Below are 144,179 nucleotides of genomic sequence, written 5' to 3' on the forward strand. Positions count from 1 at the left end.
ACCACCCTACCCATGCCCTCCGTTCTGCTGATGACCTAAGGTTAGCATCTTCAATAATCAAAACCTTCCACTCCCGTCTCCAAGACTATACATGTGCTGCGCCAATTCTTTGGAATGCACTTCCCAGGTCAATACAATTAGTCCCCAATCCCTACAATTTTAATCGTGCCCTGAAAATGCATTTATTCAGACTGGCCTATCGCCTCAACACATTAACCTAACACATTAACCTAGCTAACTTACTTCACATCTCTCATATCCACCCTGTCTCACAACCCTAAACAGCTCTTCAACACTTTCAATTCTCTACTCCGTCCCACAGCACCTCCTCCCCCTCCTCTCATTTCTGCTGAAGACTTTGCCTCCATCTTTAACCCCTTCCTGACATCCGACATACTATCCCGTCCATGGTACCCGGGCCCGTATGATCACCACGTGGGCGCCGCTGATCGCGGTAGACGTACTATCCCGTCCACGGTCATACGGGCCCGGGTACCATGGACGGGATAGTACGTCGGATGTCAGGAAGGGGTTAAAGATGGAGGCAAAGTCTTCAGCAGAAATGAGAGGAGGGGGAGGAGGTGCTGTGGGACGGAGTAGAGAATTGAAAGTGTTGAAGAGCTGTTTAGGGTTGTGAGACAGGGTGGATATGAGAGATGTGAAGTAAGTTAGCTAGGTTAATGTGTTAGGTTAATGTGTTGAGGCGATAGGCCTGTCTGAATAAATGCATTTTCAGGGCACGATTAAAATTGTAGGGATTGGGGACTAATTGTATTGACCTGGGAAGTGCATTCCAAAGAATTGGCGCAGCACATGTATAGTCTTGGAGACGGGAGTGGGAGGTTTTGATTATTGAAGATGCTAACCTTAGGTCATCAGCAGAACGGAGGGCATGGGTAGGGTGGTAGTCCGAAACGAGGGAGGAGATGTAGGTGGTGCTGAGCCATGGAGTGCTTTGTGGGTGAGGGTAATAAGTTTCTGTGAAGCACTGGGGGGGTCAAAGTGCTCACCACACATCTAGATAAGTTCCTTGGGGGGTCTAGTTTACAAAATGGTGTCATTTGTGGGGGGTTTCCACTGTTTAGGTACATTAGGGGCTCTCCAAAGGCAACATGACACCCGCAGACCATTCCATCAAAGTCTGCATTCCAAAACGTCACTACTTCCCTTCCGAGCCCCGATGTGTGCCCATACAGTAGTTTTCTCCCACATATGGGGTATCAGCATACTTAGGACAAATTGGACAACAACTTTTGGGGTCCAATTTCTCCTGGTAACCTTGGGAAAATAAAAAAATGGTGACTAAAAGATCATGTTTGTGGAAAAAATACGAATTTTTTATTTTCACGCCCGGGCGTTGTAAACTTCTGTGAAGCACTGGGGGGGTCAAAGTGCTCACCACACATCTAGATAAGTTCCTTGGGGGGTCTAGTTTACAAAATGGTGTCATTTGTGGGGGGTTTCCACTGTTTAGGTACATTAGGGGCTCTCCAAAGGCAACATGACACCCGCAGACCATTCCATCAAAGTCTGCATTCCAAAACGTCACTACTTCCCTTCCGAGCCCCGACGTGTGCCCATACAGTAGTTTTCTCCCACGTATGGGGTATCAGCATACTCAGGACAAATTGGACAACAACTTTTGGGGTCCAATTTCTCCTGGTACCCTTGGGAAAATAAAAAAATGGTGACTAAAAGATCATGTTTGTGGAAAAAATACGAATTTTTTATTTTCACGCCCGGGTGTTGTAAACTTCTGTGAAGCACTGGGGGGGTCAAAGTGCTCACCACAATCTAGATAAGTTCCTTAGGGGGTCTAGTTTCCAAAATGTTGTCATTTGTGGGGGGTTCCACTGTTTTGGTACATCAGGAGTTTTCCAAACGCGACATGGTGTCCGATCTCAATTCCAGCCAAAAACGTCAAATGGCGCTGCTTCCCTTCCGAGCTCTGCCATGCGCCCAAATAGTGGTTTACCCCCACATGTCGGGTATCAGCGTACTCAGGACAAATTGCACAATAACTTTTAGGGTCCTGTTACCCTTGGAAAAATAAGAATTGAGGGTGAAAAGATCATTTTTGTGGAAAAAATATGATTTTTTAATTGTATGGCTTTATGTTATAAACTTCTTTGAAGCCCATGGGGGTTCAAAGTTCTCACCACACATCTAGATAAGTTCCTTAGGGGGTCTAGTTTCCAAAATGGTGTCATTTGTGGGGGGTTTCCACTGTTTTGGTACATCAGGAGTTTTCCAAACGCGACATGGTGTCCGATCTCAATTCCAGCCAAAAACGTCAAATGGCACTGCTTCCCTTCCGAGCTCTGCCATGCGCCCAAATAGTGGTTTACACCCACATGTGGGGTATCAGCGTACTCAGGACAAATTGCACAATAACTTTTAGGGTCCTGTTACCCTTGGGAAAATAAAAATTGGGGTGAAAAGATCATTTTTGTGGAAAAAATATGATTTTTTAATTGTACCGCTGTACGTTATAAACTTCTGTAAAGCCCTTGTGGGTTCAAAGTTCTCACCACATATCTAGATAAGTTCCTTGGGGGGTCTAGTTTCCAAAATGGGGTCACTTGTAGGGGGTTTCCACTGTTTAGGTACATCAGGGACTCTCCAAACGTGACATGGCGTCCAATCTGAATTCCAGCCAATTTTGCATTGAAAAAGTCAAACGGCGCTCCTTCCATTCTGAGCTCTGCCATGCGCCGAAACAGTCGTTCCCCCCCACATATCAGGTATCTGCGTACTCAGGACAAATTGCACAATAACTTTTGCAGTTCAATTTCTCCTATTACCCTTGGTAAAATAAAAAAAATTGAACCTGAAGTATTTTTTTTATGAAAAAAAGTTAGATGTTCATTTTTTTTTAAATATTCAAAAAAATTCCTGTGATGCACCTAAAGGGTTAATAAACTTCTTGAATGTGGTTTTGAGCACCTTAAGGGGTGCAGTTTTTAGAATGGTGTCACTTTTGGGTATTTTCTATCATATAGACCCCTCAAAGTGGCTTCAAATGTGATGTGGTCCTAAAAATAAAATGGTGTTGTAAAAATGAGAAATCGCTGGTCAACTTTTAACCCTTATAACTTCCTAATAAAAAAAAATTTTGGTTCCAAAATTGTGCTGATGTAAAGTAAACATGTGGGAAATGTTAGTTATCAAGTTTTTTGTGTGCCGTATCTCTATGATTTAAGGGCAAAAAAATTCAAAGTTGGAAAATTGCGAAATTTTCAAAATTTTCGCCAAATTTCCATTTTTCTCACAAATAAACGAAAGTTATTTGAATGAAATTTTACCACTAACATGAAGTACAATATGTCATGAGAATACAATGTCAGAATCACCGGAATCCATGGAAGCGTTCCAGAGTTATGACCTCATAAAGGTACAGTGGTCAGAATTGTAAAAATTGGCCCGGTCATGAATGTGCAAACCACCCTTGGGGGTGAAGGGGTTAAGCAGAGGATCGACAAGATCAGACAAAACTTTGGCCTGCAGCCCCCAATGCCCCTCTTAGCTGCTCAGCCCTGTTCTGCAAAAGCCAGCTTCTCCACCATGACAGATCAGCTCTCCACCCTTCTGTCAAGATCACACCTCACCACTTGTGCCCTTGACCCACTCCTGTCTCAGCTCATCCCTAACTTGGCCACCTTTCACTTACAAATGGTGTCTTTCCCTCATCCTTCAAACATGCCTAAATCACACCCATCCTCAAAAAGCCTCATTCTCTGACTCTCATAGGTTATCATGTTGCAGAGCAAAACAAAAATAGAAGCTGGAATGGAGGTCTATCCTCTTTAACAAGTTCTGCTTTCGTTTAGGATGCATTGATACCTGGAAATTGGTCTGTAGACCACATGTGCAATGCCATTAATTGGCTTTCATGAAGAAATGTCAGATCGGTCTTACTGCTGGGATTAGGGAGTAGAGTAGGTAGCCATACCCCTTAAGTCTCTATTGCAGTTACAATAGCAGCTCAGAGTTACATTGAGTTGATCGTGGAATCTGTGGTATAGCCACTTCTCAAAAGAGTCACAGGAGCCATTTGTCAACATGGAATTGTCAAACCGCATGTTGCTTGTGCCTCTGTGAGCAGCTAGTCTGGCTTTAATATGCAGCCATAGCCTTACTTGTCTCCCATTGAGCACATCTGTGACATCATTGGTCAGCATTTGCAGAGGGCAAAGAGAACTGCTAGTGTAATGCTGCTGCAGTACAGTACAGCGCAACCACCACCAGGAGGTGCTGGTGAGGGAAGAGAGGTTGAACACAGTGTAGCACCACTGAGCAGCAGCACAGGCACCACCTGGTAGCAAAAGAGGGGTCAGACATGCCGAGCCAGAAACAGAGAGGGAGCGAAGTACCAGAGGTCACAGCAATATACATGGTCAGAAAAAAGCCAGAGGTCAGAGCCAAACGGGAGCAGAGATAACAGAAACGAGAGAAAGTCAAACATTTCAGAAGACAAGCCGGTTCACATACCAAGAGGTCCAAGTACAGGGAGCGAACACTAAGTCAAGCGGGGTGGCAGGAATGGGAAGTCACGGGATCAGAGTAAATGGGCAGAGGACAAAATATGGTATCAAGAGGTCAGCTGCTCTAGCCTGGGAGCATGAACTCTCACTGACATTGGTCTGCAGGCCACAGCAGACTGAAATAGCCACACAGAACCCAAAACAAAGCAGAGACGGATAACCCCTGCATGACCAGACCGGGGAGAGATTATCAAGAAACAAACCTCGGCCTGGATCATGACAGCTAGCAGCAGATTTTGATTATATGCATTCCTGTCATGAGGGTGTCATGTACCTCTTCTTATATAAACTGGTCAGACCTTTCTGTCCCTGCTGGTGAAAGATTTGTCTTCCTGTGCTGTGTGCTAAAGCTGGAGTGGTTGGAGTAAGGTTATTGTAAAAGTGTTCTGTGGTTTGTTGTAGTTTGCGTGTGTTTATCTCCTGGTACCTGTTCCCAGCTGGCAAGGGAATTTTGCTCACAGTTCTGTAGATGGACCACTGACACTCAGTGGAACAATCCTGCTCTTAGGAGTTAGTTTTGTCAGGGCCTATCTGAAAGATTAAATATCACACTAGCACTTTACAAAACTACTGATTCATTGGAGGATGCCATGGCTCTGGCTATATGCATAGATATATGCTTCATTGACTGACCTGCTATGAATCCCCATGGTACTCCATAAAACCGAGATTCTCCCTGCGTATTCAGAAGAAATGATGCAGTTATGGTCTGAGTATGAGACTCCTGTGATTCCCCGTAAAATAGGGTTGTGTTTTTCGTGTGGTCAAAAGGGGTATTTAATTGGGGTCTATTCTTCTTCACCAAAGCACAAAAAAGCTGCCAGAAAACTTCTAACCCCAGGTTGTGTGGAGGATAACAACTTGGGTGTTTATATCTCCTCCACATGTGTATCTCAGATTTTCTTACCCACCAGAAGTGGATATTGGTGTGAAAACTGACAAGATACCTACTCTTGGATAGTCAGGCGGGAGCCCATATGGTAGATGATCAGTTTGTACTGGACCTTGGTTTTCCCTGCAATACCCTAGTGAAACCCATTTCCATATTTGCAATTAACTCTGCACCTCTGAGCCAGGAAAATTTTATGCAAGTAGTGCATAATGTCAACTTGCGCATTTAGGCTCTTCACAGGGAGCTCCTTTCTTGTTATATCTTGGAAAGTCTCCCTATTCCTATTATGTTAGGACTTCCTAGACTAACTATGCATAATCTCGTTAATGACTGACAGACCAGAAAATAGTCAAATTGAGCGATTTCTTCAAGAATAATTGCCTAGATACCCTCATTTTTCCATAATTTGATACCCTCTTTTCTGTCTGATTTTATGGATGTTCTCTTAGAGAAGGGTTGCCAGTAACTGAAAACTCACTGTGTGTATGATTGCCCCATATACTTGCTCCCTGGAGCAAAATTCCCCAAAACTAGATTATGCAATCTGTCTGGCTCTGAAAGGCAGGCCATGAAGGTCCCTGGTCCCATTTAGTTTATTTCTCCCTGTCTCTATCCTCTTCCCTATTTTTGGTTGTGCTTTTGTAAGATAGAGGTTTTCTGTTATTCCTGTTTTGTCTTTGTGTCTTGTTTTCATTACATTTCTGTTCCATACCTCATGTGATGGGGGAGGGGACAGATCAGGGTTAGACAGGAGCATAGCAAGGTCGGAGACTCGGGCCTCTCTCTTTTTAAGAGTACTCCAGGGACAGGGACAGTTAGGTTCCCAGTTCCAGGGACAGTTTGAGGACCCCCTTCCTTACTGAAGACCGCCACAGCTGGACAATTCACTAGTGGCATTCAACATGGTAGAACATTCCTCAGACAACTATTAACCTCATTGATAGGATGCTGAGGTGTGTAAGTGCATGTATTTTTGCATGAGGTGCTCATACTAGATGCTGAAATGTTTTTCAAACTTTTTGGTTTCCATTTTCTAATAATTTGCATATCATCAACATATCTGTCTGTGATTTCTAGCATTTGATGACTTTTCCTTAAGAATGCTGCAATTATATTGTTGAGGAGCATATCTTATGTGCATACAGCATTCTTTGGTGGTGGATGGAGAATTTAAAATTTTTACATATGATGGTAGGAAAAAACAAGAATTCCAATTAGTGATACATTTACTATGCATTGCATCTTGTCTTTTCTTGTCAGTTTTCCCTTGCTGTCACTAGCAGATCACATTACAGTTTAGAGTAGTTGCTAATGACAAATGTGCCCAGAAGATTGGATAGGAAACGTGGAGAAGTAAGGTGATTGAGGTAAATGTAGTTTAGAGTGGTCATATAGGCAGTAAGGATCAATCTAAGCATAGAGACAGTTCCCTGAAGGCTTTACTGGGTTAATTTATAGAGGCCATTAGGCTACTGTTAAGGCCCCGTCACACACAGCGATTGCTGTGTGTGATGGGGATCAGCGACCAGCCCCCCTGCCAGGTATCGCTGTGTGTGGCAACGAGAGACCAGAGATCAGCGACGCTGGACGCTGGTTTCTAATGTAAACATCGGGTATCCATGAGCCGCGGCTCCTGGATACCCGCTGTTTACCTTGGAAACCGGCGTGCACGCTGGTTTCCAAGGTAAACCGCAGGTATCCAGGAGTCGCACGGCTCTTAGACACCCAATGCTTACCTTGGAAACTAGCAAGAACACCAGTTTCCAAGGTAAACAGCGGGTATCCAGGAGCCGCGGCTCCTGGATACCCGATGTTTACATTCGAAACCAGCGTCCAGTGTCACTGGTCCTGATCACCGGAGGGACTGTCTTGTGACAGCACACCAGCGATCAGCCTAACGATGTCCCAGCGATCCCATCATGTCGGATCGTTGGTGGGATCGCTGGGACATCATTATGTGTAACGGGGCCTTTAGTTTTAAAAAATAATGTATTTTGAAATATACTTTAGCCAGGAGTGCCAGAGCCTTCCATCGCTTTCCACATAGCTGCAGTAACATTTTTTTCACAACTTTCTTGTCTACGCATTCTGACTAGGACAGTATAGGGAATGTGACAGTGTGAGACCATCTCTTTCACTATGCTGGTACCTAATCACTGGCACATATTGTCAAAAGGGATCCAGTTTTTTCTGCCTTCAGCTTCATAATAGAGGTCTTATCTATGATAATCCTGTTTGTAATGATAATAAGATGACTGCTGAAGAGAGATATCTATTATCTACATCATAATGACAATTTAGTGGCATGGAAAGTTAATAATATATGCAGAAAAAAGACGAAGTAAAGGCCCTGTCACACATAGCGATGCACCAGCGATCCCGACAACAATATTACTTTGTCAGGATCGCTGGTGTGTCGCTACATGATCGCTGGTGAGCTGCAAAACAGGCAGCTTCACCAGCGATCAGCACCAGTGACACATGGGTAACAAGCGACACATGTAGCTTAGTTACCCACTGTGTACCTTAGTTACCAGCGCGTTGGTGCAGGGAGCTGGTAACCAAGGTACACATCGGGTTTCTAAGCGGCATGCGGCACTTAGAAACCCGATGTGTACCTTGGTTACCAGCTCCCTGCACCAGCGCACTGGTAACTAAGGTACACATTGGGTTTCTAAGTGCTGCGCGCCACTTAGAAACCCGATGTTTACCTTAATTACCAGTGGCAGCTCGCTGATCGCTGGTCTCCCGCCTGTCACACGCAATGCGTGCTGGCCAGCGGGAGACCAGCGATCAAAAAAATGTCCTGGTCATTCCAGCATGATCAGCGATACCCGGCAGGGGGGCCGGTCGCTGAGAAGTGTCACACACAGCGATCTCGCTGGTGACATCGCTGTTGCGTCACGAAACTTGTGACTCAGCAGCGATCTCACTAGCAAGATGTGTGACGGGGGATTTAGAGTGCCACAAAAGAAAAAGAAAATCCTAGTGCAAAGCCCCCCAGGCAAATAACAAACCTCAACTGTAGAATTCCAAAAATCAGAGGCAGTTCACCATTCCTAGTGAATAAAGAGCTAGCATATTTTTTGGACTATACAGTAATACGCACCGGACCATAAAACGCACCCCAAATTTTCAGAAGGAAAATGGGGGAAAGAAATTAATGCATGAAATGGGGATCCGTGTTACAGTCCTGAATTCATCTTACCCGGGGGGGGGATCGGCAGCGCTGGTGGCAGCAGGAGTTGGGTGATTCTTCCGGTGGTCCGACGCTGAAGGGCAATGATCTCACTCCCATCCCAAGCTGGTGCTGCTGGTGCAGCAGGTTCAGCAGTGCTCAGTCATGCGAGGGGCTCTGGCAACATTTTTTGAAAGCCCAGAGCCCCTGCACTTCTATTGCTTTGATGTTGAGGCATCAGGGAAAACAGCTGCTGGAAGAGGCACATGCGCAGATTGAGATCTCGGCAATTAGATCTCATCCCGAGATCTGGCAAGAAAATATCTTGGAGCCGAGACCTCACTCTGCGCATGCGCCACCTGCGGTAGCCATTTTCCTGGAGGAAAAATTGATTTGCCAGGCACAGATTGAGATCTTGGCAATGAGATCTCGTCTTGAGATCTTGGGAGACGAGATCTCAGGAGACGTGATCTCGGAGCCGAAATCTCAATCTGCACATGCGCCGCTTCCGGTGGCTATTTTTCCTGGGGCCACAGCATCGAGACAATAGAACTGCGGGGGCTCCGGGCTTTTACATAATGTCACTGAAGCCCCCCGCAGCACCAAGTGAGTGAGATCATTGCATTGTGGCATCGGACCACCGGAAGAACTGCCCGACTCCTGCTGCCACCATGTTAAATGTAAGTGCATTCCGACTATAAGACACACACCTGTTTTCCATCCAAATTTTTTGGGAAAAAGTGCATTTTATAGTCCGAAAAACATGGTGTTTTATTTAGCCCATTGTGGCGGCATTTCAGTCCAAGAAGATGTGAACCTTTTTCACATCTTTTTGGACCGAAATGTCACCACAATGGTCTAAATAAAATAGCTTCTTTCACCAGGAATGGTGTGCTGCCTCTGCTTTTTGAATTTCTATAGTTAAATATGTAGTTATATATACAGTGAAGGAAATAAGTATTTGATCCCTTGCTCATTTTGTAAGTTTACCCACTGACAAAAACATGAACAGCCTATAATTTTATGGGTAGGTTAATTTTAACATTGAGAGATAGAATATCAAAAATAAAATCCAGAAAGTCACATCGCATAAATTATGTGAATTTATTTGCATTTTGCAGCGAGAAATAAGTATTTGATCCCCTACCAACCATTAAGATTTCTGGCTCCTACAGCCCAGTTTGATGCTCCTAATCAACTCGATACCTGCATTCAATACAGCTGTCTTACATAGTCACCTTTATGAAAGACACCTGTCTACAGACTCAATTAATCAGTCAGACTCTAACCTCTACAACATGGGCAAGACCAAAGAGCTTTCAAAGGCTGTCAGGGACAAGACCATAGACCTGTACAAAGCTGGAATGGGCTACAAAATCATAAGTATGATGCTGGGTTAGAAGGAGACAACTGTTGGTGCAATAGTAAGAAAATGGAAGAAATACAAAATGCCTGTCAATCGACATCGATCTGGGGCACCATGCAAAATCTCACCTCATGGGGCATCTTTGATCATGAGGAAAGTGTGAGATCAACCTAAAGCTACACAGAGGGGAAATTGTTAATGAGCTCAAGGCAACTAGGACCACAGTCACCAAGAAAACCATTGGTAACACAATACACCTTAAAGGTTTAAAATCCTGCAGTGCCCACAAGGGCCCGCTGCTCAAGAAGGCACATGTGCAGGCCCTTCTGAAGTTTGCCAATGAACACCTGAATGATTGCGTGAGTGATTGTGAGAAGGTGCTGTGCTCAGATGAGACAAAAATTGAGCTCCTTGGTGTTAGGCTGGCAGAATGCACCAAATAATAAAATGATAATGAGGTGCATTCGCAGCCTGGGGTCCACCGTGCAGAGATGGTATACTGCTGCTAAGTAATGGCAGAGTTCTACCTGAACACCGGCGGGTAACTACTGACCCGGTGCTTATAGGAGCGAACTCTGTTACTTCAGAGTTGCTGGAAGTAAAGCCAGAGCCTGTTAACTTCACAGAACTCGGCTGGGAAAGCACTGCTATATGGTCACAAGACCCTGCCCCAGAGAAAAGGGAAATGGTCCCTCCAGACCAGCAGCGTTTGGCACTGCAATTGCGGTTAGAAAGCAACGCGCAAGTGTGCATGGCGCCTCTCTGGCATGCACCACTAATCTCCCAGGCTTGGACTAAACAGTGCACAACTTGCGCCTGGCGCTGCACTGGCGGTTGTTGACTTAGTGTGGAACGGTAGTGCTCTATACAGGATGACACCACCGTACGCTAGTGTGATAGTGCTAGGAGCACTGTGGCAGAAGCATAGCCACCTGTTGGCGCTGACTCAAATACCCTAACTCATGCATATGAAAGGAGGGGGTAATTTAATGGCCAAGTGGCCATGCAACTCTTTAATAGCGGCGTCCTTCCGGGATCTTCCCAGCGGACCAAGGGACCAATCAGAGCAGCAATGGGACCTGCGCATGTGACTTCTGACCTCCAATGAGAGGTCGTCCCACGGGCATGCTCAGTAGGCAAAATACAGGGCTTAGTCCCTGGAGCGTCTGCTTGCTGCTGACTCAAGCATGGTGTTACAGCAAAGCCTGAAGAAGCAACCAGATGCCTAGGAATTAGCGTGGGCAAGACGCCTGGACCGATGTCTCTGCTGAGGAATGGGAGACCGCAGAGGACATGGCTTGAGATTCCCCCTTTGCAGTGGGGGAAACTCAACGCCTAACACTTGGCATTAACTGAACTCGCCGTGTTTGGAGGAAGAGAAATACTGCCTATAACCCAAAAGAACACCATCCCCACTGTCAAGCATGGTGGTGGAAACTTTATGTTTTGGGGGTGTTTCTTCTAAGGGCACAGGACTACACTGCATCAATGGGAGAATGGATTAAATCATGTAACGTAAAATCTTGAGTGACAACCTCCTTCCCTCCACCAGGACATTAAAAATGCATCATGGCAGGGTCTTCCAGCAAGACAATCACCCAAAACATACAGCCAAGGCAATAAAGGAGTGGCTTGAAAAAGGCACATTAAGGTCATGGAGTGGCCTAGCCAGTCTCCAGACCTTAATCTCATAGAAAACTTATGGAGGGAGTTCAAGCTGTGAGTTGCCAAGGGAGAGTCTCAAAATCTTAATGATTTAGAGATCATCTGCAAAGAGGAGTTGTCCAAAATTTCTCCTGACATGTGCTCAAACCTCATCATCAACTACAAAAAAGACTGACTGTTGTGCTTGCCAAGAAGGTTTTTGCCACCAAGTATTAAGTCTCGTTTGCCAGATGGATCACATACTTATTTCTATTCCCTTTTAAAGTACTAGAAGCCCTTATAACTTTGTGGAGTTATCCAGCCTGTGATCTTAATTTCTTATACTTAATAGCAAGCGACATTTGCCATGAAAGAAGCAAAGTGGTGGTAAGAGCAGAACAATTTCCCTGCAAGCAAATGTGGATTGGAAAATGACTTAAATGGATTATTTCACCACTGTAATCATGGTAAAATAGGAAGTAAATTAACAGCATAAACATTTTAATAGTGCCCTCACAGAGACTGAGTTTTTCTACTTGAATAAATGAGTTAAAGAGGGTCGGGGAGTTTTTATTTCAGGACTTTGTGTGTTTATTTCAATTAAAATACTTTACACTGTCTGTGTCTTTATTAAATTTGACTACAGGTAAAGTAATGGGGGTGTCTTATAGAAGACTCTCCATTTCTAACCTCTGGACTTGATGTCAGCGGCCATAAAACAGCTGACATCAACTCCACAACTATTACCCCACTTGTTACTGCACCAGGGCAAGTGGGAAGAGCAGAGGCTAAGCTCCAGAATTGGCACATCTAATTGATGCGCCATTTCTGGGTCGGCTGAATGTTGATGTTTTTAGTCTAGGAGGGGGCCAATATCCATGGCCCCTTCCTAGGCTATTAATAGTAGCCCCTAGCTGTTTGTTTAGCATTTTCTAGTTAGTAAATCTTGGGGGACCCCATATCATTTTTTTGGGGGGTCTCTCCTATAATAACCAGTAAAGGCTAAGCAAACAGCTGTGAGTTGATATTAATAGCCTAGGAACCTTTATGGCTATTAGCCCCTTCCCAGAATATTAACATCATCCTCTAGCTGTCGGCATTTCCCTCATCTGGTTATGAAAATTAAGGAGGACCCAAACACCATTTTCTTCATTGATTTATTTAAGAAATAAATACAAGTACAGAAAAATAAGCACACAAAGCACTGATTAGAAATCACACTGACATATTTCTTACTGTGTATCTATCTATAAAGAAATATAACAAAATACCTGACCAGCACCTCTTAAGTGTGAACAGATGCAAGGTGCGATGACTGCATTATATAGAAAAAAACAAAAAGAGGCAGAGATGCTTACCTTATAGACAGGCCTCAATACAAATGCACTATCAGGGTGCAGCGGACCCAAGTAAAATGGCAACTGCACAGGTGCAATAATACCTAATGAAACAGCCAGCCTACAATCAGGGATTGGCCGTGTGGCACACCAGTGCAAAAAAAATAATCCGTATGTGGCAATGTTCACACAGGGAATGCAGAGCATATGGTTCACAGCCTCTTAGTAACACCATATAGGGGGGCTGCCCAGTGCTAACTATAATGCATCCCGTGTGAACAGAGGCCACAGTTTACAGAACCATTTGGGCCCAACTGCACCCTGAAAGGATAAAAAGTGCACAAAAACATATCAATATATGTAAGGTATTGGTTAATATTATGGCCATAATATTATAGTTCTCCAATCTCCAATTCAGCACAAACATTGCACATTGGGATTCGTGTTAAGATTCCCAAGCATTTTTCCTCAAAATCAGCAACATTCAGCCAAAGATCAGTAAATGGCTGAGTTTACATTAATGCTTTTGTTAAGACTTTGCATAGAATAGTGATGCTGCATGATGAGCAGGTGGACACAGAAGTCTTGCCTGTTAGAAGTATGGCACGCATGGCTGACTTTATGTTGCGCTGCCTTTCCCGTCACCCTCCTAATCTCAAAATTTTTGGTGACAGTTATTACTGGCTGGTGACACTTCTAGACCCATGCAACAAGGAGAACTTTCAATTTCTTCTTCCAGAGGCATACAGGTGTACTAAAATGGTGCAGTACCAGAAGACCCTTGTTGCGGAATTATTAAAAAAATCCCATCTGAAAACGCTGGTGGCAGAGGTCACAGTTCATTGGACAGCCAAGTAGTACAGGCAAGAGAGACACAACTCCAATCCATCAGAGTCAGGGAACATTTGCAAAGTGCTGAGAGAGTTTTCTCAGATCCTCCCATCACAGTGGCCCTGAGGCGCAGGGTACTGTCACAAGGAATTAAAAGTTTTGGAAGATGCTGAGGGAGTACCTTGCTGACCGTACCAACGTCCTTCATGATTCTTCTGTGCCTTATAATTATAAGGTATCAAAGCTGGACACATGGCTTGAACTGTCTCTCTACACCTTGGAGGTCCTGGCCTGCCCTGCTGCTAGCGTTTTGTCAGAGCGGGAATTTAGTGCCACTGGTGGAATTATAACTGATAAGCGCATCCACCTGTAAACTGAAAATGCTGACTCTTATAAAAATGAAAAGGGGCTGGTTTGGGCCAGACTTCTCTACACCACCTAATGATAACAGCAAAACATAACCTCAAATCCAGCATCTTTTTTGGGAGGTACTGTATATTTCCATGTACCTCTTCACAGCCACACATGGGTTTACACTTCCTGATTTTGGCTATTTGCTGTTATTCTCCTCCTTCTCCTCATCCTCATCATAAACCACCACTAGATCACCATGGTGACCATGGTCCATGATGCAACAGCCACGTTAATGTGTTAAATGGTGTTTTTGATGCCCTTAAAAAAATTGTTTACACATTATGTTGATGTGTACCCCCCAGGGGGAAACGTTTGTCAGCCCATACACTTAGTGTATGGGCATTACAACTATAGGAGACCCACTCCTTTAAATTGGATAAAGATTTTTAGGAGGCCATACTCCACGTCTCTTCCGACACCACCACTAGATCACCAGGGTGAATGTGTTCCGTGATGCAACAGCCACGGTATTGTGTTAAAGATTGTTTTGGATGCCTTTAAAAAAATGTTTACACATGATGCTGATGTGTACCCCCCAGGGGACAATGCTTGTCAACCCATACACCTAGTGTATGGGAATTACAAGTATAGGAGACCCACTCCTTTAATTTGGGTAAAGACTAGTAATGAGCAAGTGTACTCGTTGCTCGGGTTTCCCGAGCATGCTCAGGTGATCTCCGAGTATTTTGTCATGCTCGGAGATTTAGTGTTTGTCGACGCACCTGCATGATTTACAGCTGCTAGCCAGCCTGAATACATGTGGGAATTTCTTAACAAACAGGCAAACCTAACATGTATTCAGGCTGGTTAGCAGCCTTAAATCATGCAGCTGCATACACAAATACTAAATCTTCGAGCACCCAAAATACTCGGAGATCACCTGAGCATGCTCAGGAAAACCCGAGCAATGAGTATACTCGCTCATCACTAGTAAAGATTTTTAGGAGGCCATCCTCCATGTCTCTCTCGATACCATCACTAGATCACCAGGGTGAACGTGTTCCATAATGCAACAGCAACATTATTGTTTTCAAAGGGGTGTTTTTCGTGTCAGCAGAGTTCACCAATCTTTTCTTGTGGCCCCCCTCCCAATGAGGAGCCCAAATAAATATAAATTTAAAAAAATTATAGGGTTGTACAGGAAGAGCAAATAGATAGTTGTGATATGGCACTGCGCCCTGCCTACACTCAAGATTTTTTTTTATTACCAGCATTAGATACAAATTTGTAGATGCAGATGAAGTTGATATAAAACCACAATCTGTGTCCTCCCAGCATTCCTCTGTAAAAATCTCAGTATTTAAATACATCCAAATAAAAAGGCCTACTAATAATGGCACTTCAAACTCAAATACATCAGACCAGACAAAGAAGTTCAGCCATAAAATTACAATTTTATTAAACCATTGTGTACAACCGATAAAAAGCATATAAAAGGAGATGCAAATCCATACACCAAACAAGGAAGTATGCAAATATTAATCCTATTATGGATTATCCTATCCTATTTCACATAGTAGTAGGCAGTAATGGGTCTCAGTCTAACTAGTGTGAGCAATGGTTGTCCTTGGGATAACGCTATACAAGGTTGTATGTTTCCTCTAATGCATCATGCTCTTTCATGTACCTGCTTATCAGTGTGGGGTTAACATGGTGATTGTTCTTACAACACACCCAAACTTCAGTGAGAACAACAATTGCTCACACTAGTTAGACTGAGACCCATTACTGCCTACAACTATGTGAAATACGTTTTTTTATCTTTGGAAATGCCTGTGTCTACATAATATGTATTTTGCCAATTTTGTGGCCTAACTGCTTTTGATTAGCACATGGTAGATGGCGTGTCAGCCACAATGGTTTGGGTAAAATGTTAAGTTAGGACAGTCACACACTAAGTATTACATACAGTGCATGTATATTACTATTACTTTCATCCTGATTTTTGCATATTGAGGACTTAACATGTACTCTGCAGGATATGCTGTATGGGTGGTCACCAATTAGGCATTTATGATTTTGATCTCCCTGCTGTGTACATTTTTCCATAATAGGATTAATATTTGCATACTTCCTTGTTTGGTGTATGGATTGGCATCTCCTTTTATATGCTTTTTATCGGTTGTACACAATTGTTTAATAAAATTGTAATTTTATGGCTGAACTTCTTTGTCTGGTCTGATGTATATCTCAATATTTAGATCACTATTAGCATGATCTATTTTCCTTCAGCATTTCTCTGTATTCCGATCACAGATAGTAGAACATGTTTCAGCCGCAGAGCAATAAGTATTGCCTACGATTGCAAAGTTCTGAATGACATTTTCACGGTGTGAAACATTAATTTGGCATAAAAATTTTATTTGCCTAGAACACAGTCGGTGGACACTTAATTATTCCCCTCATAATTTACTGAAATATGCAGGTCTTCATATCCATGTGCAGAAATCCAGATATTAAAACTACAAAACAACAAAGATTAACTTTTAAGTAGAAACAGATTATTGAAGAAATTTAAATAAGTTACTCAACATTTAGCCTCCCTTGACATAACAGTCGAACTATAATCGTGCTGTATCAGAGTACTAGAGCAAGGCGAAAACGGAAATTCTTGATGCAATAACGCAACTGCCCCACAACAAATGTGAACTTTAATACAATGCTAGGAACAGGATTGATTGTCCAGTGTCTGATGCCAGCCTCCTTCAAACATCAACCACCTGATGGTGATCAGCGCTAAACAAAACCCAAGTAGCAAAATTAAGGGTTTTTTTAAGGCGTCTCTGGCCCATATGTGAATTGGGAATCACTCTTATTACAATCTCCAATTTGTGGTGGTCTCCTCAGAACTTAAACTTTAATGCAGTTGGTTGGATGAATGCTGATGACCCTGAGGATTTAAAGAGCACTTTAAGATAGTATCAGAATCAATTTCAGAGGATGGATTTGAAACAACACTGGAGGAGGTTGTGTTTATTGTAAATTCACCTTCCTTCTTTGATTGAATGTCACTTAATCTAAGAAGGATGGGCTGGTCGGATGTTATCAAATTTTGCTGTCTTTTAGGAAAAATGCTCGGGAAACTGAACATGAATATGAATGTGCTGCATTTGTGCCGAATTTGAGATTGGCAAATGTTTTCTGAACAAGTTGGCTCATCTCTAATTATGGCATCATCAGTGCTGGCCATGTTGGTAGAATATTCAAAGCAGCGCAACATGGCACACACATCCTGCAAGAAGGCCCACTCATACATGGTGAAGGGATGTTTCGCTGAGCAACTCGTGCGTGCTGCAGCTGAAACTCCACTATTAGATGTTGCTACTTGCGCAGTCTCTTCAGGCTGATTTGTCACAGAGAACCACACAGACAGTGCATGAGGAATAGAATTGTGGAGTAACCCATGACTCGGCGTTTATACAGGCAGAGTCACATGGTGCACCAGCCAAACACATCCATTACCTGGCTGCGGAAGTGCCCACAGCCTAAAATCTTGTTGATTGCCTGCACAGCAGAGTTTCAACAAGCTTGCGAATCCAAACTTTATAAGAAAAAGTCTGTGCTTGTGTACAGATGTGTCCAGTGCGAACCCCAAACTTTAAAGTTCAGGTTCGCTCATCCCTAAGGGCGGTTTCAAACTTCATGATATTTCCAGTAGTGGAAAAACTGGTACCGGAGATATCAGTGTCCGTGTGTGTAGTATGTGTGACACATATGTGGCATCCGTGTGCCGCACCAGGACCACACAGACGGCCGCTAGAGCACTACTATAAGTGCTGTCCCCCGGCGACTGGTGCTGAAGCCGGCTTTCATTCATTCTAACCTGCTCTGCCGTGATCAGCATGAGCAGAGGACAATGATTAAATGAGAAACTGACCTGCTGTGACCTCTGGACCATGGGAGAATGCAAGAGATGAGGTCATTGGAGCAGAGCTTGAACTGCCTTGACCTCATCACTTTTTTTCCCATGGTTCTGAGGTCACAAAAGTTCAGGCCGGCAGCGAGCACAGACTTAGTGACGTCACTGCTAGTTATTGAGCCTGTGCCCACTGCTTCTCATTCATTCCCCAGTAGTTTACAGCTGGAGCGCTCGAATTAGCACGGCTCCGGCTGTAAACTTATTATCCCTCAGATATGGATTACGGCGAGAGACTGAACGCTGAACAGGGTAAAAAAGAAAATTTTTTCAGCTCACCCCAAAGAAGACAGCTATAAGTTCGATCGGTGCACGGAATGTGGAAACAGGATCCCTCTGCAGCAAAGCGTAATATGAAGAAAAAATTCCAGCATCCAAATCAGTAATTAGATTAAAAAAAATTTTTTATTCCTTTATTCCAAAATTTAAAAAAATCATAAGATTCTCCATCATGATAAGAGACGCATCAGGACGTGTAGTTGGACGCGTTTCGGACAAAAAACCAGTCCTTATTCTAAGACAACACATAATACATCTGAACACATGCTTTTAAAGGGAAACAAAGGAAGTCAAGGAACAATCATGACTAAACATAGCCAGCTGATTAATAGGAGGTAGTAAGTCACAATCACACTTACAAAACACTCAAAATCTCACTCCTAATATTCATACCCGTTGGAACTCTGCTTTGTAACAATAACATCCATTTTGCCTCTCGGCGTAGTAATAAATCATTTAAATTTCCACCTACCCTTTTTGTCTGCACCTTCTCTATGGCATTAACCCTAAAGTTGCTGAGATCTCCTTTATGTACATGCAAAAAATGTCGAGACGCAGCAGACAAACTGCGTGTGGTAGTGTGACCTACGTCATAAACGTGCTCGGAAATACGACGTCTCAAGGTGCGTGAAGTATTTCCCACATACTGAATATTACAATCCACGCATGTTATGACATAGATCACACCAGTAGAACCACAGTTCAAAAAAGATTTTATTTTAAATTCCTTTCCATTAACAGAAGATACTATTTTTTCTGTGTTCCACATAAACCTACATAGCCCACAGTTTTTCTGAGCACACTTAAAAGATCCACAAGTGGGTAACCAATTAGTTATACTTGCTGAACTGTCTGAAAAATATTTATTAGCATGTCTATTGACACTAGTATGATCACTTGGAGATACCTTATTAGCAATAGTTTTATTCCTCCTTGAAACAAATCTAATCCCATCCTTCAGTATATTCTTTAATGTATCATCAACATACAAAATAGGGAGGGATTTTTTAATAATATGAACAATCCTGTAGTAGTCAGTACTAAAATTAGTTGAAAAAACAATAGGTGACCGACCCTCTACAGAATTTGATGTTTTTCTGCTTTCCTTCTGCAAATAATCCTCTCTACTTTTTTCATCCGTTCTATGCTTAGCTTTCTGAATGTCTACCTTAGTATAACCCCTCTTTATAAAACGTTTACCAATGATCTCACATTGTTTATCGTATAAATTAGGCGTGGTACATGTTCTTTTTGCTCTTACAAACTCCCCTGTAGGTATATTAGCTATAACATGAAGTGGATGGCAGCTAGATGCGTGTAACAATGAATTGCCTGCCGTAGGTTTTCTAAAAATATCACAATCAATCTTTCTTTCTTCCAAATTTGCCGACAAAAGAATATCCAAAAACGAAATTGTCTTTGCATCAAATTGATATGTGAAACGTATATTGCATGGATTATTATTAATATAGAACATGAAATTCTCAATATTAAATATCATCGTATTTCCGAGCACGTTTATGACGTAGGTCACACTACCACACGCAGTTTGTCTGCTGCTTCTCGACATTTTTTGCATGTACATAAAGGAGATCTCAGCAACTTTAGGGTTAATGCCATAGAGAAGGTGCAGACAAAAAGGGTAGGTGGAAATTTAAATGATTTATTATTACGCCGAGAGGCAAAATGGATGTTATTGTTACAAAGCAGAGTTCCAACGGGTATGAATATTAGGAGTGAGATTTTGAGTGTTTTGTAAGTGTGATTTTGACTTACTACCTCCCATTAATCAACTGGCTATGTTTAGTCATGATTGTTCCTTGACTTCCTGTGTTTCCCTTTAAAAGCATGTGTTCAGATGTATTATGTGTTGTCTTAGAATAAGGACTGGTTTTTTGTCCGAAACACGTCCAACTACACGTCCTGATGCGTCTCTTATCATGATGGAGAATCTTATGATTTTTTTAAATTTTGGAATAAAGGAATAAAAAAAATTTTTTAATCTAATTACTGATTTGGATGCTGGAATTTTTTCTTCATATGAACGCTGAACAGGTATGGTGTATTGATGCTTTATTATTTTTCATTTTATTACAGGAGATATAGGGTGACGCTTGGATTAGGAGAAAAATAAATATGGGAAACTGTGTTATTTGTTTTATTTCATTAAAACACTTTATTCTTGCTGTGTGTCTTTATTTAACCCTTTCACTACTATAGGATTAGTAATGGATAGGTGTCTTATTACAATAGGAAGGTGGCATTAACCCCCCATTACCCCAATTGCCACCGCTACAGGGCAAGGGGGAAGAATCGGGCAAAGCTCCAGAATTGGCACATCTAATAGATGCACCTTTTGTGGGCAACTGGGGGCTGCTGTTTTTAGGCTGGAGGGGCCAATATCCATGACCTCTTACCAGCCTGAGAATAGCAGACCGCACCTGTGAGTTTTGTCGGGTTGGTTACAAAAAAGGGGACCCCACTTCGGGTTTTTCATTCATTCATTCTCTCCTGCTCGCTGGCAGAGCAGGGTAGAATAATGACAGGCACATTCAACACCAGCCACCAGGAAACAGAGGCTTACAGTAGTTTTACTTCCCCAACGGCAGTCCGTGCACATGGAGGACAGTGTGCAGTGCTCTCTGTGTGCACGTGTGCGGCACATTTTGCGACCCGTGTGTCCGTGAGAAAACGAACATGTCTGCGTGTCTTGCACACAGACACACGGTCCATGAAAACACACACACATGTACATAGACCCATTCATTTGAATGGGTCTACATGTGTCAGTGTCTCCGATACGTGAGAAAACTGTGGCCACACGTACCGGAGACATTGACGTGTGAAAGGGGCCTAATTGTGAGAAATGAAAGTTATTTGTTTTATTTGAACAAGCTCTGTGTGATTCCAAAAAAGAGAATTCTATTCTCACTTTATATGTGTTACCCAAGTTAATGATTTACATCAACTGTATCATTTTCTTAAATTGTCGGGGAAAATTAAACTTTAAATCTGAATGATTGTTGGGCAATACTATAATTGTATACATTTTTACAAGACCTAATTTCTGTTTTATCAAAGCCAGCAATGGAAGTTTCAGTTCTAGAAATTAAATTTTTTTTTCTGTAATATGTTTTAATGTAATGTTGGTTCATTCAAATTCTTCAATTATACACTTTTTATGATACCTTTTTTATGTTTATTTTTGTATTTCTTATTGTAAATTTCTTCTTTTTTCCAGGACACTTTGCAGTGTCAGTGCATTTGTTTTTTCAACTTATGCTCTTGCTTTTTATAGTAAACATAGGTTATGGTGAAATGGAACTTTCAAATGTGTTTGAGGCTTTTTAAGGAGATTTTAAAGATTTTGTTCTAAGACACTTTCTTTTCAAGCTAATTTGTAGCTCAAAGATCCTCTTCCTGTATTTCTAAAGGTCTTTCTTTTTATTAAGAAAAAAAACTATTCAAGTGGCAGTTTAATTTCTTTTATGTTAATGTTGAAAATGTCACAATTGATGGGCTTGGTAGAAAGTGAAATTCAGAATATGCAAATTAAGTAAAATGAGTTTCATTGCTTGGTGGAAAATTGATTTGAAACAACTCCAACTCACATCAAAATGTCCACCATAAAATTGATTCTTTCTGCTTTTGAAACGCAAAGGATATTTTTACATTGAATGTTTTTAATGGCTGTTAATGGTCATCAAATTTGATGCCCAGAAAACACTGTGGGAATTGAAATCCGTGAAATCTCATTGTAATAGACTTTATTATTGCGGTTGAAGCTGCACCTTATTCGCTAAAGAATGAGCCTTTCAAATGGCATTAACTAATTTGCAAAGTCTCCTCTCTTGAAGCAAAGAGTTAAAAAAAATTGTATCTATGATTACTCATGCAAGCGATAGCTATTGTTATGAAAGTAAATATTAAAAAAAAATCTGGCAATGATTTATTTTTTGCATTTAAAAAAATAACCATTCTTTTTCATAGACTGTTATTGCAGGGGTAAAATATAACAATAATAAAATTAAACTCAACAATCTATACAATAGTAAAGGTAAAATACTAATACAAAATATTAATAATGAAAACATAACCCTAAACCTACAACCTACCACTACTACTACTTCTACTATTTGTACAAATAATAATAATAATAAGTATTATTAAAACTGTAATGTTTTAGAAAAATATTTGCATGCAACATCTATACCATTTTAATTAAAGTTTTTTTAATATTTGAAACAAAAATAGTAGAGCTTTTGAATATTTGAAAAAAAATGTAAAAGAGACTTGGAAGGATTAATCTGTTCACATGCAGTTTCTTTAAAAGAAACAGCTGTCTTAGTGGGTGGTCATGTGCTTTGCAAGTAGAGACACTGGATCCTTTGCAACTAGATCTTTTAAAATAAAAATAGCAGAACATTTTTTATTGACCACAATCTTTAACTTGGTGAAAATCTACGTACAAAGGACTTCTATTAATGAGTTATCACAATTTTGGTGCACTGAAACGTGAAAGATATCCCAAGTGAAAAGTCCTTTTATTTCTTTTGTTTATTGATTGATTAACCCCTTAGCGACAGAGCCAGTTTGCAGCTTAATGACCAGGCCAATTTTTACAATTCTGACCACTGTCCCTTTATGAGGTTATAACTCTGGAACGCTTTAATGGATCCCGCTGATTCTGAGATAGTTTTTTCATGACATATTGTACTTCATGTTAGTGGTAAAATTTCTTCGATAAGTCTTGTGTTTATTTATGAAAAAAACGGAAATGTGGCGAAAATTTTGAAACTTTTGCAAATTTAAAACTTTAAATTTTTATGCCCTTAAATCAGAGAGATGTGTCACACAAATTTCTTAATAAATAACATTTCCCACGTGTTTACTTTACATCACCACAATTTTGGAAGCCAAATTTTTTTTTGTTAGGAAGTTATAAGGGTTAAAAGTTGACCAGTGATTTCTCATTTTTACAGCAAAATTTACAAAACCATTTTTTTTAGGGACCACATCATATTTAAAGTCATTTTGAGGGGTGTAAATGACAGAAAATACCCAAAAGTGGCACCATTCTAAAAACTAGACCCCTCAAGGTGCTCAAAACCCCTTTCAAGAAGTGTATTAACCCTTTAAGTGCTTCACAGGAACTAAAGCAATGTGGAAGGAAAAAATTAACATTTAACTTTTTTTTGCAAAAATTTAATTTACTTCAGAACCAATTTTTTTTATTTTCACAAGTGTTAAAAGAGAAAATCAACCACAAAATGTGTTGTACAATTTCTCCTGAATACGCCGATACCCCATATGTGGGGGTAAACCACTTTTTCAGCACACGGCAGAGCTCGCAAGGGATGGAGCGCCGTTTGACTTTTTCAACGCAGAATTGGCTGGAATTGAGATCGGATGCCATGTTGCGTTCGGAGAGCCCTTAATGTGACTAAACAGTGGAAACCTCCAACAAGTGACCCCATTTTGGAAACTAGACCCATTAAGGAGCTTATCTAGATGTGTGGTGAGCACTTTGAACCTTCAAGTGCTTCACAGAAGTTTATAACGTAGAGCCGTGAAAATAAGAAATCCATTTTTTTTCCATAAAAATGATATTTTCGCCCCCAAATTTTTATTTTTACAAGGGTAACAGGAGAAATCATACCCCCACAGTTATTGTGCGACTTGTCCTGAGTACGCTGATACCCCTTATGTGGGGGGAACCACTGTTTGGGCGAGCTTGGAAGGGAAGGAGTGCCATTTTGGAATGCAGACTTTGATGGAATGGTCTGTGGGCATCATGTTGCGTTTGCAGAGCCCCTAATGGGCCTAAACAGTGGAAACCTCCAACATGGGACCCCATTTTGGAAACTAGACCCATTAAGGAACTTATGTATATGTGTGGTGAGCACTTTCAACCTTCAAATGCTTCACAGAAGTTTATAAACGCAGAGCCGTGAAAATAAAAAGTCTTTTTATTTCCACAAAAGTGATTTTTTAGACCCAATTTTTAGACCCCCAAAGTTGGTAAATAGTGGAAACCCCTCAATTCTTGCTCCAACCCTAACCCCAACACACCCCTAACCCTAATCCCAACCCTAACCCTAATCCCAACCTTAATCCCTAATCCTAATTCTAACTTCAATCCTAGTTCGCCCTAACCCTAATTTTAACCCTAGCCCTAACCCGAGCCCTAACCCTAGCCCTAACCCTAAACCTTGCCCTAGTCCAACCCTAACTCTAGCCCTAGCCCTAACCCTAGCCCAACCCTAACCCTAGCCCTAGCCCTAACCCAACCCTAATGGAAAACTGAAAAAAAAAATATTTTCTTTATTTCGTTATGTTGGCCTAACTAAGGGGGTGATAAACGGGGGGATTATGTACTATTTTGTTTATTTTGATCACGATGATAAGTTTATCATCGTGATCAAAATGAATGAATGGAATCTGCCAGCCGCACTGCGCATGCGCCTGCCATTTTCTCCATATCCAAGAAGGCGGCACCCAACGGAGGATGCCGGCGGGACGCAGGACCACCGGGAGGGGACCCTGGACAACGCAGAGGTACCGGGGGGATCGGGGACCCTAGTTCTCTCTCCTCTGATGTGTGATCACATCAGAAGAAAGAGAAATTTTATGCACAATCGTGGCTTTTTTTTTCGGTCACCGTTATAGGGTTAATAACGGCGATTAGAGTTGAGCGACTTTTGGTTTTTTAGGGTCGCGTTTCGTTTCGTGAAACCCGACTTTTCCAAAAGTCGGGTCGAGCAAGATCGTCCGATTATAGGGAGAAGTCGGGTTCGTCCCGAAACACGAAACCCAATGTAAGTCAATGGGGAATAAAAGTCGGCAGTGAGAGGAGGACAGGAAACACACCTACAGTGCCCATTTGAATGCCAAAAGCATCAATTCTTCTTACTTAAGCTTGTCAACCTTAATTAACTTCATAATACAAGTTACGCACTGAAAAATGGCGGTTATTTGGCTAAAGTTGTGGGGGGGAGGGCTGGCTGCAGGTTTTCATGTGCCCTGGGCGAAAGAGCGCCCCTTTAACACATACCACAACTCATCATGCTCCGATACGGCAGAGAAATAGCGGTATAGTACAATGAAAAATACCTCACTTTTTACATCTCATGACGAGGCCCATCTATTTCTCCATACAGAATCATTGGTCCCATATAATGTTTGAAACAGTATATGATGAGCTCCATATAATGCTACAGTATATGTTGGTCCCCATGGATGAAGCTCCACTGTCTTATGGGCCCAAATAATGCTCCAAACATAATGGGCCCCATTTCTAATGCTCTAGTGTATAATGGGCCCTGTAAATGCTGCTCCAGTGTCTGATGTCCACCTTTGGAATGTTCCAGTGTATGGTGGGCCCCATCTATCATTCTCCAGAGTATAGTGCTCCCCAAAAATTGCTGTCCCAACATAGAAAACAATCAAATAAGTCTCCTCGCCAGCCGTTCTCACGCCCAGTATGGATTGCACGTGATTGCACAAAGGTTAGAAAGGGTACCGTATCCCTGGATAACATGTATGGATAGCGTACACATTCAAAATATATGCTCCCCAAAAATTGCTGTCCCAACATTGAAAACAATCAAATAAGTCTCCTCGCTAGGGAATCCCTGTACTTGTCTGGATTCCTCGTCGTCCCCATCTTCCATCTCACTGCACAGTATTTCAACTTTGCAAGTGCTGTGATCCTGGGCAAGCAGGGGGGGCCCACTCGTTGGCGACGGCACTGGCACAGGGCCCCTGATAGTACGGTGGTGTGTCTGATGGCGTGTGGGCCGAACCTGCACTTTCATCTGCAGCTTCCTCTTTGTCACCGTGTAAGATGGAACTGTATATGGGAAGGGTAACCTGAGTTTCATCAGGGTCAGATTCAGGTCGTGTAGCGTGCGAGGGGAATGTAGTGGTCTGGGTCAATGTACCAGCAGATTCATCGAGCAGTGGCTGGGCATCAGTGCACTTGTGTCGCCCCCAGGAGTACGGTCGCCACAGTGGCATTACCTTCTTCGTAGGGAGTGTGATGTCATGCTTGGGAGCAACGAAGGATCTCTCTAGCAGGTTAACTGATTGGGCGGCGTTATTCCCACGAGTCATGACCCTCCAAACAGCGTTCATGAAGGCAAAGTGTTTGTTTTACGTGGGCAGTATGGTTGCAAAGCTGAACCTTAAAGGAATGTCCAGAAGGGCACCACCAGGAGTGGAGCCTATGGTTAAATTCGACTCCACCTGGGAAACCTCAACCATGCCAGCTACAGAACAGATGCACACATTGCAAGCTTAATTCCGTTAACGAACGAGACTCCGTCATGCCCCGCGGTCCGAGTCCGGCTTACTAGAGGGACACGTGAGGCTCTGGCACATGAGATTGGCCAATAACTGGTGTGTCATGCCCTTACATGTCCGTGGCTGCATGTGCGCTACACTGAAAAGGCCAGCGTTTGTCGCTTACAGGTGCAGATAACCCGCTGAACAACGTTAGTGATGGGGATCACTGATTACAATTATTACCTGCGAACAATGATTTCCCAGTAAGTGCAGGTCAACCGCAGTTCCGGAATTAGGCCTAACCGTCATTCCTGAAAAAATGAAAAACTTACGTGTGCAAACCACAGGTGCTGTAGCTTGCTTAACAGCTCGCCAGCCGTTCTCACGCCCAGTATGGATTACACGTGATTGCACAAAGGTGAGAAAGGGTACCGTATCCCCAGATAACATGTATGGATAGCGTACACATTCAAAATATATGTCTATACATCAGGAGGCAGGCTCAGATGGTGTTAGGCCCAGTGTGGATTGCACGTGATTGCACAAAGGTTAGAAAGGGTACCGTTTCCCCGGATAACATGTATGGATAGCGTACACATTCAAAATATATGTCTCAGGAGGCAAGCTCAGACGGTGTTAGGCCCAGTATGGATTGCACGTGATTGCACAAAGGTTAGAAAGGGTACCGTATCCCCGGATAACATGTATGGATAGCGTACACATTCAAAATATATGTCTATACATCAGGAGGCAGGCTCAGACGGTGTTAGGCCCAGTATGGATTGCACGTGATTGCACAAAGGTTAGAAAGGGTACCGTATCCCCGGATAACATGTATGGATAGCGTACACATTCAAAATATATGTCTATACATCAGGAGGCAGGCTCAGACGGTGTTAGGCCCCGTATGGATTGCACGTGATTGCACAAAGGTTAGAAAGGGTACTGTATCCCCAGATAACATGTATGGATAGCGTACACATTCAAAATATATGTCTATACATCAGGAGGCAGGCTCAGACGGTGTTAGGCCCAGTATGGATTGCACGTGATTGCACAAAGGTTAGAAAGGGTACCGTATCCCCAGATAACATGTATGGATAGCGTACACATTCAAAATATATGTCTATACATCAGGAGGCAGGCTCAGACGGTGTTAGGCCCAGTATGGATTGCACGTGATTGCACAAAGGTTAGAAAGGGTACCGTATCCCCAGATAACATGTACGGATAGCGTACACATTCAAAATATATGTCTCAGGAGGCAGGCTCAGACGGTGTTAGGCCCAGTATGGATTGCACGTGATTGCACAAAGGTTAGAAAGGGTACCGTATCCCCAGATAACATGTATGGATAGCGTACACATTCAAAATATATGTCTATACATCAGGAGGCAGGCTCAGACGGTGTTAGGCCCAGTATGGATTGCACGTGATTGCACAAAGGTTAGAAAAGGTACCGTATCCCCAGATAACATGTATGGATAGCGTACACATTCAAAATATATGTCTCAGGAGGCAGGCTCAGACGGTGTCAGGCCCAGTATGGATTGCACGTGATTGCACAAAGGTTAGAAAGGGTACCGTATCCCCAGATAACATGTATGGATAGCGTACACATTCAAAATATATGTCTATACATCAGGAGGCAGGCTCAGACGGTGTTAGGCCCAGTATGGATAGCACGTGATTGCACAAAGGTTAGAAAGGGTACCGTATCCCCAGATAACATGTATGGATAGCGTACACATTCAAAATATATGTCTCAGGAGGCAGGCTCAGACGGTGTTAGGCCCAGTATGGATTGCACGTGATTGCACAAAGGTTAGAAAGGGTACCGTATCCCCGGATAACATGTATGGATAGCGTACACATTCAAAATATATGTCTCAGGAGGCAGGCTCAGACGGTGTTAGGCCCAGTATGGATTGCACGTGATTGCACAAAGGTTAGAAAGGGTACCGTATCCCCGGATAACATGTATGGATAGCGTACACATTCAAAATATATGTCTATACATCAGGAGGCAGGCTCAGACGGTGTCAGGCACAGTATGGATTTGACGGCCCAGATTACACAGCGGAGGAGCAGGGAGAGGTAAAGATTGCAAATGCTGGGGCCCTGCCCAAGCAAGGGGGGCCCACTCGTGGGCGTCGGTACTGGCACTGGGCCCCTCATAGTACAGCGGTGTGTCTGGCGGCGGATGTGCACCACCACCGTCAGAGACACTTGATTGCACTATGAGGGACCCTGTGCCAGTGCCCGCACTCAAGAGTCGGCCTACCCACCTGTCCAGGGCAACGGCACTCGCACGGTGTCGTGCGCTAGGTGGTGACCCCGGCCATGGGGGGGGGAGGCAGCACAGTTAGGGAGTTTTAGAAAGTGGCATATGTTGATGTTGGACATTCAGCTGATGCAAAAGGCGAAATAGGTTAAGTCCCAGGAAGAGGTGGACCAAAGCAAGCCATTTTTCTGTCACCCTATGTGTCAACAGGGGAAGGTGGGACAAAATCCTTGGAAACCCATGCATGGTTCATTTTAATGAAGGTTAGATCATCCACATTTTGGGTTGACAGACGGGTCCTTTTTTTCTGTCAGGATTGATCCAGCTGCACTGAAGACTCTTTCCGATAGCACACTTGCAGCTGGGCAAGCGAGCTCCTGTAAGGCATATTGGGCCAATTCAGGCCAGGTGTCCAGTTTAGCGGCCCAATAGTCAAAGGGGAATGACCTGTGTGGGAGAACATCGATATGGGAGGAAAAGTAGTTTGTAACCATAGTTGACAACTGCTGTCTCCTGTCACTTTCCATCGATGCAGTATTACCAGTTGTGTGAGCGGTATTTGAAAAATCAGTCCACAACATTGTCATAAAACCCCTGTCTCCAACGCCACTTCTGCTGTGTGCACCACGAACACCTCTGCCAAGCTGCCCCCGGCCCGTACGGTTTGTGTGAGAACCATCACCGCTGCTGTGTGCTGGGAATGCCTCAAGCAACCGATTTACCAGAGTTGCTTGTTTATTAGCCAATATTAGGTCAAGGTTCTCCTGTGGCATGATGTTTTGTAATTTGCCTTTATAGCGTGGATCCAGGATGCTGGCCAACCAGTAGTCGTCATCGTTCATCATTTTGGCAATGCGGGGGTCCCTTTTTAGGATCTGCAAGGCATAATCTGACATGTGGGCCAATGTTCCCGGTGTCAATGATGCACTGCGAGTGCTGGGTGGAGGAGCACTTTCTGGCAAATCCACATCCCTCCAGTCACGCACAAACCCTGTACCAGACCTTGCCACGCCAACATTTTCACTTGCCCCACGAGATGCATCCTCCTCCCCTAAGTAATCATCCCCATCATCATCCTCCTCCTCCTCTTCTTCCTCCACCTCGTCCAGGAGAGGTCCCTGAGCAGACAATGGCTGAATGTCATCAAGGATTCCCTCCTCCTCTTCCTCCTCATCAACATTGGCTGCAGACGCCTGCTCCTTAAGGTGCGTCAAAGTTTGCATGAGCAGACGCATAAGTGGGATGCTCATGCTTAGGATGGCGTCGTCTGCGCTTACCAGCCGTGTGCATTCCTCAAAACACTGAAGGACTTTACAGAGGTCTTTCAGCTTCGACCACTGCACACCTGTCAACTCCATGTCTGCTCTCAAAGTGCCTGGCCGTGTATCCTCCCACAAATGCATTATGGCCTGCCTCTGCTCGCACAGCCGCTCCACCATGTGCAGGGTGGAGTTCCACCTTGTTGCAATGTCGATAATGAGGCGGTGGTTGGGAAGGTGGAGCAATCGCTGCAGCTTCTGCATACGAACGGAGTGTACAGGCGACCGGCGGATGTGCGCACACAGTCTTCGCACCTTCTGGAGCAGGGCTGTTAACTCCGGATAATTTTTGAGGAAGCACTGCACCACCAGGTTCAAGGTGTGAGCCAAGCAAGGTATGTGGCTGAGTTTTGAAAGGGCTATGGCTGCCACAAAATTACGGCCGTTATCACTAACTACCTTGCCTGCCTCAAGATGTACACTGCCCAGCCATGACTCAGTTTGTCGCTTCAAGTACTCGGCCAGCACCTCGGCGGTGTGTCTGTTGCCCAAACACATCATCTGCAACACAGCCTGCTGACGCTTTCCACTAGCTGCTCGATAGGGGGACACATCGTGTGCAACAGTGGCAGCTGCAGATGGAGTGCTCGTACGACTGCGCTCTGTGGACGAGCTTTCGCTTCTGGAGGAGGAGGAGGAGGAGGGTCGAACGCCTACAGCCAACTGTTTCCTATACCGTGGGCTAGGCAGCACTGTCCCACCACCGCTGTCCCCTGTGGACCCTGCATCCACCACATTAACCCAGTGCGCAGTGATGGACACGTAACGGCCCTGGCCATGCCGACTGGACCATGCATCAGTTGTGAGGTGCACCTTTCCGCTCACTGACTGCTTGAGTGCATGGACAATGCGGTCTTTCACATGATGGAGGAGGGCTGGGATGGCTTTGCGAGAGAAGAAGTGGCGACTGGGTAGGTCATAGCGTGGTACTGCATAGGCCATGAGTTCGCGGAAAGCTGTGCTTTCCACCAACCGAAAGGGCATCATCTCAAACGAGATTATTTTGGCAATGTGGGCGTTCAAACCCAGTGTACGCGGATGAGAGACTGAGTACTTTCTTGACCTACTCATAGTGTCTGGGAGGGTGAGCTGGACTTGAGAGCTGCATATGGTGGAAGTAGCGGTGGACAGGGCGGACTGAGAGAGGGTTGATGATGGTGATGGAGGTGGTGTTCTTTCTGATGGCCTAGAATCAGTCTTTCATTGAAATAACAGTGGGATTCCCTGACTGCTGTGGCCTTGCAACGACACCTCAACATTTGCTGCTGTGCTAACCGGTGGGCTTACAGTGGGGGAAACAATGTAGCGTTGCTGACTACCTTCGTTGTGATCAGTTGCACATGTGGCACTTGAGGTTTGGTGTTGTGTCCACGCTTGCAAGTGCATGCTGGTTAAATGTCTAAGCATGCAACTGGTATTCAAATTTTTCAGATTTTTCCCTCGGCTAAAGGTCTTTGCGCACTTCTTACAGATAACCTTGGCCTGATCATGAGGATTTTGTTTAAAAAAGTGCCACACTGCACTCTTCCTACTTTGGCAGACATTTTGCGGCCTAGCACGCTGTGATCTTTTGACCCTCTGGACAAGCTGTCCAGCAACTCTTTTGATGTTTGGAACCTGTCTTTGGAGTGCTACGGGCCTGCAAGATAACAGCTGTTGCGATGTCGATGTCTGCTGTGGATGCTCCTCATCTGAGCTATTGGAAGCAGCACCCTCTTCCCCCAATGGATGCCAATCTGGGTCAACAACTGGGTCATCCATCACCTCCTCTTCTATGTCATGTGCACCTTCCTCTGTGTCACCGTGTATGGTGGTATAGTGTGCGGGAAGGGGCACCTGAGTCTCATCAGGGTCAGAATCTGGCTCTGTACACTGCGAGGACAATGTAGTGATCTGAGTGAATGTACCAGCAGAATCATTCATCAGCGGCTGTGCATCAGTGCACTCCATGTCAGATTCATCTTGGCCTGGGTAATTCACCATTTCACTTGATAATCCAGGCATGGTATGTGAAAACAGCTCCATGGAGTAATCAGTAGTATGGCCTGCGTCATCCTTCAATCTTGGTTGGGGTGAAGGACACAAGGAAAGGTGTGGTTCATGAACATGAGCCTCCAATGACGACTCAGTGCTTTTACTTTTTACAACTGAAGAAGAGGAGGCGATAGAGCTGGAGGCTGAGTCAGCAATGTAAGACAAAACTTTTTCCTGATGCTCTGGCTTTAAAAGCGGTTTGCCAACTCCTAGAAAACTAAGTGTTCGAGGCCTTATGTAGCCAGACGATGACGCAGGCTCAACACCTCGTGCATTCGGTCCTATTTTGCTCTTGCCACTACCTTCAGATCCACCACCAACACCATCATTACCAGCTGCCAACCCCCGCCCAATTCCACGGCCTCTTCCACCAGCCTTCCTCATTTTTGGTAGAAATGTAGACAAAATCCAACAAACTATATAGTAATGTAAAACAAGGTACAAGGTGTCTATAGGACAGGGGAGATTTTGAATTTCTGCAGACACTTGTGGACACTGGACACTTTTGGATTGTGTGAGGCCCACTGATATCTGAGCGCTATGTGACAGGCTCGATGGCACAGCTGTGACCAAAGTGACTAGAGGATAAGGGAGATTTTGAATCTCTGCACACACTTTTGGACACTGGACACTTTTGGATTGTGTGAGGCCCACTGATATCTGAGCGCTATGTGACAGGCTCGATGGCACAGCTGTGACCAAAGTGACTAGAGCATAAGGGAGATTTTGAATCTCTGCACACACTTTTGGACACTGGACACTTTTGGATTGTGTGAGGCCCACTGATATCTGAGCGCTATGGGACAGGCTCGATGGCACAGCTGTGACCAAAGTGACTAGAGGATAAGGGAGATTTTGAATCTCTGCACACACTTTTGGACACTGGACACTTTTGGATTGTGTGAGGCCCAATGAATATCTGAGCGCTATGTGACAGGCTCGATGGCACAGCTGTGACCAAAGTGACTAGAGGATAAGGGAGATTTTGAATCTCTGCACACACTTTTGGACACTGGACACTTTTGGATTGTGTGAGGCCCAATGAATATCTGAGCACTATGTGACAGGCTCGATGGCACAGCTGTGACCAAAGTGACTAGAGGATAAGGGAGATTTTGAATCTCTGCACACACTTTTGGACACTGGACACTTTTGGATTGTGTGAGGCCCAATGAATATCTGAGCGCTATGTAACAGGCTCGATGGCACAGCTGTGACCGAAGTGACTAGAGGATAAGGGAGATTTTGAATCTCTGCACACACTTTTGGACACTGGACACTTTTGGATTGTGTGAGGCCCACTGATATGTGAGCGCTATGTCACAGGCTCGATGGCACAGCTGTGACAAAAGTGACTAGAGGATAAGGGAGATTTTGAATCTCTGCACACACTTTTGGACACTGGACACTTTTGGATTGTGTGAGGCCCAATGAATATCTGAGCACTAAGTGACAGGCTCGATGGCACAGCTGTGACCAAAGTGACTAGAGGATAAGGGAGATTTTGAATCTCTGCACACACTTTTGGACACTGGACACTTTTGGATTGTGTGAGGCCCACTGATATCTGAGCGCTATGTCACAGGCTCGATGGCACAGCTGTGACCAAAGTGACTAGAGGATAAGGGAGATTTTGAATCTCTGCACACACTTTTGGACACTGGACACTTTTGGATTGTGTGAGGCCCAATGAATATCTGAGCGCTATGTGACAGGCTCGATGGCACAGCTGTGACCAAAGTGACTAGAGGATAAGGGAGATTTTGAATCTCTGCACACACTTTTGGACACTGGACACTTTTGGATTGTGTGAGGCCCACTGATATCTGAGCGCTATGTGACAGGCTCGATGGCACAGCTGTGACCAAAGTGACTAGAGGATAAGGGAGATTTTGAATCTCTGCACACACTTTTGGACACTGGACACCTTTGGATTGTGTGAGGCCCAATGAATATCTGAGCGCTATGTGACAGGCTCGATGGCACAGCTGTGACCAAAGTGACTAGAGGATAAGGGAGATTTTGAATCTCTGCACACACTTTTGGACACTGGACACTTTTGGATTGTGTGAGGCCCACTGATATGTGAGCGCTATGTCACAGGCTCGATGGCACAGCTGTGACCAAAGTGACTAGAGGATAAGGGAGATTTTGAATCTCTGCACACACTTTTGGACACTGGACACTTTTGGATTGTGTGAGGCCCAATGAATATCTGAGCGCTATGTGACAGGCTCGATGGCACAGCTGTGACCAAAGTGACTAGAGGATAAGGGAGATTTTGAATCTCTGCACACACTTTTGGACACTGGACACTTTTGGATTGTGTGAGGCCCAATGAATATCTGAGCGCTATGTAACAGGCTCGATGGCACAGCTGTGACCAAAGTGACTAGAGGATAAGGGAGATTTTGAATCTCTGCACACACTTTTGGACACTGGACACTTTTGGATTGTGTGAGGCCCAATGAATATCTGAGCGCTATGTGACAGGCTCGATGGCACAGCTGTGACCAAAGTGACTAGAGGATAAGGGAGATTTTGAATCTCTGCAAACACTTTTGGACACTGGACACTTTTGGATTGTGTGAGGCCCAATGAATATCTGAGCGCTATGTGACAGGCTCGATGGCACAGCTGTGACCAAAGTGACTAGAGGATAAGGGAGATTTTGAATCTCTGCACACACTTTTGGACACTGGACACTTTTGGATTGTGTGAGGCCCACTGATATGTGAGCGCTATGTCACAGGCTCGATGGCACAGCTGTGACAAAAGTGACTAGAGGATAACGGAGATTTTGAATCACTGCACACACTTTTGGACACTGGACACTTTTGGATTGTGTGAGGCCCACTGATATCTGAGCGCTATGTCACAGGCTCGATGGCACAGCTGTGACCAAAGTGACAATAGGATAAGGGAGATTTTGAATCTCTGCACACACTTTTGGACACTGGACTCTTTTGGATTGTGTGAGGCCCAATGAATATCTGAGCGCTATGTAACAGGCTCGATGGCACAGCTGTGACCAAAGTGACTAGAGGATAAGGGAGATTTTGAATCTCTGCACACACTTTTGGACACTGGACACTTTTGGATTGTGTGAGGCCCAATGAATATCTGAGCGCTATGTGACAGGCTCGATGGCACAGCTGTGACCAAAGTGACTAGAGGATAAGGGAGATTTTGAATCTCTGCACACACTTTTGGACACTGGACACTTTTGGATTGTGTGAGGCCCAATGAATATCTGAGCGCTATGTAACAGGCTCGATGGCACAGCTGTGACCAAAGTGACTAGAGGATAAGGGAGATTTTGAATCTCTGCACACACTTTTGGACACTGGACACTTTTGGATTGTGTGAGGCCCAATGAATATCTGAGCGCTATGTGACAGGCTCGATGGCACAGCTGTGACCAAAGTGACTAGAGGATAAGGGAGATTTTGAATCTCTGCACACACTTTTGGACACTGGACACTTTTGGATTGTGTGAGGCCCAATGAATATCTGAGCGCTATGTAACAGGCTCGATGGCACAGCTGTGACCAAAGTGACTAGAGGATAAGGGAGATTTTGAATCTCTGCACACACTTTTGGACACTGGACACTTTTGGATTGTGTGAGGCCCAATGAATATCTGAGCGCTATGTCACAGGCTCGATGGCACAGCTGTGACCAAAGTGACTAGAGGATAAGGGAGATTTTGAATCTCTGCACACACTTTTGGACACTGGACACTTTTGGATTGTGTGAGGCCCAATGAATATCTGAGCGCTATGTAACAGGCTCGATGGCACAGCTGTGACCAAAGTGACTAGAGGATAAGGGAGATTTTGAATCTCTGCACACACTTTTGGACACTGGACACTTTTGGATTGTGTGAGGCCCAATGAATATCTGAGCGCTATGTCACAGGCTCGATGGCACAGCTGTGACCAAAGTGACTAGAGGATAAGGGAGATTTTGAATCTCTGCACACACTTTTGGACACTGGACACTTTTGGATTGTGTGAGGCCCAATGAATATCTGAGCGCTATGTCACAGGCTCGATGGCACAGCTGTGACCAAAGTGACTAGAGGATAAGGGAGATTTTGAATCTCTGCACACACTTTTGGACACTGGACACTTTTGGATTGTGTGAGGCCCACTGATATGTGAGCGCTATGTCACAGGCTCGATGGCACAGCTGTGACCAAAGTGACTAGAGGATAAGGGAGATTTTGAATCTCTGCACACACTTTTGGACACTGGACACTTTTGGATTGTGTGAGGCCCAATGAATATCTGAGCGCTATGTGACAGGCTCGATGGCACAGCTGTGACCAAAGTGACTAGAGGATAAGGGAGATTTTGAATCTCTGCACACACTTTTGGACACTGGACACTTTTGGATTGTGTGAGGCCCACTGATATCTGAGCGCTATGTCACAGGCTCGATGGCACAGCTGTGACCAAAGTGACTAGAGGATAAGGGAGATTTTGAATCTCTGCACACACTTTTGGACACTGGACACTTTTGGATTGTGTGAGGCCCAATGAATATCTGAGCGCTATGTGACAGGCTCGATGGCACAGCTGTGACCAAAGTGACTAGAGGATAAGGGAGATTTTGAATCTCTGCACACACTTTTGGACACTGGACTCTTTTGGATTGTGTGAGGCCCACTGATATCTGAGCGCTTTGTCACAGGCTCGATGGCACAGCTGTGACAAAAGTGACTAGAGGATAAGGGAGATTTTGAATCTCTGCACACACTTTTGGACACTGGACACTTTTGGATTGTGTGAGGCCCACTGATATCTGAGCGCTATGTCACAGGCTCGATGGCACAGCTGTGACAAAAGTGACTAGAGGATAAGGGAGATTGGATTGCTTTTAAAAAAGCAGTTTGCGGAGCAGTGGGTAAACAGCAATGCCAGCCTGTCAGGAAGCCTTAAAAGGCAGCCCAACAACCAACACCACTGATACACCACAATATAGCCTCCCCTTGCACTGCACACACAGTGACTGGTGTGTTGTGCAGGCCAAATTGCTAGCAGCAGAAGCAGTTTTTTTTTCTTCTCAGCAGGACAAAAAAAAAAATTGGGATTGCTTTTAAAAAAGCAGTTTGCGGAGCAGTGGGTAAACAGCAATGCAGGAATGTCAGGAAGCCTTAGAAGGCAGCCCAACAGCCAACACCACTGATACACCACTATATAGCTTCCCCTTGCACTGCACACACAGTGACTGGTGTGTTGTGCAGGCCAAATCGCTAGCAGCAGAAGCAGTTTTTTTGTCTTCTTCCCTGCCTAACGCTCTCCCTACAGAATCAGCAGCAACCTCTCCCTATACTGAGATCGGCAGAAGTAAGATGGCGGTCGGCGTGCACGCCCTTTTATACCCCCTGTGACGCCCACCAAAGCAAGCCAATCACTTGCATGCCCTTCTGAAAGATGGTGGTGACCCCTGCCTATGTCATCACATTGCCCACAGTGTCCGTGGATCCTGATTGGCTGAAAAAGAGCGCAAAACAAACTTTTGAAACGCGACTTTGGCGCGTAAGTCGCCGACCTCGTGGCCGACCTCATCCTAGGGTCGGGTTTCGTTTCATGAAACCCGACTTTGCCAAAAGTCGGCAACTTTTGAAATTTTTCGACCCGTTTCGCTCAACTCTAACGGCGATTGTAAAAGCGGGGTTGGTAAAAACTGACCGATTCATGTTCTCTGGGGTCTTGGCTACCCCCGACAGCCGAGACCCCGGAGAAAATCCGACACTGGGGGGAGCTATTCACTTTCTCCACAGCGCCATGAATTAGCGGCGCTGTGGTTTTAGTACAGCTAAATACCGCCTTTAAAAGGCGTATTGGTGGGTTAAAGAGTGCAAACAAAAGAATACAGTAGCACACTGTAAGCACTACAAAGTAGGCAAATACTGAATATATGAAATCTGGACTGCGTTACTGCTATATGGAATATACTTATAAAAATTAAGGTATTTAGTGCATAAATTGGTCAATTCATGTGTGCCTATCAACCACAGCAAGGTAATCTTTTTTTGATGGGACACTAACCTATGACATCTGTGAGAAATCTGTATATCCGTTTGCTGTCCATGTGTCACATCCGTGTGCCGTCATGTGTCCGAGTGACATGTACTGGCGGAAAAGCAGTACAGCTAGTTGTTCCCGGGTGCTGAAGGCAGCACGGCTCATTGTCGCCTGGTCTCCCTGAGATCAGCGCGACCAGGCAACAATGATGGGAGTTGTATTCAGCACCCACTGTGTACATTGTGTGTAAAATTAGGAATTAAATTAAAAAATGGTGTGGTTTCTCTACATAATTTTCATAACCAGCAGAGGGGAAGCCTACAGCTGGGGGCTGATGCTAATATTCTGGGAAAGGGAACAATATAACAAAAGGTTAGTTTATGTGAGAGTCCTGAAAAAAATTATGTAAGGTCCCTCTATAAATTCAAGCCAGAAAAGTCTAAATAGACAGCTATTGGGTTAATATTAATAGCATAGGAAGGGGCCAGGGATATTTCACCCCACCTAGGCTACCAACAAAAGACCTCAGCCACCCCAGAAATGGTGCATTCATTAGATGCCCCAAACCTGGTGCTAAGCTTCGCTCTTTCCACTTGTCCTAGTGCAATGGCAAATGGGGTAATAGGGTTGGGGGTTGATGTCAGCTGACAACAATCCCAGGGGTTAGTAATGGAGAAGCATTTATAAGACACCCCCATTACTAACCCCATAGTAAGTTTTGAAATATACACACAGCAAGAATAAAGTCCCATATTTGAAATAAATACTCCTCAACCCTCTCTTTCCCATTTATTACAGTAAAAATGAAAATAATAAAAAAATTCCTCACTTGTCCAATTAGAAGATAATCCATATGTGTCCCACGCCCTACTAATCCAGCTAGTATCTAAAATCTTGCTACTTTGATCAGAGAGACTATGATCAGCACTGTGGTGTAACAGATAATGCATGCACTGCTACCAGGAACAAAGTTTCACTTTGTTAGATGAATTTTCCCTGCCTTTACAGCATTTGCCTATAATTATATCACTATTACTGGTCTCTGTTCTGATTAGAGTATTTTCATGTCAATAACACCAGAAACCAGTTTTATAATGATGGAAAGTGAAGCACTGTGGAAAGATAAGGAAAACTATTTACTTCTGTTGACATAACTATTTACTTCTGATCAGAGAAGAGACCAGTGATAATGATAGTCAGGAAAGCACTGCAGAAAAGCAGGGAAAACTCTTCTATTAGAGTAAAGGCCCCATTACACACATCAATGTCCCAGCGGTCCCACGAACGATCCGACGTGGATGGGATCGCTGGGAGATTGTTCACCAGCGATCAGCTAACTGTCACATAGACAGACCTACCAGCGATCAGGACCAGTGAGCAAGCTGGTATCCAATGTAAACAATGGGTATCTAAGAGCCGCTCGGCTCTTAGATACCCGCTGTTTACCCTGGAAATCAGCGTGCACACTGGTTTCCAAGGTAAACAGCAGGTAACTAAGAGCCGCATGGCTCTTAGTTACCCGCTTTTTACATTGGATACCAGCTCCCAGCGTCACTGACCGTTGCTCTCCTGCTGCCACATGCAGTGATGCATGCTGGCCGGTGGGAGACAAATGATCAAAAAACGGCCCAGGACGATCCTGCATGATCAGCGATACCCAGCGGGGTGGCCGGTCACTGATGCATGCCACACACTGTGAGCTAGCTAGCGTGATCGCTGTGGCGTCACAAAATCAGCGATCTCGCTGTGTGTGACGGGGCCTTAAGACTGTATCCCCCATCAGCAGCAAGCTTCCTTTTATGTTTGCCCATGCATGCACATTATAAGAATGTGTGGTGTGGAGGGATTGATAAGAAGCAGTGACATCCATGCAAGATATGTAAATTGTCTCTCCAGAGAGGAAGAGAACTACAATTCTCATGCCACATATTGGAAGTTGCAGTCCTAAAAGTCAATACTGCCATATGACTTAAGGGGGTTTTACACATAGCGATATCTCTAGCAATATCGCTATAACGTCACCGATTTTGTGACGTTATAGCGATATTGCTAGCGATATCGCTATGTGTGATACTTACCTCCGACCTGCTCCCCTGCTGTCTGTCGCTGATCGCGCGAGATCGGCCAGCTCCATTTCTCATCAGGCATTTCCTGCTGGCGCCGACGAGCGACGTGTGGAGGCGGGCGGGAGGACGTCAGGATCACCACGTCTGAAAGGTAAGTATTGTCCGCTGTATCGCTGCTGCATCACTGTGAGATCTGCCTGTGTGGCAGCTCACTAGCGACCATTTAGGGATGCACCAGCGATCGTATCGCCGGTCGGATCGCTGGTGCATCGCTAAATGTAAAAGGGCCTTTAGGATAGAATCCAAACCAGAATCTCAATTTGCAGAGACGGTATTTTGGGGTATTTCTCGTCATCAGTGTAAAGTAAGAGATCTGATGTGGCTAGGTGAGAGGCTTCTGACTGGGATCTAAGGGATAAGATTTCTCCTCGTGGAGAGCAACAAGCCAGGATTGGCGTATCAGAGTGAGGAGACTACCAATAAGTGACACTAGAGTTCTAGTCCTCTTTCTCTCTGAAGAGGCAATTTGCGCATTTAATTTCCCAAAAGAGCATGCATGGAATTCAACTCTCCTCACTCTGACATACCAAGCCTGGCTTCTACCTCTCTACAAGGAGAAATGTTACCGCTTAGATCCTATCTATAAGAATTGAAAAATAGGTTTAATTCTAAAAGGTTTTTAGATAGGTACTAACTACTTTGAAAGTCAGTATTTATCTAAAACAAATAAACAAATTCATATAATTCCATTTTATGTATTTTCATAAAATTGAATTTTTGTTGATAGGCCCTTTTTAAAAATCCTGTAAAAAATTGCACAAAAAAGTTTTTGCAATCAAAAACATATGACCTATGTGTTTTGAACCTGTACCAGGTTACTACTCATATCTCCTTACTGTGTTAGTACAAGGGGTATTCCCATCTCCAAAATCCTAATACACAGTAGATGTAGTAGTAATAATAATATTAATAATAGTATAACATACTCCAATTAGAATTGTATAGTTTTTTTTGTGCTCTGTCTCTTTCATCATGTGCAGGCTTTGAAGGACCTTAGGCATCCATGGTTGCGACCACTAGCAACTAGTTAACTGTCACTATATCAGTGGTTGTAGCTAGAGATGAGCAAACTTGTTCAGAAAATGATCGCCAATCTCAAATTCGGCACAAACTCTGCACATTTGGATTTGTGTTCGGATTCCTGAGCTTTTTTCCTAAAAATTTGCAAAAGTCGACCAAAGTTCATTAAATGACTGAGTTCACTAAAAGTTCTTTCAGATGCCAGTGTTTCCGATAGCATCATGGACCAAAATATGTCCCACACACGTGCACAGATGACAAACACAAATGACATCCCTGTGTCATCAGTGTGACACGTACCTTCACCTGGGAATCAGCGGTACTGTTAGTGCTGCTCCTCGCCGCCAGGTGCTGAAGTGAAGACAGCTCACATCACTGTCCCCTGCTCACATTGCGATCAGCACTAGCAGTGGACAATGTTGAGAGTTGTATTCAACTGTTAATAGTGAGAACAGGTGACAGCTGATGGGAGTACACATCAGTCGCCACCTGCAGTATAAGTAAATAAATAAAAAAGACATGGGATTCCCCTGTAAGTTTGATAACCAACCAGGCTAAACAGACTCAGAGTGGGATCCCCCATAATTTTCATAAACGACTAAGGGAAAGCCTATGGCTGGGGGCTAATATTCTTGGAAAGAGACAATATTCATAAAGGTTCCCAGGCTATTAACATCAGCTAACAGCTATTTACTTAGCCTGGTTAATAAAATGTGACACGCCCCCCAAAAATTACATGGCGCGCTCCTGTATTTTTGGTAACCAGCCAGGCAAAACTGATAGCTGCAGGCTGCAACCCTCACTATCAGCTTCAGCAAGGCTGACTATCAAGAATAGAGGAGTCCCTATGCCGTATATTTTAATTATTTAAATAAATAATTTAAAAATAAGCCATGAAGTCCCTCCCATTTTTGAAAAACCAGTCAAATAAAGCTGACAGCTGGGGTCTGGTATTCTCAGGCTGGCTATTTACACTTGGCCTGTGGCAGTGTCAAGTTGGGTTGATATTTGTGGAGTTTATTATCACCTTTGTATTGTCTGTGACATCAAGCCCATGGCTTAGTAATGGAAAGGCTGAATAAAATAATTTAATTGAAAGAATGATACAGACTCCTTTTAATGAATCTAAATTAAACCATACTCAAGTCATCACCCATTCCACCAAAACAATGGTCTCCTGTAATAAAACAAAAATAAAAAACAACCGTATCTCTTACCTGTCTGTCGTTCTGTCCCACACCGTAATCTATGTCTGGGGATAAACAGTTTTCAACCTCGACGGTGGTAAGATGCGACGAGAACCACTGAGCACAGCTTCAATGGCTAGCGGTAACGTCATCGAGTTTACCGCAGGCACTAAAGCTGCATTCCCTGCCGGGCCTTTGAACTGAGGTGAGAGATGATCTCTGCACCATGAGACTTTTTCTTGAAAGGTTCACTCATCTCCAGTTGTAAACATGGATACCAAAGGTACTGCAATACCTGCACATGAGGAAAGAGACATTGCAAACCAGACAAACTATACTACATACTGCATTTCTAATTGAAGGTATTTGCTAATATTATTATTATTACACTTACTACATATTGGGATATGATGTTGAAGATGGGAATACCCCATTCTTTTTTTTAAATAGCATTCTTGGGAAATGATGAGAGCATAATGTTCCCACCTCTGTCTATTCCTGAAAGAAATAAAACATTGTTGTACCGACAAGAAAAGATAAGAGACAAAGGGAATTGTGAATTTATATGAAACACAATAGATTTCTAGCGATATATTACATTTGTTCTATAATTTAAACCCAGAAGTAAATGTGTCACCATATATAAAATCCAAAAAGCTCAAGGTGATAAAAAATTTTTTGACTATTTGTCTCCACTGGAAGGCTGTCCCTAAAAAAGTGTGAAACATCATGAGAATGGAGTTCTAGAAAGTAGCAAGACACACCTTATAAAAATTGCTTAAAGAAAATTGTTACTTCCTCTTTCGATATTAAACTGCCCCCAATGTCTTGCTTGTGATGCAAAGTTCATCATTAACATGGTCTTCTCAAGCAAAACTCCCCACTATTTATATAAGGCCGGGGTAACACTTGTGAGAAACTCGCACGAGTATCTCGCATCTCAATACCCGGCACTGACGTGGATACTTGGGACCGGAGTGTTCGGCTGCATGTATTTCTATATGCAGCTGAGTGCTCCGATCCCAAAACCCTTGTTGGCAAGCACAGATGTTTTTGCAGTTGATGATGAGGTTTGCACACATGTCAGGAGGAATTTTTGTCTACTCCTTTTTGCAGATCATCTCTAAATCATTAAGATTTTGAGGCTGTCAATTGAGAACTTGGAACTTCAACTCCCTCCATAAGTTTTCTATGGTATTAAGGTCTGGAGACTGGCTAGACCACTCCATGACCTTAATATGTTTCCTTTTGAGTCACTCCTTTGTTGCCTTGGCTGTATGTTTTGGATCATTGTCTTGCCGGAAAACCCAGCCGTGACCCATTTTTAATGTCCTGGCAGAGGGAAGGAGGTTGTCACTCACAATTTTATGATACATGGCACCATCCATTCTCCCATTGAAGCAGTGAAGTAATCATGTGCCCTTAGCAGAGAAACACCCACAAAACACCTCCATGCTTGACAGGGGTCGGTGTTCTTAGGGTCATAGGCAGCATTTCTCTTCCTCCAAACATGGCGAGTTGAGTTAATGCCAAAAAGCTTAATTTTTTTCTGATCTGACCACAGCACCTTCTCCCAATCACTCACAGAATCATCCAGGTGTTCATTGGCAAATTTCAGATGGACCTGCACATGTGTTTTCTTGAGCAGGGGGACCTTGCGGGCACTGCAGAATTTTAAACCTTTACGGTGTAATGTGTTACCAATGGTTTTCTTGGTGACTGTTGTCCCAGCTGCCTTGATATCATTAACAAGTTCCCCTTGTAGATTTAAAGTACTGTCATACTTAGCGATGTACCAGCGATATGACATGGTCAGGATTGCTGGTACATTGCTAAGTGGTTGCTAGTGAGCTGCCACACAGGCAGATCTCACCAGTGACATAGCAGAGGTTGGGGGTTGCTACTTACCTGTCAGACGCGGCGATCCTGACGTCCTCCCGCCCGCGTCCACGTGTCGCTCGTCGGCGCCACAGGAAGCCCAGCAGGAAGCGCCCAACGAGAAATGGTCCAGGACGTTCTCGCGCGATCAGCGATAACCAGCGGGGGAGCGATCGGAGGTAAGTATCAGACATAGCGATATCGCTAGCAATATCGCTATAACGTCACAAAAATCAGTGACGTTATAGCGATATTGCTAGCGATATCGCTTAGTGTGACAGGCACTTTAGGCTTTCGCCTTCTTTATGATCAAGTATAGCCTATGAGGTGCGTACATGGTGCCCCAGATCGATCTCAATTGACAGTAATTTTGTATTTCTTCCATTTTCTTACTATTGCACCAACAGTTGTCTTCTCACCCAGCACCTTATTTATGGTTTTGTAGCCCATTCCAGCTTTGTGTCGATCAACAGTATGTTCTTGTCCCTGACATCCTCAGAATAGCTCTTTAGTCTTGCCCATGCAGTAGAGGTTAGAGTCTGACTGATTAATTGAGTTTGTGGACAGGAATCTTTATAAAAGTGACTATGTAAGACAGCTGTCTTTAATGCAGGTCTCGAGTTGATTAGGAGTGTCTAACTGGTCTGTAGGAGCCAGAACTAATGGCTGATAGAGTATCAAATACTTACTTCTCACTGCAAAATGCAGATAAATTTATGCAATTTACACAATGTGATTTTCTGGATATAATTTTTGGTATTCTATCTCTCAATAAAGCAAAAAAATATCTATTCCAAACCTGCGCTCCTCCTCCCTCCATAAAATGTGAAAAAATTATATTTAAAATATAAACAATCATTTTACTTGTTTAGCATCTGTTTAATGGTACAGTTTAACAATAGACGTTAGGAAGTTGTGGAGACCCGAGGGTTAGTGGTTGCTCTTGTCCACTGGCCTGGCTGTTTTTGGAAAGAACACATGGACCAGGGCTCATTCCACTGAACACCCGCTCTCCTTTCTCATGGGCACAATACTACTCAGGCAACACTGGGTGAGGATAAAACGCTGTGACAATACTTTATTGAGCCACCAACAGACAATAACATATAGAAAAGTCCAAGCAAAGACACAAATGGTGCAAATTAGAGAGTCTTATCCTTCCTCTGGCTTGCTAGGATTAGAGTAGCTACAACTTTGGAGCTTCCAGGGCTGACTACCCCCACCAGTGGCAGCCTGCTTTTGGCAAGAACCCACAGAGAGGAGGTAACAACAAGATTAAGAAGCCAATGGTCCATTGAGGTACATGGCCAGGTGACCTGATTGTCCGAACTTGGCTTCTCCGAACCTCTCCATGGGACCAGGCAAACTGAATGTCCCAACCTGGATTCTCCAAAAGTCTTTGAGGGTTCAATGATGGTCAATGGAGTAGATCTGTATTCCTCCAACTAGAGCTGTGGCTGCTTAAGCAGCATCCTGTAGTATCTCTCTTGGAACAAAGGCAGATTCAGCTTTTATAATTCACCACTGTCCTTCAGGCAATCATCCAGATGTCAGGGGGAAGGTTTGATGGGGTCATCTCTCATTATTTGAGTATTCAATCAATTTGCATAGCTTATCCATCAATGTTTGCAGGTCAACAAGCTGCATGGAGCTGTACAATGGGTAATGAACATATTAGCAAACATCAATTGATTAGTGACCTCCCTGTCCTCCAAAGATAGCAGCACAGTAAGCTGCTACAAACATCAATTCAAGAGTCAATGTTCAGGTTCATATGAACAAATGCCTATGACTCCTGACCTACTGAGAAATATGTCTGGCATAATTAAGAATAAATGTTGTGTCCTCACAGAAGGATTTGTGGACTTGTTTGAGCTGCTGTTTATTGAAGATGCCAAATTCAGAAAATTAATTAGACAAATAGTTTTATTCTAAGCGTTTTGAATGTTTAATACACTTCTTCAGGAAAAACCATAGTCCTGTATGTTTTTCCTGTGGTAGAAGTGTATTATACAGTAGTAAGGTGTTGTTATTTTTTTATTTTATTTTTTAACTCTACATTGAAAATTGAGAGGCATAAACAAATTATTTAGCAACTAGACAACACATTTATTACTGCAAATTAAGTTACAGAAATTCTCTTGTATAATATTATTTGACTTTTTCTTCTTTTCTTTGCGTAATTTCTATGCAGCTCTGCTCAATTAACCAGAGATGCAGAATGATATTGCTCAATTACTTCCACTATTTATACAGAAAAGTCTTATGATTTCTTCATAAAAATTGCAAGTAAAAGCAGAAAAAAACCAATCTCATACATCTCAAATGTTCTGTTTTTAATTTTACATTTTCAAATAAGCATGAAAAAGTTTGCAATAATATTGAAATATAGTAGTTCAATTAGTAGATATAGTAGAGATTGTTCACCAATGGATAACCCCTTAATATAATTGCCTCGGTGGGCTGCATAAATGTATAAAAATGTATACTTAAATTCTGAACTGAGCCACTCCTCAGCTATGACCCCTGTGTCCAACGGTATCCTCATGACATAAACTAGTGACTGCGCTGAAGATAGAACAGGCAGGTAGTTGCTAAATAGCCTGCTCTATCTAGTGGCTTCTCAGAGCAATCATCTGCTCCACATCAAGAGAGCAGGTCTTCTCTGCTGCTTTATCGATGGGACATGACTGTGAATAATATGATTATTTACAGCCAGATTCCTGCAGTTATGCAGCGAGGAGTCAGCTGTCAATCAGCATATCAGCAGTAAAGCCTTGTCAACTGAATAGAGCAAAAGAGGAGCTGCTGTCACCGATGTGACATCAGTGGCAGCCACAGAATCGCCAACGGGAAGGATCAGGGACAGCTGTGAGCCGGCAGGGATTTGCGCTAGGCAGAACAGGCAGGTAGTTAGCATCTACCTGCCAGTTTGTTCTTAGGTCCTGTCACGATTCTGCTTATAGGTATGTCTGAAAGCAGTGAGTGACAGTTCAGCCATCCAATCTTCAGTAGGATATGGGTGTACTGAGCTATCAGTGTAGTGATGGACAGCTCAGCCATCCTGTTGGAGGCTGGGGTGTGCTGAACTGGCAGTGTGTTCAGCCATTGAATCAGGGCCTGCTGTTACCTCCATGTTTATGCTATTCGAATGATTACTTGGTTATTTAGCTGGCTCTCTGCCTCCAATTAGTGCCAGTTGTACTTTTGCTCAAATGGTGGGCACTTGCTCTGTTCGCTGTTCCTGAATTTAATCTTTGTTGCCTGACCTTGAATCTTGCCTTTGACCATCCATTTGCCTTGCCTTTTTGTCTTGATCCACTACCTTCACTGAATTCTGACGCTTCACTGTGCTTTGACTACGCCTTTGCCTTATCCTTTTGTTTATGATGAACCCTCTTGCTATTTGACCCCTGACCTCTTGACTACCCTGCGGCATGGCTTATCTGTGATTAGTGACTAGCGTCAGAGGGTCACAGTAAAAAATTAATATAGTATTGGATACTTTTAAGCTTAATTTACACATTAAATAAAGCAGCATTTGTTCCACTCAGTGGGCAATAAATTGCATAAGGAAAGGTGTGGATAAAATTATTTTTTAGATAAGAACATTACAATGTAATCAGTTTGGAGGTGTGGATTGTTTGCACACTCATTTTATTTGGGGAAATTGAGGTATGTGTAAGGTGGTTGACGAGGCAGCGGGTACCTGCGTGCTGGGTCCGGAAACAGAAAGACTGCATCCACTGTTCCCGGAGAAAGCCTGAGAGAGGCGGACCTCCCCCTGTTGCCTGGGAGAAGCTCTAGAGAGGAGGGGCTGCAGGGGGGCAGAAGAGGAGAAAGAAAAAGTGCACAAAGGAATGCAGTTTGGCGCCAGGGCAGAGCAGCACACAGTGAGGTGAGCAGTGTGCTCTGTTCTCCTTCCTGCCAGAGAGTACCGAGTCATTGACAGGCCGTGCTTCAGCCAACCAGGAACATAGGGTCTGCTGCACTGAGGGGCTAAGTGTGCCCAGCAGCAATATGGAGAATGGGGCCACTGTCAGCAGAGCAGAGCCATGCAGCACGAAGCCGTGCAGAGCAGAGCCATTCCAGCAGAGCCAAGCCAGGTGCTACAGCAACAAGAGGAGTTCTCCATCCAGGGAGCACCTGCGCCACACAGACCAGTGACCACCGTCGCCCGCTGCCAGCAATGGGAACAAGAGAGAAGGAGTCATACCCCTGCTGTTCTGTTCTGGTCATAGTGACCCGTAGAGAAATTGTGTGGCCCTGTAGATATTTTTTTATAAGTTTCTAAAACTTGAGGTTGGGTCTATTTATTGCATCTACTATTGTATATCAATTTATTTATTTCCTAAATTATTTCAATGGGGTCATACACGCCCTGTGTCGGGTGTATTCCTTGAGATCTGCGCACCATAAAAATGGCTTTATATTGATTATTTTTGGTGCGCAGTCTATACTAAAATGTAGAGCGCATCCAGAGAGATCACTAGGTGTGCACTACATGTGTATATTCTGCGCAGAACGGACTGTGCAGAACGCGCTGTGTAAGAGGGCCTTATTTTGTAAAGCTGAGCTCTAAAGGCCTCCAAATGATTTTTTTTTGCTAAGTAAGTCTGTCTTCCTGGCTTATCTCCTTGTTTTCAGAAGGTTTCTTATCTTCTCTGATCTTATCAGTACACATATGCTAGCACACTTAGCCATTTGACCTTTCAGTTTCTTTGGACAGCAGCTCTGTACACATCTCTGTTCCAGGCTGTATCTTGGCTTTTTACAGGTATCTAGCTTGTTATGCTTTTCTTATTCAATTCTGTTGGTAGATTGTATATTGTAAAGGAATACTTTTATTTTATTTTACATGTACTTAGTGTTATTACTCTGTGATTCTGTAAGCTATAGGTCACTGCATACTGTCTGTAAAGCTGACAAACTTTTTTCAGCTAAAGGTACTGTCACACTTAGCGATGTACCAGCGATCCCGACCAGCGATATGACGCAGTCAGGATCGCTGGTACATCGCTAAGTGGTCACTAGTGAGCTGCCACACAGGCAGATCTCACCAGCGACATCGCTGGGGACGGGGGTCGCTACTTACCTGTCACACCAGGCGATCCTGCGTCCTCCCGCCCGGCTCCACGTGTCGATCGATGTCACAGCAGGAAGCGCCGCAGGAAGCTGACGACGAGAAACAGTCCAGCCTGTTCTCGCGCGATCAGCGATAACCAGCGGGGGAGCCGGTCATAGGTAAGTATCATGCAAAACAGAAGCCGCGGAGACACCATCATATGTTTCTCAACGCAAGCAATGACCAGCCAAATCTTTCCCCGGGAAGGAACAACCACGGGAAGGGCAGTCTCCAATGAAGGAAACCACCTATGCCAAAACATGGTATCCATCCACAGACAGCTGTTTCGGAGTATTGCCCCTCATCAGTGTGGAGTAGGAAACTGGCTGGCAGGAGCAATGCCTAGTAAAAGACTGTGAAAATGAGGATGAATGAACTCATGGAGATCAACATCCAACACTGCGGAGACACCATCATGTGTTTCTCAACGCAGTGATTCTAGAGCACTGCCCCTAGGCATTGCTCCTACCGCAGTGTTGGATGTTGATCTCCATGAGTTCATTCATCCTCATTTTCATAGGTAAGTATCAGACACAGCGATATCGCTAGCAATATCGCTATAACGTCACAAGTTATAGCGATATTGCTAGCGATATCGCTTAGTGTGACATGCCCTTAAGAGCTGTTTTTTTTCCTTGGCTCCTTCTTTTTTGAAGCAGGGGGTTATTTACATTTGAAAGACTCAATGTTTTTACAAGTGGTGTAGTATTCTCACTGCTCTGACTGAATGATTAGCATGTTAGTTGGCTGGACATTGAGCACTGGTATGTTTTGATGTAGTATAGAAGCTCTTATTGTTTTTGAAGCTGGTTGTTTTTTTCTCAGATTTTATTATTATTGTTTACTTATAGAGGATTTTTTTTATTCCAGTGTTGTCTACCCCATGCAAGTTTTGACTCTATAATTTCAAAATGATGCTTAGACGTAGATGGCGTGAAACTGAATTAGAAGAGTTCATCCATAAAAAGAAAAAGGTGCAGCTATTGCCCTTATTCTTGTGCTAATAAAACAAGTATTACATGCTCTGGATGCAAAAAATTCTTATGCAAAGCCCATGTTTATTGTTCTTCACGCAAGAATACATAAAGTAATATTACCATGTAAATATGTGTCATGCCGCCGCTCTCTCCTGTCACGCCGTCACCTCCTGTGCCCCGTCATTCTTACCAGCCTGCAGCTCCCCGGCACGTTCCCGTCCGTTCTCCTGTCTGTCTATGGCGCTGGCTTCCTCCCGGGCGCGCGCTCCCCTCAGGTCTCGCCGCGCACGCGCACGTCCTTCCTTGTGAGCCGGCCGTTCTCTCCGCCCTTCTCTATGGTCGGGAGGATCCTGGCCAGGAAGCTCCTCCCCACTCTCCATTATCAGGTCGTCGCTCCCTAGTGACGCTGCCTGATCGTCACTTGTACGTCTTGGTGATTCTGGCCCCACACTTGCTGGCGTTCCCTACTGCTTCCTCCGCTCCCCGCTGCTTCACTGTACTACCACCGTGTTACCTTTCCTCTCCTGTGCTTCCAGTGTTCCTGCCTTGCCATCCTGTGTCTCCAGCCTCCTGTGTTCCTGCCGTCCTATGCCAGTCCTGCCTCCTGTGTTCCTGCCGTCCTAAGCCAGTCCTGCCTCCTGTGTTCCTGCCGTCCTTCTCCAGTGTTCCTGCCGTGCTATCCAGTGTCTTCGTCTAGCCTGTACCCCAATGTTCAAGCCATACCACCCGGTGTCGCTCTCCTGCTCAAGTTCCTGGGTTTCCTTCCTTGAATTTTGGTTCCTCCCGCGTCTCTGAGCTAGCCTATATTGATTCTGGGGCTGCCGGGAGCTTCATTCAGCTTGAGGTGGTCAAAAAATTGTGGATACCTGTCTGATCCTTGGAGTCTCCTCAGCAGTTAGCTTCAGTCGATGGCGCTCCCCTGCGGGAGGTCATTACCTTGGTCACTGAAGAAGTGGAATTACAAGTCGGAGCTCTACATCGGGAGAAGATAGCCTTCGTTGTACTGCCCTCGCTATCCCACACGCTTCTCTTAGGCCTTCCGTAGTTAAGGACTCACAAGCCCATTCTCGATTGGCGATCTGGGGACATTCTTCGATGGGGTCAGTCGTGCCACTCTACGTGTCTACTTCCCGTTCAGCCAATCAAGTGTCCTAGGTCTCCTGTGGCACCCGCGGCTTTGCCGTCAGCCTATTGGTCCTTCGTGGACGTTTTCAACAAGAAAGAGGCAGAGAGCCTGACCCCGCATCGTCCATATGACTGCCCTATCGATCTCGTTACAGGCGCTACCCCACCCCGAGGCCGAATCTATCCTTTGAATCCTCTCAAATCCCAAGCCATGTCCGAGTACATCCAGGAAAATCTGGCTGGGGATTTTATCCGGAAGTCTTCCTCTCCCGCAGGCGCAGGCTTCTTTTTTGTGAAGAAAAAGGATGGGGCTCTTTGTCCTTGCATCGACTACTGGGGCCTCAATGACATGAGAATCAAGAACAAGTACCCACTCCCTCTCATTCCTGAGCTGTTTGATCGGTTGCGGGGGGGCACGAATTTTCACCAAACTGGATCTACGTGGGGCCTACAATCTCATCTGTATTCGCCCTGGTGATGAATGGAAGACCGCTTTCAACACCAGGGATGGCCACTATGAATATTTTGTCATGCCCTTCGGCTTGTGCAATGTATTCCAAGAATTTGTGAATGACATCTTCTGAGACCTCATGTACTCTTGCGTGGTAGTGTATCTGGACGATATCTGGTCTTTAACCCAGATTTGTCTACCCATAGAAGGAGTGTTCGTCTAGTCCTGTTGCACCTGAGGGAGAATCGCCTGTATGCGAAATTGGAGAAATGCTCCTTTGAACAAACCTCTCATCCATTCCTGGGGTACATCGTTTCTGATTCAGGCTTGAGCATGGATCCTGAGAAAGTATCAGCCATACTCAACTGGCCACAACCTCATGGAGTCAAGGCAATTCAACGGTTCCTGGGTTTTGCCAATTACTAGTGGCAGTTCATCCCTCATTTTTCTTCCTTGACCGCTCCTATCTCCGCTCTGATTCGTAAGGGGTCCAACCCTCACGTTTGGTCCTCAGACGCCGAAGGATCCTTTCTCGCTCTGAAGCAAACCTTCGCTTCCGCTCCCGTCCTTCAACCCCCCAGAGACTAACAAACCTTTTATTTTGGAGGTGGATGCCTCTGCTATCGGGGCCGGCGCCGTACTCTCTCAGAGATCTCCATCTGGGCGACTGGTCACCTGCGGCTTCCTTTCAAAGACGTTTTCCACTCTGGAACGGAATTATTCCATTGGTGACAGGGAGCTTTTGGCCATTAAGATGGTGTTGGAGGAGTGGCGATACCTTTTGGAAGGAGCTGTGCATCCTTTTAAGATCTACACGGATCATAAGAATTTGGCATACATCCGATCGGCACAGAGACTAAATCCACGACAGGCGAGATGGTCTTTGTATTTCGCCCGTTTCGATTTCGAGCTGCACTTTTGCCCGGGTAGGAAGAACCTCAAGGCTGATGCGTTGTCCAGATCCTTTCTCACTGTTGACACAGAGGAGGACCCTATGCACATCCTGGACCCCTCCAAGATCATCACGGTGGCACCTCTCAGTTTGTCTACCCTACCACCGGGTAAGACCTTCGACCCTGAGACCAACAGAAGGCGAGTCTTGCATTTGGGCCATGCCTCCAAAATTGCAGGCCATGTTGGGCTTAAAAAGACCCTTCGTCTTGTGTCTCGTCACTATTGGTGGCCTACTCTTCCTCAAGATGTTGGAGGTTTTTTAGCCTCATGTCCATCATGTGCCAAAAACAAGGTCCCCCGGCAATTACCCTCTGGACTCTTGCACCCGCTTCCAGTTCCTTCAGCTCCCTGGCAGCACATTGCTATGGACTTTGTCACTGACCTTCCTCATTCTGCAGGATGCACTGTCATCTTTGTCGTTGTGGATAGATTCTCCAAGATGGCTCATTTCATTCCTCTGCCTGGATTGCCCTCGGCTCCTGAATTGGAGAAGATTTTTATCCACCATATTTTTCGTGCTCATGGCTTCCCTCAACGTATTGTCTCTGATAGGGGAGTCCAGTTCACCTCCCGATTTTGGAGAGCACTCTGCAAGTTTATGAACATCACGCTGGATTTTTCCTCCACCTATCACCCTCAGACTAACGGGTCAAGCAGAGCGTACTAATCAAGTTTTGGTTAATTACCTCCGACATTTCTCCAACGCTCACCAGAACGACTGGTCTGACTTGCTCCCATGGGCCGAGTTTGCGTTTAACAATCACGCCAATTAATCTTCTACCAAGTCTCCCTTCTTCATCGTCTACGGGTTACATCCAGGCGTGTCTCTACCGGTCCCTCCTGTCTCGGGTGTGCCAGCCGCTGATCTTCTGTCTGGGGAGTTCTCCAGGATCTGGCAGGAGACCAAAACCGCTCTCAAACAAGCGCAAGTTAAGATGAAGAAACACGCTGACAAAAGGCGCCTGGACCCACCTCTCTACCACCCTGGCGACAGAGTGTGGCTGTCTTCCAAGTTCATCCGCCTTAGGATCCCTTCGCACAAATTGGGTCCCCGGTATATCGGACCCTTCGAGGTCTTGACTCGCATCAACGATGTCTCTTACAAATTGAAGCTCCCTTCCTCGCTTCGCATCCCCAATTCATTTCATGTTTCCCTTCTGAAACCAGTGGTCCTCAACCAATTCCATGCCATTACTACCCGCACTCCTCAGCCTATTTCTGCCGATGATGTCTTTGAAGTTAAAGACATTCTCGCTATGAAAAGGCTAAGGGGAAAGACCTTCTTTCTGGTGGATTGGAAGGGCTTTGGCCCTGAGGAGAGATCTTGGGAGCCTCGGGAGAACATACAAGCTCCCTGGATTTTGGCAAGATTTCTTTCCAGCTCTCTCCTGTCGCGCCGTCACCTCCCGTGCCCCGTCATTCTTACTAGCCTGCAGCTTCCCGGCACGTTTCCGTCCGTTCTCCTGCCTGGACTATGGCGCTGGCTTCCTCCCGGGTGCGCGCTCCCCGCAGGTCTCGCCGTGCACGCGCACGTCCTTCCTTGTGAGCTGGCCGTTCTCTCTGCCCTTCTCTATGGTCAGGAGGATCCTGGCCAGGAAGCTCCTCCCCACTCTCCCTTATCAGGTCGTCGCTCCCTAGTGACGCTGCCTGATCGTCACTTGTACTTCCTGGTGATTCTGGCCCCACACTTGCTGGCGTTCGCCGCTGCTTCCTCCGCTCCCCGCTGCTTCACTGTACTACCACCATGTTATCATTCCTCTCCTGTGCTTCCAGTGTTCCTGCCTTGCCATCCTGTGTCTCCAGCCTCCTGTGTTCCTGCCGTCCTATGCCAGTCCTGCCTCCTGTGTTCCTGCCGTCCTATGCCATTCCTGCCTCCTGTGTTCCTGCTGTCCTTCTCCAGTGTTCCTGCCGTGCTATCCAGTGTCTTCGTCTAGCCTGTACCCCAGAGTTCCAGCCGTACCACCCGGTGTCTCTCTCCTGCTCAAGTTCCTGGGTTCTCTCTTTGCCTGCTCGTATCTCCGCAGTTCCTGATCTTGGTCTCACCGCTCTTCCAGCTTCCTTGTCTACCATCTGTCTGGTCTCCCCCGCCTGCCCTGGGTACCAGCTGCCGCGGTAATAGTTGCCCCTGGGCCTGTCCCTAACACTCCCTGTATAAGGGGTGGTCCAACTGGTCTGCTTGCCCAGGGGAGGTTCGTTGCCGTGGTCCAGTGGGTTCACCCTCGGGGATCCTAACAATATGTTCAAATTGAAGTGTTTATTATCTTTAATTTTTTTTCACAAAATGTTTGATTTGCTTGTTTTGGTTTGTTTTATTTTACCAGATATGTATAGTTTGCTATTTTTCATTTTGCTTATTACTACATTTTTTCTGAATAAAAAAAAATAAAGATTTCAATTTCATTTTTCTTTTTTTTTTATTTCCAAACATGTTCCCATACAGTGAAAACAAATAGAAAAAAGCTACTGACCAAAATGCAGGGATCACTGCAAAATTTACAAATTTTATGCGTAACAGAAAGACAACAACCATATAAAAACACTTAAAAGTCATAAAATGACATAAACCAAGCACAAGGGCTCATAATAGAGCCCAAAAAACTCACTCCAGTAGGTGGGTATACATAAATGGCTCTAAAATGTAACATGGTGAAACATTTTCAGAGGTGTGTAATTGTACACTAATCACAATGATCCAATGATCAATTTATCTGAATAGACTACAATGCAACAATGAATGCAAAATATAGAGGATGCAGGCAACAAAGCCATAAAAATAAACACAATAGGACACTATGCAAAGACATGATTCAAAAGGGTTAAACAACCAGTATAAAAGATGGCAGACACAATGTAGCCTGAAAGGCTGAAATAGCAAAGATTAAATCCTGCCTGCATAGTCCTAGTGTAGTACCACTTACATGGGGGGAGCTTGTGGAGTGCATAGTCCCAGTGGTTCGAATACCACGGCAGCTGGAACCAAGAGGGGTGGCTCGGAATGGACAGGAGTGAGACAGAGTATCTGGTCCAACGAGCACAGGGAGGGTGTAGGCCTCAGAGGAAGACAGGAGTAGGATAGCAGGAGGCTGAGACACGGGTTAACAGGACCAGAGCAGGACTGTAGGAATCGGACATGGTTAGGCACGGGTAGGCAGGACTGGAGTAGGACTGCTGGAACAGGTACGGGTAGGCACGGGTAGGCAGGACCGGAGTAGGACTGCAGGAACAGGCATGGGTAAGCAGGACCGGAGTAGGACTGCTGGAACTGGCACAGGTAGGCACGGGTAGGCAGGACTGGAGTAACGCTCCCTGTATAGGGGTCGGTCCAACCAGGTTGCTCGTCCGGGGCCCCTCGGTGCCACGGTCTAGAGGGTCCACTCCGGGAAAACCCCTTGCCTAGCGCCACGCTAGCACTGTGTAAAGCTGAAATGACCATCTCTTATGAACCCTGGACATAAACCAGTGTTCACAGGTGTATTACAATGACAGGCACGGGGGTCTTCTTCAGAATACCGGCTGCCATGGCAACCCATCGTTGCTCCCTATAGCATGACATGGATGCCGAGCTGTGATTCACCCGCGAATGTTAAAGGAACATGACAGCAGATTAAATCAGCTGTCATGTGTGCTTAGCATCAGAGCCTGCATCAAAGTGATGTATCAGTTTTGCTCTGACCCAAAGTCAGATAATAGAAATCACCAGTGAGGTCCAAAATGACAACTAGACCCACCAAATTACAAGCGTTCGAAGAAAGGAATACACGCTTCTTGTGAGCAAAACAATTTTGTTCATTCCCCCCGTGAGTAGTTCTTCTTTTACCATTTACCGACAATGTAGTTGCCATTTGGAAATTTCCACTTGCCGTCCCCCCTCTGACGAACATGTTATGATGAATGTTATTTTCGCAGCATACTACCCATAGCATAGGTTTCTCAGAACCTCAGAATATTGCATACGACATAAGAAAATATTAGACCAAGTATGAAAACTTGAATATGATACTATAAGACTGGTTAATTTTAGAACACAGAGGAAAAAACATTAACCCTTCAATATTAATTTCCCCCTTTTGTAAATGGTATAATCTTTACATAACCATTATAGTAGTCCTAAGTAAATGAAAGCACTTCAAGCAAGATACAACAACCAAAAATCCCACACATATGGTTAATGTGAAGGGCAAACAGAAGCAATCCAACTAAGTAAAAATATTCATTTTATTGAAAAATTATTAAAACATACCATAAAAAAGCAGAAATAGTCAAAAAGGGACACAGAGCAAGTGTGGAATGGGTAAATATTATACTAGATACACAGGGTATAGCAATGGTTCAATTTCTACCCCCAGCTGGATGGCCAGATAACCAAACCTTATACATGAATACGTGCATAGATATAGGAGCATGAAAAAGATCCTCAAAGAAAGGCACAGTGGGCACATACAGATAGATCATATTCAGGAGTAAAAGGGGGTATCAGAATCCACTATATATCCCCTAACATCAATAGATAGATAGTTAAACCTTAAGGTTGGAATAGTGTAACATCCAATGTAATAAAGTGCTGCCAAAAAAAAAATGCCATGAGGGATGTGCTTCGTGTCCCCTCATCCCGACGCACATTTTGCCACCAGCTTCTTCCGGAGGCATACCAAGGTGAGGAGCAACCGTGTGTTAAAAATGAGTGCCCTCCAATCAGTGCTCACAGGGGCAGTAAAGAATAACAGCTGACCTTGTCGACGCAAAGCGCATCCACCCGCTTCTTCTTGACATCCTTCCTGGGAATGCTCTGTGAGACACAAGCTTGTTAGTCTACATGTCAGTATTAGAGCGTCCCCGGAAGGGTCAGAGACCAGGGAAGGAGCGCATGTGCATGGACAGCGGGGACTCCAAGTAAAGGACATGAAAGGAATGGATCATTGATAATACATAATGCATACAAAGCACCATGATGAGCAGTGATGTAGTGTGAATGAATGTGTTATTAAGGGGGTATTTAAAAGTTATCAATATCTAAATAAGAATAAAAATAAGGTGCTTATAAAAATCACCAATTGCTGACTCTGTTGATCAAAAAATGTGAGGTACACATTCCACAGAGAGGACCACCTGTACACTAAAAGCAGACTATATAAGTGAGGTGAAAAAGACCTAGAAATATCTATTTATATAAATAAAGTGTCAGTGCATGGAATAAACACAAGATGGAAAAGCGACAGTGCATAAAGAAGTGGGTCAATTAGTGAGCTATCCCATTTTTGACAACCAGCCAGCATAAAGCTGGCAGCTGGTGGCTGGTATTCTCAGGCTGGTAAGGGACCATGAATAGTAACCCCCCAACCTAAAAATAGCAGCCCACAGCCGCCCCTGAAAATGCACATCTATTTAGCCCAGCTCTTCCCAATTTCCTTGTGGCGGTGGCAAGTGGGGTTCATACTCGTATATGTGGGGTTGATGTCACCTTTGTATTGTCCAATGACATCAAGCCTAGAGGTACTTAGTAATGGAGAGGAGTCTATAAGACCTCCCATTATTAACACCATAGTGATATTGTTACAATCTCCACTCTGTTCCTGACTGATATGTTACTTTGTGTAAGGGTTGGGCTGGGTTTGTGCTGCATTCTCTGTGTTCACTTTCCTTGATTAGTCTTCTACTTAAGCATGCTAGCTCCTTCAAGCTGTGTCAATCATACACTTGTTGTTGCCTGTGTAAATCTGATCACTCTGCGCCTGAGCCAGCCTGACTTTATTCCCTTCCTAAACTTGGACTATTTGCTTGTGACCTTACTTCTCTTTTGCCTGCTCGCTGTAAACTATATTGCCTTACTGGTTTTCCTGACCCCGGCTCGTGAATTGGAACTTGTTTCTGACTACCCCTTGTTGTACTGCGCAATTTCCTTGACCTCCCTTTACTTATCCAGTAAGTACTATTACATTACTATCTGCTATAGTAGTCTTTCTCTCCATTTTTGGGACTTACTATTACTATAGTGACTCTCGTCACATATTATATAAAAAACACACACCAAGAATAAAGTTCTTTATTTGAACAAATGACACAGCCTCTTTTATTCAGTCTAAACTAAACCATACTCACATCACGGACCAGTCCACTGAAGGTAATATCACCTGCAAAAGGATTAAAATGATAAGCACCGTATTCCTCATCTGTCCAAAGTGAAGAGATAATCTATATATATTGGATCACATGTAGAGTGGTCACATCAGCTAATGCGACTGCTCTACACCACAGCCGGCAACACACTGACAGGAGCGTGTAATCACTCCTGCAGTGTATAGCGCTGAGCTGCGGTGAAACAGTTCACTGGAGTTCATCAGCTGATGAGCCCCAGTGATCTCACTTACGGCACCTCTATTGAGTGAGACCTTTCAAAAGGACAATTTCTCTATTTCCCAGCAGGTTCATTCTTTGTAATCTTCTTAAACATGGCACAGGAGTTCTTCTGTGGCAAATAATCTGTGAATTGTAACTGGTTAAAAAGTAACTTTTTCCAGGGATTTGTTTGGAGCTTAGTAGAAATGATGCTGCTTCAGTTATTAAGCAAAACACGCACCCCTAGTTTTGTCTTTTACCTTAATGGAATGAATAAAAGATGAAGCTTTAATCTATATCTGATGCCTTGGAGATTTGGACATTCTTCCACCTTATCTTTATTCATTAACCCCTTTTCATTGCAGCCATTTTTCCATTTTGTGCTTTAATTTTTTTTGCATTAATTTTAAATTACATAATTTATGTTTTCATACAATGGGAAAAAGTGTGAAAAAATTGTGAAAAAAAATCTAATTTCTGTCATTGTATTTTGGGTTTTGTTTTACAGCATTCATTTTGCAGTAAAAATACACTGGCAACATGATTCTCCATCTAGTAAAATATTGTTAAAATGATGCAAATCTCGTATAGTTTTATTTGAATTTTTAAGTGTTGAATAAGCATTCAAAAACTTGTTTTAAAAATTGATGTGTCTCACCATTTTATGACAACCATAACTCTGTGTGGGTTTAGTTTTTGTGGAAAGCCAACATTTTTATTGATACTGTGATGTTTACATACAATGTTTTCATTGCTTTTAATTGCATTATTGTGGAAGGAAAGATGACTGAAAAACATCAATTCTGGTATTTCAATTTGTATTTTCTTTTGTTTACAGTGTTTACTGTGTAGTTATTAAACATTAGTTTTTTTGATAATTAATGTGTCAGTATAAAATGTTAATTTTTGCTTAATTTATTTATTTTTAAATAAAGAAAAGATGTGTGATTCCAACTTTTATGCTTTTATGTATGATTTTATCAACTATATTTTTTACTTTTCTCTTTTATTTTTAAACCCCATACAAATTTTAAACCTGTGATCGTGTGATTGCTTGCTGTATACACTACCATTCAAAAGTTTGGGGTCACCCAGACAATTTTGTGTTTTCCATGAAAACTCATACTTTTATTAATCAAATGAGTTGCCAAATGAATTTAAATTCTAGTCCAGACATTGACAAGGTTTGAAAAAAAGATTTTTATTTGAAATAACAATCTTCTCCTTCCAACTTTATTTTCGTCAAAGAATGCTCCCTTTGCAGCAATTACAGCATTGCAGACCTTTGGCATTCTAGCAGTTAATTTGCTGGAGAAATTTCACCCTATGCTTCCAGAAGCCCCTTCTACAAGTTGGTTTGGCTTGATGGGCACTTTTTGCGTACCATACGGTCAAGCTGCTCCCACAACAGCTCAATGGGGTTGAGATCTGGTGACTGCGCTGGTCACTCCATTACAGATAGAATACCAGCTGCCTGCTTCTTTCCTACATAGTTCTTGCATAATTTGGAGGTGCGTTTTGGGTCATTGTCCTGTTGTAGGATAAAATTGGTTCCAATCAAGCTCTGTCCACAGGCTATGGCATGGCGTTGCAAAATGGAGTGATAGCCTTCCTTATTCAAAATCCCTTTTACCTTGTACAAATCTCCCACTTTACCCGCACCAAAGCAACCCCAGACCATCACATTACCTTCACCATGCTTGACAGATGGCATCAGGCACTCTTCCAGCATCTTTTCAGTTGTTCTGCATCTCACAAATGTTCTTCTGTGTGATCCAAACACCTCAAACTTGGATTTTTCTGTCCATTACATTTTTTTTCCAATCTTCCTCTGTCCAATGTCTGTGTTCTTTTGCCCATATTAATCTTTTCCTTTTTTTAGCCAGTCTCATATATGGCATTTTCTTTGCCACTCTGCCCTGAAGGCCAGCATCCCGGAGTCACCTCTTCACTGTGGACGTTGACACTGGCATTTTGCGTGTACTATTTAATGAAGCTGCCAGTTGAGGACCTCTGAGGCGTCGATTTCTCCAACTGCAGATTCTAATGTACTTGTCTTGTGGCTCAGTTGTGCAGCGGGGCCTCTCACTTCTCTCTCTACTCTGGTTGAGCCTGTTTGTGTTCTCCTCTGAAGGAAGTAGTACACACCCTTGTAGGAAATCTTCAGTTTCTTGGCAATTTCTCGCATGGAATAGCCTTCATTTCTAAAAATAAGAATAGATTGTCAAGTTTCACAAGAAAGTTCTTCTTTTCTGGCCATTTTGAGAGTTTAATGGAACCAACAAATGTAATGCCCCAGATTCTCAACTAGCTCAAAGGAAGGTCAGGTTTATAGCTTCTCTAATCAGCCAAACTGTTTTCAGCTGTGCTAACAAACTTTCACAAGGGTTTTCAAGGGTATTCTAACCATCCATTAGCCTTCTTACAGAGTTTGCAAACACAACATACCATAAGATCACTGGAGTGATAGTTGTTGGAAATGGGCCTCTGTACACCTATGAAGATATTGCATTGCAAACCAGACTTTTGCAGCTAGAATAGTCATTCACCACATTAACAATGTATAGAGTGTATTTCTGAATCATTTAATGTTAGCTTTATTGGAAAAAACTGTGCTTTTCTTTCAAAAATAAGGAAATTTCTAAGTGATCCCAAACTTTTGAACGGTAGTGTATACTACAATAAAAGTATATTGCCGTGTATAGTTAAAGGTGTTGTCCTGGACAACTTGTTTTGGTTTCACCCAGTTTGGTGAATAATACAAGAAAAAGGCACACTTCTTTCCTGGACCAGTGCCTTTCTACTGCTCCAAGCGCTGTGTCCTTTGGCAATCTCTTGATATTGTTTATGTCACAGGATCACTGCAGCTTATCAGTGATGGGATGCAGCCTTCATGATTCCCATCAGACAGAACTGTCCCTGACAACTGTGTGAGCTGCAAGCCCATTAGTGATAGCCAATATAGACTTCAGTGGTCAAGTGATATAACCAAGAGCAGGAGATTATCTGGGGACACCATGCTGAGAAGTATCACTGGTCCAGGAGGTAATAGTGTCTTTTTATTTTACTAAGCCCATTTGGGGCATTTAAAAGAGTTTGTCTATTACTGTAATACCCTTTTAAATTTTTATTCTGCTAAGAAGTCCATTTACAGTCCATAATGTCAAAAATGGGGACCTCATGAAGATCCCAAATGCAATAATAACACATTGGCAACCCAAAATCATATGATGGGGGAAAGGCAATAGCACACATGCACACTGGCAAACATTACGCTGTCTGGAATTTAAATGTTTGAATAGTAGTGATCAGAGCAGAAGCCTGTCATTGCTATTGCAGACAGATGCTGTCTATAGAAAGAATAGTGCCAGCACACCAATCGCTAATGATGAGGATCCAGAGTGCACAGAACCATGATCTGGCCAATCATGCTACCAATAAAAAAAGGAATAAAATATTCCAGCTCCTGGTAAAAAAAAAATCACTTTATTTATTGGAAAATATTAACAATTTCTTCAAAAATACACACCTGATATCTCCAAACCAGTTCTTTCTATACAATATTATCTGCAATTTATGTTTGTTTCATTTGTTCACCTGACTATTTAAGATTGTCATCAAAATCCCCTCATATTAAGCTTTGAAGTATGCTGCACTTTGTGCATCATGCAGTTTTGGAGAAAAATTTCTAAGAACTAAAATGGTTCTTTTTTTACTAGGAGCTGTAATATTTTCTACATTTTTCCAGATGCTTGTCTCTGTATATATAACTCAACAGTTCAGACAACGTGAAGACGGTCAAGGAATAGGAGCGCCAGCCATGCGCTATTTAAAATTGCAGCTCCAGCCAGGTACCTCATGAGAGGAAGTGGATGCAGTTCTGGGCTGTATCCTGGTCACAAACAGAGCGCAAAGAAGAGAGAGGGTGAATTAAAATCTTTTTTTTAGTGCATGATCCACAACGCGTTTCAACAGAGGTGTCTGTCTTCCTCAGGTGGCAATACACAGATCACATGAGGGGGCAGGTATTTAAAGGGGTAGTGGCCAATAGGGGGAGACAAGTGATTAATAGGTCATGACAATTAAAACATGTTATATCAAGAAAAAACAAGGTGTAAAATTAAAAAATTATATATCAAATACAATAGCCAATCAATATTGCTAAAAACATTAAAAATTAAGGTAAAAATGTACTAAAATAACATAGCAGGTGGAATACACAATGAATCAAACGGGTTTCTCAATCGTGAGGTTTAACCCTTCTGGTGCTAGTGTCCCTAATTTGAAGATCCAAAAACTTTCTCTCCTGATTAAGTTCTCATAGCATTTGGATACGTCATCTCTGATATGCTCTATAATTGTGAGCTTTAACGAACCTGGATTCTTATTATGTGCAAGCAAGAAATGTTTTGATAAGCTGTGCAGCAGATACCCGTTTTTAATATTTTGACGGTGTTTATTCAGTGTATTGTGCATAGACAGAATAGTCCTGCCCACGTATTGTAGCCCACAATCACATTCAATTAGGTAGATTACATAATTTGACTGACAGGTAACGTGACAATTTATTTTAAAGGATGAACCAGTAGTGCGAGATTTAAAATACTGCACCCCATTTAAAATGGATGCTCAGCAGAGGCATTTGGGAGTTCTACAGGCAAAACACCCTGGGTTAAAAAAAAATTGTCACGTTACCTGTCAGTCAAATTATGTCATCTACCTAATTGAATGTGATTGTGGGCTACAATACGTGGGCAGGACTATTCAGTCTATGCACAGTACACTTGATGGTAGTGAGGCCCAAGTCCCCGACCTGTCCCTATCTCCTATTTAGCTCCGAGCTAAACCCTCAATTCCCTCCCCAGTAGGTGACAGGGAATAAAGTGAACTGCACCAAAAAACAAAGGAAAGATAATACAGACACCTAGGGGTTAAATGAACTAAAAAACAAAACTTAGCTTTCTCTGCTGCAATGCACCAAGCAGCAGAGTAAGGATCCAGATCAGCATTCAGCTGCAGCTCCTCTGCACACAGCCAGCTCCTGATAAGCTGAATCACCACTGCACCAGGTAGGTCCAGTCTTTACCAAGGTTAGTAGCAAAAGGAAGAGTATCACCAACAGTTAGCTGGTGCATCTGGTGAGCTTATATAGGAAGGTGGGAGTGGTTTCCACCTGGCCCAACAGATAGACCAGCCATGCAATTACACCAGCGGCCACCGGGGGCAAAAACCCACCAGCAGACTTACTAAACTTGTAGTAACACCAGCGGCCACCGGGGGAAAAACTGACATTAACCCCGATGGCCAGAAAGGAAAAAAGTTTAAATGTGAGCAGCCCAAACTGACAGATCCAAAAATGGATCGTGACACACACGCTCTGCTTCTCTTCTGTTTACCTGGCTCTGTGCTTCAGCTTACGTTCCGCTCTTAGCTCTGTACCAAGTTTCTTCCTTGACCTGGCTCTGGGCTCTAGCATATGCTCCGCTTCTCTTTCTTGTACCCAGCTCTGTGCTTCAGACTATGTTCCGCTCCTTGTTCTGTGCTTTACCTTATCTTGTTTCTTCGTGTACCCTTTGCATGTGCCTGGCCTTGCCTCATTCGCCTGTTTGTGCCTCAGCCGTGCCCACCTATTTCATGCCCGCCTGCTTGTGCCTCAGCCGTACTCATTTGCCAGTGACTTAGCTGTGTCCGCCCATTGTTTCTCACCCGAGCTCGCCTCAGTCTTGCCTGCCCGTCTGAGCCTCAGCCCGACCAGCTAGTCAGTGCCCCAGCCGTGCTCTCTGAGCTTCCTTGCACTCACGCTGTCCCTGCACTGTGCATTGCGTGCCCTCTTGGCACGCGCAGGCCCTAGCCTGCTTCTTGGCATACCTCCCCATGCTTCTCTAAAGCACTCACACGCCCTGCCATGAAATCTGGCATGCCCTCTAGCATGCACAGGCCCTAGCCTGAACCCTGGTGTGCCCTCTAGCACACACAGGCCCTAGCCTGAACCTTACTGTGCCTCCTAGCATGCACAGGCCCTAGCCTGTACCCTGGCATACCCTCGAGCATGCACAGTCCCTATCCTGAACCTTGGCATGCCTCCTAGCATGCACAGGCCCTAACCTGTACCCTGACGTGCCCTCTAGCTTGCACAGGTCCTAGCCTGTACCCTGGCATGCCCTCTAGCAAACACAGGCCCTAGCCTGAACCTTGACATGCCTCCTACCATGCACAGGTCCTAGCCTGTACCCTGGCGTGCCCTCTAGCATGCACAGGCCCTAGCCTGAACCCCAGCATGTGTCTTAGAACGCGCAGGCCCTTGTCCGAGCCTGAACCCTGGCATGTCCCCTAGCACGCATCCTGCCTTGAACCCTGCCTTGGACCCTGGTGTGTTTCCTAGCGCGCATTCTGCTTTGAACCCTGCCTTGGACCCTGGTGTGTCTGCTAGCATGCATCCCACCTTGAACCCTGCCTTGGAATTTTGGCGTGTCTCCTAAAACGCACCATGTCTTGAACTCTGGTGTGCCTCCTCGCCTGGACCCTGGCTCGCCTGCCATATGCCCGGAGCCTGCCGATCACTGCCAGAGGTCCGGAGCCTGATGACTGCGGCCTGATGTCCGCAGCCTGATGTCCGCAGCCTGTTGATCATTGCCAGATGTCCGGAGTCCAATGCCATCTAGCCCTTGCCGGAACCCTGGCGTGCCACCTAGCACATATCACTCCTTGGACCCTGGCGTGCCCTAGCACGCACCTTGCTATTCATCACTTTGTCTGTGTTATTATGTCTTGAACCTGATTAAACCCTGAGACCATGCTTTATTGAAGAAACCCTGAGACCATGCTTTGCTATGTCTTGTATCCTGCACGTTCCCTGTTTCCAGACACTCGCACTTGTGTCTTCCCTGATCTGACCGTCTGGTTCCAGCAGTCATGGTGACTCACCCCCTTGGTCTTTCCCCTAACACTCCCTGTATAGGGGGGTGGTTCCTCACAAGGTCAGCTCGCCATTGGTGGGAGGGTGCCACGACCTAGAGGGTCCATTCTAGAAATTGACTCAGCAGAAGCTGACTCCGTCACAATTATATATATCTTTTTTGTGTGGTTTTTATTCTGGGTCCCTCCAGTGGTAGCAGAGTAATGTGGGGTGCCTGGTCTGTGCGTGTACATATGGTATTGACAGCCTGCCTGATGTAATAGTAGGGGCATTGGTGATAGGCTGTTATACGGATAGAGGTGCATCTCATGTAATGGTGTAAATGATATCATATGCGAACCTGTGGGCAATTATAATACTAGGCAGCCACCCCATGGATGTTTGATGAGGTAGCAATGGTTATTTTTGGTATTTTTCAACTGTGCGACCCCCACCTTTATCATGGGGGACCTGATGTATCCTGTTTGTGCATTTGTCTCTGGACATGGTATTGTAAGTATAGCTGCTTTTTCTGTCATTCAGTGAATTTTTAATTGATTTTTTTAGCCCTCTCTTAGGGTACCGTTACACGTAGTGACGCACCAACGATTCTGACAACGATACGATCTGGCTAAGATCGTTTGTGCATCGCTAGTAAGCAGTCATACAGGCCAATCTTCATAACGACGCATCAGCGATCAGCGATGTCACTAACGACCACGGCGACCATTGGTAACGTGTCACACACTGTCTATAATAGCGATTCAGACTTTGAATAGGCGTCCTTCTGCGCTATCCATATGAGTTCGGAGTCCCCAACGAGGTCGCTCGTCGTTGATAAGGGGCATCAAACACAGCGATGCATGCTGGTCAGCGTGACGCCAGCGATCAAAAAATGATCCTGAACGTTCGCGCACGATCAGCGACATCACAGCAGGGAGCCGGTCATTTCCGCATGTCACACTTAGCGAGATCGCTAGCGACGTCGTTGTTGCGTCACAAAATCGTTGTCGCTTCAGCGATATCGCTAGCGATCTCGCCGTGTGTAACGGAGGCTTTAGGCTAGTTGAGATCATTACTCTGGTTTAAAAATATGAAATCTCAGAAGACTTCTAGAGGCAATGATTTTTTTAAAGGTGTATTTCTTTTCTCATATTTCTATTGGCTCAGAAAGTTACATACACATGGTTAGTATTTGATAGCATTGCCTTTAAATTGTCTGACTTGTGTCAAACATTTCCGGTAGCCTTTCATAAACTCTTGACAGAACTTGTTTTTGAACCTCCTTATTCATAGACACTGTTTCAGTTTTGACCATAAATTGTATATGGATTTAGGTCAGGACTTTATAATGTTCACTCCACTACCATAACTTTGCTGTCAGTAAGCCATTTTGACACAACTTTAAAGTATGCTTGGGGTCATTGACTGTTTGAAACATGCTTTTCCTTCCAAGCTTTAACTGTCTAGCCTTACTTGAGATGTTTCTTCAATATCTCCACATTTCCGGTATTTGTACTACTGTACAGTTGCAAACTGTAAATAGCAAATTTTATGGCAGTTTTGGAACTATGGCTTTTCCCTTGCTGAGCAGCCTTTCAGGTCATGTTGATAAATGATGTGTTTTACTCTTGATATTCAGTTTTTTGTACCTGGAACTTCATCACATTTAGTTCGATTATCTGAGTGATAGGGTATTGGAATGGTTGTTTTTTTTTCAGAATTCATCATCTTTCCCCCATCTCACTCTACCCCTCCACCAGACCTATCCATCAATGTCAATGGCTGCTCTCTTTCCCAGTCCCGCACGCTCGGTGCCTTGGGGTGATCCTCGACTCTGTGCTCTCTTTCAAACCACATATCCAAGCCCTCGCCTCCTCCTGCCGCCTCAAACTCAAAAATATTTCCCGGATCTGCTCATTCCTCAACAACGAAACCACAAAAACACTAGTGCATGCTCTTATCATCTCCCGCCTCAACTACTGCAACCTCCTACTCTCTGGCCTCCCCTCTAGCACTCTGGCTCCGCTCCAGTCCATCCTACACTCTGCTGCCCAACTAATCCACCTGTCTCCCCATTATTCCCCAGCCTCCCCCCTATGCCACGCTCTTCACTGGCTTCCTATTGCCCAGAGGCTCCAATTTAAAACCCTAACCATGACATACAAGGCCATCCACAACCTGTCTCCTCCATACATCTGTGACATGCTCTCTAGGTACCTACCCACATGCAACCTTCGATCATCTCAAGATCTCCTTCTCTACTCCCCCCTTATCTATTCTTCCCACAACTGCATACAAGACTTCTCCCGTGCTTCCCCGATACTCTGGAACTCTCAGCCGCAACACATCAGACTCTCACCATCAACAGAAACCTTCAAGAAGAACCTGAAGACCCACCTGTTCCGACAAGCCTACAGCCTGCAATGATCCTCGGTCTACTGAACCACCGCACAACCTGCTCTACCCTCTCCTACTGTATTCTCACCCATCCCTGTAGACTGTGAGCCCTCGCGGGCAGGGTCTCCTCTCCTTATGTACTTGTGTGTCCCTTGTCTTACACATGTTTATTGTACCTGTTTATATTTCCCCTTTTCACATGTAAAGCACCATGGAATAAATGGCGCTATATAAATGCATAATAATAATAATAATAATAATAATAATAATAATTTTATAATGGACCATTCACAATGAAACTTTCACAATTGCTGAAAAACTCTTTTAAAATGCAGAGGTTGACTTTACTGTCCTTGCCAGAAGTCCTGGTTCCTCTTACACAATTTAGAGTTCTATTTCGCATATTATAAATAAATATCTTTAATATGTGTAGCATTGATACATGAAGTTTATAAAACATGTATGGGGAGCACATTAAACTAAAAATAATATATTACCATATTAGAGTGGTGTATAGTACCTAGGCAAAATATAAAACCTAAAAGAGGGTCTCTAAATCAAACCAGAATAGGAATAAGTAAAAAATCAAATAGAAGATGATCAAAAGACAAAGACACAAGAGGAGTTTAGCAATAGTGATCAAATGTATTCCAAAAATACAATAATATTATAATATAATGCAATGTGAACATAGGAATCAGGGAGAAGTATGGCTAAAAGTTATAGGGAAGGAGATGTAAAAAATCGCTATACAGTAGAGAAAGCACTTTTTGCCTAAAGGATGGAATGCTTCCCAATAAGCAGGTGTAACACGCATCAAGGTGCATTTCAGACACTCTCTTTTATGTATGGGAAGCATTATTGGAGCTTCCTCCTCTCGACCCAGTAGTCATGTGATTTCTGGGTGCCAAGAGGAGCAGGAGACCTAATTTGCACTTTACCCCTTTATGACCTTTCACATGCCCATACTCCATGGTTGGGGAGGGGTTTCCATCCTTTGACGTATGTGTACTTCATGTTGCTTATGTGTGGCACAGGAGCTATGCCCACGCGATTGTCCCTGGGACCTTGGCTTACGTGTTATTTTTCACAGCATTTGGGAAACTAGGAGAGGGAGGGGGCTTCTTCTCTCTTCTGATTGGCACCTCTGCAATGTCATTGCAAGGGCGCAATAGTTGTCATGGTCACGACGATCTCTGGGTCTGCAGTGACGGTGGCCTGCTTAGACTATGCCAGGAGCAACATTGACAGCTATAATGCGCTACAATTCAGATTTTTTCTAAATTTTTGGATATTTTCATAAATAAGCACAAATCATATGTATCAAAATTTACCATTATCATGAAGTATAATGTATTTTGAAAAAAAAAACCTCAGAATCTGTTTTTTTAACAGTGTTCTATGTTATAATCTCATAATGTTACATTAGTGAGAATTGATACTATTGGCCTGGTCAGGAGGGTGAAATTAGGCTGGGCCATGAAGTGGTTAACTGGAAATAAAATTGTATTTATATTATTTATTAAAATGTTGCTCAGAGATCTTTTATGACACTAGGAAATGCATAATACTGGAAATAATTGAATAAAATAAATTCAAGAAAAATAAATAATTAAGAAAGCTACTGTCAGTCTGAATCACTGTTTCCATTCATAGCAAAGAAAAAAGAAATACATATTTCCAATAAATAAAAATAATGTTTATGGAAAGGAGAACACGATTTAAAATGTTTAGTGGTCCATTGTTGTTGAAAAAAATAGAAAAGTAGACACCTATTTTCCCTTTTCTTTATATTTTTCCAATCAACCCATGTCTCTTTTAAAGGAAGCCAAAAACTATTTGTATACCTGAATAAGTAAAATTTTTATAGCCGCTTAAAACCATGTGTATAAAATAACATGAAAACATGTGTTAGGGATGGCGGAACGCACTAAATATAAAATAATGTAAAGTGCGTTCATCGCCCGGGGTCCACCGTGCAGAGGGTGTTAACACTGCTGCTAGCTAATGGTGGACGAGCAATATGGCGGTATTAAGCACGCGGGTTGAACGTCACCCAGGTGCACTGAGCGATCTCTGTTTACTCACTGAGATGCCTTAAAGGGAAGGTGCCATCCAAAAAATTTTTTTTCAGCAATTGAAAAAATGTAAAGAATTAATGTTTACATTTTCTTAAAAAATATTATCGTTTGTTTTTAATTTTGCAAAATATGAAAAATAATTTTAAAAAGTTTGGCATTTCCACTTGTTAACACTAGGGAGAGCAGCTACTGAAATCTGGCACAAAAGCCTATGACATCTATAGACACAGTGAGCAGCCATTTTGATGGGGCTTGCAAAGTTACTGACTGTCTTTGCATGTAAAGTCTGGATCAGAACAGGCCATCAATCAGCAGAAATGTTTCCTGGATTTCTGTGGAGCAGACAAGCAGACGGTCCATCCATGTGAATAAAACACAGCGCTCTTTGTACAATCCCTGGCACCGAACAGGGTGCCCCCCCACAGACCAGCACACTGCTCTCCTGAAATACTCTGTGCTGCTGTCGCCCTGCTCCTTCCACCATATATCAGGCCCCTGTTCCCTCGGTTTCACACATCGCCAGGACGGGATCTGAGGAGAGGAATGGGGTCTTCGGTCACCGAGGATGGCAGGCAGCAAGGATTCTGGGAGCAGAGTGACAGCAGCACAGAGTATTTCAGGAGAGCAGTATCAGACGGGATAGGATTAGATACACGGCTCAGCAGGCAGCATCACACAGGAGAGGATTAGATACACGGCTCAGAATACAGTATCACACAGGATAGGATTAGATACACATGGCTCAGCAGTCAGTATCACACAGGATAGGATTAGATACATGGCTCAGCAGTCAGTATCACACAGGATAGGATTACATACACGGCTCAGCAGTCAGTATCACACAGGAGAGGATTAGATACACAGCTCAGCAGACAGTATCACACAGGATAGGATTAGATGCACGGCTCAGCAGGCAGTATCACACAGAAGAGGATTAGATGCACGGCTCAGCAGGCAGTATCACACAGAAGAGGATTAGATGCACGGCTCAGCAGGCAGTATCACACAGGAGAGGATTAGATACACGGCTCAGCAGTCAGTATCACACAGGAGAGGATTAGATACACGGCTCAGCAGAAAGTATCACACAGGAGAGGATTAGATACCCGGCTCAGAATACAGTATCACACAGGATAGGATTAGATACACAGCTCAGCAGACAGTATCACACAGGAGAGGATTAGATACACGGCTCAGCAGGCAGTATCACACAGGAGAGGATTAGATACACGGCTCAGCAGGCAGTATCACACAGAAGAGGATTAGATGCACGGCTCAGCAGGCAGTATCACACAGAAGAGGATTAGATGCACGGCTCAGCAGGCAGTATCACACAGGAGAGGATTAGATACACGGCTCAGCAGACAGTATTACAGATATGCCCACACTGGTGAAACTTCCAGCCCCCCCCAATTATACACAAGACTATGGGCTGTATAAGTCACTGTCCTCCTCAGACGGCCATAAAAGCAAAGGTGTCAGATTACCGGAGATCACTGGGGCTGTGAGTGAGGAGGCGGAGACAGAGCAGGAGGACGCTGGAGCAGGAAGCACAGGGCTGAGCCTGGAGTAAGCAGTACAGAGGAGCATAGATGAAAGTCACCCGCACTCACCACTCTCCATCCTCCGGCTCCAGTGAGCTCTTCTCTCCTCTGCTGACCACCTTCTCCATCTCTTCAGCCTCTCCTCACAACACAGGACCTGTTATGCCACAAGTGGTCCTGTGATAGAGGGTAAGTGGAGCTCAGCAGATAGCACTGGGCTACAGTAAAATGGCGCCCAGCCACACCTACAGCAGTGAATGGTGCAGCCCACAGGGGCGTGCCCAGTTCTCTGCTACTGAGGCTGCAATGTGCGGTCGGAAGCCGACCGCAGTCTCCTATGTGCAGGGACGGCCATATTTGCAGACTGTATGAGTCCTCCACAGATCTGCAAATCAAGATGTCAGCGCCCAGTGGCTACATGAAAACATTATTACAAACAAACCATAAATCCTGGTTAGTACAACATTTGCTGAAACAACATGTTTTGTAACTTACTATTTTTTTGCAAATTATATAAAATTGCGGCACCTTCCCTTTAAGTGAAAAACACAAAAAGGCTGAGCCTGTTAGCGTCACAGGTCTCAGAGAAGTGCATGCACGGTATATGGTCACAGGACTTGGGCCCTAGGCAGAGGGTCTGCATCCATCTAGACCTACTATGCATGCGGCGTCGCAACTGCAGACGCCAAGAGGAGCTGCAGACTGCAGCACAGCAACGGACACTGCCGCTAGTCAACAATGCCCAGAAACAGGCGCACTGTCGGACGCTAGCACTGTGGAGGATGCTGTAGTGGCTTGTAGCTTGCCGCTGGCTGGCGCTGACTCTATAGCTAGGTCCCTATACACACTCGTAATATCATAATATCAGAGGGAGGGGATCTTAATGAATCATTTGCAGGTTCATGCATCCATCACCATTCACACAGTAGCAACTAGTGACTATACTAGCGCATGGCCGAGAGGCCATGCGAACCTTTTGTAGCCAGGACCTTCCGGAAGCTTCCAGATCCCTGAGATGGACCAATCAGATCTGGAGAAGGACCTGGACATGTGGCTCCCGATCTCCAATGGGAGATCGTCTCGTGATCATGCTCAGTGGAGTGACAGAAGGACTTAGCCTCTGGAGAGATTTGCTGCTGAGCAGCCTGCATTGCCATTGCTGACCCAAAGGTAGCAGCAATAGCTGGCCCCACAGAGCAGGTCTGGGCAGAGCATCTGGGAAGCAGAGATTACTGAGCAATCTCCTCTGCAGTTGAAAGACAATGGGAGAGCGCAGAATGCGAGGCTCTGGATTCCTGCTGAACCGCCTCAGGAACCCGTCGCCTAACAATATGCTTTGTCAGGAACAAAGCAAAATGGCCTGTTCCTGAACTGGTTAATTTCCAAATAATAGTTGAATGCATTTCTTTTATTTTGCAGCTTTAAATATGCCACTTAAACACTGACTATTGAAAAGTGAACAAATGAAGTAAAATTTACATTTGGGTATATGTGGTGTGTATTTAACAGCTGGAAGTTTCCTTTTTATGGTTGTAATCTGGCTTTAATGTACCTTACATCAGGCTCACTCATTATTTGATTTTGAACTGATTTGTTCAGCTTTTAAATCTATAGATGAATTTATGGAGCAATAATAAAACAAGGGGAACAAAATAAAAATAAAGATACTGAGCCATTGGATTAGAAATCACATTTGTTTCTATAAAAAGAAAATATATTCATTTTCTCAGCTGTCCACACATAATACGTAATTGCCACAGTCTGGGATGAGTAATTTGCATCTGAATTCAATTAGAAGAAGGTTATTGCAACCACTTAAATAAAATAAAAGGCATGGCAGGTTTTTATTTGTCGCAATATGTGTCCTAATTTGTAGAAATGACTTGTTAATATTTTGGGCATCCTGCCATTGTGATCAGTGCAATGACTCCCCTGGGGACCGTTTCTGGTTCCTTGCGACACCTTACATGCTTATCAAACATGTTAACTACCTTGAGACATCTGCCCCTATGTGCACTGAAATTTGATGACCTTTTATTATCTAATTATGTACGTATGACACTTGAATAATTTATGATTACATACTTATTGTGACATTGGCAATTTTCATAACATGAGAATAAACCAGTTCCAAGGTCCAAATAATTGCTTTTCTTTTCTAGTAGTTGGACAGATTTTGTTGTTCTCTTATATTACATAAACATGTACAGTTAACCAATATAGAGCAGAAATGTCTGTGCCACAGCACTGCAAGGCTGTTTTGCTGCTTTGTCCTCTCCTTTTGATTGGGTTCAAAGAAAGAAGCATATTGGATAAGCAATATGCTCATCAGACCATGTCAAAAAGTAATGATCTGTCTAGCTAGCGTAATGAAAGTTTAAACCATCACTATATGCAGTCTTGCTATTTTCAATGCCTCATTAAGCTTAAGAAATTGCTGATTTGTATTACTCACTGTACAATATCCAGACTAATGGAAGGCAAAATTGCTGAACAGCAAGATCGCATTTTTTTGCCTTCCATTGTGTTTCTCTGCTCCCACCATCTGGTATATGACTTACGTGCACTTTTGTGGGTGCTTCTAGACTTTGTAAACTTAATTAAATATTCAGAATTACGTTCATTTCTGTTCTTTGTTGTTACTCTGTGTATTTTCATGCATTCTCTATTTAGTGTGTCTACTCTTAGCATTAGCTATCACCCTATGATGAATTCAGATGTGGAATGTAAAGCAACAAGACACAACACAATAGTAATAAAGAGTGTACCTTATGATAGATGCTCCGCAATAAATGTTCTTCTAGTGTAGTGCACACTATTTAAGAACTTTATAAAGTAGAATTGAGCTGATAATTTGAAATTAAAAATTGCTAGGTCTGCATAATTTTCTCAAAAAGTTTGATTTATAGCCAACAAACTAACTGTGACTCAAACTGCTGAAAATCCTTTAATTGCCTGGAAAATATATGTATAATTCTCTGAGTTATCCTAGGAGTGTATTGAACCAGTTCTGAGCTTCTTAACGAAACACAGCCTTATTAATGTCTAAGTTACCTCAACCCATCAGGTGATGGAGAAATGGATGGTATCCAATCGTAACCAGCGGTACATGGGTGACATGTACCGATCTAATACTGGCATCCATTTTTTATACCGGCCGTGGCGTGTTTTCTGCAGGACCTTATTGGGAATCCGATGTGCCCACCCTTGTCATTAGCCCACGGTCTGATTTTATACCAGTGTGCAAAGATGCCAGGCACTGTTTTTTTACCCAGATATATTAAAGACCTCTATTTTTGATACTTTATAATGCTAAATGTCTGATATCTTTTTTCATGCTAAGCATTATTGTTAAGGTTTGCAGATCATACCAAATGTAAATTATGAGAAGATTGCAACTCGGGGTCCACCGTGCGGTGATGGAAAAACTGCAGCTAGAGGACAATGGTGGAATTAGCTGGAAGCAAGCACCATAAACACACCGAGTTAAACGTCACTCGGTGTGAACAGAGTGCAACGTGCCTGACTCTGTTACTCTACAGAGCAGTACAAGAACTGAGCACTCTAAGCTATGCCCTGCTAGGCATCACAGGGCCATAGAGGAATTGACGCTAGTCGGGGTACTTATAACTCTCCCCCCACTATGCTGGTGAGTGAACCTGCTCTGACACCCTACACTGTCTGTCTAGAAACGCCCTCGTGGTGCTATTAGTGGCACATATCCATACAGGATGGTAACGGTCCCACCTACACACACAGCAAATACACATGGTCTTAGCACACCGACAGGTGCACAAAAGACCCTTTTATAGACAATGCCAATCAGACACGACCTTGCTTGTGGACCAATACAGAGCTGGCACAGGACCTGAGCAGCTGACGGCCGACCACCAATGAGAGGTTGCCACCTCATGAGCATGTTCAGTAGTGTGAATCCTGGCCTTAGCCTCAGGAATGACTGCTTGCTGCTGTCTATTGTTAGTTACCATAGCTGGATCTGGAGAGGCAGCAGTAACAACGTGCACAGCCCGAGTCTGAGCAAGACACTGAGATCAACATCTTTGCTGAGCAGCATCTACTGTGGTAGAGATTGTGTGGTAACTAGCAGGTACGCGGGATGCAGCGACGAGCAGGAGGCAGAGCAAGGGTTAAACTCAAGTTTTATATGAATATATAAGGTAAAGCTGACAACAAATTCTCCACGCAGGGAGGCAAAATCCAAATACACACGGGATATCTAACACGGGATGGGAGGTGACCATTATGCGGCCATGGGTACTGAGGTATTTACAATGGGAAGCCAGTTATCGGCCTCTGACATCCTGCAGAGGTGGTGTATGGGAACTGTTCCAGCGGTGCTGAGGCCACGGATCCTGGGGAGGGAGCTGCAGCTGTGGTGAGGGGCGACACGGGTGGAACCATGGATCCCAAGGAGCGAGCTGCAGCCGCGGTGAGGAGAGGCACAGGTGAGCCCGTGGTTCCCAGTGAGGCTGGGCCCGGTGATGCCAGATGGGATGCCCGTGGAGAGGTGCTGTCCAATGCATGGGAAGTGCCGGGCCTGAGGGCGTGCCGAGGGCCGCTTTCTACAGTAAGTCTGGGAGCGGTCTTGCAGTATTGGTCGAGCATCCAGACAGGTCGGGTGCCCATGCTTCTCTGTCCAATGTGCTAAGTCAATGCTGAAGGGGGAAGCCTGCTTCGCTCCTCCCACCTACTTGCAGACTCTTTTCCCACCAAGTTTCCCTTGTATTCATGTGCTCCTTCATATGTGTTGCTATTATTTCACCTACTGTGTGGGTGGCCTATAAAACAGTACCCACATTTTGCCCCCTAGAAAATAATAATGCTCTCTGTGCACTCCCTTGACAGTCATAATAACCAGAGTTCCCCTATAACAATAAGTGTACACTTAAAATTTAACAATGTTCTGAGTCTCCTCCCTGTACAGCACCCCTCTATACAAGGTATATTGCTCCCACACAAAATACTGGCTCCTTAGGATCCCGCAAACTATTTGAAGGCTCCAGCACCGCATGATGGCCCCTACACTGTACAAAGACCCCAAATTAGCTCTCACATTGTATAATGGCCCCTCACTTTAATTAACACATTGTATCATGGCTCCCTCACTGTATAATGGTCCCATAAAGAGCCTCCAAATAGTACAATGCACTCCATATCTTCCATATAGTAAACTGCACTCCCAATAGGCCACCATTTAGTGTAATTCACTCCCCATAGGCCTTCATAAAGTTTAATGCACTCTCCATAGGCCTCTATATAGTATAATGCACTCCCCATTGGCCTCTATACAGTATAATGCACTACCCATAGACCTCTATATAATATTATGCACTCCTCATATGCCTCTATACAGTATAATGCAGTACCTATAGACCTCTATGTAGTATTATTCACTCCCCACAGGCCTCCATATAGTATAATGCACTCCCCATGCACCTCCATATAGCGTAATGCACACCTCATAGGCCTCCATATAGTGTAATGAACTCTCCATAGGTCTCTGTTGTGAACTCCCTTGCTCAGATTTCTGAGACGAAGCTCACTCTGCTCCCTCTGGTGGTTACTTGACAGTAGTGGAGCTGGCCAGGTGGATGGAGGTTCTCCACCTGACGATGATAATTGGGAATCTGGGATTGCTGGCTGGGAGCATATAATAGAGCTGGCTGCTCTTGAAGGTTGCTGGTGATTTTTTCCTCTGTGTGCATTTGGAGCTCTTTTGTCCCCTGCCTGATCTGTATGTTCAGCTAAGTGATTCTTTTTTTGCTTTGCTGCTAGGGTTCAGCGTGCTCCCTGCTGGAGGCAGAGCTGGGCCCTGCTTCATATGTTGCAGCTTGTTCAGTCCTCTGTTATGTTAGTATCTTTTGCTTGCTGCCAGTTTATACCAGAGTTCTGATCTAGCAGGGTGAGATCGTGTGATCTCAGTTTTTTTGTATATCAGGGTTTTGTATGTGATTACAGACAGTATCTTTTTCTGTCCTGTCCTGTCTAGACAGCTTGGGCCCCACCATTTGCTCAGTCTGTTCCCTGCCTGTGTTTGTGTCTCCTCTTGTCTCACCGACAATATATGTTTGGGCACTGCCTATTTCTTTGGAGATCTGCTCCGGGGCAGTTTAGATTTCATCTTTCTGTCTTTAGGCTTAGTTAGTCCTCCGGCTGTGACGAAGCGTCTAGGGCATCGTAGGAACACTCCACGGCTTCTGCTAGTTGTGCGGATAGGATCAGGGGTCTGCAATCCACTTAGTTACCAACCTCTCTGGTATTCTGGTGGCTTAGACTGTCCCTGCCATCCTCCTCGGTGACCCATTCATAACAGAATCAAGAAGAATCAAAAAGAATCACTTAGCTGAACATACAGATCAGGCAGGGGACAAAAGAGCTCCAAATGCACACAGAGGGAAAAAATCACCAGCAACCTTCAAGAGCAGCCAGCTCCATTATATGCTCCCAGCCAGCAATCCCAGATTCCCAATTATCATCGTCAGGTGGAGAACCTCCATCCACCTGGCCAGCTCCACTACTCTCAGTAACCACCAGAGGGAGCAGAGGGAGCTTCGGCTCAGAAATCCGAGCAAGGGAGTTCACAACAGGCCTCCATACAGTATAGTGCACTTTCTATAGGCCTCTGTATAGTATTATGCACTCGCTATAGGTCTCCATACAATATAATGCACTCTACTTAAGGCCTCTATATAGTATTATGCACTCCCCATAGGTCTCCATATAGTGTAATGCATTTCCTATAGCCCTCCATATAGCGTAATGCACACCTCATAGGCCTCCATATAGTGTAATGCACTCTCCATAGGCCTCCATACAGTATAATGTACTCCCCATAGGCCTCCATACAGTATAATGCACTCTGCTTAAAGCCTCTATATAGTATAATGCAGGGTTCCCCAACTCCAGTCCTCAAGGCCCACCAACAGATCATGTTTTCAGGATTTCCTTTGTACTGCACAGATGAAGCAATTATCACCTGAGCAATACTAAGGAAATCCTGAAAACATGATCTGTTGGTGGTCTTTGAGGACTGGAGTTGGGGAACCCTGGTATAATACACTCCCCATAGGCATACAAAATTCACCTCTCCTCCTGGTTCCCCCATTTCACAGAGTGCCTGCTCATCTCATATAGCAGGTGCTATTTACTGTCATCATCACGCCAGCTGTCAGCGTCTGCATCATTGACATCAGACGCAGAGGGAGAATGATGGGAGAGGGAGCATGTCGCTCCTGGTCTCATCATTGATTTCAACTGTATCGGCATCCAGCTAGCGCCAGGGCCCTATAGCAGCTGGGTGGCAGTGCAAGGAGATTGAATCTCCCTGCTCTGCCACAAAGTGTAATGGTATCAGTTGTGCACGCCGATACGCATAGCTCTGCGTGGGCCGCTGAAAGCATGGGGCCCGGGGCAACCACACCCAGTGGTAGCTACGCTACTGCTTACTACACTGTTGTAGGATTAGATGGTTACTGAAGGTACTCCTCTATCTCATAAACAGCTCAAATAATGGGTGTGCATTATTGCTCATTATTACCAAACTGTTCTTTTGAATTCTTTCCTCCACTACCTTCGCAAAAGTAGCAAGATGCCAACCTTGCTTTATTGATAAGCTTATTGAACTTTTTCGCATCAGACACCAGCACATTAATTCCCCAGCATATGGTTGCAAAAAGGTTGGCTCTTGCCACTGCCAACTGGTAGAACATTTCTAACATTTTGTTACACACATTAAATGACCTTAGTTTCTGTAGGAAGTACAGTTTGCCTACCCCCTTCTGGTAAAACCTCTCTGTATGGCAACTCCAGTCAACTTTACTGTCCAAGTGGACCCCCAAATATTTCTAGCTCTCAACCTGTTCCACTTCCTGATCAGCAATAGTGACAGGCAAACAACCCATCTCTTCAACCTATCCATATCTTCTGGTACATTCCCCTCTGCCTTCAAACATGCCACCATAACACCCATCCTCAAAAAATCAAACCTTGACCCAACTGCTATGCCCAGCTATCGCCCCATATCACTGCTCCTGTTTGCTTTCAAACTCCTTGAACAGCATGTCCATGCTCAACTTTCCTCCCACCTCTCATCTAACTCCCTCCTTGACATCCTCCAATCTGGCTTCTGCCCCCACCATTCCACTGAAACTGCCCTGCCCAAAATTACTTATGACTTACTCATAGCCAAAGCTAACAGACAGTTCTCCATCCTCCTCCTTCTCAACCTGTCCTCTGCCTTTGACACAGTCGACCACTGTCTACTGCTACAAATTCTTTCTTCCTTTGGCATCAAAGACCTTGCCCTGTCCTGGATTGCCTCATACCTTTCTGACCACACATTCAGCGTTTCCCACTCCCACACTACCTCCTCACCTTCTTTCTGTTGGCATCCCCCAAGGCTCTGTCCTGGGGCCCCTACTTTTTTCCATTTATACTCAGCCTAGGACAACTCATAAAGTCCCATGGCTTCCAGTCCCACCTGTATGCAGACGACACTCAGATCTACCTCTCTGGTCCAGATGTCACCTCTGCTGTCCAGAATCCCGGAGCATCTATCAGCCATATCCTCCTTTTTCACCTCTCGCTTCCTAAAACTCAATGTAGACAAAACTGAACTCATTATCTTTCCTCTATCTCACGTATCTTCCCTACCCAATCTATCTATTATGGTAAATAACATCACACTCTCTCCTGCACCTGAAATCTGCTGTCTCGGAGTAACTCTCGACTCTGCCCTGTCCTTCAAACCACATGTCCAAACTCTTGCCACCTCCTGTGGCCTCCAACTTAAAAATATTTCCAAAATCCGTCCCTTCCTCTGCCCTCAATCTGCTAAAAATCTTGCACATGCCCTCATTATCTCCCGCCTTGACTACTGCAACACTCTCCTCTGTGGCCTCCCTGCTAACTCTCTTGCACCACTCCAGTCTGTCCTCAACTCTGCTCCCTGACTAATCCACCTCTCTCCTTGCTACTCCCCTGTCTCTCCCCTCTGTAAATCCCTCCATTGGCTCCCAATTCCCCAACGAATCCAGTTCAAACTACTAACACTGACCTACAAAGCCATCTACAATGTATCCCCTCCCTATATATCTGAACTAATCTCCCAATATCTTCCCTCACATAATCTTCAATCCTGCCAAGACCTCCTTCTCTCCTTTACACTTATTCGTTCCTCACACAACCGCCTCCAAGATTTTTCCCGAATATCCCCTATCCTCTGGAATTCCATGCCTCAACACATCCGATTATCCACCACCCTCGGATCCCTCAAATGGAATCCGAAAACCCATCTATTCAGGAAAGTTTACAGCCTGCAATTACCTTTCTGCCGACTCACCACCGCCCGAGCCGCCGCCTCAAAACCACCAGAGCTGCTGCACCCCGGACCTTCTGTCTTTTCCCCACTATCCCATAGAATGTAAGTCCGCAAGGACAGGGTCCTCTCCCCTCTGTACCAGTCTGTCATTGTAAATTTGTTTACTGTTAACGATATCTATAACTTTGTATGTAACCCCCCCCCCTTCTCATGTACAGCACCATGGAATTAATGGCGCTATATAAATAAATAATAATAAATAAATAAATCTTTCTCCTGCTATACTGCAGTTGATCACCAGCTCCTTAGTTGTCTTTATGTTTAGTTGTTAATAGTTTTCCTGGCACCAATCCAAAAAATCCATCACCACCTTCCTATATTCCTCCTCACCCCGATCCCCCTAATGCATCCGACTATCACGGAGTAATCTGAGAATTTTTGAAGGTGGCAAACATCAGATTTATACAGAAAATCTGCTGTATACAACATGAATAGAAAGGGTGAAAACACTATTCCCTGAGGGGTACCTACATCGCTCAATAGTCCGCCAGACACAACCACTCACATTTGTGCAAACTGTGGCCTGTCTGACAGGTAGTCCATTATCCAATTTCTCAAACCCTCCTCCACCTTCATATCAGTCATTTTTTTTAATAGAAAGACTGGCTGTACAGTTTTGAATGCACTGGAGAGGTCAAAGAACATTATAGGTACAGTGGTTCTATCATTGTCCAAAAATGAATGTACTGTATGTAACAGAGACATAACAGCATTGTCCACACCAATCTATGTTGGTAAGGAAACTCTAGGGGTTAAGCAAAAGCAAACAATAAAATTTCTCATAGCATGCAATGTTAAGGCTATAGGGTGATAGTCATTTAGGAATGCTGGGAAAGAAGTCTTGGGAACAGGATCCAGGCAGGAAGTCTTCCATAACACTGGTACACTCTGTGATTGTAGGCCCCTGGTATAACACGTTCTGAAAAAGAGTACAAAGCGGGATTGCATCCACTTTAAGGACACTTGGACTGAGTCCATCTGGCCCTGTTGCTTTGCATATGTATTGTTTACTAAACTGTCTCCTCACATCACTTTGGGAGACTGAAATAAGTCTTTTCATCTCCCAATATTAATGCTGCTGCATGTTTCCTAGTTACATCTCCATCCCCTTCCCCCTGTTGGCTCTACACATGTATTGCTGAATCTGTTGAAAAGCTTATTTATGAAATTAATCTTGTCCACTCCCCCATTCTCCTGATCTGGCCTCACCTTAAGCCTAGTTATCAGCTTCAGTCCCAACCATACCTCCCTGGGGGTTATTACATGACATTTCATTTTTTTTTTTTTTTTTTCTGAAAGCCTCCCGTGCATCATTTATTCTGTTCATCAAGTCTCATTGTATCATTTTAATTTTCCCTTTGTCCCTCTTTTTAAATACCATTTGTTTCCTGTTTAGTAACTGTTTTAACTCTTTTGTTATACAGGATTTATTTGCAAAACACCTAATCTGTTTTACAGGCACCAGCACATCAGTATAAAAGATAATGTAATCTGTAATTCTGCTAACAACTTCATTTACATCAGTGTCATTAACATCCTCTCCCCCAGTGCCACACAACAAGTCCCAGTCTGTAAGATCAGAGCATTCTCATAATGCCTCCTCTACTGCCAGAGACTATTTTTTTTAATTGTAGCAGGTTGTTTACTAACAACTTACAAGTTGGTGACACGTTGTATACAAGTTGTTGGTGACAAGTTGGTGACAGTAGTATAAGATTATGGTCAGATTTCCCCAAGGGGGGCAGAGCAGACATTTTTAACATTAGCATAAAGGAGATCCAATATACTGTGGTCATGGGTAGTATATTTTACATATTGGTACAACTTTGGTTAAGCAGTTGAGATCGTAACTCAATTAAAATCCCCAGAAATTATAGTTAGAGAGTTATTGTGTTTTGTCTGGAGCTGGGCCATAACCCTTGACAACACTTCCTCAGCTGCCTCATGGTTCAAAGATGGTGGTATTTACAGTACATCACTAATGCAAGTGCAAAAGAGCATTTTCTAGGTAGATAGTAAGACCTGGAGCAGCAATGATGTTCCTTTACCGTCACATGCCCCTGATTACACCATCTGTTGTTTATGTATCGCCTTCACCACCCTTCTTGCCTACTTGTGTGTCTTCTTTGTCACTTCATAAAATAGCTAAATATTACTTTTTGAAATACTCAGTAATTATAAAACTATATCTAATTATAAAAAAGCGCAAATTAACACAAATAGAGCATTGGTGAGAGAGCTAGGCAACAGGACAAGCACACGGAAATACAACATTCATGATTATAAAGTGCACTGAAACAGCAGGAAAAAGTTGGTGCAAATGGAAACTATGAAATAAATAATTAGAAAGTAACCCACTTGAGTCAGCGAGCACAAAAAATATCTGGTACAGTTAATTTTTGTAAGAGAATGTAGAACCAATGGCACACATAGAAAAAGCAAGCACATTGATGTGTGCTCCAGCGTGTCAGAGACCTGAAAACTTACACCCATGTGATCTGCTTTTATATGGTTTTGCTCATTTTCATCTAAGATGTATAATTACGTGCTTAATTGTAAAACACTGGGCAAAACTGTGACTGAAAAAGACCTGGGTGTATGGGTGGACGACAAACTCACATTTAGTGGCCAGTGTCAGGCAGCTGCTGCAAAGGCAAATAAAATAATGGGATGCATTAAAAGAGGCATAGATGCTCACGAGGAGAACATAATTTTACCTCTATATAAGTCTCTAGTGCGACCACACTTAGAATACTGTGTACAGTTCTGGTCTCCGGTGTATAAGAAAGACATAGCTGAACTGGAGCAGGTGCAGAGAAGAGCGACCAAGGTTATTAGGGAATTAGGGGGTCTGCAATACCAAGACAGGTTATTACACTTGGGGTTATTTAGTTTGGAGAATCGAAGGCTTAGGGGTGATCTTATTACAATGTATAAATATATGCGGAGACAATACCAAGACCTTTCTAATGATCTTTTTACTCTTAGACCTGTGACACTGACAAGGGGGCATCCTCTATGTCTGGAGGAAAGAAGGTTTAAGCATAATCACAGACGCAGATTCTTTACTGTAAGGGTACCGTTACAACTAGCGATGCACCAGCGATCCCGACTAGCGATATGACGCGGTCAGGATCGCTGGTGCATCGCTAGGTGGTCGTTAGTGAGCTGCCACACAGGCAGATCTCACCAGCGACATTGCTGGGGACGGGGATTGCTACTTACCTGTCAGACGCGGCGATCCTGCGTCCTCCCGCCCGGCTCCACGCGTCGCTCATCGGCGCAACAGGAAGCGCCGCAGGAAGTGGCCAACGAGGAATGGTCCAGGAGCTTCTCGCGCGACCAGCGATAACCAGCGGGGGGAGCCGGTCGGAGGTAAGGATCACATGCAGCGATATCGCTAGCAATATCACTGCAACATCACAAAATCGGTGACTTTACAGCGATATTGCTAGCGATATCGCAGTGTGTAACGGGGGCTTAAGAGCAGTGAGACTATGGAACTCTCTGCCATATGATGTTGTAATGAGTGATTCCCTACTAAAATTTAAGAAGGGATGCCTTTCTTGCAAAGTATAATATTACAGGGTATATACACTAGTTTCCTTAATATTGCGTTGATCCAGGGAGCTAGTCTGATTGCCGTATGTGGAGTCGGGAAGGAATTTTTTTCCCCAATGTCAAGCTTGCTGTTTGCCACATGGATTTTTTTTGCCTTCCTCTGGATCAACATGTTAGGGCAAGTTAGGATAGTATATGGGTTGATGGACTTAAAGTCTTCCTTCAACCTTAATAACTATGTTACTATGTCTCACATAACGAGATCGCTAGCGAGATCGCTGTTGCATCACCGATTTTGTGATGCAACAGCGATCTTGCCAGCGATCTCGCTACGTGTGACACATAGCAGCGACCAGGCCCCTGCTGCGATGTCGCTGATCATGCTCAAATGTCCTGGGCCATTTTTTGATCGTTGATGTCCCGCTGGCCAGCATGCATCGCTGTGTTTGATGCTGACGAGTGACCTCATTGGCGACTCAGAACTCAGGGACGCAGGCAGGAGTTGTCAGAACAGCTGCTGTGTGACAAGGTCCCAACGACCGCCGAGGTCATTATATGGATCGCCGGATCATTGCTGCGTCGTTGAAGAGATCTGCCTGTTTGATAGCTTACTAGCGACCATTTAGCGATGCATCAGTGATCCTAACCAGCTTGTATCATTGCCGGGATCGCTGGTGCGTCGCTTAGTGCAACGGTACCCTTAGAAGCTAGTGCGACCCCTCGACAACAAGTTGGGTGTTAACAGTGTTAACTTAGCCAATTAGAAGTATGATTGCTAATGCCAGCAAATATTTAGAGATAAGATTAGCCAATAAAATTGTTATAATGCATGAATACTAATAGACTATATAAGATGATGCTATGGGGTAATAAAGGAGAGATCTGCTTTGATTCTTAATTTATTAGAGTGGCTCTTCCGTGCACATACTTGAAATTTACAATTTAATTTGGAACAGGCAAAACATCTCAGAACGTCCCACAATATGTGGCGATGACACTATCTATCTATCTAGTATCTATCTAGGTATCTATCTATCTATCTCTCTATCTATTTTAACCCCTTCACTACCAAGGGTGGTTTGCACGTTAACTACCGGGCCAATTTTTACAATTCTGACCACTGTCCCTTTATGAGGTCATAACTCTGGAACGCTTCCATGGATCCCGGTGATTCTGACATTGTTTTCTCGTGACATATTGTACTTCATGTTAGTGGTAAAATTGCATTCAAATAACTTGCGTTTATTTGTGAAAAAAACGTAAATTTGGCGAAAATGTTGAAAATTTCGCAATTTTCCAACTTTGAATTTTTATGCCCTTAAATCACAGCAATACGGCACACAAAAAACTTAATACATAACATTTCCCACATGTTTACTTTACATGAGCACAATTTTGGAACCAAAATTTTTTTTTGTTAGGAAGTTATAAGGGTTAAAAATTGACCAGCGATTTCTCATTTTTGCAACACCATTTTATTTTTAGGGACCACTTCACATTTGAAGCCACTTTGAGGGGTCTATATGATAGAAAATACCCAAAAGTGACACCATTCTAAAAAATGCATCCCTTAAGGTGCTTAAAACCACATTCAAGAAGTTTATTAACCCTTTAGGTGCGTCACAGGAATTTTTTGAATATTAAAAAAAAAAATGAACATTTAAATTTTTTTCACAAAAAAAATACTTCAGGTTCAATTTTCTTTATTTTACCAAGGGTAACAGGAGAAAATTGGACTGCAAAAGTTATTGTGCAATTTGTCCTGAGTACGCTGATACCTGATATGTGGGGGGGAACCACTGTTTCGGCGCATGGCAGACCTCAGTAGGGAAGGAGCGCCGTTTGACTTTTTCAATGCAAAATTGGCTGGAATTCAGATCGGACGCCATGCCGTGTTTGGAGAGCCCCTGATGTACCTAAACAGTGGAAACCCCCCAAGTGACCCCATTTTGGAAACTAGACCCCCCAATGAACTTATCTAGATATGTGGTGAGAACTTTGAACCCACAAGGGCTTCACAGAAGTTTATAACGTACAGCGGTACAATTAAAAAATCATATTTTTTCCACAAAAATGATCTTTTCACCCCCAATTTTTATTTTTCCAAGGGTAACAGGACCCTAAAAGTTATTGTGCAATTTGTCCTGAGTACGCTGATACCCCATATGTGGGTGTAAATGACTATTTGGGCGCATAGCAGAGCTCGGAAGGGAAGCAGCGCCATTTGACGTTTTTGGCTAGAATTGAGATCGGACACCATGTCGCGATTGGAAAACCCCTGATGTACCAAAACACTAGAAACCCCCCACAAATGACACCATTTTGGAAACTAGACCCCCCAAGGAACTTATCTAGATGTGTGGTGAGCACTTTGAACCCCCCAGTGCTTCACTGAAGTTTATAACGTACAGCAGTACAATTAAAAAATCATATTTTTTCCACAAAAATGATCTTTTCATCCTCAATTCTTATTTTTCCAAAAATAACAGGACCCTAAAAGTTATTGTGCAATTTGTCCTGAGTACGCTGATACCCCACATGTGGGTGTAAACCACTATTTGGGCGCATGGCAGAGCTCGGAAGGGAAGCAGCGCCATTTGACGTTTTTGGCTGGAATTGAGATCGGACACCATGTCGCGTTAGGAAAGCCCCTGATGTACCAAAACAGTAGAAACCCCCCACAAATGACACCATTTTGGAAACTAGACCCCCCAAGGAACTTATCTAGATGTGTGGTGAGCACTTTGAACCCCCAAGGGCTTCACAGGCCCAGGCATGAAAATAAAAAAATCGTATTTTTTCCACAAACATGATCAATTAGTCCCCAATTTTTTTATTTTCCCAAGGGTAACAGGAGAAATTGGACCCCAAAAGTTGTTGTCCAATTTGTCCTGAGTATGCTGATACCTCATATGTGGGAGAAAACTACTGTATGGGCACACATCAGGGCTCGGAAGGGAAGTAGTGACGTTTTGGAATGCAGACTTTGATGGCATGGTCTGCGGGTGTCATGTTGCTTTTGGAGAGCCACTGATGTACCTAAACAGTGGAAACTCCCCACAAGTGACCCCATTTTGGAAACTAGACCCCCTAATGAACTTATCTAGATGTGTGGTGAGCACTTTGAACCCCCCAGTGCTTCACAGAAGTTTATAACGACCGGGCGTGAAAATAAAAATATCGTATTTTTTCAACAAACATCATCTTTTAGTCCCCAATTTTTTTATTTTCCCAAGGGTTAACAGGAGAAATTGGACCCCAAAAGTTGTTGTCCAATTTGTCCAGAGTACGCTGATACCTCATATGTGGGAGAAAACTACTGTATGGGCACACGTCGGGGCTCGGAAGGGAAGTAGTGACGTTTTGGAATGCAGACTTTGATGGATTGGTCTGCAGGTGTCATGTGCGTTTGGAGAGCCCCTGATGTACCTAAAATATTGAAACTCCCCACAAGTGACCCCATTTTGGAAACTAGACCCCCCATGGAGCTTACCTAGATGTGTGGAGAGCACTTTGAACCCCCAAGTGCTTCACAGAAGTTTATAACGCCTGGGCGTGAAAATAAAAAAAACATTTTTTTCCGCAAAATTATATTTTTGCCCCCAATTTTTTATTTTCCTAAGGGTAACAGGAGAAATTGGACCCCAAAAGTTGTTTTGTAATTTGTCCTGAGTAGGCTGATACCCTACATGTGGGGGTAAAACACTGTTTGGGCGCATGGCAGAGCTTGGAAGGGAAGGAACACCATTTGACTTTTTCAACGCAGAATTGGCTGGAATTGAGATCAGACGCCATGTTGCCTTTGGAGAGCACCTGATGTGCCCAAACAGTGGAAACCCCCCAATTATAACTCCAACCCTAACCTCAACACACCCCTAACCCTAATCTGAGCCCTAGCCCTAACCCTAGCCCTAGCCCTAACCCTAGCCCTAACCCTAACCCTAACCCTAGCCCTAGCCCTAACCCTAGCCCTAGCCCTAACCCTAACCCTAACCCTACCCTAACCCTAGCGGGAAAATGGAAATAAATACATTTTCTTTTAGTTATATTATTTTTCCCTAACTAAGGGGGTGATAACGGGGGGTTTGATTTACTATTTATGGCGGTTTTTATGTTTGGCGGCTGTCACACGCTAAAAGACGCTTTTTATTGTAAAAGTAGTTTTTGCATCACCACATATTGAGAGCTATAATTTTTCCGTATTTTGACCCACCGAGTCATGTGAGGTCTTATTTTTTGCGGGACGAGTTGACGTTTTTATTGGTACCATTTTTGGGCACGTGACATTTTTTGATCGCTTTTTATTCCGATTTTTGGGACGCAGAATGAACAAAAACCAGCATTTCATGAATTTCTTTTGGGGGGGTGCGTTTACACCGTTCCGCGTGCGGTAAAATTGATAAAGCGGTTTTATTCTTCGGGTCAGTACGGTTACAGCGATACCTCATTTAGGTCTTTTTTTATGTTTTGTCGGTTTTTTGCAATGAAAACAATTTTATATAAAAAATAATTATTTTTGTATCGCTTTATTCTGCGAGCTATAACTTTTTTATTTTTTTGCGGATGACGCTGTGTGGTGGCTCGTTTTTTGCGGGACAAGATGACGTTTTCAGCGGTACCATGGATATTTATGTGTGTCTTTTTGATCGTGCGTTATTGCACTTTTTGTTCGGTGGTATGATAATAAATCATTATTTTTTGCTTCGTTTTTTATTTTTATTTTTTAAGGGGTTCGCTAAAGGGGTTAACTAATGGGACAGTTTTATAGGGCAGGTCATTACGGACGCGGCAATACCAAATATGTGTACTTTTATTGTTTTTGGTTTTTTTTATTTTGAAAAAATGGATTTATTGGGGAATATTTTTTTTTTTTTTACTAATTTATTTAGCGATTTTTTTAAAATTATTTTTAACACTTTTTTTTTACTTTATTACCTTGTCCCAGGTGGGACATCACTGTCCTGTGACAGATCGCTGATCTGTCACATCACAGATCACTGTGACAGATCAGCGATCTGTCACAGGCACTGCTGCAGACTTCCTCATGCCTGCGCTTTGCAGGCACTGAGGAAGCCAGCTTCCTCAGGCCCCCGAAGGCCCCCGTCGCCATCTTGGATTCGGGGGCCTGGAGGAAAGGAGCCCCCCGCAGCAGCGCTGCACATTGCGCTGCTGTGGGGGGCTCAGGGAAGCACGGAGGGAGCCCCCCTCCCTGCCGATGCTTCCCTTTAACCCCCGGTACACCGCGATCGCGTTTGATCACGGTGTGCAAGGGGTTAACGTGTCGGGGGCGGTCCGTGACCGCCCCTGACACATTGTGCCGGGTGTCAGCTATGATAATTAGCTGACACCCGGACGCGATCAGCGGCGCTCACCACGTGGGCGCCGCTGATCATGGTGACGTAATATTCCGTCCATGGTAATTAGGTCCATGGTCACATGGACGGAATATTACGTCAATTGTAGGTAAGGGGTTAAAATATATTATTTATTTCCAATTTGTGGGTATATCTTATTTAAATGTAGCAAAAGGCAGGTTGGAGACTCCAAAACAAAGTGAAAGCTATATTGAAGCCTGAAGTAGCTTAACCACACAGAATAAAGTATGGTGATGCCAGCTTCATGTCTTTCTTCTCACTAACCATGGGAAACTTATTAAAATCAGTGTATCAAACCTACTGCTGTAGTTTGTATACTGTATATAAACATAAGGCAGCATAGAGAAATTATTAAACAGGGCTACATGTAAACTATAGTCTTTTATAGTCTTTTTTTCTCATTTAAATCCCGTAAAATGCTGGGTGCATGAACCGTGGAGTCCTGATGTTGAGTAGACTTCTTGGTTTGCTAGATCATTTTATGTTGTTAATGATCTTGCACAATGGAAAAAGTTTTATAACATATATACAACTTTAACAATCTTTGTTCATTTTGTGTTGTTACCGCAAAAACTCTATTTTTGTTTATTTTACGCTATTGATTAGTTATTAGGCATGAATTTAATGGATTAAAACTTCACTGTAATAAAGAGAAACTAGCATACAGATATAACACTGTAATTATTTCAGGTTATTTTTCTTTCCTTCATCAGATAGCTTTAGCAGAAATAATTGGATGAGTCAGTGGGGCTGGAAAATGAATACACGTTTGACATAACATTAAAAGCTTGTTTCCTTAAATTATGTATTTGGAAATGGAATTTCTGTATCCAATAAAATGTAGAACAAAAAGTCTGTGATAACAAAAGAACTGAAATATCTGCAAAAAATAATTGGAAAGTCAACAAAAGGTCTAAACATATATTTGTCTAATCTATGAATTCACTTACACTGTTGTCCTGACAGATTTGTCTTATATGTTACCCAAAAGATAACACAGCAGTATTTGCTCTTTTATTATTTTGACAGCATATTTTTCTTCCTTTTTTCTTTTATAGCACATCATTAATTGAAACGAAGTCTTCTGATGTTATCACCAACACATACATGTAATATGATATATTTATTAATGCTCCCTAGACTTGCTATAATAAACTATAGTCACTTTGCGTTTCCAAGAACCTCTATATCAACATTTTCATGCTTAATACAAATAATATTTCAGATCTTAAAGAAAAGCTCCATAGTTTGGGCAAATGTACCTAGAGTATAATGTGAATAATGCATTTCTTTTTATTATTTATGGTGAAATCCTTTCAATCCTAGGGCCAAGAGTGGATATTAGAAAAATAATAACGGCAAACAAAGAGGGGATGGGATTTATTTGATCATTTGTATTCTTCAAGTTTCTTTGCATTTCGAAACCCAGGTTTAGATAACAGAAACTAGAGAAAAAAAAATAAAACTTTATTAAAGTATCCCTAATATTCTAAAGGAGTTGAGAAATGTATGCCACAATGTTCGGTGTTCTGAGTTAGAAACGGCAGTTAATATTTTACACAGTGTACGTTATGAACTGTAAGTACAGGTGCATCTCATAAAATTAGAATATCATCAAAAAGTTAATTTATTTCAGTTCTTCACTACAAAAAGTGAAACTCATTATATAGAGTCATTACAGACAGAGTGATCTATTTCAAGTGTTTAATTCTGTTAATGTTGATGATTATGGCTTACAGCTAGTGATGAACGAACATGCTCGCCATTTACTCGGTACTCACCCGAGTATCGCTGTACTAATGGTACTCGGCGAGCACCGAGCATTTTGGGGATTATTCGTCGGGAGCTCGTGTCTCCGCCCTGCAAGTTTGGTGCTCTTTAGAACAAAGAGCATGCAAGGATTGTGTGCTATGCACTGTAATGCCGCAGCCATCTTTGTTGTGGTATTACAGTGATTGGCTTGCCACACAGTGTCATCAGGTCTATAAGAAACCTGACACCGCCCTGCTCACTCAGTCACGTCCGGAATCAGAGAGTGTAGGGAGAGCTGCTGCTGAGATAGGGACAGATTTGTGCTTTTATTAGCAAGGGTGGGTATACCATCGTTGAATCCACATATCCAGCTAAACCAACAGTCCTTCTAAGGACTAATTACGGGGTATATAGATTGCAGTGCTAGATAGGCAGGGGAGTGTATATGCGTACATACACATCAGTGCAAGGAATGCAGGCACTGTATGGGGGCATGTAGATATCATTGCATACATCAAAAAGGTCCATTACTGTCTGCTGCTGCTGCCTATTACATATATACCTAGCTCCAGGTGTCAGTGGCTAGGAATAATTTTTTTTGCACCGCAATCCTGATAATTTTATTCCAAAATAATCCAGAACCACTTTTTTTCTCCATTTGCTTGTTGACACTACAGACTACAGCCAGATCCTTTTAATACTACAGCGTGAAAATCCAGCAATTTTAAACAGCGTTGCCCTTCCCAGGCATCATATCTGAGTGTTCAGAAAATTCTGGAATTTTTTGTGGTACTGTAGTATTTTTTGGAGTGTCTTATAACATTTTTTGACACCATTTTGCTGCCAAAAAAATATTTATCTGCTCAAAAAATATTTAGCTGCCCAAAAAAAATTTAGCTGCAAAAAAAATATTTAGCTGCCAAAAAAATATGTAGCAGCTCAAAAAAATATTTAACTGGCCAAAAAATATTTAGCTGCCTAAAAAATATTTAGCTTGCCAAAAAATATTTAGCTGCCAAAAAAATATTTAGCTGCTCAAAAAATATTTAGCTGCCCAAACAAGATTTAGCTGCCAAAAACAATTTAGCTGTCAAAAAAAATGTAGCTTGCCAAAAAGTATTTAACTGCTAAAAAATATTTATCTGCCCCAAAAATATTTAGCTGCTCAAAAAATATTTAGCTGCCAAAAAAATATGTAGCAGCTCAAAAAAATATTTAACTGGCCAAAAAAGATTTAGCTGCCTAAAAAATATTTAGCTTGCCAAAAAATATTTAGCTGCCAAAAAAATATTTAGCTGCTCAAAAAATATTTAGCTGCCCAAACAAGATTTAGCTGCCAAAAACAATTTAGCTGTCAAAAAATATGTAGCTTGCCAAAAAGTATTTAACTGCTAAAAAATATTTATCTGCCCCAAAAATATTTAGCTGCTCAAAAAATATTTAGCTGCCAAAAAAATATGTAGCAGCTCAAAAAAATATTTAACTGGCCAAAAAAGATTTAGCTGCCTAAAAAATATTTAGCTTGCCAAAAAATATTTAGCTGCCAAAAAAATATTTAGCTGCTCAAAAAATATTTAGCTGCCCAAACAAGATTTAGCTGCCAAAAACAATTTAGCTGTCAAAAAATATTTAGCTTGCCAAAAAGTATTTAGCTGCTAAAAAATATTTATCTGCCCAAAAAATATTTAGCTGCTCAAAAAATATTTAGCTGCCAAAAAATATTTAGCTGCCAAAAATATATTCAGCTACAGTTCACATATTTAACACTGTGTTTTGTCCACCACATGTATCGCATATCATTGCTCTAAATATTTTACAATTTTAGTCCCCCAAAGAATTTTTTTGTAGTGTTATATCCTACTTTTTGACACAATTTTGGTGGCCAAAAAAAAAATCAAAGCCACATATTTAACAGTGTGCTATCTCCATCAGACAGACGCCTGATCTACCTGTGGGCTACAAATTGTGGAATTTCAGGCCTCCATTAAAAATTTTTTTGCTGTGTGTTACCCTATTTCTAGACCCTATTTTTCTGTAAAAAATACAAATTCAGGCAACATATTTTACAGTGTGGTATCTCCGTGACAGGCCTCAAGTATCTGTGGTATACAGGCCACATATTGAACAGTTTAGTAAAAATACTTCTGTTTCAAATTGTTATGGCTGCTTTAAAACTGTCTTAAATGCACCAAATACTACCACCATCATCATCTTCTGCCTAGATGCAGTTACTATGCAGATAGAAAGTCTGAGGAGCAGAGGGTGAACACTTGGGCAGTGTTGTACTCTGTCTCTGTATTATGAAGACGAAATCTTCTAGACTAAATCACGACTGGAAGAGCCAGAGCAAGAGCACGTGTAGGAGCAAGGGGCCAGGACTTACAACTACCATAGCCTGGTGTTCCTGGGCCAAATTATGACAATCTCCTACTAATACTGATCTTGTTGGAAGAGGATGTCAAAAAGGAGCCTGTGTAGTTTCTAGAACAGAAGTCAGAGATTTTGACATTTTGGCTGGAATTGAAGATGTGTCAATTGGAGAGCATGGTGGTCGAAGATGTGACTTCTATGATATGGGTTTTTCCACTAGACAATCCATCCAACATGTTATGGAATCAAAATCTGTTTTTTTTTTGCAACTCTATTGAGCTGTGCACAAACTATGTCAAATTGATAGCTTGACCCCAGTGGGTCTAGTCACAGTGCCATGTTGACTACAATCCACAGATGTTATCTAGATCCCTAATCTCACCTCTACTTTGCCAGCATGATGAATTACTAGGAAAAGCACCTGGTATTGATGGAGCTGTTCTTTTCTTGCCAAAGAAAATAAATAAGATCATTGAGGTGGTTAGCCGGACATGCAATGTAGAAATAGTAAAAATTACAATGACTTTCACCAATGAGTTACCACACACTTCATCAACTTGCTTTCACTTTTACAACATTATATTCCAAAGCCTTGAAGATGATGATGAATATATTATGAAGCAAATAGGTGTGAATAATTATCACCCAAATGATGTTACAGAAGTCAAAACATGCACAACCTATCTGGGTGTCACTGATTACCATTGATTTTGAAGTATGAAACTAGTATTATCTTGTGGATTGATGTGAGCCACAATGTCCTTCAAAGTGAAACTGTTCTGGATGTTATATACAATTTGCTCATGAAAATTAGAACATGCCTTCTATGACTCTTGCATTAGAGAACTGATTGGCCAGATATGTATGAACTCAGGAAGACCAGGCTCCGGGAACCTGTGCTGCGCCAGGTCTGGAACTGTCAAGGCTACATCCCCTGTTTCCTGGAGGAAGGAATAGGGGAACAAACAGGCCTCAGTACCCAAGAAAAGGGGGAGTGTTTAGACAGGGAACCTGGCCAGAAGCTGATGGAAAAGGCATGCAAAGCAGGAATGAGTCCCCCGCTCTCAGTGTGTGAGCAACAAGGGGGCAGTGCACTACCCACCCGAAGCACCGGCACTGCGACAGACTGCAGCAGACAGACCCGGTGACCTAGAGGCAGAGGGGCGAGCCTAAGAGAAAGCAGGCACGACAGTAGAGTTTTTTGGCGGGGATTAGCAGTGTGTTGGAGGCTGAGCAGCATTCTCCGTCCTTAGAAAACAGGCGCCGCAAAGGACTGGTCCCTTTGGCTCTCAGCGCTAAAAGCGGTACTGCCAGAGAGCGAGGCGCCGTGTGCCCAGTGACTGCCAGAGAGCGATTTGGATATTGTAATAAGAGAGATTCACAATTCTCATATGAGTCCAGAGACTCCCTTAAAATAAACCCTTTATTTTTCTTGGTTTTTCTTTAGCGCTGATGATCACCACCAGGTAGTTGATGTTTGAAGAAGTCTGGCATCAGACATTGGACAATTAATCCTGTTCCCAGCATTGTAGTTCAGTTCATCTTCGTTGTGGGGCAGTTGCATTGTTGCATCAAGAATTGTCGCTTTGCTCTAGAATTCTGATACAGCATGATTGTTGATCTACTGTTCTGTCAGGGGAGGCTAAATAAATGTTAAATAACTTGTTTCACCCCTTAATGACAGAGCCAATTTGCAGCTTAATGACCAGGCCAATTTTTACAATTTTGACCACTGTCACTTTATGAGGTTATAACTCTGGAATGCTTTAACGGATCCCACTGGTATTGCTTTTTCATGACATATTGTACTTCATGTTAGTGGTTAAAGATCTTTGATATGACGCGTTTATTTATGAAAATTTGAAATATGACAACAAATTTTAAAATTTTGCAATTTTCAAACTTTTAATTTTTATGCCCATAAAACAGAGCGATAAGTCACACAAAACACTTAATAAACAACATTTCCCGCATGTCTAGTTTACATCAGCACAATTTTGGAAGCAACATTTTTTTTTGCTAGGAACTTATAAGGGTAATTTTTACAACAAAATTTAGAAAACCATTTTTTTAGGGACCACATCACATTTAAAGTCACCTTGAGGGGTGTATATGACAGAAAATACCCAAAAGTGACACTATTCTAAAAACTGCACGCCCCAAGGTGCTCAAAACCACCTTCCTGAAGTTTAAAAAAAACATATTTTTTCCACAAAAATGATCTTTTCACCTCCAAATTTTTACTTTCACAAGGGGAAGAGGAGAAATTGGACCATAGAAGTTGTTATGCAATTCGTTCTGAGTACGCTGGTACTCATTTGTGGGGGGAACCACTGTTTGGGTGCATGGCAGAGCTCGGAAGGGAAGGAGCGCTGTTCTGGAGTGCAGACTTTGATGAAATGGTCTGCAAGCGTCATGTTGCATTTGCAGAGCCCCTGATGTGCTGAAACAGTAGAAACCCCCCACAAGAGACCCCATTTTGGAAACTAAACCACCCAAGGAGCTTATCTAGATGTGTGGTGAGCACTTTGAATTTTTATTTTCCCAAGGGTAAAAAGAGAAATTAGACATTCAAAGTTGTTGTGAAATTAGTCCTGGGTATGCAGATGCTCCATATGTAGGGGTAAACCACTGTTGGGGCGCACAGCAGAGCTCAGAAGGGAAGGTTCACTGTTTGACTTTTTGAATGAAAAATTGGCTGGAATGAATGGTGGCGCCATGTCGCGTTTGGAGACCCCCTGATGTACCTAAATTTTGGAAACCCGCCAATTCTAACTCCAACCCTAACCCCAACAAACCCCTAACCCTATTCCCGACCCTAACCACAACCATAATCACAATTCTAACCCCAACACACCCCTAACCCTAATCCCAACCCTAACTATAACCCTAATCCCAACCCTAACCCCAACACACCTCTAACCCTAATCCCAACCCTAACCTTAACCCTAACCACAACCACAACCCCAACCCTCCCTTAGCCCTAATCACATCCCTAATCATAATCCTAACTCTAACCCTAATCCCAACCCTAACTCTAACCCTAATTATAACACTAATCCCAATCCAAACCATAACCCTAACCACAACCCAACCCCAACACACCCCTAACTCTAATCCCAACCCTAACCATAGCCCTAACCACAAACCTAACCCTAACACACCTTTAACCCTAATCTCAACCCTAACCCTAATCCCAACCCTAATTGTAATCCCAACACTGCCCCCCTTTCAAAATTCTGGTATGTCTGACTAATTCTAAAAACACTTAAAACACTTATTTCGGCAGTGGAAGGGGCGCTAAATAAAAGAGCCACCTTGACAGAATGCAGCATTAGTGCTGCACAAGGTGGCTCTTTTACTTAAAAATGCATGGGGGTAACAGGTTCCCTTTAAAACAAAATCTTTGTTGTTTTGTAGTTTTAATATATGGATTCCTACCAATAAATCTCAAGACCTTCATATTCCAGTAAATGAGGGGGGGGAATTACTAAGTGTTCACTAACTGTGTTCTAGACAAATACATTTTTATGCCTAATTATTGCTTCACACTGTAAAAATGTCATCCAAAACTGTTCAATTGTAGGCAATACTTATTGCCCTGTGGCTGAAGCATGTTGTGATATCTGTGATCTGAATACAGAGAAATGCTGATGGAAAATAGATCACACTAATAGTGATCTAAATACTGAGATGTGTACAGAGGAATGCTAATAGGACACCGATTGTGGTTTTCTATCAACTTCATCTGCATTTCAAAATGTTTATTTAATGCAGGTAATTAAAAAAAATAACTAGACTTTGTAGGGTGCAGTGCCATAGCATGACAATCTTGACACCTCATTGGGAGGGGGGAGATACAAGAAATGATAGGTGAACTCTGCAGAGTCGAAAAGCACCCGTTTGCAAACAGTAGCATGGCTGTTGCATCATGGAACACATTCACCCTGATGATCTAGTGGTTGTGTCTGAAGAAATGTGGACAATGGCCTCCTAAAATTCTTTGCCCAAATTAAAAGAGCAGGTCTCCTATACTTTTAATGCCCATACACTAAGTGTATGGGCTAACAAACATAACAAACATTTCCCCCTGTGGGGTACACATCAACATAATGTGTAAACATTTTTTTATTGGCATCAAAAACACCCTTTAACACAATAATGTTGCTGTTGCATCATGGACCACGATCACCATGATGATCTAGTGGTTCTTGGATGAGGAGGATGAGGAGGAGAAGGAGGAGGGCAACAACAGCAAAAAGGCAAAGTCAGGAAGCGTATACCCATGTGTGGGTGTGAAGAGGTGCATGGTAATAGAGTTCCCAAAAAAAGACACTGGATTACAGTTTATGTTTCACTGCTGTCATTCAGTGGTGTACAGAAGTCTGGCCCAATCCAGCCTTTGTTCATTTTTATAAGAGTCAGCCTATCTTCATTTTCAGTTGACAGGCGGATGCATTTATCAGTTAGAATTACACCAGCGGCACTACATAGCCACTCTGACAAAACGCTAGTGGCAGGGTAGGCCAGGACCTTCAAGGCGAGAGAGCCAGTTCATGCCATGTGTTCAGCTTGGATTCCCAATAATTGTAAGGCACAGAGGAATCACAGAGGACGTTGGTACGGTAAGCAAGGGACTCCCTCAGCGTCTTCCAAAACTTTGCACTCCTTGTGAGAGTACCCCGAGCCTCAGGGCCAGGGCGATGGGAGGGTCTGAGAAAACTCTCCCAGAACTTTGCCAGTGTTCCCCTGCCTCTGCTGGATTGGAGTTGTGTCTCTCTCGCTTGTACTCCTTGGCTGTCCATCAAACTGTGACATCTGCCGCCTATGTTTTCAGATGGAATTTTTTTAATAATTCGCAACAAGGGCTCTCTAGCACTGCACCATTTTAGAAGACCTGTCAGCTAAATAGAAAGTTCTCCTTGTAGCGTGGGTTTAGAAGTGTCACCAACCAGTAATGAGTGACACCCAAAATTTTAAGAAAGCAAGGGTCACGGGAAACATAAACTCAGCCATGTGTGCCATTCTGCTGACAGGCAAGACTTCTGTGTCCTCCTTCTCCTCCTCCATGTCCTTAGGCCATCCACGCAGAACAAACGGTATGACAGTTGTGCTTGTAGTACAGTCTAGAGTGCATGAAAGTAGCTCCTGTTCTTCCTCCTCCTCCTCTTCCTCATTGTCACCCAACCCACATTGGGATGAGTTGAGGCTGGGCTGTGTGTAATCACCCTGTATGGTTCCTTGCTCTGTCTCATCAATCTCCGCCTGCAATGCATCCTCTTTGATTGTGAGCAGAGAGCATTTCAGAACAGGGAGAAGAGAAGTGGATTGGTGATGCTAATTATGGCATCATCACCACTCCTCATCTTGGTGAAGCCCTCAAATGACAACATTTTTAGCCCACAGATAGGTGAGGTGTGTAATGGAGACACCACTCTTTAAAATATCTAGTCTGTATTTTGTTTTAAAACAGTAAAATAGTGTTTATAACTAGGCTACGACACAGTAAAAATAGTTCAATGGAGCAACAAAAATGATACAATTTTTAGCCCACAGATAGGTGAGTTGTGTGACTGAGATACCACACTTTAAATTATATGTCCTCAATATTTTTTGTTTTACAGCAAAACTGTTTCAATAAATAGGATAAGACACAGAAAACAAAATTCAATGGAGTCTGGAAATAGCACAATTTGTAGCCCACAGAGAGATGATCTCTGTGATGAAGATACCCCACTTTCAAATATCTGTCCTGTATTTTTTTCACAGCAAAATTGTGTCAATAACTAAGCTAAGACACAGCAAAAAAAAAGGTCAATGTAGGCCTGAAATGCCACAATTTTCAGACAACAGATAGGGGAGGCGTGTGACGGAGATTCCACACTGTAAAATATGTGGCCAGTATTTTTATTTTTTACAGCAAAATAGTGTCACTAACTAGGTTAGTGTGGCGTTCTCATGTGGTGTATGGCTGAGAGTTGTACCCCTGACAGGGTATAATGCATGTTACGGTGGCCCAGCTTTATGTCAGTTGTAGAGTCGTTCCTTCTCAAATTACATACAGGAAACTCCACAGTATAATGTTTGCACATTAACTGCCTCTAGGCAGAAGATGATGATGGTGGTAGTAGTTAGTGCATTTGAGCCCCAGTCATGAAGCAGCCATAAGAATTTGAAACAGAAATCTTTTTTACTGAAGATAATGGGGCAAATTATTATATACAAACAGCAGTAAACTCCAGTGAAGGACAGAAGTTTACTGTCAAAACTTAGTCCCCAATCCTGAAGTTCTTTCTGTGCATTGTCATCTCTGTGAATATGGTCCAAAAATGTTCCCACTTGTTTTTCTCTCTGTTCTGGTACTAGTCGAGTGTGATTTGCTAGCTCTTTCATTACAAAATAATCAGCTGTCATTCTATCAGTTAAACCTGTTAAATTGCAGAATTCTGGATTCAGAATAATATGCCCTGCTGGCATTTTTCCTGGACTTATTGCTTGTTATGGATTGTGTATGAGAGCAGGCTGTTTTAGGTATGTGATCTGCTTGTTATATTGATATTGGTAATAATCAATAAAACTGATTTCACAGCCATCTGAATGCTTGAAAGTAGACTCCGGAGATAAATCCCAGTTGATATTGTCAATACCATATATATACAATTGTTGTATTTGGTAAGAACTATCTGTCCAATCAGTTCTTTACTGCAAGCATTATAGAAGGCATGCAATCCAATTTTCGAGCGCAAATTGTACATTACATCCAGAACAGTTTCACTTCGAAGGATTTTGTGGCTCACATCAATGCACAACATGATACTAGTCTCATACTGCAAAATTGAGGAGGCAAATTCTTGCCTCACAGATAGGTTGTGTGTTCTGACTTCTGTAACATCATTTGGGTGATAATAATTCAGACCTATTTGCTTCATATTCATCATCTTCAGAAGCCTTCAGAATATAATGTTGTAAAAGTGAAAGCAGGTTGGTGAAGTTGGTGGTAACTCATTTGTCAAAGTAATTGTAATCTTTACTATTTCTCCATAGCATCTGCAGCTAATCACCTCATTGATCTTATTTAGTTTCTTTGGCAAGAAAAGAACAGCTACATCAAAACCACGTGCTTTTCCTATTAATTCATCATACTGGTAAAGTAGAGCTGACCTCAGGGATCTAGAATCCATCTGTGGACTGTAGTCAACATGGTACTGGTACAAGACCCACTTGGTCTGGCAATCAATTTGACATAGTTTGTGCACAGCGGAATATAGTTGCCAGAGAAAACATATTTTGATTCTATGACATGTTGGATGGATTGTCTAGTGGAAACACCCATGTCATGGAAGTCTCTCCAATTGACACATCTTGAAATCCAGCCAAAATGTCAAAATCTCTAGCTTCTGGTCTAGCAAATGCAGGGGCTCCTTTTTGGCGTCCTTGTCTAAGAAGTTCAGTAATAGTAGGTGATGGCTTGTCAGAATCCAGCCCAGGAACACCAGGCTTGGGTAGTTGTGAGTCCTGGCCCCATGCTTTTCCACGTGCTCTTGCTTTGGCTCTTCCAGTCATGTTTTAATCTAGAAGCTTTCACCTTTGTAATCCACTGACAGAGTACAACACCACCCAGTGTTCAGCCTCTGCTCCTCAGAATTTCTAACTGTGCAGAAACTGCCTCTAGGCAGAAGATGATAATGGTGGTAGTAGTTGGTGCATTTGAGCTCCAGTCATGAAGCAGCCATAAGAATTGGAAACAGAAGTCTTTTTATTGAAGTTAATGGGGAAAATTATTATTTACAAACAGCAGTAAAATGTGGTACAGGATTACACTCAGGATTGATGATTGCTGTGTACCTGCAGACAGGCAGTTCTTAGTAACCTCTGGTTTTAATAAGTCTGATTATGTCTTCTTCAGAGGTGCAATGGTAGTCTTCCTCATATGAAGATATTAACTCCCCTTTTCGTGCCAGTCCCCTTTTTAAGCAAAGCTGGCAGGGAGAAAGTAGGTAATTCCTTCACCTACAAAATGGCTTCCTCTTCTCAAGATGTCCAACCACCAACTGCTACTTCAAATTTAAAACTGTCCCTCAATACTTGGCTCCTCCCCTTCTATGATCTGCAGCCATTGGCTGACTACCCTGAGGTGTTTTTCCAGAACCTTCTGCATATTAAAACAGAGCTGAGTCACCTGATCAAGCCAGGGATGAGATTAACCCTTTTTGTGCTGTCTTTCAGCAGGTCTCACAATGCATTTAAAATGCACAGTCCACATAAAAATTCACAGCACTTATATGAAAACACACTATATATACGGTATCCCATAGAAATGACCACTTTGTGGGATACTACAGTAGCACTCATCAAAAACAGTTCAATGTAGGCCTGAAATGCCACAATTATTTGCCCACAGATAGATGAGGCATGTGACGGAGATACCACACTGTAAAATATGTGGCCTGTATTTTTTATTTTTTTACAGCAAAATAGTATCAGGAACTAGGGTAACACACAGACACAGCAAACACAGTTTAATGGAGGCCTCAAATGCCACAATTTGTAGCCCACAAATAGATGAGGTGTGTGTCGGAGATACCACACTGTAAAATATGTGGCCTGTGGATCTGCAGCAGCTAATATTTCAATGAGCCTGTGTTTGGGCTCTATCTGGTGAGTAAAATCTGATTAGAGGTATCTCTTAATACCCAGATAAGACCCTATTGCGCTTTTACTTTCCTTCCAGCTTTTTATTGATTTATTTATACATTTTTAACAGCAAAATAGTGTCAAGAGCTAGGGTAACACACATCAAAAACAGTTGAGTGGAGGCCTCAAATGCCACAATTTCTAACCCACAGATAGATGAGGCATGTGACGGAGATACCACACTGTAAAATATGTGGCCAGTGTTTTTTTTTCAGCAAAATAGTGTCACTAACTAGGGTAGCACACAGCAAGAACAGTTCAATGGAGGCCTGAAATGCCACAATTTTTAGCCCACAGATAGATGAGGCGTTGTCACGCCGTTCTGTTTGTATTTGGTTGTTGGCGTGACAATGCATGTGTTTGCTTTAGCCCCTTACTCCTTTCCCCCTAATTGAGCTGGGATACTGCTGGCTGTTACCTGTATGGAGCCTGCTCAGTTCCCTGCTCTGCTGCATAGCTGCACATGTGTTGTTAGGTTTTTGCTCTGCTGCTTGACCATTCGCATGTGCGGTCCCTGGTCACCGCTGTGGAAGCTGTCTGCGGGTTGTGAGGTCATTTGCAGCTGGTGCATGACTTTCCACGTGTGTCTAGGCTTGCAGACGATGCCAGGTGCTCTAAGCTGCAGTTCCTGCACTTATTGTGTTGCAATGGTTTCTGTGTGTGCTTAGGGTGTGTGCGGCCACACCTCCCCTGCTTTTATCAGGGTTAGTGTGTGTACTTGAAATGCTGTCCCCAGCCAATTGCTGAGGGGCAGCCCCTTTATAAACTTACCCTGCCGTATGGGCAGGGCAGAGCTACTCACAACTCACAAAGCTCCTGGACTTTGCTATGTGTGTCTCATGTCTGTGGACCTCGTCTGTCTCGGTTATGGTACCAAATTCCCTGCCTTGATTCCTGCATTGTCCTGTTCCCTCGCCCTGCCCCGTAGGTGGTATGTCTGGGCCTGAATCCATGATCCTGTACCTGTCCTGTACCTGACCCTGTCTGAATTTGCCCTGCCCTGGAGGCGGTGTATCCAGGCTTGAATCCTTAATCCTGTACCTTTCCTGTACCTGACCATGTCTGAACTGTCTGCTGTGTTATGTTCCTGGAATCCCTCTGTGTTTGGAGCCCCACACCCAGTGACTCTGAGACTCTTGTAACCGGTGTTCCTGCTGAGCGTCTACTATGCTGTGCTCTGAATACCATGCAGTACTAGCTCCATGCAGGCCCAGCAATCCTGTGGTGTTAGCAACATCACGCTTGAGTTCCTTCCTAGGTCTGATGCCTGGAACCTGATGACCGCTGCCTGGAGCCTGGAGCTGGATGACTGCAGTGGTGCCTGTAGGTCGTGTTGGATGTCCGGAACCAAACAACTCCTGTCTGATGTCTGCCGGTGACTCTAATGTCCTGTGGGTGATCCTGATGACCTCGTGTGTCCTCATGACCTCATGTGTCCTGATGTCCTGATGACCTCGTGTGTCCTGATGATCTGATGACCTCGTGTGTCCTGATGTCCTGATGACCTTGTGTGTCCCGATGTCCTGCCTGTGTCCCGATGTCCCGCTTATGAGTGCCTCGGTGATCCGATGGTGCCTTGGGGTCCACTGGCTGGCACCCTTCTGGGTGGTGTGGAATCAGGAGCCTGGTTTAGCCCTGCTTTGTCTATGTACTTTGACTTTACTTTAAGTAAACTTTACTTTATTTATACCTGAAGTTGTGTGGTGTCATCAAGTCCTACGTGTCCTTGTCCACGTACTCAGCTGCCACAGAATCCTGGTCGATGCCCTTCCCTAGTTCGGGTAGGCCCGGGTCCCCCTCTGTGGTATAGCGGGCCCATATTGCATCCCCGGGGGATGCCCGCCCTCTCGCCATGGCATGGAGGTGCCTGCTGGGTCATGTCTGCGGCCGCAGTCATGACAGGTGTGTGACAGAGAAACCATACTGTAAAATATGTGGCATGTATTTTAAATTTTTAACAGCAAAATAGAGTCAATAACTAGGGTAACACACAGCAAAAACATTTGAATGGAGGGCTCAAATGCCACAATCTGTAGCCCACAGAGATGAGGCATGTGACAGAGATACCAGACTGTAAAATATGTAGCCTGTGTTTTTTTTACAGCAAAGTGTCACTAACTATGGTAGCACACTGCAAAACCAGTTCAATGTAGGCCTGAAATGCCACAATGTTTAGCCCACAGATAGATGAGTCGTGTGACGGAGATACCACGCTGTAAAATATGTGGTTTGTATTTTTATTTTTTTACAGGAAAATAGCATCAAGAACTAGGGTAACACACAACAAAAACAGTTGAATGGAGGCCTCAAATTCCACAATTTGTAGCCCACAGATAGATGAGGTGTGTGACGGAGATACCACACTTTCAAATATCTGGCCTTTTTTTTTTTGGCCAGTAAAATTGTCAAAAGGTAGGCTACGACACAACAAAAACAATTCTATGGAGGCCTGAAATGGCACAATTTTGACCGCAATGATATGCGATCCATGTGGCAGACAAAATCCCATGGAAAATATCTGCCCTGTAGCTAAATATTTTTTTAGCGGCGAAATATTTTTTTGCCAGCAAAATGGAGTCAAAAAATTGTATAAGACAGTCCAAAAAAATGTTACAGTACCACAAAAATGGCAGAATTCTCTGCGCAGTCAGATGTGATCACTGGGACTGGCAAACCCGTTTAAAATAGCTGGATTTTCAAGCTGTACTTTGAAAAGGATCTGGCTGTATTCTGCAGCGTCAACAAGCAAATGGAGAGAAAAATGTGTGCTCTGGATTTCTTTTGAATAAAATAATCATGATTAAGATGCAAAAAAATCCATTCCTGGCCACTGATAACTGGGGTTATGTATATAGGGTCAATATATAATAGGTAGCAATCACTGTTATGCCACAACCAACATGGCTGCTGCAAACATGTAGGGCAATGACCCGAACTCCCGCCGAACAATCCCGGAAATGCTCGGCGCTCGCCGAGCAGTGTGAATACAGTAATGCTTGGGCAAGTACCCAAAAGTGACACCATTCTAAAAACTGCACCCCTCAAAGTGCTCAAAACCACATTCAAAAAGGTTATAAACCCTTTACATGCTTCATAGGAACTGAAGCAATGTGGAAGAAAAAAAATAACATTTAACTTTTTTTTACAAATATTTTAGTTCAGAACCAATTTTTATTTTAATTTTCACAAGTGTAAAAAGAGAAAATGAACCACAAAATTTGTTGTGCAATTTATCCTGAATACGACGATACCCAATATGTGGGGGTGAACCACTGTTTGGGTGCACGGCAGAGCTCGGAAGGAAGGAGTGACGTTTGACTTTTTCAATGCAGAATTGGCTGGATTTGAGATCAGATGCCATGTCACGTTTGGAGGGCCCCTGATGTGCCTAAACAGTGGAAACCCCCAATTCTAACTCCAACCCTAACCCCAACATATCCTTAAGCCTAGTCCCAGCCCTAACTATAACCCTAACAACAATCCTAACCCCATCACACCCCTAACCCTAATCTCAACCCTAACCACAACCCTAACTAGAGTTGAGTGAAACGGGTCGGTCAAATTCAAAAGTTGGCGACTTTCGCTGAAGTCGGGTTTCATGAAACAAAACCCGACCATAGCGTGAGGTCGGCCACGAGGTCGGCGACCTGAGTGCCAAAGTCACGTTTCAAATGATGCTTTCAGTTCCCTTTTTCAGCCAATGATGGAGGACGCACACTGTGGGCAACGTGATGACATAGGCATCGATCACCACCATCTTTGAGAAGGGCATGCAAGTGATTGGCTGGCTTTGTGTGGCATCACAGGGGCTATAAAAGGGCGTGCACACCGACCGCCATCTTACTTCTGCCGATCTGAGCATTAGGGAGAGGATGCTGCTGCTGATTCAGAATAAGGGAGAGCATTAGGCAGGGAAGAAGAACCAAAAAATAGATCTATATTTCAACAACGATCACAAACATCTTTTTCCCACAGAGGAGGAACAGGAGGCAATAAGAACTCTGGAGGAACTGGCAGCTGAACATGATGAGGAGGGAGGTAAGATTCCCCCCGTCTATCCGTCCATGGTCAATGAAGTTCCCTCCTTTTACATCGTGTCCGAATATAGATCCATTTGTGCGTGTGGTGACCGATGAATTTATACAAATACCTAGATTCAGCAAGGTGGATAATTTGACCAAAAATGAGAGAGTGAGGCTGAGTATTTACAAAATCTTCCAGATGTGGTATTGAAGCCAGCTGACAAGGGTGGCAATGTGGTGGTCTGGCCTACAACAATGTACGAGAGGGAAGCGTTCCGCCAGTTAAACAACTCGGCATGCTATAAAAAATTGACATACAACCCCCTCTCCGCATTTGTTGATAAGTTAGATCGGATTGTAAATAAGGCCGTGATCAACGGCATTGTCACCAGACAGCTGGCTTCGGCACTTACTGTAAAAGAGCCCACCATAGCCACATTGTACCTTTTGCCTAAAGTCCATAAGGACATTAGGTCACCACCAGGTAGACCCATTATATCTGGACGAGGGAATTTCCTTGAAAATATCAACAAATGGATAGATCATCATCTTCAGCCGCTAGTATCCAGTCTCCTCTCTTTCCTTAAGGACACGGGAGATCTATTGAGGAAGGTTGATGGACTCTGTATGGAGAGTGATTCTCTTTTTGCTTCAGTTGATGTTGAGTCCCTATATACCAGCATTAAGCATGTAGATGGCTTGCGTGCCGTCTGATTTTTTCTTACAACATCCACTATTTCGATAGGACTTAGGGACCTCATCCTGGAGCTTCTTGAGTTCAGTCTCACACACAACTTTTTTGTGTTTAAGGGGTCATTCTACCTACAGCTCCAGGGGACTGCCATGGGTGCGGCCTTTGCGCCATCCTATGCTAATCTCTTTCTGGGGTTGTGGGAAAGGGACCTCTTCCTGTCTGATAAAGAGGGGTCGATTGAGCGTGTCCAGTTATGGGCACGCTACATCGACGATATCTTTTTTATCTTTCAGGGCAGCTCCATCGACCTTCAGCAATTTGTGTCCGCTTTGAACAGTAATGATCTCAATATAAAACTTACGCTAGTTTGGGATCCGGCGAAGATCAACTTTCTGGATGTTTCCATCCGAAAGGATGTGGGAGGTATAATTCAAACGGACATATATCGTAAGGAAACATCCACTAATACCTTACTCCATGCCTCCTCTTGCCATCCGCATTATTTCATTAAGGCCATTCCTGTGGGGCAGTTCTTGCGACTCCGTCGCATTTGTTCCACCGATGCGGACTTTGAGTTTAGAGCCAATGAATTGAAAACACGCTTTTCGACACGCGGTTATAGTAGACGGAGTGTCAAAAAGGCCTATCAACGTGCGAAACATGCAGTCCGCAATGATCTGCTCTACAGGAATCGTAACAGATCTGAAGGGAATGACACGGTTTGCTTTGTCACTTCCTTTCATTCTCAGAATGGGTTGATGCATGATGCCATGGCAAGAGCTTGGCCCATCCTTAAGGTTGACCCAATCTTAACTAGATTTCACCTGGAATATCCATCCATCACCTTTAGGAGGGCTAGAAATTTGAGGGATCAATTGGTAGCTAGTCACTATGTTGATCATCGAGTACATACCTTTTTGGGTGACATTCCGGCCAGGCATGGATGTGCTCCATGCGGCAGATGTGTGGCTTGTCCTAATATCGCACGGAGTACCTCATTCACCAACCATGATGGTACTAAGACATTTACCATCAAACATCGTATATCATGTACCACTCGGTACGTGATATATTATGCTACGTGCCCCTGTGGTCTTATCTATGTAGGCATGACTACACAGCAATTGAAGGTCTGCACAAGGGAACACATTTTGGGTATACAGGCCACCTCTGCTTGCACTGACAACTCGAGTATAAAAACTTTGCCTAGGCACTTTAAGGAATTTCATGAGTGTAATGCTACGTTACTCAGACTTCAGGGTATTGATGCCCTCAACATTAATATAAGTGGAGGTAAATTGCTTAATCGCCTAGCCAGGTCCGAAACAAGGTGGGTCTGGACATTAGGTACTATCCATCAATATGGATTGAAAGAAAATATTTCATATGCCCCCTTTTTGTAGCTTCGTTCTGCTGAGCATCTACGTGATCATTGTGGTTTTGTCTTTTATTTATTTTATCTTTTTTATATTCTTGTAGTATCATATATACATCATCTGTTTCTTTGGAGATTGTGGATGAAGTCCGAAGATTATTTGAAGATACTGAAGAAAATCGGCTTGAATTGACCCATATATTCAGTTGATGCACCACGATGTGTCTTTATGTTTACTATCTATTATTGATGTTTGTTTTTGTTATATCCCTCCCATCTGCTGTGTATATAAGAGGAGTCACATATACATCTTGTTTTAGCAGGTTATTGTAAAAGTTAGTGCATATTTCATATGCTGGACTATTTCTATTATTCTGATAGATATATGGGCGTATATATTTGGCCATATTTGTGTTGCACTTATGTACATTTTTGTTTGCAGCGCATTTTTATATGCATTATCATAACCATATACTATATGGCTGTATGTATTCTGCATTAAGTTGTGGGTATGGCTATTTGTATTTATTTAACCCCTTAGCGACAGAGCCAGTTTGCAGCTTAATGACAGGCCAATTTTTACAATTCTGACCACTGTCCCTTTATGAGGTTATAACTCTGGAACGCTTTAATGGATCCCGCTGATTCTAAGACTGTTTTTTCATGACATATTGTACTTCATGTTAGTGGTAAAATGTCTTCGATAAGTCTTGTGTTTATTTATGAAAAAAACGGAAATATGGCGAAAATTTAGAAAATTTTGCAATTTTAAAACTTTAAATTTTTATGCCCTTAAATCAGAGAGATGTGTCACACAAATTTCTTAATAAATAACATTTCCCACATGTCTACTTTACATCAGCACAATTTTGGAAGCAAAATTTTTTTTTGTTAGGAAGTTATAAGGGTTAAAAGTTGACCAGCGATTTCTCATTTTTACAAAAAATTTACAAAACCATTTTTTTTAGGGACCACATGATATTTAAAGTCATTTTGAGGGGTGTACATGAGAGAAAATACCCAAAAGTGGCACCATTCTAAACATTAGACCCCTCAAGGTGCTCAAAACCACATTCAAGAAGTTTATTAACCCTTTAAGTGCTTCATAGGAACTAAAGCAATGTGGAAGGAAAAATTAACACTTAACTTTTTTTGCAAAAAATTTACTTCAGAACCAATTTTTTTTATTTTCACAAGTGTTAAAAGAGAAAATCAACCACAAAATTTGTTGTACGATTTCTCCTGAATACGCCGATACCCCATATGTGGGAGTAAACCACTTTTTCAGCACACGGCAGAGCTCGCAAGGGATGGAGCGCCGTTTGACTTTTTCAACGCAGAATTGGCTGGAATTGAGATCGGATGCCATGTTGCGTTCGGAGAGCCCTTAATGTGCCTAAACAGTGGAAAACTCCAACAAGTGACCACATTTTGGAAACTAGACCCATTAAGGAACTTAGCTAGATGTGTGGTGAGCACTTTCAACCTTCAAGTGCTTCACAGAAGTTTATAACATAGAGCCGTGAAAATAAGAAATCTTTTTTTTTCCACAAAAATGATCTTTTCGCCCCCAAATTTTTATTTTTACAAGGGTAACAGGAGAAATCATACCTGCACAGTTGTTGTGCGATTTGTCCTGAGTACGCTGATACCCCATATGTGGGGGGGAACCACTGTTTCGGTGCATGGGAGAGCTTGGAAGGGAAGGAGTGCCATTTTGGAATGCAGACTTTAATGGAATGGTCTGCGGGCATCATGTTGCGTTTGCAGAGCCCCTGATGGGCCTAAACAGTGGAAACCCCCAACAAGTGACCCCATTTTGGAAACTAGACCCATTAAGGAACTTATCTAGATGTGTGGTGACGAGCACTTTGAACCTTCAAGTGCTTCACAGAAGTTTATAACGTAGAGCCGTGAAAATAAAAAATCCATTTTTTTTCCACAAAAATGATCTTTTCGCCCCCAAATTTTTATTTTTACAAGGGCAACAGGAGAAATCATACCCGCATAGTTGTTGTGCGATTTGTCCTGAGTACGCCAATACCCCATATGTGGGGGGTGAACCACTGTTTGGGCGCATGGGAGAGCTCGGAAGGGAAGGAGTGCCATTTTGGAATGCAGACTTTGATGGAATGGTCTGCGGGCATCATGTTGCGTTTGCAGAGCCCCTGATGGGCCTAAACAGTGAAAACCCCCCACAAGTGACCCCATTTTGGAAATTATCTAGATGTGTGGTGAGCACTTTGAACCCCCAACCACTTCACAGAAGTTTATAAACGCAGAGCCATGAATATAAAAAGTCTTTTTTATTTCCCCAAAAGTGATTTTTTAGACCCCAATTTTTAGACCCCCAAAGTTGGTAAATAGTGGAAACCCCTCAATTCTTGCTCCAACCCTAACCCCAACACACCCCTAACCCTAATCCCAACCCTAACCCTAATCCCAACCCTAATCCTAATTCTAACCCTAATCCTAGTTCGCCCTAACCCTAATTCTAACCTTAGCCGTGACCCGAGTCCTAACCCTAGCCCTAACCCTAACCCTAGCCTAACCCTAACCCTAGCCCTAACCCTAGCCCAACTCCAACCCTAACCCTAGCCCAACCCTAACCCTACCCAACCCTAACCCTAGCCCAACCCTAACCCTAGCCCCAAGATGGCGGCACCCATTGGAGGACGCTGGCGGGACGTGGGACCACCGGGAGGGGACGGAGGTCCACGGAGAGGTACTGGGGGGGATCGGGGACCCTATTTCTCTCTCCTCTGATGTGCGATCACATCAGAGGAGAGAGAAATTAAATGTAAAATCGTGGCTTTTTTTGCAGTCGCCATTATAGGGTTAATAACGGCGATCGCAAAAGCAGGGTCAGTAAAAACCGACCGATTTATGTTCTCTGGGGTCTCGGCTACCCCTGGCAGCCGAGACCCCGGAGAAAATCCGACACTGGGGGGCGCTATTCACTTAAATCACAGCGCCGTGAATTAACGGCACTGTGGTTTTAGTACCCTTAACTACCGCCGTTAAAAGGCGTATCGGCGGTCGTTAGGGGGTTAAACCCCTTATATGTTTATTCTATTGCAGATTTAATATTGCCTATATCAAACTATGTATGGGGTTGTTTTCCGTACCCTAATTTATGTTTAGTAGGCTAGTCATATTGCATAACCTCTTCTAGGTACTATGAGGCCTTATTCTAATACTGTACACAGCAGTTTCTTCCTTTTTTCCTTTTTCATTAAGATTTTTTATTTGTTGATTCTTGCCCTTTAATTTGCCCCTTTTCAAAATGGCGGTTTTATATCTATATCTTATGCGCATGTATGCTGTCTGTGGGTCAGATGGCTGACTCCTCCTGCCCAGCGGTGCCTAATCACGTGGGCCCGCGTGTTTCCGGCGTTGCTGCAGTGACGATTCAGCTAATGAGCGACGGGCAGCATATACGCTGGTGGGACTTCCAGTGGGCGCGCTATTTATGTTGGTGGTTGCGCCCACTCACCACGCCCCCTGAGGAAGGAGCTGCGGCTCCGAAACGCGGGTCGGGGACAGGATCTATCGCACCGCCCTTACTGCACCCAGGTAATGACGCTACTGCAGCACTGAATCTATCATTGTGATGCTTATTTTGAGCACTTGCTTTGCATTAGCTCTTCCACCATGGGTTTAGGTAACTGATGCTGCTTTAGCATTGATTGTGCTGACATGATGCTTGTCTTGAGCATTTGCTCTGCATTTTTCCCCTTTATGCCTTGTTAGGGAATTTTGACAATTTATTTATGGGAAGTAGTAATAGTTGAGCTTGTAGCCTATGAATTGGTGTATCTATGATGAGTTGCCTTAACCCCTTATCAGGGACATACATTGATTATTCTGCACATTTTATGATTAATCCTGGGACTGTAGACGCGGTGTGCTTGATTCTTTGTACCACAGTGCACGTCTATTTTGATATTCCCCCCCCATTCCATGTACGGTAGTGTCCTTTTGCATATGTATTTTCAATAAAATGTTAATTTTTATGGATTTTTGACTGCTTTTTTCATTGATGCTATCTGATTCAGAATAAGGGAGAGCGTTAGGCAGGGAAGAAGAACCAAAAAACTGCTTCTGCTGGTAGCGATTTCCACTGTACAACACAACAGTTTGTGTGCAGTGACAGGGGAGACTATATTTTTGCGCATCAGCTCTGTTGGTTATTAGGCTGCTTTATAAGGCTCCCTGATAGCTGCATTGCTGTTTGCACACTGCTGTGCAAACTGCTTTTTTAAAAGCAAAACTACTTATCTTCCTCTTTTCTGCACAGTTACCAAGCGTTCATTTTTCCACCCTTTTGTGTGCAGCAGTCCTGCTTTTTAGGCTGCCTGCGTCCATACTTGGACAGAGAGCATCATTGTCAGACTCCTAAAATCTCTAGTGAGATCCAAATTCTCACTGATACTACATACACCCTCCACCCAGAGGCGTAGCTAGGGTTTTGGTTCAGGGGGGGCGAAACTTCTGAGTGGGCCCCCAACCAGGTAACTTTGATTACAACTCGGTGACGCACAATAATAGTGGAGGAGAACCTCAGCAGAGGACCGCGCTGTTGCTGGATATAATTTCTAAATAAAGACCAATATTATTACCGCCATATAGTGAGTGGTAGATACCCGTCCTACACAACATACCGTATAAGAGATCACAGCACAGCTACAGATGGTAACTTACAGCTGACGTTCTTTCTGATGGAATCATTCACTTTTCCATCTGGCCCAGACCAACATGACAACTTCTTCCAGCCAGGACTCGTCTGCAGAGTTTACAACAAAGATACATTTCATGTCTCATATTTTCAGCACTGTCACCAATGGGACTACTCCCTACCTGCACAAACTCCTTACCCTGCTGATACCACAATGCTGAGCCGCTGCTGCTGTATGTGTCCCTTTAACTGTACCTGCTGTGTGGTTCTCTGTGCCCTCTAAATTCTAAAGCAACTCTCGAAAACAGTGCCCATATTTTGTCCCCTAGAAAGTAATAGCGCCATTTGTGCCCCTTTGACAGTCACAGTTACCCGAGTTCCCTATAACAATAAGTGCCCACATTACATTTAAAAATGTCATGAGTCTCCTCCCTGTACAGCTCCCCTATACACTGTATGATCCTCCCCTATACACAGTATGATGCTCTCTTATGCACAGTCTAATCCCCCCTTACTGTATATACACTGACTGCTTAGTATTCCCCAAATTGTTTGATAGCTCCAACACTGTAATCTCCACACTGTATGATAGCCCGCTAGATAGCCTCCATATAGTATAATGTGCCAGACAAGTTCACTACAGTCCTCAATATAGTATAATGCATTCCCCATAGGCAGACCCTATAGAATAATGCAGCCCTTTATATAATGCACCCCATAGGCAGCCTCATAAAAAATAAATCCAAAACTCACCTTTCCTCCTGGTTTCTTCACTGCTGCGAGCTCCCGCACATCTCCGGACTGTAGGCTCCGAGTAGTGACGTCATTGTGACCCCCTGTCAGTGTTGGCGTTAGTGACATCAGAAGCTGATGAGAGGGGGATGATGGGAGAGGGAGCGTAATGCTCCTTCTCTCAACAATGTAGTCAGCTGAAATGGCATCCAGCCAACACAGTTGATTTTGCAATGACAGGTGGGGATCCACTGCTGGCGGAGGGCCCCTGCGCCCGCTCAGGGGCCCCATAGCGGCCGGGTGGCAGATCAGGGAGATCGATTCTGCCTGATCTGCTGCAGAGTGTAACACTATCAGCGTGCTGTGGGTGGGTCCCCTCAAAGCGCTGGTCCCGGGGTGACCTCCCTCCCCCCTGTAGCTCACCACATTGTAGGATTCACTCCAACAATAAGTCACCTGCATTACTGATACTAATATATTATATCACACTAGTAAAATGTCCATGCCACTAACAATCGCTGTATAGAAAAACACTATTCCACAGCTATTTGTCATCAAGCACTAACTGCTGCTGTGGTACTACAAGTGCCAGACTTAACTTCCCAGTAGGGGCACTCTGGGAGCAGCAAACACTAGTTAGGGTGTGTGCATACGTTGCGGATTCTGCTGCGGATCCGCAGTGGATTTGGTCCTGCGGATCCGCAGCAGTTTCTGCTGCGTTGTACAGTACGGTCTATGAGAAATGAAAAACACAGTGCATGTCAATTCTTTGTGCGGAATCCACAGCGTTTTGACACCTGCTCCATTATAGGAATCCGCAGGTGTAAAAACGCAGGGGAAATCCGCACAAAATCTGCACTAAATCCGCAGGTAAAACGCAGATCATTTAACCTGCGGATTTACCTGTGGATTTGGCCAAATCCGCGTGGAAAAATCCGCAGAGTAATCCACAACGTGTGCACATACCCTAATCCTCTAGGACTCACTGTCAGCCTGGTAACGGGTAGGTTAATAATTACACGCCAGCACAAACAGCTGAGATAAGGTGATCGATACACTGATTTAACCCTCCCTCTGCCTGCCAGGGAGGATGCGCTGCTTTCTCTGCACAGCTCAATGACTGCAGCCAGCAGTGCAATCTCTAGTTTGCACTTTTCCTGGCTTTCTCTCAGTCCCAATGTGCAGTAAATTCCCAGGCCAAGACAAAGCATCGCCATAGAGCGCATCAGTGACAGCTGCAAAGTGCCTGAAAACTATGTAACACGTAAGGAGAGCATCATGTAATGAATATTACACCCAAATAGCAGTAAGTTGCATGTATATATCCAAAGCAAGAGATTAGACACTTCAAATAGTAATTAACATAGATACGCATCAATTCCCATGCTGTGTGCAGTGTCCACTGGTCCTGGAGCAGCACGCTCCTCAGCGTTCAGGCTCCTCTCAGTCAGAAGCAATCAAGTGCAGAGCAGACAGTGAACTCAGCTCATAGGCAGAGGCAGAGCCCCCTGCGTCCAGGCTGCTGCTGGAGCTGATGTCTTCTCTGCAGCAGGGAGCTTTCAAGAATTGGCTGAGTGACCTCCCCTCCCCCTCTCCTCCACACTCCACAGACTTCAGAAGAGCGGTCACATGACTCAATCCCTGCTGCAGCATGTAATTGAATCGGCGCGATCTGCACGCCGATATAGTTACATAGCATAGCTCCGGTGGGCCCCATGAGAGTGCGGGGCCCGGTTCCACCGCCCCCTCTGCCTCCCGGTAGCTACGTTACTGCCTCCACCTTGTCATACACCATCCAATTTCAGCCTGTTACATTGAGGTGTAATCTCTACTGGGCCTGAGACAATAGTTCAGCGTCCTCAAATCTCTAGTGAGATTCAAATTCCCACCAATACTATTTACACCTTCTACCTTGTTTTACAGTACCATATAGCTGGTGGTATTTTGGGTACATTTTCACAAAAATGAGGAAGTACAGTTGTGGCCAAAAGTATTGACACCCCTGCAATTTTGTCAGATAATACTCAGTTTCTTCCTGAAAATTATTGCAAACACAAATTCTTTGCTATTATTATCTTCATTTAATTTGTCTTAAATTAAAAAACATAAAGAATTGTCCTAAAGCCAAATTGGATATAATTCCACACCAAACATAAAAAAGAGGGTGGACAAAAGTATTGGCAATGTTCGAAAAATCATGTGATGCTTCTCTAATTTGTGTAATTAACAGCACCTGTAACTTACCTGTGGCACCTAACAGGCGTTGGCAATAACTAAATCACACTTGCAGCCAGCTGACATGGATTAAAGTTGACTCAACCTCTGTCCTGTGTCCTTGTGTGTACCACATTGAGCATGGAGAAAAGAAAGAAGACCAAAGAACTGTCTGAGGACTTGAGAAACCAAATTGTGAGGAAGCATGAGCAATCTCAAGGCTACAAGTCCATCTCCAAAGACATGAATGTTCCTGTGTCTACCGTGCGCAGTGTCATCAAGAAGTTTAAAGCCCATGGCACTGTGGCTAACCTCCCTAGATGTGGATGGAAAAGAAAAATTGACAAGAGATTTCAACGCCAGATTGTGCGGATGTTGGATAAAGAACCTCGACTAACATCCAAACAAGTTCAAGCTGCCCTGCAGTCCGAGGGTACAACAGTGTCACCCGTACTATCCGTCGGCATCTGAATGAAAAGGGACTGTATGGTAGGAGACCCAGGAAGACCCCACTTCTTACCCTGAGACATAAAGAAGCCAGCCTGGAGTCTGCCAAAGCTTACCTGAAAAAGCCTAAAACGTTTTGGAAGAATATTCTCTGGTCAGATGAGACAAAAGTAGAGCTTTTTGGGCAAAGGCATCAACATAGAGTTTACAGGAGAAAAAAAGAGGCATTCAAAGAAAAAAACACGGTCCCTACAGTCAAACATGGCGGAGGTTCCCTGATGTTTTGGGGTTGCTTTGCTGCCTCTGACAATGGACTGCTTGACCGTGTGCATGGCATTATGAAGTCAGAAGACTACCAACAAATTTTGCAGCATAATGTAGGGCCCAGTGTGAGAAAGCAGGGTCTTCCTCAGAGGTCATGGGTCTTCCAGCAGGACAATGACCCAAAACACACTTCAAAAAGCACTAGAAAATGGTTTGAGAGAAAGCACTGGAGACTTCTAAGGTGGCCAGTAATGAGTCCAGACCTGAATCCCATAGAAAACCTGTGGAGAGATCTAAAAATGGCAGTTTGGAGAAGTCACTCGTCTAATATCAGGGACCTGGAGCAGTTTGCCAAAGAAGAATGGTCTAAAATTCCAGCAGAGCTTTGTAAGAAGCTCATTGATGGTTACCGGAAGCGGTTGGTCGCAGTTATTTTGGCTAAAGGTTGTGCAACCAAGTATTAGGCTGAGGATGCCAATACTTTTGTCTGGCCCATTTTTGGAGTTTTGTGTGAAATGATCAATGTTTTGCTTTTTGCTTCATTCTCTTTTGTGTTTTTTCATTTAAGACAAATTAAATGAAGATAATAATACCAAAGAATTTGTGATTGCAATCATTTTCAGGAAGAAACTGAGTATTATCTGAAAAAATTGCAGGGGTGTCAATACTTTTGGCCACAACTGTATGGTGGAAGAGGCCGTGGAAGTGGGCGGGGGTTGTCAGCTGGTCCTGATGGTGGTGGTGCATCTGTTGTTAGTGGCAAAAGCACAATAGCACCTAAGGCAGGAGGTGTTGAGCCTGCGTCATCGTCTGGCTCCCCAAGGCCTCGAAGACTCCCTTTTCTGGGAGTAGGTAAACTGCTTTTAAAGCCGGAGCTTTAGGAACAAGTTTTGGCTTACATTGCTGACACAGCCTCCACCTCTCTCGCCTCCTCTTCTGAAGTTCTGAACACTTTTCCTTGTGTCCTTCACCCCTACCAAAAGAGAAGGATGTGGCAGGCCACACTACCGATTACTCCATGGAGCTCTTTTCACATATCATGCCTGGGCTATCAAGTCAAATCGTGAATTCCCCAGTCCAAGATGAATCTGACATGGAGTGCACTGATGCACAGCCACTGCTAGATTTATCTGCTGGTGCATTCACTCAGAGCACTGCATTGTCCTCGCAGTGTACTGAGGCAGAATCAGACCCTTATGAAACTCAGGTGCCCCTTCCCGCACACTATATCACCTTACACGGTGACACAGAGGAAGGTGCACAAGAAATTGAAGAGGAGGTGATGGATGACCCAGTTGTTGACCCAGATTGGCATCCATTGGGGGAAGAGGGTGCCGCTGCCAATAGCTCAGAAGAGGAAGATCCGCAGCAGGCAACGACATCGCAACAGCTGTTATCTGGCAGGACCGTAGCAGTCCAAAAACAGGTTACAAAAACCAAAAGAGTTGCAGGACAGCTTGGCCACACGGTCAAATTAGCACAGCATGCAAGGCCTCAAAATGTCTTCCATAGTAGGAAGAGTGCAGTGTGGCACTTTTTTGAACAAAATCCTAATGATCAGGCAAAAGTTATCTGTAAGACGTGCGCAAAGACCTTTAGCCGAAGGAAAAATCTGAGAAATTTGAATACCAGTTGCATGCTTAGACATTTAGCCACCATGCACTTGCAAGCGTGGACGGACTACCAAACCTCACGTACCACATGTGCACCTGCTCCGAATGAAGGTAGTCAGCAACGCTACATCGCTTCCCCCCACTGCAAGCCCACCGGTTAGCACACCACCAGCAGCAAATGTCGAGGTGTCATCACAAGGGCAAATCAGTCATGGAATCACAATGTTATTGCTATGAAAGACTGAATCTAGGCCATCAGCAACACCACCAACACCATCACCATCACCAACCCTCTCTCAGTCCGCCATGTCCACTGCTAGTTCCACCATATGCAGCTCTCAAGCCCAGCTCACCCTACCAGAGACTCTGAGTAGAACAAGAAAGTACTCATTCTCTCATCCGCGTACACTGGCTTTAAACGCCCACATTGCCAAACTAATCTTGTAAGAGATGATGCCCTACCGGTTGGTTGAAAGCAAAGCTTTCCGGAGGCTCATGGCCTATGCAGTACCACGCTATGACCTACCCAGTCAGCACTTCTTTTCACGAAAAGCCATCCCAGCTCTCCACGTGCATGTGAAAGACCGCATTGTCCATGCACTCAAGCAATCAGTGAGTGGAAAGTGCACCTCACAACAGATGAATGGTCCAGTAGGCATGGCCAGGGCTGTTACATGTCCATCACTGCCCACTGGGTTAATGTGGTGGATGCAGTGTCCACAGGCGACATCGGCGGTGGGACAGTGCTGCCTAGCCCACGGTATAGGAAACAGTTGGCTGTAGGCGTTCAACCCTCCCCCTCCTCCAGAAGCAAAAGCTCGTCCACAGAGCGCAGTCGCATGAGCACTCCATCCGCAGCTGCCAGTGTTGCACACGAGGTGTCCCACTATCGAACAGTTAGTGGTAAGCATCAGCAGGCTGTGTTGCAGATGATGTGTTTGGGCGACAACAGACACACTGCGGAGGTACTGGCCGACTACTTGCAGCAACAAACTGAGTCATGGCTGGGCAGTCTACATCTTAAGGCAGGCAAGGTAGTTAGTGATAACGGCCAGAATTGTGTGGCAGCCATAGCCCTTTCAAAACTCAGACACATACCTTGCCTAGCTCACACCTTGAACGTGGTGGTGCAATGCTTCCTCAATAATTATCTGGAGTTAACAGCCCTGCTCCATAAGGTGAGAAGACTGTGCTCGCATATCCGCCGGTCGCCTGTACACTCCAGTCGTATGCAGAAGCTGCAGCGATTGCTCCACCTTCCCAAGCACCGCCTAATTATCGACAACAAGGTGGAACTCCACTCTGCACATGGTTCAGAGGCTGTGCGAATAGAGGCAGGCTGTAATTCATTTGTCAGGCGGTTTGCGGGCAAACATGGAGTTGTCTGGTGTGCAGTGGTCGAAGCTGAAAGACCTATGTAAAGTCCTTCAGTGTTTTGAGGAACACACACGGCTGGTAAGCGCAGACGACGCCATCATATGCATGAGCATCCCACTTATGCGTCTGCTCATGCAAGCATTGACACACATTAAGGAGCAGGCGTCTGCAGCCGAGGAGGAAGAGGAGGAGGGAAGCCTTGATGACAGTCAGCCATTGTCTGCTCAGGGAAGTCTCGTGGACGAGGTGGAGGAAGAGGAGGAGGAGGAGGATGTTGGGGATGATTATTTAGGGGAGGAGAATGCTTTTCAGGGGGCAAGACAAAATGTTGGCATGGCAAGGTCAGGTACAGGGTTTGTGCATGACTGGAGGGATGTTGATTTGCCAGAAAGTGCTCCTCCACCCAGCACTCACAGTGCATCATTGACACCTGAAACATTGGCCCACATGTCTGATTATGCCTTGCAGATCCTAAAAAGGGACCCCCACATTGCCAAAATGATGAACGATGACGACTACTGGTTGGCCAGCATCCTGGATCCACGGTATAAAGGCAAATTCCAAAACATCATGCCACAGGAGAACCTAGAGCTAATATTGGCTAACAAACAAGCAACTTTGGTAAACCGTTTGTTTGAGGCATTCCCAGCACACAGCGGCAGTGATGTTTCTCCCATGAGCCGTAGGGGGCAACATGGAAGAGTTGTTCGTGGTGCACACAGCCAAAGTGGCATTGGACACAGGGGTTTCATGACCATGTTGTGGACTGATTTTTCAAGTACCGCTCACACGACTGGTAATACTGCATCGATTGAAAGTGACAGGAGACAGCAGTTGTCAACTATGGTAACAAACTACTTCTCATCCCATATCGATGTTCTCCCTCACCGATTATTCCCCTTTGACTATTGGGCCAGTAAACTTGACACCTGGCCTGAATTGGCACAATATGCCTTACAGGAGCTCGCTTGCCCTGCTGCTAGTGTGTTATCTGAACGAGTCTTCAGTGCTGCTGGATCAATCCTGACAGAAAAAAGGACCTGTCTGTTGACCCAAAATGTTGATGATCTAGCCTTCATTAAAATGAACCATGCATGGGTTTCAAAGGATTTTGTCCCACCCTCCCCTGCTGACACGTAGGTTGCCAGAAAAATGGCTCGCTTTTGTCCTCCTCTTCCGTGGACTTCTCCAATTTCTCCATTTGGAGCTGCTGAATGTCCAACATCAACATATGCCATTTTTTCCACCTGCCTAACTGGGCTGCCTCCCCCCACAAGGCCGGGGTCACCACCTGGCGCACGCACCCGTGCGAGTGCCGTTGCCCTGGACAGGTGGGTGGGCCCACTCTTGGGCAACGGCACTGGCACAGGGTCCGTCATAGTACAATCAAGTGTCTCTGATGGTGGGGGTGCACACCCACCGTCAGACACACCGACGTACGAGGAGGGGCCCTGTGCCAGTGCCGTCGCCAACGAGTGGGCCCCCCCGCTTGCTCAGGATCACAGCGCTTGCAAAGTTGCAATACTTACCTCTCGCTGCTCCACCGCCGTGACATCTTCCGCATTTCCTGACAATGACATTCTGGTCAGAGAGCGCGATGACATCACATCTGTACGCCCTCTGTGTAAACAGTCCAAGTGCAGTGAGATGGAAGATGGGGACGACGAGGAGTCCAGACTAGTACAGGGATTCCCTAGCGAGGAGACTTATTTAATTGTTTTCAATGTTGGGACTGCAATTTTTGGGGAGCACTATTCTCTGGAGAATGATATATGAGGCCCACCATACACTGGAGCATTCCAAAGGTGGACATCAGACACTGGAGCAGCATTTACAGGGCCCATTATACACTGAAGCATTAGAAATGGGGCCCATTATATATGGAGCATTATTTGGGCCCAAAAGACAGTGGAGCTTCATCCATGGGGACCAACATATACTGCAGCATTATGTGGAGCTCATCATATACTGTATGGAACATTATATGGGACCAATGATTCTGTATGGAGAAACATATGGGCCTCATTACCCTGTATAGCACACTATGCGGTGGCCATAATACTGTATGGAGTAATATACTGTCTGTTTTTGGAGCTATTGGAGAATTTAAAATGGATATCAGTCATGAGATGTAAGAAGTGAAGTATTTTTCATTGTACTATACCGCTATTTCTCTGCCGTGTCAGAGAATCATGAATTGTGGCATGTGCTAAAGGAGCCCAGTGACACTCTTTGGCCCAGGGCCCATGAAAATCTGGAGCCAGCCCTACCCCCCCACTACTTTAGCCAAATAACAACCAGTTTTCAATGCCTAACTATTATTATAAAGTAAATTAAGGTTGACAAGCTTAAGTAATAAGAATTGATGTTTTATCATTAAAATGGGCACTGTAGGTGTGTTTCCTGTCCTCCACTCACTGCCGACCTTGGTTCCCCATTGACTTGCATTGGGTTTCGTGTTTCTGTCGACCTTTGGCTTTTCACAATAATCGGCCGATTGCGTTCGACCCGACTTTTGAGAAAGTCGGGTTTCATGAAACCCGACTCGACCTGAAAAAAGGCAAAGTCGCTCATCCCTAACCCTAACTACAAACCTAACCCTAACAAACCCCTAACCATAATCCCAACCCTAACCCTAATCCCAACCCTAACCCTAGCCCGAACCCTAACACTAACTTTAGCCCCAACCCTAACTTTAGCCCAACTCATTTTAACCCCACTGTAACCCTAGTGGGAAAATGGAAATAAATACTTTTTTTATTTTATTATTTTTACCCAATTTAGGGGGGTGATAATGGGCGATTTTATTTACTATTTTTTTATTTTGATCACTCTGATAGGTTCTATCAGAGTGATCAAAATGAACCAATAGGAAAAATCTCCTATTGTTGCCGGGTGTCGGCAGGCAGATATCCCCGGGTGCACTGCGCATGCTCCCATTATTTTCTCCCTCAATAAGATGCCAGCAGCTTGGGGGACCCTATTTCTCTCTCCTCTGATGTGCGATCACATCAGAGGAGAGAGAAATAAAATGAAAAATCAGAATTTTTTTGCGGTCGCCGTTATACTGTTAATAACGACCCAAATCATGTTCTCTTGGGTCTTGGCTATTCCCACTGGGGAGCGATATAAACTTAAACCTCTCTGCAATTAAAAAGGCATATCGGCAGTCGTTAAGCGGTTAAAATAGCATCTGGCTGGATTACCACAATACGTATTCCCAAAAATTTAGATTTTTCTTTTTTTATCTAATTTTTAGGGGAAATTCAAACCAAATTCTATTAATTTAGAATTATTTTCTTATATTTTTCTAAAATATATTTTTAAATTTACTTTTCATTTTATAACTAATAGGTTATGTCAGACTAACTTAATTTACTTCTATGACAGACTCACTGACTGGGTGGATCAGTAAAATGCTGTAGATATAGTATATCTTGACTTCAGGAAAGCATTTGACAAATTATTTCACACCATCCTTACTGAAAAAAATGACTAAGTATGGAATGGACAAGGCAACTGTTAGGTGGATTCATAACTGGCTTAGTGATCGGACCCAAAGAGTGGTCGTAAATGGCTGCACATCCAGTTGGAAGAATGTCTCAAGTGGGGTACCACAGGGCTCTGTTCTGGGCCCTTTATTTTTCAACATCTTTAGCATTGATTTAGATGAAGGAATTGAGGGTAAACTGATTAAATTTGCTGATGACACAAAGTTAGGAGGGATAGCTAATACTAGAGAAGAGAGAGAGAGGATTCAAAATGATATAAATAAACTGGAGAAGTGGGCAGCAACTAACAGAATGGCTTTTAACAGGGAAAAATGCAAACTACTACATCTGGGCAATAAAAATGAAAAAAAACATACACAGAATGGAAGGAATAGGGCTAAGCAACAGCACATGTGAAAAAGACTTGGGTATACCAATAGATCAAAAATTAATCATGAGTCAACAGTGTGATGCAGAAGCAAAAAAGGCAAATACAATTCGGGATCTATTAACAGAAGCATAGTCTAGATCACACAAAGTCATTTTTCCCCTCTACTCCTCTCTTTAGTCAGACCTCATCTGGAATATTGTGTCCAGTTTTAAAAAAAAAAACACAAAACAAACTGGATCAAGTTCAGAGAAGATCGACCAGAATGGTGACCGGTCTCCAAACCATGTCATATGAGGAACGGTTACAGGATTTGGGAATATTTAGTTTTCAAAAAAGAAGACTTAATAGCTGTCTACAAATATCTGAAGGGCTTTCACATTGTGGAAGGATCATCTTTATTCTCATTTGCACAAGGAAAGACTAGAAGCAATCAAATGAAAGTGAATGGGAGAAACTTTTTGACAGTTAGGGTGATCAATGAGTGGAACAGGCTGCCACGAGAGGTGGTAAGTTCTCCTTCAATGGAAATCTTTAAACAGAGGCTGGACAGACATCTGTCTGTGATGATTTAGTGAATCCTGCTTTGAGCAAGGGGTTGGAGCAGATGACCCAGGAGGTCCCTTCCAACTCTACCATTCTATAACTCTATAATCTAGTTGCCCAGATACAACTATTAGCTTATTGTAAAATAAAAGTGTCCTATGTGGATCTGCACAAAGGCTTCTATTCAGAAAGCAGAAGTTTGCATAAAACAACACTATTAAATGGAATCTGTAAACAGGTTTTTGATATTTATTCTAGAGCAGCATAATACAGGAGCAGAGAGTCTGATTCCAGTGTTTTGTCACTTAGCAATTTGTTGCTGTTTCAATACAATCACTGTTTTATCAGCAGGAGCTTACCAATTCAAGACTAGCTGTCATGTTCAAGCCACTAATCTGCGTAACCCCGCTCCCACCACTGATTGACTGTTTGCTGACAATACACAGTGTATATAGAGGAGGAAGAAGACAATCAGGAGTGTGGGTGGGGTTATACACAGCTCTGCATTCTGACCACTACTATATCTACCGCAGAGAAAACAGGGATTCCATCCACACTGCACCAAGCATCCTAGTAAGTGATATATAGCTGGAATAAGACTCTACCACCACATCATGTTGCTCTTAGATGAAAAAAAAACAAACCTGCTTACAGATTCCCTTTAACCCCTTAACGACCGCTGATACGCCTTTTAACGGCGGTAATTGAGTGTACTAAAACCACAGCGCCGTTGATTCAATGCGCTGTGGAGAAAGTACATAGCGCCCCCCAGTGTCGGATTTTCTCCGGGGTCTCGGCTGCCAGGAGTAGCCGAGACCCCAGAGAACATGAATCGGTCAATTTTTACCGACCCCGCTTTTGCGATCGGCGTTATTAACCCTATAACGACGACCGCAAAAAAAAGCTGTGATTATGCATTAAATTTCTCTTTCCTCTGATGTGATCGCACATCAGAGGAGAGAGAAATAGGGTCCCCGATCCCCCCGATCCCCCGGTACCTCTCCGTGGTCCTCCGTCTCCTCCCGGTGGTCCCGCGTCCCGCCGGTGTCCTCCGATGGGCGCCGCCATCTTGAAAATGGCGGGCGCATGTGTAGTGCGCCCGCCGGGAATCTGCCAGCTCCGACTGGCAGATTCCATTCATTATTTTGATCACTATGATAAACGATCATAGTGGTCAAAATAAAGAAATAGTACATAACCCCCCCCCGTTTATCACCCCCTTATATAGGCAAACATAATGAAATAAAGAAAATATTTTTTTTCAGTTTTCCGTTAGGGTTAGGGCTAGGGCTAAGGCTAGGGTTAGGGTTGGGCTAGGGTTAGGGTTGGGCTAGGGTTTGGCTAGGGTTAGGGTTGGGCTAGGGTTAGGGTTGGGCTAGGGTTAGGGCTAGGGTTAGGGTAAGGGCTAGGGTTAGAGTTAGGGTTAGGGTTAGGATTATGGTTAGAATTAGGATTAGGGTTGGGATTAGGGAAAGGGTTGGGATTAGGGTTAGGGGTGTGTTCGGGTTAGGGTTGGAGCAAGAATTGAGGGGTTTCCACTATTTACCAATTTTGGGGGTCTAAAAATCCAACTTTGGGGGTCTAAAAATTGGGGTCTAAAAAAGCACTTTTGTGGAAATAAAAAAGATTTTTTATATTCATGGCTCTGCGTTTCTGCGTTTATAAACTTCTGTGAAGTGGTTGGGGGTTCAAAGTGCTCACCACACATCTAGATAATTTCCAAAATGGGGTCACTTGTGGGGGGTTTTCACTGTTTAGGCCCATCAGGGGTGCTGCAAATGCAACATGATGCCCGCAGACCATTCCATCAAAGTCTGCATTCCAAAATGGCACTCCTTCCCTTCCAAGCTCTCCTATGCGCCCAAGCAGTGGTTCCCCCCCACATATGGGGTATCAGCATACTCAGGACAAATCGTACAATAACTGTGGGGGTATGATTTCTCCTGTTACCCTTGTAAAAATAAAAATTTTGGGCCGAAAAGATCATTTTTGTGGAAAAAAATGTATTTCTTATTTTCACGGCTCTACGTTATAAACTTCTGTGAAGCACTTGAAGGTTCAAAGTGCTCACCACACATCTAGATAAGTTCCTTAATGGGTCTAGTTTCCAAAATGGGGTCAATAGTTGGAGTTTTCCACTGTTTAGGCACATTAAGGGCTCTCCAAACGCAACATGGCATCCGATCTCAATTCCAGCCAATTCTGCGCTGAAAAAGTCAAATGGCGCTCCATCCCTTGCGAGCTCTGCTGTGTGCTGAAAAAGTGGTTTACCCCAACATATGGGGTATCAGCGTATTCAGGAGATATTTTACAACTAATTTTGTGGTTGATTTTCTCTTTTAACACTTGTGAAAATGAAAAAAATTGGCTCTGAAGTACATTTTTTGCAAAAAAAAGTTAAATGTTGATTTTTCCTTCCACAGTACTTTAGTTCCTGTGAAGCACTTAAGGGGATAATAAACTTCTTGAATGTGGTTTTGAGCACCTTGAGGGGTCTAGTGTTTAGAATCGTGCCACTTTTGGGTATTTTCTCTCATGTACACCCCTCAAAATGACTTTAAATATCATGTGGTCCCTAAAAAAAATGGTTTTGTAAATTTTGTTGTAAAAATGAGAAATCGCTGGTCAACTTTTAACCCTTATAACTTCATAACAAAAAAAAATTTTGCTTCCAAAATTGTGGTGATGTAAAGTAGACATGTGGGAAATGTTATTTATTAAGAAATTTGTGTGACACATCTCTCTGATTTAAGGGCATAAAAATTTAAAGTTTTAAAATTGCAAAATTTTCAAAATTTTCGCCATTTTTCCGTTTTTTTCATAAATAAACACAAGACTTATCTAATAAATTTTATCACTAACATGAAGCACAATGTCACAAAAAAACAGTCTCAGAATCAGTGGGATCCATTAAGCATTCCAGAGTTATAACCTCATAAAGGGACAGTGGTCAGTATTGTAAAAATTGGCCTGGTCATTAAGCTGCAAACTGGCTCTGTCGCTAAGGGGTTAATTAAACCCATATGTTTCCTATTCATAGGTTCACTACTTGGTACAAATGTTTTAAGCTTTTGTAGCCTCAAAAATCTGAATATGAAAAACTAGGGTGTTACTTAGCTACCATACCATTCATCTGATTTTTAGGAAATAACACATAACAAACTACAGAAGAGAATAACACAGGGAGAGCAAAATCTCTTGGCTAAAGAACAATTTATAGATTTGCAAGCATATTGCCCAGGATCATAATCGTAGTCTCTTCAAATGAGTGTCCAATACCCATACTGCTGAACATAATTTGGAAAAAAACAGTTTATAAAGCAGCTCTATACACTGTGTAGTGGCCATTCAGTGGTACTGTATCTTAGTTCACATTAAACTTCAAGTATTTTAACCTAATTTAGGCTAGTTTCACACTAGCGTTAGGAGGTGCAGCGCAGGACCGCCGCTAAGCTCTGCCCCCAGCCGTGCCTCCTCCGGTCAGCTCCTCCTCTGGGCGCATGATGCTGCATGCGACCAGCGTACCCTATATTTAGCGTTGGGTGTGCTGGCCATGCGCTGGTATCTTTTTGCCGGCACATGCGCACTGTGTTGCATTTTTGTACACTCGGCACAGCGCAAAAAGGGCACATGCGCCGGAAAAAACATACCAGCGCATGGCCAGCACACCCAACGCTAAATATAGGGTACGCTGGTTGCATGCATCCAGAGGAGGAGCTGACTGGAGGAGGCGTGGCCGGGGGCAGAGCTTAGCGGCGGCCCTGCGCTGAGCTTCCTAACGCTAGTGTGAAACTAGCCTTAACCATGTATTTTTAAGTATGGCCTTTTTTCAGTGAAGATAACACAAAATGTATGTGGGAAGATGAATGTTTTATGTTCATATTGAATGGTAATTAAATAGATACTTAATTTACACTTAAATCAATATAATAAGAATATTTGAATGCTAGAACATTAGTTACTGTCAGTAATAAAAGCTTTTTTCATTGCGATATTTACAGAATCTGATTCCTATCCACTGACTGTGAGTGACTAGTGTGTATAAACCTTACCGGTGGTGTTCATTTTCATTTGGGAGGTGACAGACATCTAGTTAGGCATTCTGTTAAAACACTTACATTATGTGCTGTAGGGCTTCATATCACAGCTTGTTAATAACAGGAGATGGGTGCAACTATATTTAAACCACAACACAGAGAACTTTTGTGCTTAAAGGATTAGAAAAGAGTGTAGCCTGGCGCTGCAAAGGAATGTTCCACAGATGCACTATTTCATTTTCACCTTCTAGATAAAATCTGCAAGTTCTATCAAACTGGAGAGGAAAATCTAATAAAGGCAAGACTGATACAAGATATTATATTTTTAGTAACACTCAGTGCCTGCAGCCGAAGATTAAAAATAGAGCACACTAGTGAACGAAATAGCCAATGGCTGTGGAGTCTTTGAAGTTCTACTAATGGAAAATATAGCCTTTTTGGTATTGTTTAAGGAACATTTGCATTATGGAGAAAAATAATTGGAGCCATCTAAAAAGGAAATTTATGGGTTGGCTAAGGGTAACAGTACACAATGTCTTTAAGATGATGGTGGACCCGCCAAGTTGTTCAAGGTCAAGACGCTTCTATAAAACGTCATTGTAGTTATTCCCGAAGTGTTTTCTTGGGCATTTCTTCAGTTACTTGTTGCTGATATCTTTCTCCAATGATTTAAACAATTAATTATTAGCAGCTTCCAAACGGAAGACACCTAAATAATGAAAAGGTCACTTCTTTAAAGGTACTGTGACACTTAGCGATGCACCAGCAATCCCGACCAGCGATATGACGGTCAGGATCGCTGATGCATCGCTAAGTGGTCGCTAGTGAGCTGCCACACAGGCAGATCTCACCAGCGACATCGCAGGGGTCGCTACTTACCTGTCAGACGAGGCGATTCTGACGTCCTCCCGCCCGCGTCCACGCGTCGCTCGTCATCACAGCAGGAAGACCAGCAGGAAGCTGACGACGAAAAACGGTCCAGGACGTTCTCGCGCGATCAGCGATAACCAGCGGGGGAGCGGTTGGAGTAAGTATCAGACATAGCGATATCGCTAGCAATATCGCTATGACATCACAAAAAACAGTGACGTTATAGCAATATTGCTAGCGATATCGCTTAGTGTGACAGGCCCTTTAGCCACTTCCTTGCCTTCGAAACTTGAACCAGTTAAAAGTAGTAACAAAGGACTGAACACATATCATGTATCATTTTTTAGTGTATTTTCAGGTGAGTTCCAGATGGAGCCCACCTGAGTAAGAGGTTGTGTGCACATACCCTAATAGCAAAATGAATCACTTGACATTTATCCAATAGTTGACAGGATAACCAGTTAATATTCATTGATATTTGAATAGTTTATCTTTTAAGGTACCCATACATTTTAGATAATTATTGAATAAAAGCTTATACTTCTCACATTTATATCTCCATATTTTCTGGATTCTCGATACACATGAATGTTTGGTCTTTGGTAGTGACATATCTGTCTGAAGAACACAAGGAATGGGCATTTGAATTCAAATTCCCGATCCTTTTCTCTTGGCACAGGGGTACTTAAAGAACTTAGAACAAATAACGCCAACATTTACTGTTGGTATTAATCGGTTGTGCTGTTGTAAGAAATCTAATTATTGATAACATGTAAATAAATATCACTCATGGAAACATTTAAAATAAGTATTGATGCCTAGTTTATACCCTGTGATTTGCAGTAGTGGCCACGTACCTGGAGGAGGATGCCCTGATAGGCACATCTGGTGATGTCATGTTCCAGTCACAAGACTGCTGCAAACAATCACATGACTTAGCAGTAAGGTGACTGAAGAGTGGAATGTGATCACTTCCTCTCCCAAAGCAGACTATCAGAATGGCCAGAGCAGGATTCATGGGGCTAGTGAGTATCTCTCATTTATTTTTTTTACTATCAGTCCTCCATCTTTGACTTTGGTGGTATTTTTGCAGAGGTTGGGCAACCACATCAAACTCTGGGAAAACCCATTTAACATGTCAGTATATTCTAATATAGTAACATAGAGGGCAGCATGGTGGCTCAGTGGTTAGCACTGCAGCCTTGCAGCGCTGGGGTCCTGGATTCAAACCCCACCAAGGACACATCTGCAAGGAATTTGTATGTTCTCCCCGTGTTTGCGTGGGTTTCCTCTGGGTTCTCCGGTTTCCTCCCACATTCCAAATACATACTGATAGTGAATGTATTTTGTTAGCCCCATCGGGGACAGCGCCAATAATATCTGTGGAATTAATGGCGCTATATAAATGAGTAAAATAATTATAATAATAGATAAATTGGAAACAATAGAAAGGTTTATTTTATATATTATTTTATTTCTGAAAACTATTAGGCACAAATAATTGTAGTTGTAGATGACATTCACAAACATAAGAGACAGAGTATGAAAATTACGGCTCTGCCTGTGTGCATTCAAGATCACGGCACATGTTGTGATGTCATGATGCCAGTGACCTCCTGAAATCTGGTGCCTAACCCTACTGGGCATCATGACAGCCAGAAGTTTAGCACAGTGCTTACGACTAGAGTTGAGCGATACCGTCCGATACTTCAAAGTATCGTATCGGATGGTATCGGCCGATCTTTAAAAAAAGTATCGGTATCGCCGATTCCGATACCGGAAGTCCCATTCAAGTCTATGGGACTTCCGGTATCGGAATAAGAAAAACACTTTCCTGCCCTTGTACAGCCTCTCTGGGGTCTGTACGGGCCTTTCGGGGGGCTGTGCCGGCCTGCCAGGGGGTCTGTGCAGGCTCCGGTGGTCTGTGCCGGCCTGCCGGGGGGCTGTGCCGGCCTGCCGGTGGTCTGTGCAGGCTCCGGTGGTCTGTGCCGGCCTGCCGGGGGGCTGTGCCGGCCTGCCGGGGGGCTGTGCAGGCTCCGGGGGGCTGTACCGGCCTGCCGGGGGGCTGTGCCGGCCTGCCGGTGGTCTGTGCAGGCTCCGGGGGGCTGTGCCGGCCTGCCGGGGGGCTGTGCCGGCCTGCCGGTGGTCTGTGCAGGCTTCGGGGGTCTGTGCAGGCATCGTCCGATGGGACTACAAGTCCCATCGGGCGATGCCTGCTACCATGACAGTGATTGACACATTAGCCAATGATGGGACAGTAATAGTCCTATCATCCGGCTAATGTGTTGAATGTAAAAAAAAAAAAAAAAAAATTACATGCTACATACATGCTACATTCATACTACATACTACATACATGCTACATTCATACTACATACTACATACATGCTACATTCATACTACATAAATACTACATGCAACATACATACTACATATATACTACATGCATGCTACATACATACTGCATGCTACATACATACCACATATATACTACATACATACTACATACATACTACATGCATGCTACATGCTACATACATAACACATATATACTACATGCATGCTACATACATAGTACATGCTACATGCATGCTACATACATACTACATGCTACATACTACATATATACTACATGCATGCTACATACATACTACATGCTACATACTACATATATACTACATGCATGCTACATACATACTACATGCTACATACATACTACATATATACTACATGCATGCTACATACATACTACATGCTACATACATACTACATATACTACATGCATGCTACATACATACTACATGCTACATACATACTACGTATATACTACATGCATGCTACATACATACTACATGCTACATACATACCACATACATACTACATACATGCTACATGCTACATACATACTACATATATACTACATGCATGCTACATACATACTACATGCTACATACATACTACATATATACTACATACATACTACATACATACTACATGCTACATACATACTACATATATACTACATGCATGCTACATACATACTACATGCTACATACATACCACATACATACTACATACATGCTACATGCTACATATATACTACATATATACTACATGCATGCTACATACATACTACATGCTACATACATACTACATATATACTACATACATACTACATACATACTACATGCATGCTACATACATACTACATACATACTACATGCTACATACATACCACATACATACTACATACATACTACATGCTACATACATTCATACATATATACTACATGCATGCTACATACATACTACATATATACTACATGCATGCTACATACATACTGCATGCTACATACATACTACATACATACTACATGCTACATACATACCACATATATACTACATACATACAATACATTCATACAATACATACATAGACATACAGTACATATAACATAGAGTAACATACTTACCAATACTTGTCACATTGTTCCCCGAAGCCATTGTCTTTTCCGGAATAAATATTAACATAACAAACCACAAAAATACTCACCCACGATCCGAAGCAGTCCACGAGTGTGTCCCACGACGATCTTGGGTAGAGAACGGCAGCATCAGCTGATGCTGCCGTTCTCTACGGGCTGCAGGAATCCAATGACGGAAGGTAGGTATCCTTCCGCACTGTATTCCTCCGCCACTTAAAAAAAAAAAAAGTCCCTAGTCTCACTTTATGCCATTGCTGTGTGGGAAATTCCCACGCAGCAATGGCATAAAGTGAGACTAGGGACTTTTTTTTTTTAAGTGGCGGAGGAATACAGTGCGGAAGGATACCTACCTTCCGTCATTGGATTCCTGCAGCCCGTAGAGAACGGCAGCATCATCTGATGCTGCAGTTCTCTACCCAAGATCGTCGTGGGACACACTCGTGGACTGCTTCGGATCGTGGGTGAGTATTTTTGTGGTTTGTTATGTTAATATTTATTCCGGAAAAGACAATGGCTTCGGGGAACAATGTGACAAGTATTGGTAAGTATGTTACTCTATGTTATATGTACTGTATGTCTATGTATATATTGTATGAATGTATTGTATGTATGTAGTATATATGTGGTATGTATGTAGCATGTAGTATGTACAGTGGGGAAAAAAAGTATTTAGTCAGTCAGCAATAGTGCAAGTTCCACCACTTAAAAAGATGAGAGGCGTCTGTAATTTACATCATAGGTAGACCTCAACTATGGGAGACAAACTGAGGAAAAAAAATCCAGAAAATCACATTGTCTGTTTTTTTTTTCATTTTATTTGCATATTATGGTGGAAAATAAGTATTTGGTCAGAAACAAAATTTCATCTCAATACTTTGTGATATATTCTTTGTTGGCAATGACAGAGGTCAAACGTTTTCTGTAAGTCTTCACAAGGTTGCCACACACTGTTGTTGGTATGTTGGCCCATTCCTCCATGCAGATCTCCTCTAGAGCAGTGATGTTTTTGGTTTTTCGCTTGGCAACACGGACTTTCAACTCCCTCCAAAGGTTTTCTATAGGGTTGAGATCTGGAGACTGGCTAGGCCACTCCAGGACCTTGAAATGCTTCTTACGAAGCCACTCCTTCGTTGCCCTGGCGGTGTGCTTTGGATCATTGTCATGTTGAAAGACCCAGCCACGTTTCATATTCAATGCCCTTGCTGATGGAAGGAGGTTTGCACTCAAAATCTCACGATACATGGCCCCATTCATTCTTTCATGTACCCGGATCAGTCGTCCTGGCCCCTTTGCAGAGAAACAGCCCCAAAGCATGATGTTTCCACCACCATGCTTTAAAGTAGGTATGGTGTTTGATGGATGCAACTCAGTATTCTTTTTCCTCCAAACACGACAAGTTGTGTTTCTACCAAACAGTTCCAGTTTGGTTTCATCAGACCATAGGACATTCTCCCAAAACTCCTCTGGATCATCCAAATGCTCTCCAGCAAACTTCAGACGGGCCCGGACATGTACAGGCTTAAGCAGTGGGACACGTCTGGCACTGCAGGATCTGAGTCCATGGTGGCGTAGTGTGTTACTTATGGTAGGCCTTGTTACATTGGTCCCAGCTCTGTGCAGTTCATTCACTAGGTCCCCCCGCGTGGTTCTGGGATTTTTGCTCACCGTTCTTGTGATCATTCTGACCCCACGGGGTGGGATTTTGCGTGGAGCACCAGATCGAGGGAGATTATCAATGGTCTTGTATGTCTTCCATTTTCTAATTATTGCTCCCACAGTTGATTTCTTCACTCCAAGCTGGTTGGCTATTGCAGATTCAGTCTTCCCAGCCTGGTGCAGGGCTACAATTTTGTTTCTGGTGTCCTTTGACAGCTCTTTGGTCTTCACCATAGTGGAGTTTGGAGTCAGACTGTTTGAGGGTGTGCACAGGTGTCTTTTTATACTGATAACAAGTTTAAACAGGTGCCATTACTACAGGTAATGAGTGGAGGAAAGAGGAGACTCTTAAAGAAGAAGTTACAGGTCTGTGAGAGCCAGAAATCTTGATTGCTTGTTTCTGACCAAATACTTATTTTCCACCATAATATGCAAATAAAATGAAAAAAAAACAGACAATGTGATTTTCTGGATTTTTTTTTCTCAGTTTGTCTCCCATAGTTGAGGTCTACCTATGATGTAAATTACAGACGCCTCTCATCTTTTTAAGTGGTGGAACTTGCACTATTGCTGACTGACTAAATACTTTTTTTCCCCACTGTATGTAGTATGTATGTGGTATGTATGTAGCATGTAGTATGTATGTAGCATGCATGTAGTATATATGTAGTATGTATGTAGCATGCATGTAGCATGCAGTATGTATGTAGCATGCATGTAGTATATATGTAGTATGTATGTAGCATGCATGTAGTATATATGTAGTATGTATGTAGCATGTATGTAGTATGTATGTGGTATGTATGTAGCATGTAGTATGTATGTAGCATGCATGTAGTATATATGTAGTATGTATGTAGCATGTAGTATGTATGTAGTATGTATGTAGTATGTATGTAGTATGTATGTAGTATGCATGTAGTATGTATGTAGTATATATGTAGTATGTATGTAGTATGTATGTGGTATGTATGTAGCATGTAGTATGTATGTAGTATGTATGTAGTATGTATGTAGTATGTACTGTATGTAGTATGCATGTAGTATGTATGTAGTATATATGTAGTATGTATGTAGCATGTATGTGGTATGTATGTAGCATGTAGTATGTATGTAGCATGCATGTAGTATATATGTAGTATGTAGTATGTATGTAGTATGTATGTGGTATGTATGTAGCATGTAGTATGTATGTAGCATGCATGTAGTATGTATGTAGCATGCATGTAGTATGTATGTAGTATGCATGTAGTATGCATGTAGTATGTATGTAGTATGTATGTAGTATATATGTAGTATGTATGTAGCATGTATGTGGTATGTATGTAGCATGTAGTATGTATGTAGCATGCATGTAGTATATATGTAGTATGTAGTATGTATGTAGCATGCATGTAGTATGTATGTAGCATGCATGTAGTATGTATGTAGCATGCATGTAGTATGTATGTAGTATGTATGTAGCATGCAGCATGTATGTAGCATGTATGTAGCATGTATGTAGTATGTATGTAGCATGTAGTATGTATGTAGCATGTAGTATGTATGTAGTATTTTTTTTTTTTTAACATTTAACACATTAGCCGGATGATGGGACTACTACTGTCCCATCATTGGCTAATGTGTCAATCACTGTCATGGTAGCAGGCATCGTCAGATGGGACTTGTAGTCCCATCGGACGATGCTTGTACAGACCCCCGGACATCAGCACAGCCCCCCGGCAGGCTGGCACAGCCCCCCGGCAGGCCGGTACAGACCCCCACAGGGTGCACAGACCACCGGCAGGCCGGCACAGCCCCCCGGCAGGCCGGTACAGACCCCCACAGGGTGCACAGACCACCGGCAGGCCGGCACAGCCCCCCGGCAGGCCGGTACAGACCCCCACAGGGTGCACAGACCACCGGCAGGCCGGCACAGCCCCCCGGCAGGCCGGTACAGACCCCGGGCAGTCCACACAGCCCCCCGGCAGGCCGGCAGAGACCCCCGGAAGGCCCGAAATGACGGTGCATCATGATGCGCACACACCGCGCATCATGATGACGTCAGGCTGTCAATCAACTGAACTTCCGATTCCGATGCCGAATTCCGATATTGAAAAAATATCGGAAGTCGGTATCGGAATTCCGATACAGCAAGTATCGGCCGATACCCGATACTTGCGGTATCGGAATGCTCAACACTACTTACGACCAAAGATTACAATGTGAGAAGTTGGGGATCAGAAGATGTGGCAAGATCCGTAAGGATAGCGTGCCATGATTTTTTGTGCACATGAACAGAACCCTCCCAGGTGCCATAACAGTCTGGCACAGTGCTAGATTCCTGGAGATTACATGGCAAACGATGGAGGATCAGTCTTTGTGGTGAGAACCAGACAGATGGCGTGCCATTATATTCCGTACACATGCGCAGAGCCCTCCCAGGTGCCACGATGCCTGGAAGTCAGTGCGAGATTCCTGAAGATTGGATGACATTGAGAAGGATAGGGGCTGGAAAGGTGAAGAGACGGTAAGTTTAGCAATTAAAAAAAAATTGCATATTAAGTTTATTCTATTCCGGGGTCTGGAGAGACCCCCAAAGCATAATATAGGACATTCAATTTTTGGAGAATAGCTCATTGGGAAAAACAGGCCAAAAGATGAAACATTTCTTTGAAAAAAAAATGAGCGAAACGGCAACCACTGTCAGCTTTCCCTATAACTTGAATTTCTGTATTAGTCTCTTTTCTTCACACACTATACATATGCTATACTATACTATAGACATATTTAAAATAATGACATTTTTTACAAACTGGCTAACACAATACAAATATATATTTTTCCTATACTATAACCTTCTTCCCTGCTGTGCAGTAGCAAACACTTTGTAGAATCTGTTCACTGTTTTATGGCTTTTTCTTATTATGTCTATCTCAAAAACTTGAGAGCTGTGACATCTCTTCACTATCCACATTCACCACAAAATGGCTTCTGAATTCCCTGCCTCTGCTTTTGGTAAAGACTGTGATAGCTGCAAGGTTTTATGGGGAAGCCTGCCCAACTTTGCCCAAGGTCAACTGATCCTTATCTTCAAAATGAAGCCCTCTGCAATGTATAAAATTGAAGCAGCCATTTTAGGAGATTCATACAAAGCAAATCACCAATTTTTTTTTTCTCAGGTTCACAAATGCATTCCTTATTTAATACAATTTAATATAATTTACCAATTGACTCCAAAATCAAACTTTTTGTGGAGGTTAAATAGTTTTAGTATAGTTTTACTATTTTCTAATTGGTTACTTTCTACTCACCCCAGAATCCTGTTATTTTGTCATTCAAATGCTGAAATCTACCCCGTAACATGATTTGCTCACACAGAGTTGATTATCAGTAATAATTTAGTTTCCCATTTTTCATTATGGTCCCATGTGACTTTATTAAACTTACAAAGTGCTGGTTAAAATGTTCAGATCATATTCATGCTACCCATAATAAGGGCCATGGAGAGGGAAGGGGTCACTACACTTTAATCTTCTAGTCTTTTTTTTTTTCTTTCAAGTGTCATTTTTCCATAGGAACATTAAATACAGAGTTAGGCAGGACAACTTCCCTAACTTTATTACATAAGTAAGATCATTCCCATTCTATAACACAGTCCATATGGTCAACTGTTTGATGTTTTCTTAGACCTCTATTTATGATTCATGATTTGTACTTCTCAGTCTGATTTCTATAAGACACAGGTTTTCTTCATTGGCCTGACCTGGTAGAAACACGTTATGGATTAATATTGTAATAAATTATAATGACAGGAAAGCTCTCCTATAATAGATTTTGTACAGGAGTAATTACATGGCTGTGCTTGATCCATTGTTTGCACTTTACTTTGACTATGATGACAGAGAAATGTATATTCCAAGTATAATATTGTATGGATCTCTCCTAAACAGTTATGCAAAGATAGATACTTAGAAGAGTACTGGAGAAAAATGGCTGAATATGTATGCATGTTGTAGAAGTAGCATATATACTCTGTACATAGAAAGAAAAGAGAAAATTAGCAGAAAAAATTGAATGCTGCGGCCTCAAAAAAAAAAAGCAAAACAGACTTATTAAGGTGTTAAAAGGCAATCTAAAATTGATGTCGGGTTGTTTAAAAACATCCACCTGATGAAGACGGATCCTCCATTGAAATGCATTGTGGTTTAAACCCATCTGTTGTCTGAGTCTCTTTCCTGCGCTCCTAAGACCGCTTTCCATTTTCTCATTGCTCCTATCCTCCATTGGAGGTTTTCGGCTGGAGCTGCGGTGGAGACCTGACATCCTTGTCTGCCCCTGGGTTGCTTCCTAAGCGCTCCTTTATGACCGCTAATCATTGACTCCTATACATTTAAAGAATAGACATTTCATAGGTGCGGAGATATAGCAGGTAGAATTTTTTGCCTCTGGTTAATAGTGCATAGCAAGCAGATAAGAGGCAGGGAGACCTGCAATAGATCAGACAGATCTGTGCCACTAAGAGGCACACTATGGTCTGAGAAAGAGGCAGAAAGAAAGACTCATGCCTAAGAAGGAGTGAAGCCTAATTGCCACCTTGCTAGAACAATGAAAAGACAAGTCATGCAACTGAAAGTTCTCAAAGGAAAAAAAAAAACACATATATGGTTGTATCCCATCTGTTTTCATATGATGATGTTAATCGTATCTCCATTATTTTTATTTTGTTTAAAGCCATGTAGATATCCTTGATAAAGGCAATAATGCCCACACGTTGGATGGATCTTTGTCTGTATATCCTATTATGTCTGCTGAAAATTAAAATTGAAAATTATCTTGAAAATAGAACTTCTTTGTGATTCGTTAAGTGCCAAAGGTCACCGGTCTACAAGTCTGAGCAATAGTTACACCGTAGACAATGGATTTGTACAGTACTTGGAGCAACAAATGAACCCTAATCAGGTTCGACATTGTACTATGGTCTGGTTACCCTCCCGGCCTAGCTAAATGTCAATTAAATGTAAGAAAAAAGGTAACTAGATAACTCTATAGGTGGCCATAATACTGAGACACTGCAGTGACAACCAGAGTATGTGGTAACATTCACATCTGGCAGGGAAATTTGATTCACATAGAAGCCCACCACCCAGCCTCCTTCTTTGCCTCCCTCTGTTTCATGACAGTCGATGCTCATATTAAATGAGTAATTCTGCTACATACAGGAGAGCTGATCATTGCCTGTATGTAGCAGAGTCGATTAGGTTATGGCAGCTTCTTGTCTCCCATGGAGACTATCGAAGTATGCCAAAATTAAAATAAAAGTTTTTACAAATATAAAAAAAAACCAAATAAATAAAAGTTCAAATCACCTCTCTTTCGCCCCTTTCAAAATAAAACAATAAAAAAATTCAAACGTACACATATTTGGTATCACCGTGTTCATAATCGCCCGATCTATCAATAAGAAAAAAGGATTAACCTGGTTGCTGCACAATTTAGCGAGAAAAAAAGTAAAAAAAATGCATTAATTATGTTTTTTGGGTTACCGCGACAATGCATTAAAATGCAATAAGGGGTGATCAAAAGATAATATCTGCACCAAAACTATATCGTGTATCGGGAAATGGTGCAATTTAATTTTTTTTAACAAAGTTTGGAATTTTTTTTCACCACTTAGATAAAAGATAAAAAAGAACCTAGACATGGTTGGTGTCTATGAATTCATAATGACCTGGAGAATCAGGCAGGTCAGTTTTAGCATTTAGTGAATCTAATAAAAAGGAAAACCAAAAAAAACCACTGTGGGATTGCACTTTTTTTGCAACTTCAACACACTTGGAATTGTTTTCCTGTTTTCCAGTACACGATATGTTAAAACCAATGGTGTTGGTCAAAAGTACAAGCGCTCATACAGTCATATGGATGGAAACATAAAAAAGTTATGAATTTGTGAAGACGGGGAGCAAAAAATGAAAATGTAAAAACAAAACTATCCTCGGTCATGAAGGGGTTAATAAGAAATAGACGATATTTTGCAATCTCCATCTAGTACCTACATACAAACAGGTCGCTATGCCAGTGTAGGTCTAGGATCTCATTAGGTTTCCAGAGTCCGTAATTTTTAGCCCCTTTACCCCCAAGGGTGGTTTGCACGTTCATGACCGGGTCAACTTTTACAATTCTGACCACTGTCCCTTTATGAGGTAATAACTCTGGAATGCTTCCATGAATCCCGGTGATTCTGATAGTAATTTCTTGTGACATATTGTACTTCATGTTAGTGGTAAAATTTCATTCATATAACTTGCGTTTATTTGTGAAAAATATGGAAATTTGGCGAAAATTTTGAGAATTTTGAAAATTTTCAACTTAAATTTTTATGCCCTTAAATCACAAAGATATGGCACACAAAAAAACTTAATAAATAACATTTCCCAGATGTTTACTTTACATCAGCATGATTTTGAAACCAATTTTTTTTGTTAGGAAGTTATAAGGGTTAAAAGTTGACCAGCGATTTCTCATTTTTGCAACACCATTTTACTGACCACATCACATTTGAAGTCACATTGAGGGGTCTATATGATAGAAAATACCCAAAAGTGATACCATTCTAAAAACTGCACCCCTCAAGGTGCTCAAAACCACATTCAAGAAGTTTATTAACTCTTTAGGTACTTCACAGGAATTTTTTGAATGTTTAAAACAAAAATGAACATTTAACTTTTTTTTCACAAAAAAATTACTTCAAGTCCAATTTTGTTATTTTACCAAGGGTAACAGGAGAAATTGGACTGCAAAAGTTATTGTGCAATTTGTCCCGAGTATGCTGATACCTGATATATGGGGGGAACCACTGTTTCGGCGCATGGCAGAGCTCAGAAGGGAAGGAGCGCCGTTTGATTTTTTCAATGCAAAATTGGCTATAATTGAGATTGGATGCCATGTCAGATTTGGAGAGCCCCTGATGTGCCTAAACAGTGGAAACCCTCCACAAGTGACCCAATTTTGGAAACTAGAACCCTCAAGGAACTTATCTAGATATGTGATGAGAACTTTGAACCCCCAAGGGCTTCACAGAAGTTTATAACGTATAGCCGTACAATTAAAAAATCATATTTTTCCACAAAAATGATCTTTTCACCCTCAATTTTTATTTTTCTAAGGGTAACATGACCACAAAATTTATTGTGCAATTTGTCCTGAGTACGCTGATACCCCAAAAGTGGGGGTAAACCACTATTTGTGCGCATGGCAAAGCTCAGAAGGGAAGCAGCGCCATTTGACTTTTTTCGCTGGAATTGAGATTGGACGCCATGCCACATTTGGAAAGCCCCTGATGTGCCTAAACAGTGGAAACCCCCCACAAATTACACCATTTTGGAAACTAGACCCTCCAAGGAACTTATCTAGATTTGTGGTGAGAACTTTGAAACTCACAGGGATTCACAGAGGTTTAAGAACTACAGCAGTAAAATAAAAAAATCATATTCTTTCCACAAACATGACCTTTTAGTCCCCATTTTTTTTGTGCCAAGGGTAACAGGAGAAATTAGACCCCAAAAGTTGTTGTCCAATTTGTCCTGAGTATGCTGATATCCCATATGTGGGAGAAAACTACAGTATGGGCACATGTCGGTGCTTGGAAGGGAAGTAGTGAGGTTTTGGAATGCAGACTTTGATGGAATGGTCTGCGGGTGTCATGTTGCCTTTGGAGAGCTTCTGATGTACCTAAACTGTGGAAACCCCCACAAGTGACCCCATTCTGGAAATTAGATCCCCAAAAGAACTTATCTAGATGTGAGGTGAGTAGAGATGAGCGACTTTGCCATTTTTCGGGTCGAGTCGGTTTCATGAAACCCGACTTTCGCAAAAGTCGGGTCGAACGCAATTGGCCAATTATCGTGAAAAGTTGAGGCCTACTGAAACACGAAACCCAATGCCAGTCAATGGGGAAGAAAAGTCAGCAGTGAATGGAGGACAGGAAACACACTTACAGTGCCCATTTTAATGCCAAAAACATCAATTCTTATTACTTAAGCTTGTCAACCTTAATTTACTTTATAATAATAGTTAGGCATTGAAAACTGGGGGTTATTTGGCTAAAGTTGTGGGGGGGTAGGGCTGGCTCCAGATTTTCGTGGGCCCAAGGCCAAAAAGTGTCACTGGGCTCCTTTCACACATGCCACAATTCATGATCCTCTGATACGGCAGAGAAATAGCGGTATAGTACAATGAAAAATACTTCACTTCTTACATCACATGACTGATATCCATTTTAAATTCTCCAATAGCTCCAAAAACGGACAGTATATTACTCCATACAGTATTATGGCCAACACATAGTGCGCCATACAGAGTAATGAGGCCCATATACAGTGGGGCAAAAAAGTATTTAGTCAGTCAGCAATATATGCAAGTTCCACCACTTAAAAAGATGAGAGGCGTCTGTAATTTACATCATAGGTAGACCTCAACTATGGGAGACAAACTGAGAAAAAAAAATCCAGAAAATCACATTGTCTGTTTTTTTTTCATTTTATTTGCATATTATGGTGGAAAATAAGTATTTGGTCAGAAACAAGCAATCAAGATTTCTGGCTCTCACAGACCTGTAACTTCTTCTTTAAGAGTCTCCTCTTTCCTCCACTCATTACCTGTAGTAATGGCACCTGTTTAAACTTGTTATCAGTATAAAAAGACA

General features: G+C 43.3%; 1 pseudogene; it reads right to left on the minus strand.

The window, feature by feature from the left end:
- Positions 1 to 16,615: 16,615 nt before the first annotated feature.
- LOC141054086 (piwi-like protein 1 pseudogene) lies at positions 16,616 to 102,476 on the minus strand (annotated as a pseudogene).
- Between the last annotated feature and the right edge of the window lie 41,703 nt (positions 102,477 to 144,179).

Source organism: Dendrobates tinctorius, unplaced genomic scaffold (genome assembly GCF_039654945.1).
Source record: "Dendrobates tinctorius isolate UK_male_01 unplaced genomic scaffold, ASM3965494v1 ptg000174l, whole genome shotgun sequence".
Classification (NCBI taxonomy): Eukaryota; Metazoa; Chordata; class Amphibia; order Anura; family Dendrobatidae; genus Dendrobates; species Dendrobates tinctorius.